Below are 126233 nucleotides of genomic sequence, written 5' to 3'. Positions count from 1 at the left end.
TCTGGCAATGCAGCAATCACTCAGTACTGACTGTCTGACACATAGTGTGGAGCTCCCTCAGTATTGACCCCCTCACAGTGCGGTGATCCCTCAGTACTGACCCCCTCAGAGTGCGGTGATCCCTCAGTACTGACCCCCTCACAGTGCGGTGATCCCTCAGTACTGACCCCCTCACAGTGCGGTGATCCCTCAGTACTGACCCCCTCACATCGCGGTGATCCCTCAGTACTGACCCCCTCACAGCGCGGTGATCGCTCAGTACTAATCCTCTCAGAGTGTGGTGCTCCCTCAGTACTGACCCCCTCACATCACGGTGATCCCTCAGTACTAATCCCCTCAGAGTGTGGAGCTCACTCAGTACTGACCCACTCACAGCGCGGTGATCGCTCAGTACTAATCCCCTCAGAGTGTGGAGCTCCCTCAGTACTGACCCCCTCACAGCGCGGTGATCCCTCAGTACTAATCCCCTCAGAGTGTGGTGCTCCCTCAGTACTGACCCCCTCACATCGCGGTGATCTCTCAGAACTAATCCCCTCAGAGTGTGGTGCTCCCTCAGTACTGACCCCCTCAGAGCGCAGTGATCCCTCAGTACTAATCCCCTCAGAGAGTGGTGCTCCCTCAGTATTGACCCCCTCACAGTGCGGTGATCCCTCAGTACTGACCCCCTCAGAGTGCGGTGATCCCTCAGTACTGACCCCCTCACAGTGCGGTGATCCCTCAGTACTGACCCCCTCACAGTGCAGTGATCCCTCAGTACTGACCCCCTCACAGTGCGGTGATCCCTCAGTACTGACCCCCTCACATCGCGGTGATCCCTCAGTACTGACCCCCTCACATCGCGGTGATCGCTCAGTACTAATCCCCTCAGAGTGTGGTGCTCCCTCAGTACTGACCCCCTCACATCGCGGTGATCGCTCAGAACTAATCCCCTCAGAGTGTGGTGCTCCCTCAGTACTGACCCCCTCACATCGCGGTGATCCCTCAGTACTGACCCCCTCACATCGCGGTGATCCCTCAGTACTAATCCCCTCAGAGTGTGGTGCTCCCTCAGTACTGACCCCCTCACATCGCGATGATCCCTCAGTACAAATCCCCTCAGAGTGTGGTGCTCCCTCAGTACTGACCCACTCACATCGCGGTGGTCCCTCAGTACTAATCCCCTCAGAGTGTGGTGCTCCCTCAGTACTGACCCCCTCACAGCGCGGTGATCCCTCAGTACTGACCCCCTCAGAGTGTGGTGCTCCCTCAGTACTGACCCCCTCACAGCGCGGTGATCCCTCAGTACTGACCCCCTCACATCGCGGTGATCCCTCAGTACTGACCCCCTCACAGCGCGGTGGTCCCTCAGTACTAATCCCCTCAGAGTGTGGTGTTCCCTCAGTACTGACCCCCTCACATCGCGGTGATCCCTCAGTACTAATCCCCCTCAGAGTGCAGTGCTCCCTCAGTTCTAACCCTTTCACAGTGCAGCGCTCCCTCAGTAGTAACCCTCTCACAGTGCGACACTCTGACAGCATGGCCATCCATTAGTACTGACCGTCAGAGAGTGCGCACTTCATCATTACTGACCCTCTCACTGCACAGCAATCCCTCCATCCTGACTCACTGACAATGCAGCACGACCTCCACACTGATCGTCTGACAATGCTGCACTCCCTCCACACTGACCCTCTCACAATGCTGCACTCCCTCCACACTGATCCTGTGACAATGCTGCACTCCCTCCACACTGACCCTCTGACAATGCTGCACTCCCTCCACACTGACCCTCTGATAATGCTGCACTCCCTCCACACTGACCCTCTGAGAATGCGGCACTCCCTCCACACTGACCCTCTGAGAATGCTGCACTCCCTCCACACTGACCCTCTGACAATGCTGCACTCCCTCCACACTGACCCTCTGAGAATGCTGCACTCCCTCCACACTGACCCTCTGACAATGCTGCACTCCCTCCACAGTGATCCTCTGACAATGCTGCACCCCCTCCATACTGAACCTCTGACACTGCTGCACTCCCCCCACACTGACCCTCTGACAATGCTGCACTCTCTCCACACTGATCCTCTGACAATGCTGCACTCCCTCCACACTGATCCTCTGACAATGCTGCACTCCCTCCACACTGACCCTCTGACAATGCTGCACTCCCTCCACACTGATCCTCTGACAATGCTGCACTCCCTCCACACTGACCCTCTGATAATGCTGCACTCCCTCCACACTGACCCTCTGACAATGCTGCACTCCCTCCACACTGATCCTCTGACAATGCTGCACTCCCTCCACACTGATCCTCTGACAATGCTGCACTCCCTCCACACTGACCCTCTGATAATGCTGCACTCCCTCCACACTGATCCTCTGATAATTCTGCACTCCCTCCACACTGATCCTCTGACAATGCTGCACTCCCTCCATACTGATCCTCTGACAATGCTGCACTCCCTCCACACTGACCCTCTGACAATGCTGCACTCCCTCCACACTGACCCTCTGACAGTGTAGCACTTCCTCAGTACTGACCCTCTGACAGTGTAGCACTCCCTCAGTACTGACCCTCTGACAGTGTGGAAGTGGCGCTATACAGACCCTCTGACAGTGTGGCCCAATCTCAGGCCAAAACCTCTGACAGTACTGCACTCCCTCAGCACTGACCCATTGACAGTGTAGGACTCCCTCAGTACTGACTAATTGACAGTGTAGTACTCCCTCAGCACTGACCCATTGACAGTGTAGTACTCTCTCAGTACTGACTCATTGACAGTGTAGCACTCCCACAGCTCTGACCCATTGACAGTGAAGTACTCCCTCAGCACTGACCCATTGACAGTGTAGTACTCCCTCAGCACTGACCCATTGACAGTGTAGCACTCCCTCAGTACTGACCCATTGACAGTGTAGTACTCCCTCAGTACTGACTCATTGACAGTGTAGTACTCTCTCAGTACTGACCCTCTGCCTCGGTCCTGCACCTCTGACAGTCCAGCAGTGCCTCAGGGTACTGTCTATCTGACAGTGCAGCACTCCCTCTGTACTAACCCTCCGACAGTGCAGCACTCCCTCAGTACTGACCCTCTGACAGTGCAGCACTCCCTCAGTACTGACCCTCAGACAATGAGGCACTCCCTCAGTACTGACCCTCTGATGGTGCAGTGCTCTCTCAGTGCAGATCCTCTGATAGGGAGGCTTGCCGTCTGGACTGACCCTCTGACAGTGTGGTGCTCCCTCAGTACTGACTCTCTGACAGTGCAGCACTCCCTCAGTACTGACCCTCTGACAGTGCAGCACTCCCTCAGTACTGACTCTCTGACAGTGTGGAAGTGGCCCTATACTGACCCTCTGACAGTGTGGCCCAATCTCAGGCCAAAACCTCTGACAGTACTGCACTCCCTCAGCACTGACCCATTGACAGTGTAGTAATCTCTCAGTATTGACCCATTGACAATGTAGCACTCCCTCAGTACTGACCCATTGACAGTGAAGTACTCCCTCAGTACTGACCCATTGACAGTGTAGCACTCCCTCAGCACTGACCCATTGACAGTGTAGTCCTCCCTCAGCACTGACCCATTGACAGTGTAGTACTCTCTCAGTACTGACCCATTGACAATGTAGCACTCCCTCAGTACTGACCCATTGACAGTGTAGTACTCCCTCAGCACTGACCCATTGACAGTGTAGCACTCCCTCAGTACTGACCCATTGACAGTGTAGTACTCCCTCAGTACTGACCCATTGAGAGTGTAGTACTCCCTCAGTACTGACTCATTGACAGTGTAGTACTCTCTCAGTACTGACCCTCTGCCTCGGTCCTGCACCTCTGACAGTCCAGCAGTGCCTCAGGGTACTGTCTATCTGACAGTGTAGCACTCTCTCTGTACTAACCCTCTGACAGTGCAGCACTCCCTCAGTACTGACCCTCAGACAATGAGGCACTCCCTCAGTACTGACCCTCTGATGGTGCAGTGCTCTCTCAGTGCAGATCCTCTGATAGTGAGGCTTGCCGTCTGGACTGACCATCTGACAGTGTGGTGCTCCCTCAGTACTGACTCTCTGACAATGCAGCACTCCCTCAGTACTGACCCTCTGACAGTGCAGCACTCCCTCAGTACTGACCCTCTGACAGTGCAGCGCTCCATCAGTACTGGCCCTCTGACAGTGCAGTGCTCCCTCAGTACTGACCCTCAGACAATGAGGCACTCCCTCAGTACTGACCCTCTGATGGTGCAGTGCTCTCTCAGTGCAGATCCTCTGATAGGGAGGCTTGCCGTCTGGACTGACCCTCTGACAGTGTGGTGCTCCCTCAGTACTGACTCTCTGACAGTGCAGCACTCCCTCAGTACTGACCCCTCTGACAGTGCAGCACTCCCTCAGTACTGACTCTCTGACAGTGTGGAAGTGGCCCGATACTGACCCTCTGACAGTGTGGCCCAATCTCAGGGTTTTGAGGAAGGGTCACTTGACAAAGGCACTTCACAAAGATCCTGATCAATGTAACTTTGTGATATTAGTTCAGAAGGAACAGCTCAGACCTAACATTTCCGTGTGCCTTTGTTCTGTATCTGTTCTCCCATGTAGCCCGCCCTCCGAATACAATACCTTACACAGCCTTAAACCTGTTTGTCAACTTTCAGCAGAAGCAGCCTCAGGGCATTGAACACAGACTGAATTACTCAGTGACGCTTGGATCAGGTCAAGTTCTCAAGTAAACAGATGGTGGGGAAATTCAGCACAATTCAGCAGGTAGCAACGGTGAAGAGAGAGAGGAACAATTCGCATTCCAAGTGACTCTTCCTCAAAACGGTCTGTTCTGAAGGAACTTTCCCGCAGAAATCACTGGATTGAAAGGTGAACTCTCTCTCTGTCTCTTTCTCCCTCTCCCTTCAGAGATGCTGCTGGACATGCTGAGCTTCTTCAGCAATCTCTGTATTGATGTTTCAGGTCTCTAGTGCGTCCGTACAGATTGATTTTAGTGTTGAATTCTCCAGCTTGCTCTATTAAAGGGATTGAATCCCTCTGCTACAAAGGGGGGTCTGTTACCACAGCTAACAGGTTCGTGATGCCAACATTGTTGGTTCAATCTCTATCATGTCTGAAATTACCATGAAGGCCCCAGCTTCTCAACCTCGCCTCTCACCTGAGGTGTGTGACCCACCAGCCTCTCTCCCTGACAAGACAGCAGCTCTCGGGTCCTCCTGGTCTATAATAACTTCCCAACTTTAAAAAGGGCACTCCAGTAAGAGAGCTCTTTACATGGTTCAGGTCAAACTCCTGGAGCTCCCTCCCTAACATCACTGTGGGACACCCAAGGACTGCAGCAGGAGAGTACACCCCACCCCCACCTTCCAGGCAACTATTAGAGGCTGTGGGAATCACATACAAGCCACATTTGAAAATAAGTTTTATTACAGGGTGACGGTGGATGGTCACTAACTCTGTTTCTTTACCTCTGTTCAAATCAGCGTAATGAAGAAGCTAAGGGTGGGTCAAAAATTACAGAGGGTCAGTACTGAGGGAGCACCATACTGTCAGAAGGTCAGTACAGAGAGAGTGCTACGCTGTCAGAGGGTCAGTACAGAGAGAGTGCTACACTGTCAGAGGGTCAGTACTGAGGCACTGCTGGACTGTCAGAGGAGCAGGACCGAGCCTGAGGGTCAGTACTGGGGGAGTGCTTCACTATCAATGAGTCAGTACTGAGGGAGTGCGACACTGTCAATGAGTCAGTACTGAGGCAGTGCTGTACTGTCAGAGTATCAGTTATGATGGAGTGCTGTACTGTCAGAGGTTTTGTCCTGAGATTGGGCCACACTGTCGGAGGGTCAGTATAGGGCCACTTCCACACTGTCAGAGAGTCAGTACTGAGTGAGTGCATCACTATCAGAGGATCAGTGTGGAGGGAGTGCAGCATTGTCAGAGGATCAGTGTGGAGGGAGTGCAGCATTGTCAGAGGGTCAGTGTGGAGGGAGTGCTGTATTGACAGAGGATCAGTATGGAGGGAGTGCAGCATTGTCAGAGGGTCAGTGTGAAAGGAGGGCTGTATTGACAGAGGATCAGTGTGGAGGGAGTGCAGTATTGTCAGAGGATCAGTGTGGAGGGAGTGCTGCATTGTCAGAGGGTCAGTATGGAGGGAGTGCAGCATTATCAGAGGATCAGTGTGGAGGGAGTGCAGCATTATCAGAGGATCAGTGTGGAGGGAGTGCAGCATTGTCAGAGGATCAGTATGGAGGGAGTGCAGCATTGTCAGAGGGTCAGTGTGAAAGGAGGGCTGTATTGACAGAGGATCAGTGTGGAGGGAGTGCAGTATTGTCAGAGGATCAGTGTGGAGGGAGTGCAGCATTGTCAGAGGATCAGTGTGGAGGGAGTGCTACATTGTCAGAGGGTCAGTATGGAGGGAGTGCAGCATTATCAGAGGATCAGTGTGGAGGGAGTGCAGCATTATCAGAGGATCAGTGTGGAGGGAGTGCAGCATTGTCAGAGGGTCAGTGTGGAGGGAGTGCTGTATTGACAGAGGATCAGTGTGGAGGTAGTGCTGCATTGTCAGAGGGTCAGTATGGACGGAGTGCTGCATTGTCAGTGAGTCAGGACGGAGGGATTGCTGTGCAGTGAGAGGGTCAGTAATGATGAAGTGCGCACTCTCTGATGGTCAGTACTAATGGATGGCCATGCTGTCAGAGTGTCGCACTGTGAGAGGGTTACTACTGAGGGAGCACCGCACTGTGAAAGGGTTCGAACTGAGGGAGCACTGCACTCTGAGGGGGATTAGTACTGAGGGATCACCGCGATGTGAGGGGGTCAGTACTGAGGGACCACCACACTCTGAGGGGATTAGTACTGAGGGATCACCGCGCTGTGAGGGGGTCAGTACTGAGGGATCACCGCGCTGTGAGGGGGTCAGTCTGAGGGATCACCGCACTGCGAGGGGGTCAGTACTGAGGGATCACCGCGATGTGAGGGGGTCAGTACTGAGGGAGCACCTCACTCTGATGGGATTAGTACTGAGGGACCACCGCGCTGTGAGGGGGTCAGTACTGAGGGAGCACCACACTCTGAGGGGATTAGTACTGAGGGATCACCGCGATGTGAGGGGGTCAGTACTGAGGGAGCACCACACTCTGCGGGGATTAGTACTGAGGGATCACCGTGATGTGAGGGGGTCAGTACTGAGGGAGTACCACACTGTGAGGGGGTCAGTACTGAGGGAGCACCACACTCTGAGGGGGTCAGTACTGAGGGATCAACGCGCTGTGAGGGGGTCAGGACTGAGGGAGCACCACACTCTGAGGGGATTAGTACTGAGGGATCACTGCGCTGTGAGAGGGTCAGTACTGAGGGATCACCGCACTGTGAGGGGGTCAGTACTGAGGGAGCACCACACTATGTGTCGGACAGTCAGTACTGAGTGATTTCTGCATTGCCAGAGGGTCAGTACTGAGAGAGTGATGCACACTCAAAGGGTCATTACTGAGGGAGCGCTACACGGTCAGTGTGTCAGTTCTGAGGGAGTGTTGTTTCAGAGGGTCAGTACTGAGGGAGAGCTGCACTGCCAAAGGGTCAGTACTGAGGGAGTTCTGCTCTGTCGGAGAGTCAGTACTGAGAAAATGCCACGTTATCGGAGGGTCGGTATCGAGGGAGTGCTGCACTGTAAGCGCATCGGTATTGAGGGAGGGCTACATTGTCGGAGGGTCAGTACTGAGGGAATGCCACATTGTAGAAATGTCAGTGCAAAGAGAGTGCTGCAGTGTCAGAGTGTCAGTACTGAGGGAATGCTGTTGTGTCAGGGCGTCATTTCTGAGGGTGTGCTACAGTGTAAAAGGAGCAGTGCTGAAGGTGTGCTGCACTGTCAGAGGGTCAGTACTGAGGGATTGCAGCACCGTCAGGGGCGCAGGGCCAAGGGGCTGTTGCAGTGTCAGAGGGTCAGTTCTGAGGGAGTACTGAATGATCAGAGAATGTGCCGCATCATCTGAAAGTCAGTATGAAGGTGCCCCACACTGTGGGAGGGTCAGTATACGTGCAATGCCTCACTGTCAGAGGGTCAGTACTGAGGGAGTGCTGCACTGTCAGAGGGTCAGTACTGAGGGAGTGCTGCACTGATAGAGGTTCAGTACAGAGGGAGTGCTGCACTGATAGAGGGTCAGTACTGAGGGAGTGCTGCACTGTCAGAGGGTCAGTACTGAGGGAGTGCTGCACTGATAGAGGGTCACTAAAAAGGGAGTGCTGCACTGATAGAGGGTCAGTACTGAGGGAGTGCTGCACTGTCAGAGGGTCAGTTCTGAGGGAGTGCTTCACTGTCAGAGGGTCAGTACTGAGGGAGTGCTGCACTGTCATCGGAACAGTATTGAGGGAGAGTTGCACTGCCAGAGGGTCAGTACGGAGGGGGTGCCACACTGTCAGAGGGTCAGTACTGAGGGAGTGCCACACTGTCAGAGGGTCAGTACTGAGGGAGTGCTGCACTGTCAGAGGATCAGTACTGAGGGAGCGCTGCACTGTCAGAGGGTCATTTCTGAGGGAGTGCTTCACTGTCAGAGTGTCAGTACTGAGGGAGTGCTGCACTGTCAGAGGGCCAGTACTGAGGGAGTGCTGCACTGTCAGAGGGTCAGTACTGAGGGAGTGCTGCACTGTCAGAGGGCCAGTACTGAGGGAGTGCTGCACTGTCAGAGGGTCAGTACTGAGGGAGTGCTGCACTGTCAGAGGGTCAGTACTGAGGGAGTGCTGCACTGATAGAGTGTCAGTACTGAGAGAGTGCTGCACTGTCAGAGAGTCAGTACTGAGGGAGCGCTGCACTGTCAGAGGGTCAGTACTGAGGGAGTGCCGCACTGTCGGAGGGTCAGTACTGAGGGAGGGCGGCGCTGTCGGAGGGTCAGGACTGAGGGAGTACTGCAATGTCAGAGGGTCAGTACGGAGGGAGTGCTGCACTGTCAGAGGATCAGTATTGAGGGAGTGCTGCACTGTCAGAGGGTCATTACTGAGGGAGTGCTGCAATGTCGGAGGGTCTGTACTGTTGAGTGCAGCAATGTCGGAGGGATTGTACTGTAGGAGAGCTGCACTGTCAGAGGGTCAGTACTGAGGCAGTGCTGCACTGTCAGAAGGTCAGTTCTGAGGGAGGGCTGCACTGTCAGAGAGTCAGCACTGCAGGTGTGCCATACTGTCGGAAGGTCAGTACTGTGGAAATGCTGCACTGTCAGAGGATACGATTGAGGGAGTGCTGCGCTATCGGGGGGGTCAGTAATGGGGGATTGCTGCAATGTCAGAGGGTCAATCTGGGGGCAGTGCTGCACTGTGAGAAGGTCAGTACTGAGGGAGTGCTGCAGTGTCAGAGAGTCAGTACTGAGGGAGTGCTGCACTGTCAGAGGGTCAGTGCTGAGGGAGTGCTGCAGTGTCAGAGAGAGCACTGTGGGAGCGCTGCAGTGTCAGAGAGTCAGTACTGAGGGAGTGCTGCACTATCAGAGTGTCAGTACTGAGGGAGTGCTGCACTGTCAGAGGGCCAGTAATGAGGGAGTGCTGCACTGTCAGAGGGTCAGTACTGAGGGAGCGCTGCACTGTCAGAGGGTCAGTACTGAGGGAGTTCTGCACTGTCAGAGGGTCAGTACTGAGGGAGTGCTGCACTGTCAGAGGGTCAGCACTGAGGGAGTGCTGCAGTGTCAGAGAGTCAGTACTGAGGGAGTGCTGCACTGTCAGAGGGTCAGTACTGAGGGAGTGCTGCACTGTCAGAGGATCAGTACTGAGGGAGTGCTGCACTGTCAGAGGGTCAGTACTGAGGGAGTGCTGCAGTGTCAGAGAGTCAGTACTGAGGGAGTGCTGCAGTGTCAGAGGGCCAGTACTGAGGGAGTGCGGCAGTGTCAGAGAGTCAGTACTGAGGGAGTGCTGCACTGTCAGAGGGTCAGTACTGAGGGAGTGCTGCACTGTCAGAGGATCAGTACTGAGGGAGTGCTGCACTGTCAGAGGGCCAGTACTGAGGGAGTGCTGCACTGTCAGAGCGTCAGTACTGAGGGAGTGCTGCACTGTCAGATGGCCAGTACTGAGGGAGTGCTGCACTGTCAGAGTATCAGTACTGAGGGAGTGCTGCAGTGTCAGAGAGTCAGTACTGAGGGAGTGCTGCACTGTCAGAGGGTCAGTACTGAGGGAGTGCTGCACTGTCAGAGGATCAGTACTGAGGGAGTGCTGCACTGTCAGAGGGTCAGTACTGAGGGAGTGCTGCACTGTCAGAGGGTCAGTACTGAGGGAGTGCTGCAGTGTCAGAGGGTCAGTACTGAGGGAGTGCTGCACTGTCAGAGGGTCAGTACTGAGGGAGTGCTGCACTGTCAGAGGATCAGTACTGAGGGAGTGCTGCACTGTCAGAGGGTCAGTACTGAGGGAGTGCTGCACTGTCAGAGGGTCAGTACTGAGGGAGTGCTGCACTGTCAGAGGGCCAGTACTGAGGGAGTGCTGCACTGTCAGAGGGTCAGTACTGAGGGAGTGCTGCACTGTCAGAGTATCAGTACTGAGGGAGCGCTGCACTGTCAGAGGCTCAGTATTGCGGGAGTGCCACACTGTCAGAGGGTCAGTACTGAGGGAGTGCTGCACTGTCAGAGGGTCAGTACTGAGGGAGTGCTGCACTGATAGAGTGTCAGTACTGAGGGAGTGCTGCACTGTCAGAGAGTCAGTACTGAGGGAGCGCTGCACTGTCAGAGGGTCAGTACTGAGTGAGTGCCGCACTGTCGGAGGGTCAGTACTGAGGGAGTGCTGCACTGTCATCGGAACAGTATTGAGGGAGAGTTGCACTGCCAGAGGGTCAGTACGGAGGGGGTGCCACACTGTCAGAGGGTCAGTACTGAGGGAGTGCCACACTGTCAGAGGGTCAGTACTGAGGGAGTGCTGCACTGTCAGAGGATCAGTACTGAGGGAGCGCTGCACTGTCAGAGGGTCATTTCTGAGGGAGTGCTTCACTGTCAGAGTGTCAGTACTGAGGGAGTGCTGCACTGTCAGAGGGCCAGTACTGAGGGAGTGCTGCACAGTCAGAGGGTCAGTACTGAGGGAGTGCTGCACTGTCAGAGGGCCAGTACTGAGGGAGTGCTGCACTGTCAGAGGGTCAGTACTGAGGGAGTGCTGCACTGTCAGAGGGTCAGTACTGAGGGAGTGCTGCACTGATAGAGTGTCAGTACTGAGGGAGTGCTGCACTGTCAGAGAGTCAGTACTGAGGGAGCGCTGCACTGTCAGAGGGTCAGTACTGAGGGAGTGCCGCACTGTCGGAGGGTCAGTACTGAGGGAGGGCGGCGCTGTCGGAGGGTCAGGACTGAGGGAGTACTGCAATGTCAGAGGGTCAGTACGGAGGGAGTGCTGCACTGTCAGAGGATCAGTACTGAGGGAGTGCTGCACTGTCAGAGGGTCATTACTGAGGGAGTGCTGCAATGTCGGAGGGTCTGTACTGTTGAGTGCAGCAATGTCGGAGGGATTGTACTGTAGGAGAGCTGCACTGTCAGAGGGTCAGTACTGAGGGAGTGCTGCACTGTCAGAGGGTCAGTACTGAGGGAGTGCTGCAGTGTCAGAGAGTCAGTACTGAGGGAGTGCTGCACTGTCAGAGGGCCAGTACTGAGGGAGTGCTGCAGTGTCAGATAGTCAGTACTGAGGGAGTGCTGCACTGTCAGAGGGTCAGTACTGAGGGAGTGCTGCACTGTCAGAGGGCCAGTACTGAGGGAGTGCTGCACTGTCAGAGCGTCAGTACTGAGGGAGTGCTGCACTGTCAGAGGGCCAGTACTGAGGGAGTGCTGCACTGTCAGAGTATCAGTACTGAGGGAGTGCTGCAGTGTCAGAGAGTCAGTACTGAGGGAGTGCTGCACTGTCAGAGGGTCAGTACTGAGGGAGTGCTGCACTGTCAGAGGATCAGTACTGAGGGAGTGCTGCACTGTCAGAGGGTCAGTACTGAGGGAGTGCTGCACTGTCAGAGGGTCAGTACTGAGGGAGTGCTGCAGTGTCAGAGGGTCAGTACTGAGGGAGTGCTGCACTGTCAGAGGGTCAGTACTGAGGGAGTGCTGCACTGTCAGAGGATCAGTACTGAGGGAGTGCTGCACTGTCAGAGGGTCAGTACTGAGGGAGTGCTGCACTGTCAGAGGGTCAGTACTGAGGGAGTGCTGCACTGTCAGAGGGCCAGTACTGAGGGAGTGCTGCACTGTCAGAGGGTCAGTACTGAGGGAGTGCTGCACTGTCAGAGTATCAGTACTGAGGGAGCGCTGCACTGTCAGAGGCTCAGTATTGCGGGAGTGCCACACTGTCGGAGGGTCAGTTCTGAGGGAGGGCCGCACTGTCAGAGGGTCAGGACTGAGGTAGTGCTGCAATGTCAGAGGGTCAGTACGGAGGGAGTGCTTCATTGTCAGAGGGTCAGTACTGAGGGAGTGCTGCACTGTCAGAGGATCAGTACTGAGGGAGTGCTGCACTGTCAGAGGGTCATTACTGAGGGAGTGCTGCAATGTCGGAGGGTCTGTACTGTTGAGAGCTGCATTGTCGGAGGGACTGTACTGTAGGAGATATGCACTGTCAGGGGGTCAGTACTGAGGCAGTGCTGCACTGTCAGAAGGTCAGTTCTGAGGGAGGGCTGCACTGTCAGAGAGTCAGCACTGCAGGTGTGCCATACTGTCGGAAGGTCAGTACTGTGGAAATGCTGCACTGTCAGAGGATACTACTGAGGGAGTGCTGCGCTATCAGGGGGGTCAGTAATGGGGGATTGCTGCAATGTCAGAGGGTCAATCTGGGGGCAGTGCTGCACTGTGAGAAGGTCAGTACTGAGGAAGTGCTGCACTGTGAGAAGGTCAGTACTGAGGGAGTGCTGCAGTGTCAGAGAGACAGCACTGAGGGAGTGCTGCAGTGTCAGAGAGTCAGTACTGAGGGAGTGCTGCACTGTCAGAGGGTCAGTACTGAGGGAGTGCTGCAGTGTCAGAGAGTCAGTATTGAGGGAGTGCTGCACTGTCAGAGGATCATGACTGAGGGAGTGCTGCACTGTCAGCGCATCAGTCTGGGGGATACCTGCATCGTAAGAGAGGCAGGACTGAGTGAGTGCCACACTATCAGATGGGCTGAATGGGCTAATTTCTGCTCCCATGTCTTGTGGTCTAAGAGGAATATCTGAAATTGTTCAGTATATTTCTGCCTCTGCTTCCTACAAACCCTGCTCAGCAATGATCCCCACGTTCAGATTCCAGAGGCTGTGTTCAAACAGACCGCCTTCATTTGGTTACCACCCTCTTTTCCCAGGGATCAAGTTTTCGTTTCGTGTGACTGACCTGCCAGCTCAATTGTATATTTTCATGCTGCAGGACTGAGGTTTATTCCTCAGCTTCCATGTGCTCATCCCAAATGAATCCCACTGCCCCACACTCAGCACAGTCGGGTGTTCCTCATTTCTTAGCTTCCCAATGCTAATCCACACTCCTCCAAATCGTATCGCAGGCGAATTACCTGGGACAGAGGAGTGCTAAGAGAGGAAATAAAAATCTGAAAGTACCTTACAGTGACATTAATCGTGAATTGATAATGACAGAAAGAGTAAGTTGTGGAACACAGTGAGAATTTGTGCATGGACCCAGAGGCTACAGTGAATGGATTCATTTTGTCAGTGCTCATTGGGACAGGGTTGATATGAAATTGTGAAGATGCTCCTTGATACAATTAAATGAATTAGCATATATAGAGAGAGAGATGATTCTGAGTGGTCTGGCCTTCTTCCAACCCAATAAATCTCCAAAGACGGTGGAAATTTATCTCAGTTTACCAAATGAGGTGATGGAGGAAGGAGCAGGTACACTTGCAAACATTTTCAAATCCCCTCTGGCCACAGGAGAGGTGTCGTCGGACTGACCATGTGGTACTGTTATTCAAGAAGGAGCATGAGATATATCAGGCAGCTCCAGGCCAGTCAGGCTAATATCGTGGGTGGGACGTCTGTTGGAAGCAATTTTGGGAGATAGAATTAATCAGCATTTAAAGAGACTGGAGTTCATGAAGACCAGTCAGAATGGTTGTGTTAAGGAGGGGTCGGGTCTGACCAATGGGATTGCACTTTTTAAGGAGGTGACCAGGTGTTTAAATAAGGGCAATACTTTCCTGTCGCCTGCTTGGAGGTCAGTAAGGCTTTTATCAGGATCCATACTGGAAACTGATAGTGAACATAAAAACTCAAGATCCAAGGAATTTGGCGCAGAATGCTGAGTGGCAGGAAACAGACAGTGATGGCCCAATTAGAAATCTCTGTCTGTTCATGTCTCACTGTTGGGGTCTTACTGATGTGGTTGATAGAAAAGATTTAGATTTGAATGGTGGAGGGTTAATCATTGGGTTCATGAATGATATGAAGATTGGTTGGGTGATAAATACTGAGGATGATAGCCTTAGATTACAGAAGGATGGAGATGGGCTTGTCAGATGGACCGATCAGTGACAACGGGTGAGGTGCCTGAAGACTGGAGGGTGATTAATGATGGGCCATTATTGAAGTAAGGCTGCAAGGAACAGCCATTGAACTATGGAGCTGTGAGCCTGAGGTCAGTGGTGGGTAAGCTGTTGGAGAGCATTCTGAGAGACAATTTACATGGATTTGGAAAAGCAAGGATTGATTAGGGATGGTCAGCGTGGCTTGTGGAAATGGTTTGGGATGGAGGCCACGTCCATTTTAAAAGATTCAGATCTTTTTAAACAATCAGTGAAAAATAACATCACCATGTGTCTTAAACATGGATTGGAGAAAAACTGTTGTCAATGTATGGTCACTTGATGCTTGGAGACTCTCTAGAAAAGCAGGCACCCAAACAGACCAATGCTATCGATGCAAGATGCGGTGCACAGGAAGATCCAACAATTCATTTGCAGTTGCTGTTTGTCTCCCTGGAGCAGTCATCATGCGAGATCAGGGTTCAGTCCTTGGAAAGTGACCTCTCCATTGAACCTTCCTCCACGTTTGTACAGTAACCGTGGTTTTGTGTGCTTATCTCTGTGAGAGAGAGACACAGAAAGCGAGTGTCTGTCCGTGTGTGTGAGAGAGAGTGCATGTGTGCGTATCTCTGTGTGTCTGTGTGTGTGAGAGAGGGATTATGTGTTTTTGTACGTGTCTGTCTGAGTGTGTGTTTGTGAGAGAGTGTGTGTGTATGTGTTTGAGGGAGTGAGAGTGTGTGTATGTTTGAGAGAGTGAGTGTTTGTGAGAGAGAGAGAGAGAGAGAGAGAGAGAGAGAGAGAGAGTGTGTGTGTGTGTGTGTGTGTGTGTGTGTAAACTAGCCAATCTTATCAGGTGCCCATGAATATAAAATCCAGCTGCTATTTCAGGTGAGGTGGTCCTCGTGTCTCCAAAGACACAAAGGCTGCAAGAGTGAATTAACTGGGGGAAAGAGAGTGCTGTTCATTCCAGTGGGGATTCATCCAGTAAACCTTCCCCACACACTAACATCCCTCTGGCAATGCAGTGACTAGTCCTGCACACAGTGCTCCAGGTACAAACCAATGTAATGTCACCGTAGTCTTACCAGAGCATGGGACAGCTCCTCATTACAGAGTGGGGTCTGGTGGGGATTTAATCAGAGGGTCACTATGGCCCAACTGAGGGGAGAGGTTGGGAAGGAGAGTCCTTCAGAGTAACTTTAGCTAGTGTGGTAAGCTAACTGACCAGCCAACTGAGCTAACCAACCTCACTCCAGGGGCATGCCGTGTATAACCCAATCATTGCCAGCCTGCACCTCAAGAAGAGCCAGGAGCAAGGCCATTCGGCCCCCACCTTAACCCAGAAGGGAGAGCACGGGAAGCTGATGAAGGAAACAAGCCCCTCCCATGTGGCCTTCTGAAATGGAGCTGGAGGACAGGGTAGACCGGGCCTGCTGTTTGCTTCCCCGAGACTGGCCTGCTCCACCTTACAGTGAGAGACTGAGGGGAACCTCGAGGAGATTTCACTTCTCACTGAGAGGCTGCAACTCCAATCGAAATCAGGCTGGTTCCCTCCGAGACTCACGGAAGAGTGCAGCACTCTACAGATCAGGGCCTTGTGGAGTCGTAACCTCCAGTGTGGGGACCAAGAGCTGGGAGGTGGTGTTAAGAACATAAGACCATCTGAAATAGGAACAGGAGGAGACCATTCTGCCCCTCGAGCCTGCTCTACTATTCAATAGAATCGTGAATGATTTAGTATTGATTTGGGAGCTGAAACCTGGACAGTACAGAGACAGAGAATCAAATTATTCTGCGATAAGGAATTATCAGACGAGAGCACACACACACACACACACACACACACACATACACATACACATACACACAAATTGTGGGATTCAGGCCGTCTGTGGAAACGGGGAGAGACAAAGGAGCATAATGCTAGAGAGGGATCTGATCCCACAGATTTCACTCCTTCCCTCTCTCTCTGCAGCTCTCATGTCTGTTTTTGTTTTTCCCAGTTCTCTCTCCCACATCTTTCCTTCAATCTCTATTCCTCACCATCCTTCACATCTCTGTCCTGTTTACATTTCCCAGTAGATTCCCTTCCCCCTTTGTCACCTCACCAGGTTTTTCAGGAATGCTTAATCATTCAGTCTTTCACAAAACTCATCTCTCTCTGCATCTGTCTCTCAGCTCTGTGGGATCTTGCTATTCCTGTCTGTACATCACTCTAGCAACATCATAGCCCCCACTACCACCCCACTCTCTCAGCTCTATCTCTCTGCTGTTGTAACTCCTCTCTCTCTCTGTCCTATATCTCTCCCTGGGATTTCTGTCTTGCTGTCTGCCTGAACTCTCCCTGTCTTTCTCCTCCCATTTTCTCCTTGTATCTGTCTGACATTGTATTTCTCTTCCTGGAGTTTAACTCTCTCTCTCTCTCTCTCTCTCTCTCTCTCTCTGTCTCTGTCTGCTCTCTCCCAGTTCTTCTCACTTCCTCTACCCCCCTCTGCCTGTCTGTCTTTCTCTTGTTCTCTCCCTCCCTCTCACTGTCTGTACATCCATCTCTCTTTCTCTCGTGTAGTTGCTCTCCCTCTTTCTCCCTGGATCCCTCTGCTCTGTCCTAGCGACTGGGGGAAGGGGCATTGGGAAGAGCTTGCCTCAGTGCCTGGTCTCTCCTAGGTTTTACACCCACTGTGGGGAGGGGGTGAGTGGAAGGAACATGAAGTACTTTTCTGAGTGTGTCTGAAATAAAGAAAAAGAGAAAGAGAAAGGGAGAGTGATAAAAAGAGAGAAAGACATGGAGAGAGTGGAGATGGAGAAAGTGGAGAGAGAGAAATGGGCAGTAAGAGTCAGGGAGGTGGAGTGAGAAAAGGACAGAGTGAGAGAGACAGGGAGAGACAGAAAGTGAGAAGGGCATATATGGAGGGAGAAGGACAGTGTGTGTACTTGGCGACGGTTTCAGAGTGGGATCTTGTTGTGCATTACTGCAGTCAGTCAAAAGGTGAGTTAGTCTCTGCACTATGTCCTCCAGCCCAGGGACTGTGAGTCTGCATTGGAAGGGGGAGAGTGGGAGACAAGGAGAGAGTGGGACAGCCAGAGACAGGGGGAGGGTTTGATGGAGTTTTGGGGTTGCTGGAGAAAGGAGGGGCTGTTGTCAGAGAGAGATGGAGGGAGGGATAACATGTGATGCAAAATCTGAGACAGGGTTGTGAAGAGGTCTCCACAGGAAGGATAGTCAATGAGGCCATTCAGGGGCCAATCCTGAGGATCCTGAACCGGTCCAGGATCATTTAATGGGGGAGGGGGGATGATGGGCAGAAAGGACTCCATCTGTGATGTAAACCTTCTGTAATTCTCGGACTGGGATCTTCCTGTACATTAAAATCGTTACAGGCGAGTCAGTCAACCCAGACTCATTTACCTGTGTGAGAAAGTGAGGACTGCAGATGCTGGAGAGTCAGAGTTACAAAGTGTGGAGCTGGGGAATCACAGCAGGTCAGCCAGGAGAGTCGATGGGTCAGGCCTGACCTGCTGGGCTTTTCCAGCTCCACACTTTTCCACTCATTTCCCTCTGCCCCAGGGAGTGGGGATCACAGCAATGTTGGGGGCAGCAAAATATTTGAGGGGGTCACAGTTGGTAAGGTAGGTATTTGGGAGGGAAGGTTTTTGGGGAAGGGAATAAATTTCTGAGGAGAGTTAAAATGAGGGGCAAATGTTTTTAACGGGGTCAAAATTGGGTGAGCACTTTCAGGTCTGAAATAAAGAAAAAGAGAAAGGGAGGGTGAGAAGAAGAGAGAGAGGTAGAGCGAGTGGGGATGGAGAAGGGGGATGAGAGAAAGATGGGGCAGAGACAGACAGTGAGAGGGAGGGTGTGAGAGAAAGGCAGATTGAGAGAAAGAGACAGACAGGGAGAGAGAAGGACAAAGAGAGAAGGGGAAGTCAGACTGAGACAAACAGGCGTTAAAGCATGGACAGACTGGAGGGGTGACACTCAGTATTCCAGTTGGTTCCAGCTCTCTCTCTCTCAATGGTTTTTCACACTCCCTCTGTCCCATGCTCCTGAGGTTTCCTTCAGCTTGTCTCTCTCTCCCTCTCTCTCTCCCTCTCTCTGGATGGTGAGCTGGTCTCTGTCCCTTGCCATGTTGGTCACCTCAGAAAACCTCCAGAAAATTCAAGAGATCAGTCTGCATGTGATCCCTGGTTTTGTTCATTTCTGGATGGTTTCCCAGAACTTTCTATACTTCTGGCCAATTCAAAGAATCAGTTAATAGTTTGAAGCGTTGCTAATCATTTGGATGGCTTGTTCCTGTCAGTTTCTTTGTGTAGCAGGACCCGGTACCTTCCTGTTTGGGCCCTCCTTTGTTTGGTGGAGACGTTATTAGGGATATGTCTGCCCAGGGGAACTGTTGCCTTTGACATTATGCTGATGGGATAACCATCTGGCTGCTGTCTGGCTTTTGTGATTTGGGAGTATAACTTGTCCAATATACCCAGCATCTCCTGGCTGTCTATCTGTGTTTTAGCAAGGAGGCCGCAACATTTCACCCATTCCCCCTCCCCCACCCAGTCTTTTGAATAGAAAGAAGCTTATACAATGAATTACAAACCTAATTTTAAAAGCTGGTTATGTTTGTTGTCAGAGTAGCCTGCTATTTGAGCGAAAACCATTTTGTACATTGGTCAAACTGATTGTCATATGGCTGATAAGTGATACCATAGAATCCCTACAGAGCAGAAACAGGCCCTTCAGCCCATTGAGTCCACAATGACCCTCTGAAGAGAATCCAACTCAGATCCATCCCCTGATGATATCTGTGAAACCCTACATTTCCCATGGCTATTCCAGCTAACCTGAATATCACTCGACACTACGGGCAATCTGTCAAAAATGCCCACCATTGAACAGTGGGAGAAAACCCATGCAGATGCAGAGAGAATGTACAAACTCCACACAGACAGTCGCTCAGGAGTGGAATCAAACCCAGGTCTCTGGCGCTGTGAGGTAACAGTGCTAACTATTGAGTGACTGTGGTCCTCCTAACTGTTTTGACAAAACATATTCCGTTCTGAGAATCCATACAGAATTGTGATGCATAGTCAACATCCACTGAGCAGAATAAATGCAAGTGAATGAGACCTGCTGGCTCAAACTCCAGGAATTCCTTCCCGAAGGACATTGTGGGTCCACCACCTGCAACAGTTCCAGGAGGCAGCTCACCATCAAAACCAGCTCCCGAGCAGCTACGGACAGGCAATCAATACTGGGCCCAGCCAGGAACACTCAAACACTGCAAATGAATGAAACTAAGGTGATCACCCGGGGAGTTCCATCTACCTTCCAGTCCCTGGGGGTGTATCCAGGCATTATTCACCATGATCGTACCCATCTGTTACAGCCTGCAATCCTAACCACCGGGATCCCGAGATATATCAAGGTGAGTGCAGTTAGGACCACAGCTTGATGTGAGAGGAGCCGAATTCGTTAATGACAGGCGATGGGAATGCCATGGTATGGCCTGTTCCTTCACATTTACGTAAGTGTGGTCCCTGTCAATGTCCCCTCTATCTCCACAGCATGTGGGAGGGAATCATGATAACCCATCCAAATACCTTCTTTAATGTAATTCTGATACTTTCGACATCAAAGATCCCCATCCTAACATTGTCACTTGGGATAATTGGAATCTCTCGCACCAAGGCCAGTGCTCCACCGAAAGTATCCTTACAGCTGTCATTAACCCAGCCCTTGGTGAGCTGCTGTAACTGACAGTGAGACATGTTAGTGTGGGTGTTCTCCTGGAACAAATATTTACGTTGTTTGTCACTAACCCGGAATGGGACTTTTCTCGAGCAGTGAGGACCTCTGCCTTCATTTCATCATGGATGCCCCTCCCTCACTGTTGTCCCTCAGGGAGGGCTGAATGGCCTGGTGGACAAAGTCACAGGGTGATTAATTTAATTTGTTTGTCAGCATCCAGTCCGTGTATGACAGACTGTCAGTCTGTCTCATCCAAAAATGTATCTGTGTTTGAGACAGGATCAAACAGAGTGGCCTTTTTGGTGCTGCCCACCAGCTGGGTGGCTGGAATGGCTGTTGTGTATGGAGTGAGACCATCAGCTGTTTGACTCTGGGTAACCACAGGATTAATGGACTCTGAGTTCGGCTGTGGGTCAGGGCTGGGGGCAAAAGGTGCAGTTACCTGGGAGAAAGGCGGTGGGAGTCCCCATCTGTGAGCGGGTGTGGATGTGTCAGTGTGGGGACTGTCGTTATATCCCTGGGGAGGTAGAACCCCAAAGGCACACATCATCCCATTCTGGGAGGAGTCCTGGTTCCCTAGGGATTGTATTTGCTCTTGACACCCCCTACTGGGGCCTGATGTGTGTTGCTCCGTGTTGCAGGTGTACAGGACACATGCAGCTGCTTGGAGATCATACACTGTCCTTCCAGATTGTCAATGTAACCTGAGGCTGCTTCCCCATCCCCAGAGACCCTCCTTTCACTGGATTGGGCTCTTCCCAATTGGAACTGGAGTAGTCCCATGTTCCTGCAACCTTCTGTCCTGCTCATTGTGTCGGAGACCAAGCTCGGTCACAGCCTGTAGGTTTCCCTGGGGTGAGTGTTCCCAGCTGCCTTATCCCAGCCGGGGGTCCTCCAGGCTATCGGCAGTGGAGTGAGCTTTCCAGCTTCCTTCCCCGGTTCTCTATGGACATCTCACCACAGCTCCTGTACCAGGAACCCTTCACTGCAAGGCTAGGCTGGCTTCCTGTGAAATTCTGCAGGACTGTTTCACATTTGCACCGGTTCTTGTTCCTATTGCTTTGGTCGCTTCTGTATTATGGGACACCTGGGTATGTTCATAGAGTCATAGAGTTCGACAGCATGGAGACAGGCTCTTTGGTCCAAACTGGCCCATCCACACTAACCCCGTTTCCCTGCACTTGGCCCATATCATTCCAATGCGTTGCTCTCCATGTATTTGTCCAAGTGCATTTTAAATGTTATTAAATGTATCCTCCTCGACCACTTGCACTGGTAGTTCATTCCGTATGTGTACCACCCTCTGGGTAAAAGCATTGTCCCTCAGGTTCCCTTTTAATCTTCCCCTTTCATCTTAAACTGATGCCCTTTTGTCCTCGTTTCCCCAAGCCTTGGATAAAGACTGAGTGCATTCACCCTATCCATGCCTCCCATAATCTTGTACAACTCTTTCAGGACACCCCTCAGTCTCCTACACACTAAAGAAAATGTCCTTGCTTGTTCAACCTCTCTCTATATCTGTCTAGTTGAGTTCTGGCAACATCCTAATAAGTTTCTTCTGCACGCTTTCCAGTTTAATAACATCCTTCCGATAGCAAGGTGGGCAAAACTGATCACAATATTCCAAGTGCGGCCTCACTAACATCCTGCACAACTACAACAGAACTTCCCAACTTCGATATTCCATGCCCTGACTGGTGAAGGGCCCAATGTGCCAAAAGACTTCTTCACTGCCCTGTTTCCCTGAGTTCAGAGAGCCGTGCTCCTGGAATCCAAGGTCCCTCTGTTCCTCTACACTCCTTCAGGCCCTACCATTCCCCATGAAACCCCTGTCTTGATGTTACTTTCCAAAGTGCAAGATCTCGTCCTTGTCTATATTAAGCTCCATTTGCCATTTCTCAGCCCAATTCCCCAGCTGATGAAGGCCCTGTTGCAATTGCTGAGAACCTTCCTCACTTATTTTAGTGTAATCTGCAAACTTACTATTCATGCCTTAAACACCCGCATCCAAATCATTGATATTGATGGCAAACAGCAATGGGCCTAGCACTGACCAGCTCAGTGGCACAGTGGCACAGTGGTGAGCACTGCTGCCTCACAGCACCGTGGATCTGGATTCAATTCCAACCTCACAGGGTGCTCTGTGTGGATTAGATCCTGTTAGGGTTAGATTTCCGACAGTATGGAAACAGGCCATTTGGCCCAACAAGTCCACACCGACCTGCTGAAGAGTAACCCACCCAGAGCCATTCTCCCTGCCCCATATTTACCCTTGACGAATGCACCTAGCACTATGGGCAATTTCGCCTGGCCAATTCATCTGACCTGTACATTTTTGGATTGTGGGAGGAAACCGGAGCACCCAGAGGAAACCCACGCAGACACAGGGAGAATGTGTAAACTCCACACAGACAGTCACCCGAGGCTGGGGTCAAACCCGGGTCCCTGGCGCTGTGACGCAGCAGTGCCAACCACTGAGCCTCCATGCTACATCAACTGAGTTTGTGCATTCTCCCCATGTCTGCGTGGGTTTCCTCCGGGTGCTCCGATTTCCTCCCACAATCCAAAGATGTGCAGGTCAGGTAAATTGGCCATGCTAAATTGCCTATAGTGTTCATGGATGTGTAAGTAAGTTGCGTTAGTCAAGGGTTAATGTAGCGTAATAAAGTAGGGGAATGGGTTTGGGTGGAATAATCTTCAGAGGACCAGTAGACTTGTTGGGCCGAAGGGCCTGTTTCCACAGAGGAGAGATTCTATGATCCTATGACCGCTGAGGCACACCACGAGTCACAGGCCTCCAGTCTGACTATTATCCACTGCTTCCTTCCATCAGGCCAACTGTGTAGCAGTTTACCAACGCCCCCTGGATTCCATTCGATGTAACCTTCCAGGGGGGAGTTGTGAGGGCAGAGGTGTGTCGGTATCACAACAGAAGAGGGAGATTTCAATGTGGGTAGGGATCAGTCAGGAAGGGGGTGATTACTTTATTGTGTCCACATCAGTCACGGAGTGTTTGATTCAGTGATGTATAAGGATGAGAAAGTGAGGGGGTGGATTTAGTGAGGGGTAGGGATCAGTCAGGGAGGGGGAGATTGCAGTGTTGGGTAGGGATCAGTCAGGGAGGGGGAGATTGCAGTGTTGGGTAGGGATCAGTCAGGGAAGGGTTGATTGCAGTGTTGGGAAGGGATCAGTCAGGGAGGGGAGATTGCAGTGTGGCGTAGGGATCAGTCAGGGAGGGGGGTTTCAGGTGTTGGGAGGGATCAGTCAGGGAGGGGGAGATTGCAGTGTTGTGTAGGGATCAGTCAGGGAGGGGGTGAGTGCACTGTTGGGTAGGGATCAGTCAGGAAGGTGATGAGTGCAGTGATGGGTAGGGATCAGTCAGGGAGGGGAAGATTGCAATGATGTGAAGGGAGCAGTCAGGGAGAGCAGATTTCAGTGTTGGGTAGGGATCAGTCAGTGAGGGGGTGAGTGCAGTGTTGGGTAGGGATCAGTCAGGGAGGGGGGATATTGCAGTGTTGGGTAGGGATCAGTCAGGGAGGGGGTGATTGCAGTGTTGGGTAGGGATCAGTCAGGGAGGGGAGATTGCAGTGTTGGGTAGGGATCAGTCAGGGAGGGGGTGATTGCAGTGTTGGGTAGGGATCAGTCAGGGAGGGGGGATATTGCAGTGTTGGGTAGGGATCAGTCAGGGAGGGGGAGATTGCAGTGTTGGGTAGGGATCATTCAGGGAGGGGGTGACTGCAGTGTTGGTGATGGGTCAGTCTTGGAGCGGGAGTTTGTCGTGTTCGGTAGGGATAAGTTAGGGAGGGGAGATTGCAGTGTGGGGCAGGGATCAGTCAGAGAGGGGGAGTTTCAGGTGTTGGGAGGGATCAGTCAGGGAGGGGATGAGTACAGTGAAATGTAGGGATCAGTCAGGGATGGGGTGATTGCAGTGATGGGTAGGGATCAGTCAGCGAGGGGGCAGATTGCAGTGTTGGGTAGGGATACGTCCTGGAGGTGGAGATTGCAGTGTTGGGTAAGGATCAGTCAGGGTGGGGGAGATGGCAGTGTTGGGCAGGGATCAGTCAGGGAGGGGGAAATTACTGTGTTTGTTTGGGATCAGTCAGGGAGGGGGATATTGCAGTGTTGGGTCGGGATCAGTCAGGGAGGAGGTGATTGCAGTGTTGGGTCGGGATCAGTCAGGGAGGAGGGAGATTGCAGTGTTGCTAAGGGACCAGCCAGGGAATGGGGTGAGTGCAATGTTGGGTAGGAATCAGTCATGGAGGGGGTAATTGCAGTGTTGAATAGGGATCAGTCAGGGAGGGTGAGATTGCAGTGTTGGGTAGGGATCAGTCAGGGAGGGGAAGATTGCAGTGTTGGGTAGGAATCAGTCAGGGAGGGGGAGATTGCAGTGTTGTGTAGGGATCAGTCAGGGACGGGGCAATTGTAGTGTTGGGTAGGGATCAGCCAGGGAGGGGGTGATTGCAGTGTTGGGTAGGGATCAGTCAGGAGGGGGCAATTGTAGTGTTGGGTAGGGATCAGCCAGGGAGTGGGTAGATTGCAGAGTTGGGTAGGGATCAGTCAGGGAGGGGGTGATTGCAGAGTTGGGTAGGGATCAGTCAGAGAGGGTGAGATTGAAGTGTTGGGTAGGGGTCAGTCAGGGAGGGGGTGATTGCAGAGTTGGGTAGGGATCAGTCAGGGAGGGGGTGATTGCAGAGTTGGGTAGGGATCAGTCAGAGAGGGTGAGATTGCAGTGTTGGGTAGGGATCAGTCAGGGAGGGGACAATTGTAGTGTTGGGTAGGGATCAGTCAGGGAGGTGAGATTGCAGTGTTGGGTAGGGATCAGCCAGGGAGGGGGGAGATTGCAGAGTTGGGTAGGGATCAGTCAGAGAGGGTGAGATTGAAGTGTTGTATAGGGATCAGTCAGGGAGGCGGTGATTGCAGTGTTGCGTAAGGATCAGTCTGGGATCGTGTAATTACAGTGTTAGCGAGCGTTCAGTCAGGGAGGGGGATATTGCAGTCTTGGGTAGGGATTAGTCAGTGAGTTGGTGAATTTAGTCTTGTGTAGCAATAACTCAGGGAGGGGGAGATTACAGTGCTGTGTCGGGATCAGTCAGGGAGGGGGATATTACAGTGTTGGGTAGGGATCATTCAGGGCGGTTGAAATAGTAGTGTTGGGGAGGGATCAGTCAGTGAGGGGGATATTGCAGTGTTGAGTAGGGATCAGTCAGGGAGGGGGTGATTGCAGTGTTGGGTAAGGATCAGTCAGGGTGGGGGAGATGGCAGTGTTGGGCAGGGATCAGTCAGGGAGGGGAAAGTTACTGTGTTTGTTCGGGATCAGTCAGGGAGGGGCATATTGCAGTGTTGAGTAGGGATCAGTCAGGGAGGGGGTGATTGCAGTGTTGGGTAAGGATCAGTCAGGGTGGGGGAGATGGCAGTGTTGGGCAGGGATCAGTCAGGGAGGGGAAAATTACTGTGTTTGTTCGGGATCAGTCAGGGAGGGGCATATTGCAGTGTTGAGTAGGGATCAGTCAGGGAGGGGGTGATTGCAGTGTTGGGTAAGGATCAGTCAGGGTGGGGGAGATGGCAGTGTTGGGCAGGGATCAGTCAGGGAGGGGGAAATTACTGTGTTTGTTTGGGATCAGTCAGGGAGGGGGATATTGCAGTGTTGGGTTGGGATCAGTCAGGGAGGAGGTGATTGCAGTGTTGGGTCGGGATCAGTCAGGGTGCGGGAGATTGCAATATTGGGTAAGGATCCATCAGGGAGGGGGAGATTGCAGTGTTGGGTAGGAATCAGTCAGGGAGGGGGAGTTTGCAATGATGGGAAGGGATCAGTCAGGGAGGGCGAGATTGCAGAGATGGCTCGGGAGCAGTCAGTGTGGGTGAGACGGCAGTTATGTTTCGGGATCAGTCGGGATGGGGGAGAGGGTAGTGCTGGGTAGGAATTAGTTCAGGGAGGGGGTGAGTACCGTGTTGTGTAGGGATCAGTCAGGGAGGAGGAGATTACAGTGTCGGTTTGGGATCAGTCAGGGAGGGGGAGATTGCAGTGTTCAGCAGGGATAAGTCAGGGAGGGGGGTGATTGCAATGTTGGGTAGGGATCAGTCAGGGAGGGGGTTAGTGCAGTGTTGGTTTGCGATCAGTCAGGGAGGGATGATTGCATTTTTGGGTATGGATCGGTCAGGGTGGGCGTATATTGCAATGTTGGGTAGAGATCAGTCAGGGTCGGGGAGATGGCAGTGTTGGGCAGGGATCAGTCAGGGAGGGTGAGATTGAAGTGAAGGGTAGGAAGCATTCAGGGAGGGTTGAGTGCAGTGTTGGTTTGCGATCAGTCAGGGAGGGGGTGATTGCAATGTTGGGTAGGGTTCAGTCAGGGTGGGCGTATATTGCAGTGTTGGGTCGGGATCAGTCAGAGAGGGTGAGATTGCAGTGTTGGGTAGGGATCAGTCAGGGAGGGGGTGATTGCAGAGTTGGGTAGGGATCAGTCAGGGAGGGGGCAATTGCAGTGTTGGGTAGGGATCAGCCAGGGAGGGGGTGATTGCAGTGTTGGGTAGGGATCAGTCAGGGAGGGGGCAATTGTAGTGTTGGGTAGGGATCAGCCAGGGAGGGGGGAGATTGCAGAGTTGGTAGGGATCAGTCAGGGTGGGGGAGATGGCAGTGTTGGGCAGGGATCAGTCAGGGAGGGGATGATTGCAGTGTTGGGTTGGGATCAGTCAGGGAGGGGGAGTTTGCAGTGATGGTTAGGGAGCAGTCAGGGTGGGTGAGACGGCAGTTATGTTTCGGGATCAGTCAGGATGGGGGAGAGGGCAGTGCTGGGTAGGAATTAGTTCAGGGAGGGGGTGAGTACCGTGTTGTGTAGGTATCAGTCAGGGAGGAGGAGATTACAGTATCGGTTTGGGATCAGTCAGGGTGGGGGAGAGTGCAGTGTTCAGCAGGGATAAGTCAGGGAGGGGGTGATTGCAATGTTGGGTAGGGATCAGTCAGGGAGGGGGTTAGTGCAGTGTTGGTTTGCGATCAGTCAGGGAGGGATGATTGCATTTTTGGGTTTGGATCGGTCAGGGTGGGCGTATATTGCAATGTTGGGTAGAGATCAGTCAGGGTGGGGGAGATGGCAGTGTTGGGCAGGGATCAGTCAGGGAGGGTGAGATTGCAGTGTAGGGTAGGAACCAGTCAGGGAGGGTTGAGTGCAGTGTTGGTTTGTGATCAGTCAGGGAGGGGGTGATTGCAATGTTGGGTAGGGTTCAGTCAGGGTGGGCGTATATTGCAGTGTTGGGTAGGGATCAGTCAGGGTGGGGGAGATTGCAGTGTTGGGTAGGTATCAGTCAGGGAGGGGGTGATTGCAGTGTTGGGTAGGGATCAGTCAGTGTGGGGGAGATGACAGAGTTCGGCAGGGATCAGTCAGGGAGGCGGCAATTTTAGTCTTGGGTAGGGATCAGCCAGGGAGGGGGGAGATTGCAGAGTTGGGTAGGGATCAGTCAGGGAGGGGGTGATTGCAGTGTTGGGTAGGGATCAGTCAGAGAGGGTGAGATTGCAGTGTTGGGTAGGGATCGGTCAGGGAGGGGGTGATTGCAGTGTTGGGTAGGGATCAATCAGGGAGGGGGCATTTGCAGTGTTGGGTAGGGATCAGCCAGGGAGAGGGTGATTGCAGTGTTGGGTAGGGATCTGTCAGGGAGTAGGTGAGCGCAGTGTTGGATAGGGATAAGTCAGGGAGGGGGTGATTGCAGTATTCCGTAGGGATCAGTCTGGGAGCAGGTGAGTGTAGTGTTGGTTAGGGATCAGTCAGGAAGAGGGTGATTGCAGTGTTGGTTTGCGTTCAGTTAGTGAGGGGGAGATTGCAGTGTTGGGTAGGGATTAGTCAGTGAGTGGGTGAATTTAGTGTTGTGTAGGGATCACTTAGGGAGGGGGAGATTAGAGTGGTGTGTAGTTATCAGTCGGGGAGGGGGAGATTACAGTGCTGGGTAGGGATCATTCAGGGAGGTTGAGATAGTAGTGTTGGTTAGGGATCAGTCAGTGAGGGGAAGATTATTGTGGTCGGGATCAGTCAGGGAGGGGATATTGCAGTGTTGGGTAGGGGTCTGTCAGGGAGTGGGTGATTGCAGAGTTGTGTCGGGATCAGTCAGGGAGGGGGTGATTACAGTGTTGGGGAGGGATCAGTTAGGGAGGTGCTGGTTGCAGTGTTGGATAGGGATCAGTCAGGGAGGGGGAGATTGCATTGTTGCTTGAGGGATCAGTCAGGGAAGGGGTATACTGCAGTTCCAGTTTGGGATAAGTCAGGGAAGGGGTGATTGCAGTGTTGGGTAGTGATCAGTCAGGGAGGGGGAAATTGCAGTGTTGGGGAGGGATCAGTCAGGGAGGGGAGATTGCAGTGTTGGGTCGGGATCACGCAGGGAGGGGAGATTGCAGTGTTGGGCAGGGATCAGTCAGCAAGGGCGTGATTGCAGTGTTGGTTCGGGACTAGTCAGGGAGGGGGTGAGTGTAGTGTTGTGTAGGGATCAGTCAGGAAGGGGGTGATGGCAGATTTGGGCAGGGATCATTCAGGGAGGGGGAAATTGCAGTGTTGTGTCGGGATCAGTCAGGGAGGAGGTGATTGAAGTGTTGTGTCTGGATCAGTCAGGGAGGGGGTGATTGCAGTGTTGGGTCGGGATCAGTCATGGTGGGAAGATTGCTGTGTTGGGTGGGAATTAGTCAGGGAGGGGGTGAATACAGTGTTGTGTACGTGTCAGGCAGGGATGGGGAGATTACAGTGTTGGTTCAGGATCAGTCAGGGAGGGGGAGATTGCAGTGTTGCGTAGGGTTCAGTCAGGGAGGGGGAGATTGCAGTGTTTGGTAGGGATCAGTCAGGGAGGGGGAGTTAGCAGTGTTGGGTAAGGAGCAGTCAGGGAGGGGATCAGTGCAGTGTTGGGTAGGAGTTAGTCATGGCGGGGGTGACTACAGTGCTGTGTAGGGATCAGTCAGAGAGGGGGAGATTACAGTGTTGGTTCGGGATCAGTCAGGGACGGGAAGATTGCAGTGTTCACTAGGGATCAGGAAGGGAGGGGGAGAATGCAGTGATGGGTCGGGATCAGTCAGGGAGGGGGTGATTGCAGTGTTGGGTAGGCATCAGTCAGGGTGCGGGAGATTGCAGTGTTGGGTAGGGATCGGTCATGGAGGGGGTGATTGCAGTGTTGGGTAGGGATCAGTCAGGGTGGGGGTGATTGCAGTGTTGGGTAGGCATCAGTCAGGGTGCGGGAGATTGCAGTGTTGGGTAGGGATCGGACATGGAGGGGGTGATTGCAGTGTTGGGTAGGGATCAGTCAGGGTGGGGGTATTGGCAGTGTTGGGTAGGGATCAGTCTGGGTGGGGGTGATGGCAGTGTTGGGTAGGGAGCAGTCAGGGAGGGGATGAATGCAGTGTTGGTTGGGGATCAGTCAGGGAGGGGGTGATTGCAGTGTTGTGTCTGGATCAGTCAGGGAGGGGGTGATTGCAGTGTTGGGTAGGGATCAGTCAGGGTGGGGGTATTGGCAGTGTTGGGTAGGGATCAGTCTGGGTGGGGGTGATGGCAGTGTTGGGTAGGGAGCAGTCAGGGAGGGGATGAATGCAGTGTTGGTTGGGGATCAGTCAGGGAGGGGGTGATTGCAGTGTTGTGTCTGGATCAGTCAGGGAGGGGGTGATTGCAGTGTTGGGTAGGGATCAGTCAGGGTGCGGGAGATTGCCGTGTTGGGTCGGAATTAATCAGGGCGGGGGTGAGTGCAGTGCTGTGTAGGGATCAGTCAGGTAGGGGGAGGATACAGTGTTGGTTCTGGATCAGTCAGGCGGGGGGAGATTGCAGTGTTCACTAGGGATTGGTCAGGGAGCGGGTGATTGCAGTGTTGGGCAGGGATCAGTCAGGGAGGGGGTGAGTGCAGTGTTAGGTAGGGATCAGTCAGGGAGGGGGCGATTGCAGTGTTGGGTAGGGATCAATCAGGGTGCGGGAGATTGCCGTGTTGGGTCGGAATTAATCAGGGCGGGGGTGAGTGCAGTGCTGTGTAGGGATCAGTCAGGTAGGGGGAGGATACAGTGTTGGTTCTGGATCAGTCAGGGGGGGGAGATTGCAGTGTTCACTAGGGATTGGTCAGGGAGCGGGTGATTGCAGTGTTGGGCAGGGATCAGTCAGGGAGGGGGTGAGTGCAGTGTTAGGTAGGGATCAGTTACCGTGGGCGTATATTGCAGTGTTGGGTGGGGATCAGTGAGGGAGGGGTTGATTGCAGTGTTGGGTAGGGATCAGTCAGGGAGGGGATGAGTGCAGTGTTGGTTAGGTATCAGTCTGGGAGGAGGAGATTAAAGTGTTGTGTAGGGATCAGTTAGGGTCAGGGAGATTGCAGTGTTGGGTAGGATTTAGTCAGGGAGGGGGAGATTACAGTGTTCAGTAGGGATCAGTCAGGGAGGGGGTGATTGCAGTGTTGGGTAGGGATCAGTCAGGGTGCGGGAGATTGCAATGTTGGGTAAGGATCCATCAGGGAGGGGGAGATTGCAGTGTTCGGTAGGGATCAGTTATGGAGGGGGTGATTGCAGTGTTTTGTATAGGGATCAGTCAGGGAGGAGGAGATTACAGTGTAGGTTTGGGATCAGTCAGGGAGGGGGAGATTGCAGTGTTCAGCAGGGATCAGTCCGGGAGGGAGTGATTGCAATGTTGGGTAGGGATCAGTCAGGGAGGGGATTAGTGCAGTGTTGGTTTGCGATCAGTCAGGGAGGGATGATTGCAATGTTGGGTCAGGATCCATCAGGGAGGGGGAGATTGCAGTGTTCGGTAGGGATCAGTTATGGAGGAGGTGATTGCAGTGTTGGGTAGGGAGCAATTATGGAGGAGGTGATTGCAATGTTGGATAGGGATCAGTCAGGGAGGGGGAGTTTGCAGTTTTGGGTAGGGAGCAGTCAGGGTGGGGGAGAGGGCAGTGTTGGTTCGGGATCAGTCAGGGTGGGGGAGAGGGCTGTGTTGGGTAGGAATTAGTTCAGGGAGGGGGTGCATACAGTGTTGTGTAGGGATTGGTCAGGGAGGAGGAGATTACAGTGTCGGTTTGGGATCAGTCAGGGAGGGGGAGATTGCAGTGTTCAGCAGGGATCAGTCGGGGGGGGTGATTGCAATGTTGAGTAGGAATCAGTCACGGAGGGGTGAGTGCAGTGCTGGTTTGCGATCAGTCAGGGAGGGGGTGATTGCAATGTTGGGTAGGGTTCAGTCAGGGTGGGCGTGTATTGCAGTGTTGGGTGGAGATCAGTCAGGGTGGGCGTGATTGCATGTTGTTTAGGGATCAGTCAGGGTGGGTGAGATTTCATTGTTGGGTAGGGATCAGTCAGGGTGGGTGAGATTTCATTGTTGGGTAGGGATCAGTCAGGGTGGGTGAGATTGCAGTGTTGGGTAGGGATCAGTCAGGGAGGTGAAATAGTAGTGTTGGGGAGGGATCAGTCAGTGAGGGGGAGATTACTGTGTTTGGTCGGGATCAGTCAGGGAGCGGGATATTGCAGTGTTGGGTAGGGATCAGTCAGGGAGGGGGTGATTGCAGTGTTGGGTAGGGATCAGTCAGGGTGGGGGAGATGGCAGTGTTGGGCAGGGATCAGTCTGGGAGGGGGTGATTGCAGTGTTGGGTAGGGATCAGTCAGGGACGGGGTGAGTGCAGTGTTGTGTAGGGATCAGTTACCGTGGGCGTATATTGTAGTGTTGGGTGGGGATCAGTCAGGGAGGGGGTGATTGCAGTGTTGGTTAGGGATCAGTCAGGGAGGGGATGAGTGCAGTGTTGGTTAGGTATCAGTCTGGGAGGAGGAGATTGAAGTGTTGGGGAGGGATCAGTCAGGGGGGAGGTGATTGAAGTGTTGTGTAGCGATCAGTCAGGGTGGGGGAGATTGCAGTGTTGGGTAGGATTTAGTCAGTGAGGGGGAGATTACAGTGTTCAGTAGGGATCAGTCAGGGAGGGGGTGATTGCAGTGTTGGGTAGGTATCAGTCAGTGTGGGGGAGATTGCAGTGTTGGGTCGGGATCAGTCAGGGAGTGGGAGTTTGCAGTGTTGAGTAGGGATCAGTCAGGGAGTGGGAGTTTGCAGTGTTGGGTAGGGATCAGTCAGGGAGGGGGAGATTGCAGTGTTGGTTTGCGATCAGTCAGGGAGGGGGTGATTGCAATGTTTGGTAGGGTTCAGTCAGGGTGGGCGTAAATTGCAGTGTTGGGTGGAGATCAGTCAGGGAGGGCGTGATTGCAGTGTTGGGTAGGGATCAGTCAGGGTGGGGGATATTGCAGTGTTGGGTAGGGATTAGTCAGGGAGGGGGTGATTGCAGTGTTGGGTAGGGATCAGTCAGGGAGGGGGAGATTGCAGTGTTGGGTAGGGATCAGTCAGGGTGGGGGAGATTGCAGTGTTGTGTAGGGATCGGTCAGGGAGGGGGTGATTGCAGTGTTGGGTAGGGATCGGTCAGGGAGGGGGTGATTGCAGTGTTGGGTGGGGATCAGTCAGGGATGGGGTTAGTGCAGTGTTGGTTTGCGATCAGTCAGGGAGGGATGATTGCATTTTTGGGTATGGATCGGTCAGGGTGGGTGTATATTGCAGTGTTGGGTAGAGATCAGTCAAGGTGGGAAGATGGCAGTGTTGGGCAGGGATCAGTCTGGGAGGGTGAGATTGCAGTGTTGGGTAGGAAGCAGTCAGGGAGGGGATGAGTGCAGTGTTGGTTAGGGATGTGTCAGGGTGGGTGAGATTGCAGTGTTGGGTAGGGATCAGTCAGGGTGGGTGAGATTGCAGTGTTGGGTACGGATCAGTCAGGGAGGGGGTGATTGCAGTGTTGGGTAGGGATTAGTCAGGGTGGGGGAGATGGCAGTGTTGGGCAGGGATCCGGCAGGGAGGGTGAGATTGCAGTGTTGAGTAGGGATCAGTCAGGGAGGGGGTGATTGCAATGTTGGGTAGGGATCAGTCAGGGATGGGGTTAGTGCAGTGTTGGTTTGCGATCAGTCAGGGAGGGATGATTGCATTTTTGGGTATGGATCGGTCAGGGTGGGTGTATATTGCAGTGTTGGGTAGAGATCAGTCAAGGTGGGAAGATGGCAGTGTTGGGCAGGGATCAGTCTGGGAGGGTGAGATTGCAGTGTTGGGTAGGAAGCAGTCAGGGAGGGGGTGATTGCAGTGTTGGGTAGGGATTAGTCAGGGTGGGGGAGATGGCAGTGTTGGGCAGGGATCCGTCAGGGAGGGTGAGATTGCAGTGTTGAGTAGGGATCAGTCGGGGGGGGTGATTGCAATGTTGGGTAGGGATCAGTCAGGGATGGGGTTAGTGCAGTGTTGGTTTGCGATCAGTCAGGGAGGGATGATTGCATTTTTGGGTATGGATCGGTCAGGGTGGGTGTATATTGCAGTGTTGGGTAGAGATCAGTCAAGGTGGGAAGATGGCAGTGTTGGGCAGGGATCAGTCTGGGAGGGTGAGATTGCAGTGTTGGGTAGGAAGCAGTCAGGGAGGGGATGAGTGCAGTGTTGGTTAGGGATGTGTCAGGGAGGGGGTGATTGCAATGTTTGGTAGGGTTCAGTCAGGGTGGGCGTAAATTGCAGTGTTGGGTGGAGATCAGTCAGGGAGGGCGTGATTGCAGTGTTAGGTAGGGATCAGTCAGGGTGGGGGATATTGCAGTGTTGGGTAGGGATTAGTCAGGGAGGGGGTGATTGCAGTGTTGGGTAGGGATCAGTCAGGGTGGGGGAGATGGCAGTGTTGGGCAGGGATCAGTCAGGGAGGGTGAGATGGCAGTGTTGGGTAGGGATCAGTCAGGGTGGGGGAGATTGCAGTGTTGGGTCGGGATCGGTCAGGGAGGGGGTGATTGCAGTGTTGGGTGGGGATCAGTCAGGGAGGGCGTGATTGCATGTTGGGTAGGGATCAGTCAGGGTGGGTGAGATTGCAGTGTTGGGTACGGATCAGTCAGGGAGGGGGTGATTGCACTGTTGGGTAGGGATTAGACAGGGTGGGGGAGATGGCAGTGTTGGGCAGGGATCCGTCAGGGAGGGTGAGATTGCAGTGTTGGGTAGGGATCAGTCAGGGAGGGTGAGATTGCAGTGTTGGGTCAGGAACAGTCAGGATAGGGGAGATGGCAGTGTTGGGCAGGGATCAGTCAGGGAGGGGGCAATTGCAGTGTTGGGTCGGGATCAGCCAGGGAGGGGGGAGATTGCAGAGTTCAGTAGGGATCAGTCAGGGAGGGCGTGTATTGCAGTGTTGGGTGGAGATCAGTCAGGGTGGGCGTGATTGCATGTTGTTTCGGGATCAGTCAGGGTGGGTGAGATTTCATTGTTGGGTAGGGATCAGTCAGGGAGGGGGTGAGTGCAGTGTTGGGAAGGGATCAGTTACCGTGGGCGCATATTGTAGTGTTGGGTGGGGATCAGTCAGGGAGGGGGTGATTGCAGTGTTGGTTAGGGATCAGTCAGGGAGGGGGAGATTGCAGTGTTGGTTAGGTATCAGTCTGGGAGGAGGAGATTGAAGTGTTGGGGAGGGATCAGTCAGGGGGGAGGTGATTGAAATGTTGTGTAGGGATCAGTCAGGGAGGGGGAGATTACAGTGTTGGGTCGGGATCAGTCAGGGAGGGGGAGTTTGCAGTGTTGGGTAGGGATCAGTCAGGGAGGGGGAGATTGCAGTGATGGGTAGGGATCAGACAGGGAGGGCGAGATTGCAGTGATGGGTAGGAAGCGGTCAGGGTGGGTGAGACGGCAGTTATGTTTCGGGATCAGTCAGGGTGGGGGAGAGGGCAGTGCTGGGTAGGAATTAGTTCACGGAGGGGGTGAGTACCGTGTTGTGTAGGGATCAGTCAGGGAGGAGGAGATTACAGTGTCGGTTTGGGATCAGTCAGGGTGGGGGAGAGTGCAGTGTTGGGTAGGGATCAGTCAGGGAGGGGGAGATTGCAGTGTTGGGTAGGGATCAGTCAGGGAGGGGGAGATTGCAGTGTTGGGTAGGGATCAGTCAGGGAGGGGGTGAGTGCAGTGTTGGTTTGCGATCAGTCAGGGAGGGGGTGATTGCAGTGTTTGGTAGGGATCAGTTACCGTGGGCGTATTTTGCAGTGTTGTGTGGGGATCAGTCAGGGAGGGGCAGATTGCATTGTTTGGTCGGGATCAGTCAGGGAGGGGGAGATTGCAGTGTTGGGTAGGGATCAGTCAGGGAGGAGGCGATTGCAGTGTTGGGTAGGGATCAGTCAGGGAGTGGGACATTGCAGTGTTGGGTAGGGATCAGTCAGGGAGGGGTAGATAAATGTGTTGGGTAGGGATAAGTCAGGGAAGCTGTGATTACAGTGTTGGCTAAGGATTAGTCAGGGAGTGCGAAGATTGCAATGTTCAGTAGGGATCAGTCAGGGAAGGGGTGAGTACAGTGTTGTGTAGGGATCAGTCCGGGAAGGCGAGATTACAGTGTTCAGTCGGGATCAGTCAGGGAGGGGGAGATTGCAGTGTTGGGAAGGGATCAGTCAGCGAGGGGGAGATTGCAGTGTTGAGTCGGGATGAGAAAGGGATGGGGAGATAGCAGTGTTGCGCAGGGATCAGTCAGGGACGGGTTATTTCAGTGTTGGGTAGGGATCAGTCAGGGAGGGGGTGATTGCAGTGTTGGGTAGCGATCAGTCAGGGAGGGGGTGATTGCAGTGTTGGGTAGCGATCAATCAGGGAGGGTGTGATTACAGTGTTGCGGTGGGATCAGGCAGGGAGGGGGAGATTGCAGTGTTGGGCAGTGATCAATCAGGGAGGGAGGAGATTGCAGTGTTGTGTATGGATCAGTCAGAGTGGGGGAATTGTAGTGTTGGGTAGTGATAAGAGAGGGAGGGGCTGATTGCAGTGTTGGGTAGGGATCAGTCATGGAGGGGGGAATTGCTGTGTTGTGTAGGGATTAGTTAGGGATGGGGAGATTGCAGTGTTGGGGAGGGATCAGTCAGGGATGGGGTGAGTGCAGTGTTGCGGAGGGATCAGTCAGGGAAGGGGTGAGTACAGTGTTGTGTAGGGATCAGTCCGGGAGGGCGAGATTACAGTGTTGGTTCGGGATAAATCAGAGAGTGCGCAGATTGCAATGTTCAGTAGGGACCAGTCCGGGAGGGGGTGAGTGCAGTGTTGGGTAGGGATCAGTCAGGGCGGGGGAGATTGCAGTGTTGGGTCGGGATCAGTCAGGGCGGGGGAGATTGCAGTGTTGGGTAGGGATCAGTCAGGGAGGGGGAGATGGCAGTGTTGGGCAGGGATCAGTCAGGGAGGGGGCAATTGCAGTGTTGGGTCGGGATCAGCCAGGGAGGGGGGAGATTGCAGAGTTCGGTAGGGATCAGTCAGGGAGGGCGTGTATTGCAGTGTTGGGTGGAGATCAGTCAGGGTGGGCGTGATTGCATGTTGTTTCGGGATCAGTCAGGGTGGGTGAGATTTCATTGTTGGGTAGGGATCAGTCAGGGTGGGTGAGATTGCAGTGTTGGGTAGGGATCAGTCAGGGAGGTGAAATAGTAGTGTTGGGGAGGGATCAGTCAGTGAGGGGGAGATTACTGTGTTTGGTCGGGATCAGTCAGGGAGCGGGATATTGCAGTGTTGGGTAGGGATCAATCAGGGACGGGGTGATTGCAGTGTTGGGTAGGGATCAGTCAGGGTTGGGGAGATGGCAGTGTTGGGCAGGGATCAGTCTGGGAGGGGGTGATTGCAGTGTTGGGTAGGGATCAGACAGGGAGGGGGTGAGTGCAGTGTTGGGTAGGGATCAGTTACCGTGGGCGTATATTGTAGTGTTGGGTGGGGATCAGTCAGGGAGGGGGTGATTGCAGTGTTGGTTAGGGATCAGTCAGGGAGGGGATGAGTGCAGTGTTGGTTAGGTATCAGTCTGGGAGGAGGAGATTGAAGTGTTGGGGAGGGATCAGTCAGGGGGGAGGTGATTGAAGTGTTGTGTAGGGATCAGTCAGGGTGGGGGAGATTACAGTGTTGGGTAGGGATCAGTCAGGGAGGGGATGAGTGCAGTGTTGGGTAGGGATCAGTCAGTGTGGGGGAGATTGCAGTGTTGGGTCGGGATCAGTCAGGGAGGGGGAGATTGCAGTGATGGGTAGGGATCAGTCAGGGAGGGCGAGATTGCAGTGATGGTTAGGGAGCAGTCAGGGTGGGTGAGACGGCAGTTATGTTTCGGGATCAGTCAGGATGGGGGAGAGGGCAGTGCTGGGTAGGAATTAGTTCAGGGAGGGGGTGAGTACCGTGTTGTGTAGGGATCAGTCAGGGAGGAGGAGATTACAGTGTCGGTTTGGGATCAGTCAGGGAGGGGGAGATTGCAGTGTTCAGCAGGGATCAGTCAGGGAGGGGGTGATTGCAATGTTGGGTAGGGATCAGTCAGGGATGGGGTTAGTGCAGTGTTGGTTTGCTATCAGTCAGGGAGGGATGATTGCATTTTTGGGTATGGATCGGTCAGGGTGGGTGTATATTGCAGTGTTGGGTAGAGATCAGTCAAGGTGGGGGAGATTGCAGTGCTGGGCAGGGATCAGTCAGGGAGGGTGAGATTGCAGTGTTGGGTAGGAAGCAGTCAGGGAGGGGATGAGTGCAGTGTTGGTTAGGGATGTGTCAGAGAGAGGGTGATTGCAGTGTTGGTTTGCGTTCAGTCAGGGAGGGGGTGATTGCAATGTTTGGTAGGGTTCAGTCAGGGTGGGCGTAAATTGCAGTGTTGGGTGGAGATCAGTCAGGGAGGGCGTGATTGCAGTGTTGGGTAGGGATCAGTCAGGGTGGGGGAGATGGCAGTGTTGGGCAGGGATCAGTCAGGGAGGGTGAGATTGCAGTGTTGGGTAGGGATCAGTCAGGGTGGGGGAGATTGCAGTGTTGGGTAGGGATCGGTCAGGGAGGGGGTGATTGCATGTTGGGTAGGGATCAGTCAGGGTGGGTGAGATTGCAGTGTTGGGTAGGGATCAGTCAGGGTGGGTGAGATTGCAGTGTTGGGTCAGGAACAGTCAGGGTGGGGGAGATGGCAGTGTTGGGCAGGGATCAGTCAGGGAGGGGGCAATTGCAGTGTTGGGTCGGGATCAGCCAGGGAGGGGGGAGATTGCAGAGTTCGGTAGGGATCAGTCAGGGAGGGGGTGATTGCAGTGTTGGGTAGGGATTAGTCAGGGTGGGGGAGATGGCAGTGTTGGGCAGGGATCCGTCAGGGAGGGTGAGATTGCAGTGTTGGGTAGGGATCAGTCAGGGAGGGGGAGATTGCAGTGTTGGGTAGGGATCAGTCAGGGAGGGTGAGATTGCAGTGTTGGGTCAGGAACAGTCAGGTTGGGGGAGATGGCAGTGTTGGGCAGGGATCAGTCAGGGAGGGGGCAATTGCAGTGTTGGGTCGGGATCAGCCAGGGAGGGGGGAGATTGCAGAGTTCGGTAGGGATTAGTCAGGGAGGGGGTGATTGCAGTGTTGGGTAGGGATCAGTCAGAGAGGGTGAGATTACAGTGTTGGGTAGGGATCAGTCAGGGAGGGAGTGATTGCAGTGTTGGGTAGGGATCAGTCAGGGAGGGGGCAATTGCAGTGTTGGGTCGGGATCAGCCAGGGAGGGGGGAGATTGCAGAGTTCGGTAGGGATCAGTCAGGGAGGGGGGGGTTGCAGTGTTGGGTAGGGATCAGTCAGTGAGGGGGAGATTACTGTGTTTGGTCGGGATCAGTCAGGGAGGGCGAGATTGCAGTGTTGGGTAGGGATCAGTCAGGGAGGGGGAGATTGCAGTGTTGGGTAGGGATCAATCAGGGAGGGGGTGAGTGCAGTGTTGGGAAGGGATCAGTTACCGTGGGCGTATATTGTAGTGTTGGGTGGGGATCAGTCAGGGAGGGGGTGATTGCAGTGTTGGTTAGGGATCAGTCAGGGAGGGGATGAGTGCAGTGTTGGTTAGGTATCAGTCTGGGAGGAGGAGATTGAAGTGTTGGGGAGGGATCAGTCAGGGTGGGGGAGATTGCAGTGTTGGGTAGGATTTAGTCAGGGAGGGGGAGATTACAGTGTTGGGTCGGGATCAGTCAGGGAGGGGGAGTTTGCAGTGTTGGGTAGGGATCAGTCAGGGAGGGGGAGATTGCAGTGTTGAGTAGGGATCAGTCAGGGAGGGGGAGATTGCAGTGATGGGTAGGGATCAGACAGGGAGGGCGAGATGGCAGTGATGGGTTGAAGCAGTCAGGGTGGGTGAGACGGCAGTTATGTTTCGGGATCAGTCAGGATGGGGGAGAGGGCAGTGCTGGGTAGGAATTAGTTCACGGAGGGGGTGAGTACCGTGTTGTGTAGGGATCAGTCAGGGAGGAGGAGATTACAGTGTCGGTTTGGGATCAGTCAGGGTGGGGGAGAGTGCAGTGTTGGGTAGGGATCAGTCAGGGAGGGGGAGATTGCAGTGTTGGGTAGGGATCAGTCAGGAGGGGGAGATTGCAGTGTTGGGTAGGGATCAATCAGGGAGGGGGTGAGTGCAGTGTTGGGAAGGGATCAGTTACCGTGGGCTTATATTGTAGTGTTGGGTGGGGATCAGTCAGGGAGGGGGTGATTGCAGTGTTGGTTAGGGATCAGTCAGGGAGGGGATGAGTGCAGTGTTGGTTAGGTATCAGTCTGGGAGGAGGAGATTGAAGTGTTGGGGAGGGATCAGTCAGGGGGGAGGTGATTGAAGTGTTGTGTAGGGATCAGTCAGGGTGGGGGAGATTGCAGTGTTGGGTCGGGATCAGTCAGGGAGGGGGAGTTTGCAGTGTTGGGTAGGGATCAGTCAGGGAGGGGGAGATTGCAGTGTTGAGTAGGGATCAGTCAGGGAGGGGGAGTTTGCAGTGTTGGGTAGGGATCAGTCAGGGAGGGGGAGATTGCAGTGTTGAGTAGGGATCAGTCAGGGAGGGGGAGATTGCAGTGATGGGTAGGGATCAGACAGGGAGGGTGAGATTGCAGTGATGGGTAGGAAGCAGTCAGGGTGGGTGAGACGGCAGTTATGTTTCGGGATCAGTCAGGATGGGGGAGAGGGCAGTGCTGGGTAGGAATTAGTTCAGGGAGGGGGTGAGTACCGTGTTGTGTAGGGATCAGTCAGGGAGGAGGAGATTACAGTGTCGGTTTGGGATCAGTCAGGGTGGGGGAGAGTGCAATGTTGGGTAGGGATCAGTCAGGGAGGGGTAGATTGCAGTGTTGGGTAGGGATCAGTCAGGAGGGGGAGATTGCAGTGTTGGGTAGGGATCAGTCAGGGAGGGGGAGATTGCAGTGTTGGGTAGGGATCAGTCAGGGAGGGGGTGAGTGCAGTGTTGGTTTGCGATCAGTCAGGGAGGGGGTGATTGCAGTGTTTGGTAGGGATCAGTTACCGTGGGCGTATATTGCAGTGTTGTGTGGGGATCAGTCAGGGAGGGGCAGATTGCATTGTTTGGTCGGGATCAGTCAGGGAGGGGGAGATTGCAGTGTTGGGTAGGGATCAGTCAGGGAGGGGGCGATTGCAGTGTTGGGTAGGGATCAGTCAGGGAGTGGGACATTGCAGTGTTGGGTAGGGATCAGTCAGGGAGGGGTAGATAAATGTGTTGGGTAGGGATCAGTCAGGGAAGCTGTGATTACAGTGTTGGCTAAGGATTAGTCAGGGAGTGCGAAGATTGCAATGTTCAGTAGGGATCAGTCAGGGAAGGGGTGAGTACAGTGTTGTGTAGGGATCAGTCCGGGAAGGCGAGATTACAGTGTTCAGTCGGGATCAGTCAGGGAGGGGGAGATTGCAGTGTTGGGAAGGGATCAGTCAGCGAGGGGGAGATTGCAGTGTTGAGTCGGGATGAGAGAGGGTTGGGGAGATAGCGGTGTTGCGCAGGGATCAGTCAGGGACGGGTTATTTCAGTGTTGGGTAGGGATCAGTCAGGGAGGGGGTGATTTCAGTGTTGGGTAGGGATCAGTCAGGGAGGGGGTGAGTGCAGTGTTGGGTAGGGATCAATCAGGGCGGTGGAGATTGCAGTGTTGGGTAGGGATCAGTCAGGGAGGGGGAGATTGCAGTGTTGGGTAGGGATCAGTCAGGGAGGGGGAGATTGCAGTGTTGGGTGGGGATCAGTCAGGGAGGGGGAGATTGCAATGTTGGTAGGGATCAGTCAGGGCGGGGGAGATTGCAGTGTTTATTAGGGATCAGTCAGGGAGGGGGAGATTTCAATGTTGGGTCGGGATCAGTCAGGGAGGTGGAGATTGCAGTGTTGTGCAGGGATCAGTCAGGGCGGGTTATTTCAGTGTTGGGTAGGGATCAGTCAGGGAGGGGGAGATTGCAGTGTTGGGTAGGGATCACTCAGGGAGGGGGAGATTGCAGTGTTGGGTAGGGATAAGTCAGGGTGGGGGTATATTGCAGTGTTGGGTGTGGATCAGTCAGGGAAGAGGAGATTGCAGTGTTGTGTCGGGATCATTCAGGGAGGGTGAGATTGCAGTGTTGTGTAGGGATCAGCCAAGGAATGGGTGAGTGCACACTTGGGTAGGAATCAGTCTGGGAGGGGGTGATTGCTGCGTTGAATAGGGATCAGTCAGGGAGGGGGGGATTGCAGTGTTGGGTAGGGATCAGTCAGGGAGGGGGGGATTGCAGTGTTGAATAGGGATCAGTCAGGGATGGGGGGATTGCAGTGTTGGGTAGGGATCAGTCAGGGAGGGGGAGATTGCAGTGTTGGGTAGGGAATACTCAGCGAGGGCGTGATTACAGTGTGAGGTCGGGATCTCTCAGGGAGGGGTTGAGTGCGGTGTTGTGTCGGTATCAGTCAGGGAGGGTGAGATTGCAGTGTTGGGTAGGGATCAGACAGGGAGGGTGAGATTGCAGTGTTGGTTAGGGATCAGTAAGGGAGGGGCTGAGTGCAGTGTTGGGCAGCGATCAGTCCGGGAGGGGGTGAGTGCAGTGTTGGGTAGGGATCAGTCAGGGAGGGGGGATTGCAGTTTTGGTTAAGGATCAGTCAGGGAGTGGGAGATTGCAGTGTTGGGTAGGGATCAGTCAGGGAGGGGGGATTGCAGTGTTGGGTATGGATCAGTCAGAGAGTGGGAGTTTGCAGTGTTGGGTAGAGATCAGTCAGGGAGGGGGTGAGTGCAGTGTTGGGCAGGGATCAGTCAGGGAGGGGGTGATTGCAGTATTGGGTAGCGATCAGTCAGGGATGGTGTGATTACAGTGTTGCGGAGGGATCAGGCAGGGAGGGGGAGATTGCAGTGTTGGGTAGGGCACAGTCATGGAGGGTGTGATTACAGTGTTAGGCAGGGATCAGTCAGGGAGGGGGAATTGCTGTGTTGTGTAGGGATTAGTTAGGGATGGGGAGTTTGCAGTGTTGGGGACGGATCAGTCAGGGATGGGGTGAGTGCAGTGTTGTGTAGGGATCAGTCCGGGAGGGCGAGATTACAGTGTTGGTTCGGGATAAATCAGGGAGTGCGCAGATTGCAATGTTCAGTAGGGATCAGTCAGGGAAGGGGTGAGTAGTGTTGTGTAGGGATCAGTCCGGGAAGGCGAGATTACAGTGTTCAGTAGGGATCAGTCAGGGAGGGGGAGATTGCAGTGTTGGGAAGGGATCAGTCAGCGAGGGGGAGATTGCAGTGTTGAGTCGGGATGAGAGAGGGATGGGGAGATAGCAGTGTTGTGCAGGGATCAGTCAGGGACGGGTTATTTCAGTGTTGGGTAGGGATCAGTCAGGGAGGGGGTGATTGCAGTGTTGGGTAGCGATCAATCAGGGAGGGTGTGATTACAGTGTTGCGGTGGGATCAGGCAGGGAGGGGGAGATTGCAGTGTTGGGCAGTGATCAATCAGGGAGGGAGGAGATTGCAGTGTTGTGTATGGATCAGTCAGAGAGGGGGAATTGTAGTGTTGGGTAGTGATAAGAGAGGGAGGAGCTGATTGCAGTTTTGGGTAGGGATCAGTCAGGGAGGGGGTGATTGCAGTGTTGTGTTGTGATCAGTCAGGGAGGGAGTGAGTGCAGAGTTGGGTAGGTTTCAGTCAAAGAGGGGGTGAGTACAGTGTTGGCTAGGGATCAGTCAGGGAGGAGGAGATTGCAGAGTTCAGTAGGGATCAGTCAGAGATGGGAGATTGCAGTGTTGGGTAGGGATCAGACAGGGAGGGGGAGATTGCAGTGCTGGATAGCGATCAGTCGGAGAGGGATCAGTCAGTGAGGGGGAGATTGCAGTGTTGGGTAGGGTTCAGTCAGGGTGGGGGTATATTGCAGTGTTGGGTGTGGATCAGTCAGGGAAGAGGAGATTGCAGTGATGTGTCGGGATCATTCAGGGAGGGTGAGATTGCAGTGTTGTGTAGGGATCAGCCAAGGAATGGGTGAGTGCACACTTGGGTAGAAATCAGTCAGGGAGGGGGTGATTGCTGCGTTGAATAGGGATTAGTCAGGGAGGGGGGATTGCAGTGTTCAATAGGGATCAGTCAGGGAGGGGGGGATTGCAGTGTTGGGTAGGGATCAGTCAGGGAGGTGGAGATTGCAGTGTTGGGTAGGGAATACTCAGCGAGGGGGTGATTACAATGTGAGGTCGGGATCTCTCAGGGAGGGGTTGAGTGCAGTGTTTGGTCGGTATCAGTCAGGGAGGGTGAGATTGCTGTGTTGGGTAGGGATCAGACAGGGAGGGTGAGATTGCAGTGTTGGTTAGGGATCAGTAAGGGAGGGGGTGAGTGCAGTGTTGGGTAGGAATCAGTCAGGGAGGGGGGATTGCAGTGTTGGGTAATGATCAGTCAGGGAGTGGGAGATTGCAGTGTTTTGTAGGCATCAGTCAGGGATTGGGTGAGTGCAGTGTTGGGTTGGGATCGGTCAGGGAGGGGGTGTTTGCAGTGTTGCGTAGGGATCAGTCTGGGAGGGTGAGATTGCAATGTTGTTAAGGGATCAGTCAGGGAGGGGGTGATTGCTGTGCAGGGTGGGGGTCAGTCAGGGAGGTGATGAGTGCATTGCTGGGTAGGGATCACTCAGGGAGGGGGTGATTGCATTATTGGGTAGAGATCAGTCTGGGATGGGTGATTGCAGTTTTGGGTAGGGATCAGTCAGGGAGGGTCGAGTGCAGTGTTCGGTCGGGATCAGTCTGGGAGGGGGTGAGTGCAGAGTCGGGGAGGGATCAGTAATGGAGGGGGAGATTGCACTGTTGGATAGGGATCAATCAGTGAGGGGGAGATTGCAGTGTTGTGCAGGGCTCAGTCAGGGAGGGGGAGATTACAGAGTTGGGTAGGAATCAGCCAGGGAGGGAGAGATTGCAGTGCTGGATAGGGATCAGTCAATGAGGGGAGATTGCAGTGTTGGGTAGGGATTAGTCATGGAGGGGATGATTGCAGTGTTGTGTGGGGATCAGTCAGGGAGGGGGAGATTGCAGTGTTGAGTAGGGATCAGTCAGGGAGGGGGAGATTGCAGTGATGGGTAGGGATCAGACAGGGAGGGCGAGATGGCAGTGATGGGTTGAAGCAGTCAGGGTGGGTGAGACGGCAGTTATGTTTCGGGATCAGTCAGGATGGGGGAGAGGGCAGTGCTGGGTAGGAATTAGTTCACGGAGGGGGTGAGTACCGTGTTGTGTAGGGATCAGTCAGGGAGGAGGAGATTACAGTGTCGGTTTGGGATCAGTCAGGGTGGGGGAGAGTGCAGTGTTGGGTAGGGATCAGTCAGGGAGGGGGAGATTGCAGTGTTGGGTAGGGATCAGTCAGGAGGGGGAGATTGCAGTGTTGGGTAGGGATCAATCAGGGAGGGGGTGAGTGCAGTGTTGGGAAGGGATCAGTTACCGTGGGCTTATATTGTAGTGTTGGGTGGGGATCAGTCAGGGAGGGGGTGATTGCAGTGTTGGTTAGGGATCAGTCAGGGAGGGGATGAGTGCAGTGTTGGTTAGGTATCAGTCTGGGAGGAGGAGATTGAAGTGTTGGGGAGGGATCAGTCAGGGGGGAGGTGATTGAAGTGTTGTGTAGGGATCAGTCAGGGTGGGGGAGATTGCAGTGTTTTGTAGGCATCAGTCAGGGATTGGGTGAGTGCAGTGTTGGGTTGGGATCGGTCAGGGAGGGGGTGTTTGCAGTGTTGCGTAGGGATCAGTCAGGGAGGGGGGATTGCAGTGTTGGGTAATGATCAGTCAGGGAGTGGGAGATTGCAGTGTTTTGTAGGCATCAGTCAGGGATTGGGTGAGTGCAGTGTTGGGTTGGGATCGGTAAGGGAGGGGGTGAGTGCAGTGTTGGGTAGGAATCAGTCAGGGAGGGGGGATTGCAGTGTTGGGTAATGATCAGTCAGGGAGTGGGAGATTGCAGTGTTTTGTAGGCATCAGTCAGGGATTGGGTGAGTGCAGTGTTGGGTTGGGATCGGTCAGGGAGGGGGTGTTTGCAGTGTTGCGTAGGGATCAGTCTGGGAGGGTGAGATTGCAATGTTGTTAAGGGATCAGTCAGGGAGGGGGTGATTGCTGTGCAGGGTGGGGGTCAGTCAGGGAGGTGATGAGTGCATTGCTGGGTAGGGATCACTCAGGGAGGGGGTGATTGCATTATTGGGTAGAGATCAGTCTGGGATGGGTGATTGCAGTTTTGGGTAGGGATCAGTCAGGGAGGGTCGAGTGCAGTGTTCGGTCGGGATCAGTCTGGGAGGGGGTGAGTGCAGAGTCGGGGAGGGATCAGTAATGGAGGGGGAGATTGCACTGTTGGATAGGGATCAATCAGTGAGGGGGAGATTGCAGTGTTGTGCAGGGCTCAGTCAGGGAGGGGGAGATTACAGAGTTGGGTAGGAATCAGCCAGGGAGGGAGAGATTGCAGTGCTGGATAGGGATCAGTCAATGAGGGGAGATTGCAGTGTTGGGTAGGGATTAGTGAGGGAGGGAGAGATTGCCGTGTTGGGTAGCGATCAGTCATGGAGGGGATGATTGCAGTGTTGTGTGGGGATCAGTCAGGGAGGGGGAGATTGCAGTGTTGGGTATGGATCAGTCTGGGTGGGGGTGATGGCAGTGTTGGGTAGGGAGCAGTCAGGGAGGGGATGAGTGCAATGTTGGTTGGGGATCAGTCAGGGAGGAGGTGATTCCAGTGTTGTGTCTGGATAAGTCAGGGAGGGGGTGATTGCATTGTTGGGTAGGGATCAATCAGGGTGCGGGAGATTGGCGTGTTGGGTAGAAATTAATCAGGGCGGGGGTGAGTGCAGTGCTGTGTAGGGATCAATCAGGGAGGGGGAGATTACAGTGTTGGTTCTGGTTCAGTCAGGGAGGGGGCGATTGCAGTGTTCACTAGGGATCAGTCAGGGAGGGGGTGATTGGCGTGTTGGGTAGAAATTAATCAGGGCGGGGGTGAGTGCAGTGCTGTGTAGGGATCAATCAGGGAGGGGGAGATTACAGTGTTGGTTCTGGATCAGTCAGGGAGGGGGGTGATTGCAGTGTTGGCTAGGGATCAGTCAGGGAGGGGGTGAGTGCAGTGCTGGTTTGCGATCAGTCAGGGAGGGGGTGATTGGCGTGTTGGGTAGAAATTAATCAGGGCGGGGGTGAGTGCAGTGCTGTGTAGGGATCAATCAGGGAGGGGGTGATTACAGTGTTGGTTCTGGATCAGTCAGGGAGGGGGGTGATTGCAGTGTTGGCTAGGGATCAGTCAGGGAGGGGGTGAGTGCAGTGCTGGTTTGCGATCAGTCAGGGAGGGGGTGATTGCAGTGTTGGGTAGGGAACAGTTACCGTGGGCGTATATTGCAGTGTTGGGTAGGGATCAGTCAGGGAGGGGATGATTGCAGTGTTGGGTAGGGATCAGTCAGGGAGGGGGGAGATTGCAGTGTTGGGTAGGGATCAGACAGGGAATGGGGTGAGTGTAATGTTGGGAAGGAATCAGTAAGGGAGGGGGTAATTGCAGTGTTGAATATGGATCAGTCAGGGAGGGGGGAGATTGTAGTGTTGGTAAGGGATCAGTCAGGGAGGGGGTAATTGCAGTGTTGGGTAGGGATCAGTCAGGGAGGGGGAGATTGCAGTGTTGGGTAGGGATCAGTCAGGGAGCGGGAGATTGCAGTGTTGGGTAGGGATCAGTCAGGGAGCGGGAGATTGCAGTGGTGGGTAGGAATCAGTCACCGTGGGACTATATTGCAGTGTTGAGTGGGGATCAGTCAGGGAGGGAGTGATTGCAGTGTTGGGTAGGGATCAGTCAGGCTGGGGGAGATTGCAGTGTTGGGTAGGGATCAGTCAGGGAGGGGGAGATTGCAGTGTTGCGTTGGGATCAGACAGGGAGGCTGTGATTACAGTGTTGGCTAGGGATTAGTCAGTGAGTGGGTGAATTTAGTGTTGAATAGGGATCCGTCCTGGAGGGGGAGATTGCAGTGTTGGGTCGTGATTAGTCAGGGAGGGGGAGATTCCAGTGTTTTGTAGGGATCAGTCAGGGAGCGGGGAGATTGCAGTGTTGGTAAGGGATCAGCCAGGGAATGGGGTGAGTGCACCCTTGGGTAGGAATCAGTCAGGGCGGGGGAGATTGCAGTGTTGGGGATGGATCAATCAGGGAGGGGTGATTGCAGTGTTGGATAGAGATCAGTCAGGGATGGGGTGATTTCAGTGTTGGTTAGGGATCAGTCAGGGAGGGGGAGATTGCACTGTTGGGTAGGGAATACTCAGCGAGGGGGTGATTACTGTGTTAGGTCGGGATCTCCCAGGGAGGGGTTGAGTGCAGTGTTGTGTCGGTATCAGTCAGGGAGGGTGAGATTGCAGTGTTGGGTAGGGATCAGACAGGGAGGGTGAGATTGCAGTGTTGGTTATTGATCAGTCAGGGAGTGGGAGATTGCAGTGTTGGGTAGAGATCAGTCAGGGTGGGGGTGAGTGCAGTGTTGGGTAAGGATCAGTCAGGGAGTGGGTGAGTGCAGTGTTGGGTAGGGATCAGTCAGGGAGGGGGGATTGCAGTGTTGGGTAAGGATCAGTCAGGGAGGGGGAGATTGCAGTGTTGGGGAGGGATCAGTCAGGGAGGGGGAGTTTGCAGTGTTGGTTAGGGATCAGTCAGGGAGGGGGAGTTTGCAGTGTTGGGGAGGGATCAGTCAGGGAGGGGGAGATTGCAGTGTTGGGTAGGGATCAGTCAGGGAGGGGGAGATTGCAGTGCTGGATAGGGATCAGTCAGTGAGGGGGAGATTGCAGTGTTGGGGAGGGAATGGTCAGGGAGGGGGAGATTGCAGAGTTGGGTAGGAATCAGCCAGGGAGGGGGAGATTGCAGTGCTGGATAGGGATCAGTCAGTGAGGGGGAGATTGCAGTGTTTTGTTGGCATCAGTCAGGGAATGGGGTGAGTGCAGTGTTGGGCATCGATCAGTCAGGGAGGGGGTGAGTGCAGTATTGGGGAGGGATCAGTCAGGGATGGAGAGATTGCAGTGCCGAATAGGGATCAGTCAGTGAGGGGGAGATTGCAGTGTTTTGTAGGCATCAGTCAGGGATTGGGTGAGTGCAGTGTTGGTTGGGGATCAGTCAGCGAGGGGGAGATTGCAATTGTGAAGTGATCAGTCAGGGAGGGGGAGATTTCAGTGTTGGTGCGGTATCAGTCAGGGAGGGGGTGATTGCAGTGTTGGGTAGGGATCAGTCAGGGAGGGGGAGATTGAAGTGTTGGGTAGGGAATCAGTCTGGGAGGGTGAGATTGCAATGTTGTTTAGGGATCAGTCAGGGAGGGGGAGATTACAGTGTTGGTTCTGGATCAGTCAGGGAGGGGGAGATTGCAGTGTTGGGTAGGGATCAGTCAGGGAGGGGGTGATTGCAGTGTTGGGTAGGGATCAGTTACCGTGGGCGTATATTGCAGTGTTGGGTGGGGATCAGTCAGGGAGGGGATGATTGCAGTGTTGTGTAGGGATCAGTCAGGGAGGGGGTGAGTGCAGTGTTGGGTAGGGATCAGTCAGGGAGGGGGGAGATTGCAGTGTTGGGTAGGGATCAGTCAGGGAGGGGGTGAGTGCAGTGTTGCGTCGGGATCAGTCAGGGAGGCTGTGATTCCAGGGTTGGCTAGGGATTAGTCAGTGAGTGGGTGAATTTAGTGTTGAATTGGGATCCGTCCTGGAGGGGGAGATTGCAGTGTTGGGACGTGATCAGTCAGGGAGGGGGAGATTCCAGTGTTTTGTAGGAATCAGTCAGGGAGGGGGGAGATTGCAGTGTTGGTTCGGGATCAGCCAGGGAATGGGGTGAGTGCAATGTTGGGAAGGAATCAGTAAGGGAGGGGGTAATTGCAGTGTTGAATATGGATCAGTCAGGGAGGAGGGAGATTGCAGTGTTGGTAAGGGATCAGTCAGGGAGGGGGTAATTGCAGTGTTGGCTAGTGATTAGTCAGTGAGTGGGTGACTTTAGTGTTGAATTGGGATCCGTCCTGGAGGGGGAGATTGCAGTGTTGGGACGTGATCAGTCAGGGAGGGGGAGATTCCAGTGTTTTGTAGGAATCAGTCAGGGAGGGGGGAGATTGCAGTGTTGGTTCGGGATCAGCCAGTGAATGCGGTGAGTGCAATGTTGGGAAGGAATCAATAAGGGAGGGGGTAATTGCAGTGTTGAATAGGGATCAGTCAGGGAGGGGGGAGATTGCAGTGTTGGTAAGGGATCAGTCAGGGAGGGGGTAATTGCAGTGTTGGCTAGTGATTAGTCAGTGAGTGGGTGAATTTAGTGTTGAATAGGGATCCGTCCTGGAGGGGGAGATTGCAGTGTTGGTTCGTGATCAGTCAGGGAGGGGGAGATTGCAGTGTTTTGTAGGGATCATTCAGGGAGGGGGAGATTGCAGTGTTGTGTAGGGATCAGTCAGGGATCGGGAGATTGCAGTGTTGGGTCGGGATCAGTCACCGTGGGAGTATATTGCAGTGTTGAGTGGGGATCAGTCAGGGAGGGAGTGATTGCAGTTTTGGGTAGGGATCAGTCAGGCTGGGGGAGATGGCAGTGTTGGGTAGGGATCAGTCAGGGAGGGGGAGATTGCAGTGTTGGGTAGGGATCAGTCAGGGAGGGGAAGATTGCAGTGTTGGGTAGGAATCAGTCAGGGAGGGGGAGATTGCTGTGTTGGGTCGTGATCAGTCAGGGAGGGGGAGATTCCAGTGTTTTGTAGGGATCTGACAGGGAGGGGGGAGATTGCAGTGTTGGTTAGGGATCAGCCAGGGAATGCGGTGAGTGCAATGTTGGTTAGGAATCTCTCAGGGAGGGGGTAATTGCAGTGTTGAATACGGATCAGTCAGGGAGGGTTGTTTGCAGTGTTGTGTCGTGATCAGTCAGGGAGGGGTTAATTGCAGTGTTGGGTAGGGATCAGTCAGGGAGTGGGTGATTGCAGAGTTGTGAAGTGATCAGTCAGGGAGTGAGTGAGTGCAGAGTTTGGTAGGTTTCAGTCAGAGAGGGGGTGAGTACAGTGTCGGCTAAGGATGAGTCAGGGAGGAGGAGATTGCAGTGTTCAGTAGGGATTAGTCATAGAGGGGGAGATTGCAGTGTTGGGTAGGGATCAGTCAGGGAGGGGGAGATTGCAGTGCTGGATAGCGATCAGCCGGGGAGGGATCAGTCAGGGAGGGGCAGATTGCAGTGTTGGGTAGGGTTCAGTCAGGGTGGGGGTATATTGCAGTGTTGGGTGTGGATCAATCAGGGAGGAGGAGATTGCAGTGTTGTGTCGGTATCAGTCAGGGAGGGTGAGATTGCAGTGTTGTATAGGGATCAGCCAAGAAACGGGTGAGTGCACTCTTGGGTCGGAATCAGTCAGGGAGGGGGTGATTGCTGCGTTGAATAGGGACCAGTCAGGGAGGGGTGGATTGCAGTGTTCAATAGGGATCGGTCAGGGAGGGGGGGATTGCAGTGTTGGGTCGGGATCAGTCAGGGAGGGGGAGATTGCAGTGTTGGGTAGGGATCAGCCAAGCAATGGGTGAGTGCACTCTTGGGTAGGAATCAGTCAGGGCGGGGGAGATTGCAGTGTTGGGGAGGGATCAATCAGGGAGGGGTGATTGCAGTGTTGGATAAAGATCAGTCAGGGAGGGGGTGATTGCAGTGTTGATTAGGGATCAGTCAGGGAGGGGGAGATTGCAGTGTTGGGTCGGGAATACTCAGCGAGGGGGTGATTACAGTGTTAGGTCTGGATCTCTCAGGGAGGGGTTGAGTGCAGTGTTGTGTCGGTATTAGTCAGGGAGGGTGAGATTGCAGTGTTGGGTAGGGATCAGACAGGGAGGTTGAGATTGCAGTGTTGGTTAGGGATCAGCCAGGGAGTGGGAGATTGCAGTGTTGGGTAGAGATCAGTCAGGGTGGGGTGAGTGCAGTGTTGGGCAGGGATCAGTCAGGGAGGGGGTGAGTGCAGTGTTGGGCAGCGATCAGTCAGGGACGGGGTGAGTGCAGTGTTGGGTAGGGATCAGTCAGGGTGGGGGTGAGTGCAGTATTGGGCAGGGATCAGTCAGGGAGGGGGTGAGTGCAGTGTTGGGCAGCGATCAGTCAGGGAGGGGGTGAGTGCAGTGTTGGGTAGGGATCAGTCAGGGAGGGGGGATTGCAGTGTTGGTTAAGGATCAGTCAGGGAGGGGGAGATTGCAGTGTTGGGGAGGGATCAGTCAGGGAGGGGGAGTTTGCAGTGTTGGTTAGGGATCAGTTAGGGAGGTGGGATTACAGTTTTGGGCGTGAATCTGTCAGGGAGGAGGTGATTGCAGTGTTGGGTAGGGATCAGGCAGGGATGTGGTGAGTGCAGTGTTGAATAGGGATCAGTCAGGGAGGGGGAGATTGCAGTGTTGGGGAGGGATCAGTCAGGGAGGGGGAGTTTGCAGTGTTGGGGAGGGATCAGTCAGGGAGGGTGAGATTGAAGTGTTCGGTAGTTATCAGTCAGGGAGGGGGAGATTGCAAAGTTGGGTAGGAATCAGCCAGGGAGGGGGAGATTGCAGTGCTGGATAGGGATCAGTCAGTGAGGGGGAGATTGCAGTATTTTGTAGGCATCAGTGAGGGATTGGGGTGAGTGCAGTGTTGGGCAGGGATCAGTCAGGGAGGGGGTTAGTGCAGTATTGGGTAGGGATCAGTCAGGGATGGACAGATTGCAGTGCTGGATAGGGATCAGTCAGTGAGGGGGAGATTGCAGTGTTTTGTAGGCATCAGTCAGGGATTGGGTGAGTGCAGTGTTGGGTAGGGATCAATCAGGGAGAGGGAGATTTCAGTGTTGGTTCGGTATCAGTCAGGGTGGTGGAGATTGCAGTGTTGGCATGGGATCAGTCAGGGATTGGGTGAGTGCAATGTTGGGTTGGGATCAGTCAGGGAGGGGGTGATTGCAGTGTTGCGTAGGGATCAGTCAGGGAGTGGGTGAGTGCTGTGTTGGGGAGCGATCTGTAAGGGAGGGGGAGATTGCAGTGTTGAGTGGAGATCAGCCAGGGAGGGGGTGATTGCAGTGTTGGGTAGGGATCAGTAAGGAAGTCGGAGATTGCAGTATTAGGGAGGGATCAGCCAGTGAGGGGAAGATTGCAGTCTTGGGGAGGGATCAGTCAGGGAGGGGGATATTGCAATGTTGTGAAGTGATCAGTCAGGGAGAGGGAGATTTCAGTTTTGGTTAGGGACCAATTTGGGAGGGGGTGAGTGCAATGTTGTGAATGGATTATTCAGGGAGGGGGAGATTGCAGTGTAGGGGAGGAATCAGTCAGGGAGGGGTATATTGTTGTGTTGGGATTGGATCAGTCAGGGAGGGGGAGATTGCAGTGTTGGGTAGGGATCAGTAAGGAAGTCGGAGATTGCAGTATTAGGGAGGGATCAGTCAGGGAGGGGGAGATTGCAGTGTTCGGGAGGGATCAGTCAGGGAGGGGGAGTTTGCAGTGTTGGGGAGGGATCAGTCAGGGAGGGTGAGATTGAAGTGTTCGGTAGGTATCAGTCAGGGAGGGGGAGATTGCAAAGTTGGGTAGGAATCAGCCAGGGAGGGGGTTAGTGCAGTATTGGGGAGGGATCAGTCAGGGAGGGGGAGACTGCAGTGTTGGATAGGGATTAGTCAGGGAGGGTAAGTGCAGTGTTATGCAGGGATCAGACAGGGAGGGGGATATTGCAGTGTTGGGTCAGGAGCATTCAGGAAGGGGGATTGCAGTTTTCGATAAGGATCAGTCAGGGAGGGGGAGATTGCAATTGTGAAGTGATCAGTCAGGGAGAGGGAGATTTCAGTGTTGGTTCGGTATCAGTCAGGGTGGTGGAGATTGCAGTGTTGGCATGGGATCAGTCAGGGATTGGGTGAGTGCAATGTTGGGTTGGGATCAGTCAGGGAGGGGGTGATTGCAGTGTTGCGTAGGGATCAGTCAGGGAGTGGGTGAGTGCTGTGTTGGGGAGCGATCTGTAAGGGAGGGGGAGATTGCAGTGTTGAGTGGAGATCAGCCAGGGAGGGGGTGATTGCAGTGTTGGGTAGGGATCAGTAAGGAAGTCGGAGATTGCAGTGTTAGGGAGGGATCAGTCAGGGAGGGGTATATTGTTGTGTTGGGATTGGATCAGTCAGGGAGGGGGAGATTGCCGTGTTGGATAGGGATCAGTCAGGGAGGGGGAGATTGCAGTGTTGGGTAGGGATCAGTCAGTGAGGGGAGATTGCAGTGATGGGTAGTGATCAGTCAGTGAGGGGCTTTATTTAATGCGGGGTAGGTATCAGTCAGGGAGGGGGAGATGACAGTGTTGGATAGCGATCAGTCAGGGAGGGGGAGATTGGAGTGTTGTGTAGGGACCAATTTGGGAGGGGGTGAGTGCAATGTTGGGAATGGATTATTCAGGGAGGGGGAGATTGCAGTGTAGGGGAGGGATCAGTCAGGGAGGGGTATATTGTTGTGTTGGGATTGGATCATTCAGGGAGGGGGAGATTGCCGTGTTGGATAGGGATCAGTCAGGGAGGGGGAGATTGCAGTGTTGGGTAGGGATCAGTCAGTGAGGGGAGATTGCAGTGATGGGTAGTGATCAGTCAGTGAGGGGCTTTATTTAATGCGGGGTAGGTATCAGTCAGCGAGGGGGAGATGACAGTGTTGGGTAGCGATCAGTCAGGGAGGGGGAGATTACAGTGTTGGGTAGGGATCAGTCAGGGAATGGGTTATATTGCAGTGTTGTGTAGGGATCAGTCAGGGAGGAGGACACTGCAGTGTTGGGTTGGGATCAGTCAGGGAGGGGGAGTTTGCAGTGTTGGGTAGGGATCAGTCAGAGAGGGGGAGATTATAGTGTTGGGTAGGGATCAGTCAGGGAGGGGGAGATTGCAGTGTTGGGTAGGGATCAGTCAGGGAGTGGGTGAGTGCAGTGTTGGGTAGGGAACAGTCAGAGAGGGGGAGATTGCAGTGTTGGGTAGGGATCAGTCAGGGAGGGGGAGATTGCAGTGTTGTGAAGGGATCAATCAGGGAGGGGGTCAGTGTAGTGTTGTGTCGGGATAGAGGAAAATCAGGAGGGCAAAAAGGGGACATGAGATTGCTTTGGCAAATAGATTTAAGGAGAATCCAAAACATTTGTATAAATCCATGTAGGACAAAAGGGTCACTGGGGAGAGTATAGAGCCCTCAAAGATCATGGCAGCCTGCACGTGGAGCTGCAGGAGATGGGGGAGAAACTGAACAAGTGTTTACTGTAGAGAAGGACATGGATGATGTAGAATAGAATGATGGTTTGGGAAATAGCATTGGGAAATAGATGATGTCATCTTGCAAAATGTCCATATTACAGAGGAGGAGGTGCTGGATGTCTTGAAATGGTTAAAGGTGGATAAATCCCCAGGACCTTTTCAGGTATACTCTCGATCTCTCGGAAGCTAGAGAAGTGATTGCTGTGCCCTTTGCTGAAATATTTGTATCATCGATAGACACAGGTGAGGTACCAGAAGACTGCAGGTTGGGCTAACGTGGTGCCACTGTTTAGGAAGGCTGGTAAGGACAAGCCAGGGAACTGCAGACTGGTTCACCTGACGTCAGTCGTGGGCACGTGGAAAGATGGATACATGAGGGACAGGAATTACATGTATTTAGAAAGGCAATGTCTAATTAGGGATAGTCAGCATTGCTTCGTACGTGGGAAATCATGGCTCAAGATATTGAGTTTTTTGAAGAAGTACCAAAAGGATTGATGAGGGCAGCACGGTGGATGGGAGCGACATGGACTTCAGTAAGGTGCTCGAAATGTTTCCACATGGGAGATTGGAGAGCAAGGATAGATCTCATGGAACACAGGGTAAACCAGCCATTTGGATATGGATCTGGCAGGAAGGTATAAGACAGAGGGTGGTTGTGGAGGGTGTTTTTTTCAGTCTGGAGACCTGTGCCCAGTGGAGTGCCACAAGGATCGGTGCTGCGTCCACTACTTTCCATTAATGATATAAATGATTTGGATGTGAACACAGCAGGTATAGTTAGTAAGTTTGCAGATGACACCAAAATTGTAGTTGTAGTGGACAGTGAAGAATGTTACATCACATTACAACGGGATGGTGAACTGATGGGCCAATGGGCTGAGGAGTGGGAGATGGAGCTTTATTTAGATAAATGGGAGGTGCTACATTTTGGAAAAGCAACTCTTCGCAGGACTGATCCACTTAATGTTAAGGTCCCAGGGAGTGTTTCTGAACAAAGAGACCTTGGAGTGCAGGTTCATTGTTCCTTGAAAAGAGAATTGTGTGTCGATAGGATAGTGAAGAAGGAGTTTGGTATGGTTGTGTTTACTGATCAGTGCATTGAGTAGAGGAGTTGGGAGGTCATGTTGTGGCTGTATAGGACATTGGATAAGCCACTTTTGGAATATTGTGTGCAATTCTTGTCTCCTCCCTATCGGAAGGATGTTGTATAAATTGAAAGGGTTCAGAAAAGATTTACAAAGATGAAGATAGGATTGGAGGAATTGAGCCACAGGGAGAGGTGAAATGCACTGGGCCTGTTTTCCCTGGAATGTCTGAGGCTGAGGGGCACCCATATGTAGGTTTATAAAACCATGAGACAAATCGATAGGTATAACAGACATGTTCTTTTCCCTAGGGTGGGGTAGTCCAGAACTGGAGGGCCCAGGTTGAGGGTGAGAGGGGAAAGATATAAAAGGAACGTAAGGGACAACGTTTTGATGTGGAGGGTGTTGCGTGTATGGAATTAACTGCCAGATGAAGTTGTGGAGACTGGTACAATTACTGCATTTAAAAGGCATTTGGATGGGTATACGAACAGGAAGGGTTGAGAGGGATTTGGGCCAACTGATGGCAAATAAAACGAGATTGTGATAGGATATGTTGGTGGCGTGGATGATTTGTTTCTGTGCTGTACATCTCTATGACTGTAAATGTTTTGCACTGTCCATTTCCAGCCACACACTTCACTGTTTCCCCTGTTTACCTTGGTCAGTTCTCCTCTCAAACACATGTCAATGGCTTTGGTTGTGATTGTCGGGTGTGCTTTATGGTCACTTTAACAATCCATCATCTCACTGAATTTCACTACACGACAATTTCCCAGAGGATATCTCAGTGGGACATTACTCCTTCCCTCAGCGTCATCACCCAACGGTCGATCTGAGATAGTCACCTCCCTGGCCGTTTGCACAACGTGTTATTCAAAGAAACACTGACACAAACATTCAAAGAGGAGTTCGGAGAACATCACTTTTGCCGATGTGACTGCCCTAGATTATACAAAGACTGAAGTCTCCCAGAATTATCACAGTGGCTTTGTATTACACAGGAATGTGTAACAGGGTTGAGCATTGAAATACTGTTAGGTCACCTAAAAACTGTTCTCCTGCTTGTGTTTTTGACACGTGTTACCCAGAATCTGCATTCAGACTGATTCAGCTGCATCATCTGAGGCCAAATGCTTTCTCTGTAATGCCTTTGTTACCCATTACTGTCAGGGATACCCATCCTGCACTCCCTGACACCCCTCAAGGAGGTGGACAATAGAATATTCATGATCCACCTTTTGTTCACCCTGTCACCACTAAATCTCATTTATCTCTGTGCCACAATCCATCCACCTTATTGCAGAGACATTATCCAGTACAAAACAAGAACATTAAGATTGACTCTTTCCACAATTTCTTGTCACAGTCCAATTCACTGATGTACAGTTTCAGTTAAACTCTGTCTCTCCCTGTTCCTTTCTGCTTGTCTTCAGCTACATCACCATTTTCTCTTTGGATTTGGATAGGTCCTTTCACCTGAACCCTGGCCCTGCATCCTCTCTGTCAGTTTAAAGTCCTGCCCATAAGCTTACCGACACGGTTGACCAGGACACTGTTCCCAGCAGTGTTGTGTTTAATTCACTCATGGGATGTTGCTGTCTCTGGTTAGCCAGCATCGCATGCCCACTCCGAGCTGCTCTTGAGCTGAGTGCCTTGCTGGATCATTTCAGGGGGCAGTTGAGAGTCAACCCCATTGCTCTGGGTCTGGATTCATATGTAGGCCAGACCCGCTGCCCATAACAGATTTCCTTCCTGAAAGGATATGAGGCAGTTAGATGGGTATACTGCACTCCAGTATTAAGGTTTGGATGAACAGTCGGGTGAGAATAGCACGAGGCCATCACCTGTCCCAATCGTAGTTCAACCGTCAGTGAGTACTGATCCCAATGCAGCATGAATCAAACCCCTTTCACCATGACCATTGTTTGCTCCTGATATCTTCCTGCACTCTGGTGATATCACTCAGTCTCCCTCCATGTGATACCGCTCACTGTATGGGTCTAATTGCTGCCTCTGTTATGTCTCTCACTCTTGCAGTTAATCCAGATTCTGAGCTAACAGAATTCTCCACTCCAGAGAGAAAAACAGCACAGGCCAGAGACGGAGACTGAAATTTTCCAGATCTATGTGGGACTCAGTGCCATTCTCCTTGTGTAACCCTCACTTCTGAAGGGCTTTTGCCCGAAACATCGATTTCGAAGCTACTTGAATGCTGCCTGAACTGCTGTGCTCTTCCAGCACCACTAATCCAGAATCTGGTTTCCAGCATCTGCAGTCATTGTTTTTACCTCACTGTAGCAGTTTAACTTCCCATTCTGTCTATTTCTCTGTCTCCTGCAGGTAATCAGGATGTTCCTGTCTTAGCCGAATTCCTAACTCCTGTCTCGTCCATAACCACATCAAAGTCGCTTGGTCAACCAGAGATAGACGGAGAGGGAGATCTGGAGCCTTCAGTAAATCCTGCAGACGGAAAGATCACTCACAGGAAACAGCACAGCAAGGAGGTCGTGGCCTTCTATATTCAGACACGGAAGACAGGACATAGATACAGAGCTGGGCAAGGTGCAGCAACATTCTAGACTTCATTCCCACCATCTTGTGAGGGTCCTGCTTTCACCTCCGCTGTACTAGTCCTCCCTGGGACATCTCTTTCTCTCTCTCTCTCTCTCTGACTTTCTGTCTCTTTTTCTTTATCCCCTCTCTCACCCACCCACTCTCATTCTCTCTCTCACCCCCCTCTCACCCTCTCTCTCTATCTCTCTTCCCCTCACTCACTCTCTCTCTCTCACCCTCTCACTCACTCTTGCTCCCACCCCCTCACTTATTCTCCATCTCATCCCTGTCTCTCAACGCACTCTCTCTCTCTCCCTCGCGTGCCTCTCCCTCACATCCCTCTCTCTCTCTGGCTCACCCTGTATCTCTCCCTAGCTCGCTCTCCCCCTCTTTCTATCTTACTCTCTTTCTCATTCTCTCTCTTCCCCTTATCGCGCTCTCTCTCGATCTCTCAGACTCTCTCTCTCATTTCTGTCCCCTCGCTCACTCACACTTGCACCTCTCTCTCTCCCTCGCATGCCTCTCCCTCAAGTCCCCCTCTCTCTCTGGCTCGCCCTGTATCTCTCCCTATTTCGCTCTCCCCTCTTTCTATCTTACTCTCTTTCTATTTCTCTCTCATCCCCTTATCATGCTCTCTCTCTCTCGATCTCCCAGACTCTCTCACATTTCTGTCCCCTCACTCACTCTCTCTCTCGCTCGCCCCATCTCTCGCCCGTCTCCCTTGCTCACACTTCGATCACCCCTTCTCTCCCTTCACTCTCGCTCCCTTCTCTATCACTTTCTTCCCCTCTCTCTGCCCCCTCTCTATGCCCCCTCTCTCCCTCCGCCCTCTCTCCCCCACTTTCTCCCCCGTCTCTGCCCCAGTCTCTCCCGCCCCTCTCGCGCCCCTCTCTCGCCCCCTCTCTCGCCCCCTCTCTCACCCACTCTATCGACCCTCTCACTGGACCCCGTCTCTTGACCCCCTCTCTCGATCCCTCTCTCTCCTCTGTCTCCCCACCTCACCCCTCTCTCTCACCCCCTCTCTCGATCCACTCTGTCGACCCCCTCACTTGACCCCTTCACTCGACCCCCTCTCTCGAATCTCTCTCGACCCCGCTGTCTCGACCCTTCTCTCTCTACCCACCTCACTCCACCCCCTCTCTCCCCACTCTCTCTCCCCCTTTCTCCCCATCTCTCCCCCTCTCGTACCCCTCACTCGACCCTCTCTCTCGACTCCCTCTCTCAACACCCTCTCTCGACTCCCTCTTGTTCTCCCCATCCCCATCCCCCCTCCACCCCCTTTCCGCCTCCCTCTCTGCCCCTCTCTCAACCCCCTCACTCTACCCCCTCTCTCGACTCCCTCTCTCATACCTCGTTTCCCCATCTCTCCCCCTCCCCCTCACTCAACCCCCTCACTCAAGACCCCTCACTCGATCCCTCACTCATCACCCTCTCTCGACTCCCCCTCTCTCGACTCCCACTCGCTCGACTCCCTCTCTCACCCCTCTCTCCCCTTCACTCTTCCCCCTCTTTCGACTGACTCTCTCTCCCCATTCACTCCTTTTCTGTCCCCCTTTCTCCACATTCCCTCTCCCCTTCCTCACCCTCCCCCTCTCACTAATCCTGTCACTCCCCGTCTCAGCCCGTTGCTCTCCCCGTCTCTCCACCCCTCTCTCCCCCTTTCTCTCCCAGTCCCTCTCCCCCTGTCTCTCCCTCTCACTCGACACCCCTCACTCGATCCCTCTCTCTAGCGCCCCCCTTCTCTCGACCCCCCTCTCTCGACACCCCCTCTTTCAAACCCCCTCACTTTACACCATCTCTCGACTCCCTCTCAGGACCCGCCACTCTCGACCCCACCTCTTGACCCATTCACTCGAACCGCCTCACTTGAACCCCCTCTCTCTCCACCTCTCTCTCACCTTCTCCTCCTCTCCCCCATCCCTCTCTTGCCCCCTCTCGATCCCTTTTCTCCCCCTTTCTTTCCCCCCCTCGATCCCCTCACTCGACCACCCTCGAACCCCCTCTCTTGACCCCCTCTCTCGACCCCCTCACTCAACCCCCCCCCACTCGACCCCTTCACTCCAACCCCTCACTCAACCCCACCTCACTCGGCCCCCTCACTCGACCCACTCTATTGACCACCCTTTGTCTATATCCTCTCTCTCTCCCCTCTCTACCCCTCTCTCAACCCCCCTCATTCAACCCCCCACTCACTCAAACCCCCTCACTGGAGCGCCCTCACTCGGCCCCCCCGCTCACTTCCCGCTCTCTCTCCCTCAGCCCCTTTCAGTCCCCTTTCTCCCCACTCCCTCTCCCCTTTACTCACCCTCCCCTTTCACTCCCCCTGTCTCCCCGTCACTCTCCCTGTCTCTCCACCCTTCACCCCCCCCTCTCTCGCCATCTCTATCCCTCTCCCTCTCCCCACTCTCTCTCCCCCTCTCTCTCTCCCCCTCACTCTCCCACCATTCTCTCCCCGCCTTTCTCCACACACTTTCTCACCGCCGCTCTTCTCCCTCTTTCTCAGCCCGTTATCTGCCCCCTCTCCCACTCTATCTCTCCCTTCTCTCTACCTCTTTCTCCCAGTCTGTCTCCCCCTGTCTCTCCTCACTCTCTCCCCCTCTCTCTCTCAACCTCTCACTCTCCCCTGCCCTCTCCCCCACTCTCTCCCCTCTCTCTTCCCACTCTTTCTCCCCGCTCTCTGACCCTCTCTCCTGCACTCTCTCCCACTCTCTCCCCCCTCTCCCACTCTCTCCCTCACTCTCCCCCCTCACTCTCCCCCCACATTTTCCACCTCTCTCTCCCCACTCTCTTTCCCCCGTCTTCCCTCTCCCTCTCTCCCCCACTCTCCCCATCACTCCCCTTTCCCTTGCCCCTTATCCCTTGCCTCCTCTCTCTCCTCTCTTTTGCCCCTGTCTCTCTGCCCCTCTCTCTGCCCCTCTCTCTCCCCTCACTCTGTCACCTCACTTTCCCACCCTCTCTCACTCCCTCCCTCTCTCCCTTCCTCCCTCTCTCACCCTGTCATTCACTATCCTCCCTCTCCACCACTCACTGCCCCCTCTCTCCCTTTTCTCGAACCCACACTCCCCCGTCTCTTTACTTAGAACATAGAACATAGAAAAATACAGCGCAATACAGGCCCTTAAGCCCTCGATGTTGCGCCGACCGAAGCCCACCTAACCTACACTAGCCCAATAACCTCCATATGCCTCTCCAATGCCCGCTTAAATGACCATAAAGAGGGAGAGTCCACCACTGCTACTGGCAGGGCATTCCATGAACTCACAACCCGCTGAGTAAAAAATCTACCCCTAACATCTGTCCTATACCAACCTCCCCTTAAATTAAAGCTGTGTCCCCTAGTAACAGCTGACTCCATACGCGGAAAAAGGTTGTCACTGCCAACCCTATCTAAACCCCTAATCATCTTGTACACGTCTATCAAATCTCCCCTAAACCTTCTTTTCTCAAATGAGAACAGCCCCAAGTGCCTCAGCCTTTCCTCATACGATCTTCCTACCATACCAGGCAACATCCTGGTAAACCTCCTCTGCACTCGTTCCAATGCCTCCACATCCTTCCTATAGTATGGCGACCAAAACTGCACACAATACTCCAGATAAGGCCGCACCAGAGTCCTATACAACTGCAACATGACCTCAGGACTCCGGAACTCAATTCCTCTACCAATAAAGCCCAGTACACCATATGCCTTCTTCACCGCACTATTTACCTGGGTGGCAACTTTTAAAGAACTGTGTACATGGACACCAAGATCCCTCTGCTCATCCACACTACCAAGTAGTCTACCATTAGCCCAGTAATCCATCTTCTTGTTACTCCTACCAAAGTGCATGACTTCACACTTAGCTACATTGAATTCCATTTGCCACCTTACTGCCCAGTTCTGCAACTTATCTATATCCCGCTGTAACCTGCCACATCCTTCTTCGCTGTCCACAACTCCACCGACTTTCGTGTCATCCGCAAACTTGCTCACCCAACCTTCAAGCCCCTCCTCCAGGTCATTTATAAAAATGACAAACAGCAATGGTCCCAAAGCAGATCCTTGTGGAACACCGCTAGTAACTGCGCTCCAAAATGAACCTATACCATCAACTACTACCCTCTGTCTCCTTCCAGCCAGCCAATTCCTAATCCAAACCTCTAATGCACCCTCAATGCCATACCTCCGTAGTTTTTGCATTAGCCTGCCATGGGGTACATTATCGACCGCCTTGCTAAAATCCATATACACCACATATACTGCTTTACCCTCGTCCACTTCCTTGATCACCTTCTCAAAGAATTCAATAAGGTTTGTGAGGCACGACCTGCCCTTCACAAAACCATGCTGACTATCCTTGATCACATTATTCCGATCCAGATGTTCATAAATCCTATCCCTTAAGATTCTCTCTAAGACTTTGCCCACAACAGAAGTGAGACTGACTGGCCTCTCGTTACTCGGGCTATCCCTACTCCCCTTCTTGAACAAGGGGACCACATTTGCTATCCTCCAGTCTTCTGGCACTGTCCCCGAAGACAACGACGACCTAAAAATCAAGGCCAATGGCTCCGCTATCTCCTCCCTAGCTTCCCAGAGGATCTGAGGATAAATGCCATCAGGCCCAGGGGACTTATCTATTTTCATCCTTTCCAGTATTCCCTAGACCTCTTCCCTACGTACCTTAAGGCCATCCATTCTAATCACTTGTGACTCAATATTCACATCAGCAACAATGTCCTGTTCCTGAGTGAATACTGACGAAAAGTATTGATTTAGTGTCTCACCGATCTCCTCCGCCTCCACACACAACTTCCCATTACTGTCCTTGACTGGACCGATACCTACCTTAGTCATCCTTTTATTCCTGACATACCTATAGAAAGCCTTTGGGTTTTCCCTAATCCTACCAACTAAGGACTTTTCATGTCCCCTCATTGCTGCTCTTAGCTCTCTCTTTAGATCCTTCCTGGCTACCTTATAACTCTCAATCGCCCCAACTGAACCTTCACGCCTCATCTTTACATAGGCCGCCCTCTTCCCTTTCACAAGGGATTCCAATTCGTTATTAAACCACGGCTCCCTCACAAGACCCTTTCGTCCCTGCCTGACTGGTACATACTTATCAAGGACACCCATTAGCTGTTCCTTGAACAATCTCCACATATCATTTGTGTTCTTCCCTTGAAGCCTATTTTTACAAACCACACATCCTAATTCATGCCTCACCGCATCATAATTTCCCTGCCCCCAGCTATAACTGTTGCTCTGCAGTACACACTTATCCCTCTCCATCACTAGAGTATAAGTCACCGAGTTGTGGTCACTGCCCCCGAAGTTCTCACCTACCTCCAAGTCTAACAACTGGCCTGGTTCATTACCTAGAACCAAATCCAGTATGGCCTCACCTCTTGTTGGCCTATCTACATATTGTGTCAGGAAACCCTCCTGCACACATTGGACAAACTACTTCTCTCGCTCTACCCTCTCTGTCTCTCCTCTCTCTCCACTTCACTCTCCCCATCGCTCTCCCCTCTCTTTCTCCCCGTCTCTCCCCCTCTCTACCCCCCTCTCTCCCTCTCTCTCCTCCTCTCACCACCTCTTTTCCCATCTCTCTATACCGTCTCTCTCACTCCGTCTCTCTACCCCTCACTCTCTCCCCCCTCACTTTCTCTTCACTGTCTCCCACATCCTGTCACCTAACTGTCTCCCCTCTCTCTTTCACTCACTCTCTCCCTACTCTCTCCCCCCACTCCCACCGGCCACACTCTCCCCCACTCTCTCTCCACAATCTCTCTCCCCCCTCTCTCTCCCCCTCTCTCTCTCCCCGCCTCTCTCCCCCCCTCTCTCTCCCCCTCGCTCTCCCTCTCGCTCTCCCCCTCGCTCTGCCCCTCTCTCTCCCCCTCTCTCTCCACCTCTCTCTCACCCTCCCTCTCCCCATCTCTCTCCCCCTCTCTCTCCGCCCTCTCTCTCTCCCCCTCGCTCTCCCTCTCGCTCTCCCCCTCGCTCTCCCCCTCTCTCTCCCCCTCTCTCTCCACCTCTCTCTCACCCTCCCTCTCCCCATCTCTCTCCCCCTCTCTCTCCCCCTCTCTCTCACCCTCCCTCTCCCCATCTCTCTCACCCTCCCTCTCCCCATCTCTCTCCCCCTCTCTCTCCCTCTCTCTCTCCCCGTCTCTCTCTCTCCCCCCTCTCTCTCCCTCTCTCTCTCCCCCCTCACTCTCCCCTGTCTCTCTCCCCTCTCTCTCTCCCCATCTCTCTACCCGTTTCTCTCTCTCCCCTTTCTCTCCCCCATCTCTCCCTCCACTCTCTGTCCCCACTCTGTCCCCCTCCCTCTGTTCCGTCTCCCACTTCTCTCTCCCCACTCTCCCCTCTCTCTCCCCTTCCTTCTCTCTGTCTCCCGGATCTTTCTTCAATAACTCTCTCCACCTCGCTGTCACCTAAATCTCTCCCCTCTCTCACCCTCTGTCTCCATCTCTCACTCACTTCCTCTCTCACCCTCTCTCTCTTCCCCCACTCTCTTCCCCCACTCTCTCCCCCTCTCACTCCCATTTTCTGCCTCTCTCTCTCCCCCAACCCCTCTCCCCACTTCTGCTTCCCCCTCTCTCTTCGTCTCTCTCCCCGACTATATCCCCCTCTCTCTCGCCCTCTCGCTCCACCCTCACTCTCCCCCCCTCACTCCCTGTCTCTCCCACTCTCTCTCCCCCACTCTCTTCCCTGCTCTCTCACGCCTGCTCTCTCACCTCCGCTTTCTCGCCCCCTCTCTCCTCTCTCTGTCACACCCCTCAATCTCCCCTAACTTTCCCCATTTCTCTTCCCCTCTTTCTCGCCCGCTCTCTACCCCCTCTCTCTGCCCTCTCTCTACTGCCTCTCTATCTCTGCCCCTCCTCTACCTCCTCCCTTCCCCCTCTCGCCCCTCCCTCTCTCTCCCCCGCCCTTGCCCCCTCTGTCGGCCTCTCTCTTCCTTCTCCCTTGCCCCTTCTCCCTTGTCTCCTCTCCCTCCCATCTTTCACCCTCCCTCTCTCGCCCTTCTCTCTCTGCCCCTGTCTCTGCCCCTCTCTCTCCCCTCACTCTGTCACCTCACTCTCCCTCCCTCTCTCACCCCTCCCTCTCTCACCCTGTCATTCACTATCCTCTCTCTCTCCCACTCACGTCCCCCTGTCTCTCCACCTCTCTCAAACCCACACTCCCCCGTCTCTCCACTTCTCTCCCACCAACCCTCTCTCTCTCTCCCCTCTCTCTCCCGTCTCTCTCCCCCTCTTTCTCCCCGTCACTCTACCCATCTCCCTTCCCCTCTCTTTCTCTTCCTCTCTCTGCCCCTCTCACTCTCCTCCCTCTCTCTCTGCTGCCTTGCCCCCTCTCATCCACTGTCTAAGCGCTCAATCCCCCTTTCTTGCCTCCTATCTACCCCCTCTCTCCCCTCTCTCTACCGTTTCTCTCTACCGTCTCTCTCACCCCCTTTCTCTACCCTGCACTCACTGTCTCCCCTCTTTCATTCACTTAACTAACTCTCCTGGACCCTGCCACCTAACTCTCTCCCCTCTCTCTCACTCCCTCCCTAACCCTCTCCCTCGCCACTCTCTCCCCCACTCTCTCCCCCCACACTTACTGCCCACTCACTCCCCACACTCTCTCTGCTCTCTCCCCTACTCTCTCTACTCCCCATTTCTCTCCATCTCTCTCCCCCTCTCTCTCCACCCCCTCTCTCCCCCTCTCTATCCCCCTCTCTCTCCCCTCTCTCTCCCCTCTCTCTCCCTTCTCTCCCCCACCTCTCTCCTCCCTCTCTACCCCTCCCTTTGTCCCCCTCTCTCTCCCTCCACTCTTTGTTCCCCCTCTGTCTCCCTCCCTCCGTCCCCCTCACTCTCATCTCTCCACCACTCTCCCCTATCTCTCCCCTTTCCATCTCACCGCCTCGCTCTTCCTCGCTCTCTCTCTCTCCGCCCTCTCTCACCCCCTCTCTCCACCCTCTCTCTCTACCCCGTTCACCCCCTCTCTTTAACCCTCACTCTCTCTCTCCACTCTCTCTCTCTTCACTAACTCTCTCCCCCACTCTGTCACCTAAATCTCTCCCCTCTCTCTCCCTCTCTCACTCCCTCCCTCTCTCACCCTCTCAATCTCTCCTCCCTCTCCCCCACTCTTTTCCCCCACTCTTTTCCCTCACTCTCTCGCCCACTCTCTTCTCCCACCATCTTACCCCACTCTCTCCGATTTCTCTCCCCTCTCTCTGCCCCTTTCTGTCTCTTCCCCCTCCCCTTCTCTCTCCCCTCTTGCACTTCTGTCTCTCCCCCTCTCTCTTCCCATCTCTCTCCCCATCTCTCTCCCCCCTCTCTTCTCATGGTCCCCCTCTCAACACATTTTCTGTCCCCGTCTCTCTCCCCCTCCCTCTCCCCCACCTCTCCTTCCTCCGTCTCTCTCCCCGTATCTCTCTCGGTCTCTCTCCTCCCTCTCTCTACCCTCCCTCTCTACCCTCACTCTCTACCCTCACTCTCTCCCCCCCCACGCTCTACCCCCCTCTCCACACTCTCACCCCTGTCTCCCCACTCTCTCACCCCTGTCTCCCCACTCTCTCACCACTCTCTCCTTCTCTCTCTTCCCGCACACTCTACCCCCGCTCTCTCACCTCCGCTCTCTCCCCTCTCTCTCTCCCTCTCTTTCTCACCCCCTGTCTCTTCCTCCTCTTTCACCCCACGCTCTCTGCCCCTTCTCCCCCTCTCACTCTCTACTGCCTCTCTATCTCTCCAATCTCTCTCTCCCCTCCCCTCTCCCCCTCCCCCCTCTCTCTCCCCCTCCCTTGCCCCTCTCTCTCGCCTGTCTCTCTCCCCTCTCTCTGAGTCTCTCTCCCCTCTCCCTTGCCCCTTCTCCCTTGCCTCATCTCCCTCCCTTCTTTCATCCTCCCTCTCTCGCCCCTCTCGCTCTGCACCTCTCTCTGACCCTCTCTCTCTCTCCCCTCACTCTGTCACATCACTCTGCCTACCTCTCTCACTCACTCCCTGTCTTCCTCCCACTCTCTCACACACTGTTACTCACGATCCTCTATTTCCCCCACTCACTCCCCCCTCTCTCTCTCTCCCCCTCACACCCACACTCCCCCTCTCCACTTCCCTTCCACCACCCCCTCTCTTTCTCCCCTCTCTCTCTCCCTCTCTCTGCCTCTCTCTTCAGCCTCTATCCCCCTCTCTCTCTCCCCTCTCCCCGTCCCTCTTCCCCAGTATCTATCTTGCTCTACCGCCTCTCACTTCACCCCTCTCCAAGACTCTCTATCTCGCTCCCCCCTCTCCACTTCCCTCTCTCGCCCCCTCTCTCACCAACTCTCCACTCCTCTCTCCCACTCTCTCTCCCCATCCTTTTCCCCTCTTCTCTCCCCTTCTCTCCCTCTCTTTCTACCGTCTCTCTCTCTCAACCCTTCTCTCTTCACCTCTCTCTCTCTGACCCCCACTCTCTCCTCTCTCTCTTCACTAACTCCCTCCCCCACTCTGTCAACCAACTCGCTCCCTCTCTCTCCCTCCCTCCCTAACACTCTCCCTCCCCCAATCTCCTCCCACTCTCTCCCTACTGTCTCCCCACACTCTCCCCACTCTCTCTCTCCCCACTCTCCCCCTCACTCTCACCCCCATTGTCTCCCCTAATCTTCCCCTCACTCTCTCTGCCCCCACTCTTTCTGCACTCACTCTCTCTCTCACCCTCTCTCTCCCCTCTCCCCTCCTCTCCCCTCCTCTCTGTCCCCAAACTCTCTCTCTACTCCTTACTCTCCTCCTTTCTCTCCTCCTTTCTCTCCTCCTTTCTCTCCCTCTTTCTCTGCCCCCTCTCTCGTCTCTCTCTCTCCCCGTCGCTCTCCCCCTCTCTCTCTCCCCCGCCTCTCTCCCCCTCTCTCTTCCCCCTCTCTCCCCTCTCTCCCCCCTCTGTCCCCCCTCTCTCTCCACTCTCTCTCTCTTCCCTCTCTCTCTCTCCCCTTTCTCTCTCCCCTCACTCTTCCCTCTCCCTCCCCTCTCTCTGTCCCCTCTCTCTCTTCCCCCCTCTCTCTCCTCTCTCTCCCCTCTCTCTCTCCCCTTCTCTCTCCCCTCTCTCCCCCTCCCCCTCTCTATCCCCACACTCTCCCCCTCTCTCCCCTCTCTCTCCGTCTCTCTCCCCCCCTCTCTCCCCCTCTCTCTCCCCTCTCTTTCCCGCCTCTCCTCCCTCTCTCTACCCACTCTCTCTGGCCTCCTCTCTCTCGTCCACCCTCTCACCCCACTCTTTCTTGCCCCCCTCTCTCGCACCCTCTGACCTCCATCTCCCCTCTGTCTTGCCCCACTCTAACTCCCCTCTCCCTCCCCCTCCCTTGCTCACCTCTCTCTCTTCCCCTCTCTCTACCCCTCTCTCTCCCATCTCTCTCTCTTCACTAGCTCTGTCCCCTTACTCTGTCACCTCTTCTCCCTCCCCCTCTCACACGCTCCCTCGCTCACTCCCTCCCTCTCACTCTCCCCTACTCTCTTCCCCCCTCTCCACCTCTCTTGACCCCACTCTTGCCCTGTCTTTCCCCCTCTCTCTTGCCCCTCACTCTCACCCCCTCACTCTCATCCCCTCTCTCTCACCCCCGCTCCCTCACCGCCTCTCCCTCACCCCATCTGCCTCACCCCCTCTCTCTCCACATATCTCTCTCCACCCATCTCTCTCCATCCATCTCTCTCTCACTCTCTCTCCCCCTCTCCCCGCTCTCTCTCCTCTCTCTCTCCCCTCTCTTTCTCCGTCCCAACCCCTCTACCAGCCCCTCTGTCTCTAACCATTCTCTCCCCTCCTCTCGCGCCCTCTCTCCCCCTCTCTGGCCCCTCTCTCCCCCTCTCTCCCCAACCTCTCTCTCCCCCTCTCTCCCAAACACACTCTCTCCCTCTCTACCCCCTCTCTCCCCCCTCTATTGCCTCTCCCTCTCTCACCCCCTTTCTCTGCAACCTCTCTCAACCCCCTCTCTCTCGCCGCACTCTATTGCCCCCCTCTTTCGCCCCCTCCCTCTTGCCCCGTCTATCCCCATCTCACCCTGTCTCTCGTCGTTTTCTCTCTCTCCCCTTTCCCTCCCCCTCTCTATCTCACCCGCTCTCTCTAAGCCTCTCTCTCCATCTCTCTCTTCACGAGCTCCCTCCCCTTACTCTGTCACCTCACTCTCCCTCCCTCTCTCACGTCCTCCCTCTCTCACTCCCTCCCTCCCTCTCACTCTCCCCTGTCTCACCCCGACTCACTGCCCTGTCTCAACCCCACTCACTCCCTTCTCTCTCTCCCACTCACTCCTCTCTCTCAGTCCCTCTCTCGCGCCCCTCTCTTCCCCTCTCTCTCCCCCTCTCTCCCCCTCTACCCGCCTCCATCACCCCTCTCTCTCGACCCTCTCTCCACCCCGCTCACCCCTCTCTCTACCCCTCAATCGCTCTCTCCCCTCTCTCTCTTCACTAACTCTCTCCCCCACTCTGTCACCTAAATCTCTCCCCTCTCTTTCCCTCCCTCTCTCACTCCCTCCCTCTCTCCCTCTCTCACTCTCCCCTCTCTCCCCACTGTCTTTCCCCAATCTCTCCCGAATATCTTCCCCCACTCTCACCGCCATCTCTCTCCCCTATCTCTCCCCCTCCCTCTCTCACCCTCTCACTCTCCCCCTCTCTCCCCGTCAATCTCTCCCCACTCTCTCCCCATTCTCACTCCCCTTCTTTCTCTCCCCATCTCTCCCCTCTCTCTCCCCTCCACCGTCTTTCTCCCCTCCCTGTCCCCCTCCACCCTCTTTCTCCCCCTCCCTCTCTCACCCTCTCACTCTCCCCCCTCTCTACCTCAATCTCTCCCCACTCTCTCACCCAATCTCACTCCCCTTCTTTCTCTCCCCTTTTTCTGCCCCTTTCTCTCTCCCTTTCTCTGCCCGCTCTCTCCCCCACAACCCACTCTTCCCCCTCTCTCTGTTCCCCACTATTTCTTCCCCCGCCCCCTGTCGCTCTGTCTCCCCTCGCTCTGTCCCCCTACTCTCTGAAGTCCACTCTGTCCATCCTTCCTCTCTGTTCCCCTCCACTCTCTGTCCCCCCCTCTGTCCCCCCAGTCTCCCTCTCTCTGTTCATCTCTCTCTGTCCCCCACTCTCTCTGTCCCCCTCTCGCTGTCGCCCCTCTCTTTACCAGACCCCTCTTTTTCCCCAACCCCTCTGTTCCCCCTGTCTTTGTCCCCCCTGTCTTTGTCCCCCCTCTGTTCCCCACTTTCTGACCACCTCCGTCTTTCTGTCCCCGTCTCTCTTTCCCCCAATCTCTGACTCCCACTCTCTCTGTCACACTCTCCCTGTCCCCTCGTTCCCCTCAGTGTGTCCACCCCTTGTTCCATTCCCCTCTGTCTGCGTCCCCCGACCCCCCCTCTTTGTCCCCCCTCACTGTCCCCCCTCTCACTGTTCCCCCCTCTCACTGTCCCGCTCTCACTGTCCCCCTCGCTCTGTCCTCCACCTCTGCCCCTCTCTCTGTCCCACCCTCGCTCCGTCCACCCTCCCCATCCCCCTGTCTCTCAGTCTCCCCCTCACTCTGTTGCCCCCTCGCTCTGTCCCACCTCTCTCTGTCCCCCCCTCTGTTCCCCACTATGTCTTTCTCCCTCTCCGCCCTATCTCTCTGTCCCCCTTTTTCTGTCCTCCTGTCTCTGTCCAACTCTCTCTCTTTCCTTCCTCTCTGTCCCCGTCTCTCTGTCCCCCTCTCTCTGTCCCACCTGTCTGTACGCCCCCCGTCTGTCCCCCCTCTCTTTGTCCCCCTCTGTCTCTGTCACCCTCTCTCTCTCTGTCTTCCTCTCTCTGTCCCTCTCGCTCTCTGTCCCCCTCTCTCTATCCCCCCTCTCTCTGTCCCACCTGTCTGTCCCACCCGTCTGTCCCCCCCTCTTTCTGTACCCCCTCTCTCTGTCCCCCTCTTTCTGTCCCCCCAGTCTCCCTCTCTCTGTCCCCCTCTTTCTGTCTCCCCTCTGTCCCCCAGGCTCCTAATCTCTGTTGATCTCTCCTTGTCCCCCTCTCGCTCTGTCGCCCTATCTCCCTGTCCCCCCCTCTGTCCCCCCTCTCTGCCCCTCCCTCTATGCCCCCCCGCCCCATTCTCTCTGCCCCCTCTCTCTGCCCCCTCTCTCTGTCCCCCTCTTTCTGTCCCCCCACTCTCCCCTCTCTGTCCCCCGCTTCCTGTGCTCCCTCTGTCCCCCAGTCTCCCACTCTCTGTTCATCTCTCTCTGTCACCCACACTCTCTGTCCCACTCTCTCTGTCACCCCTCTCTTTGCACCCCCCCTCTTTCCCCCCCCCCTCTCCACCCCCCTCTCTGTTCCCCTCTCTCTGACCACCCCCCTCTCTCTGTCCCCCAATCTCTGACTCCCCCCTCTATGTCCACCCCTCACTCCATCCCCCTCTCCCTGCCCCCCTGAACACCATCTCTGTGTCCCCCCTCACTGTCCCCCTCTCACTGTCCCCCCTCTCACTGTCACCCCCCGCTCTGTCCTCCCTCTCTTTGCCCCTCTCTCTGTCCCACCCTCGCTCTGTCCACCCTCCCTATCCCCCGTCTCTCAGTCTCCCCCTCACTCTGTCTCCCCCTCGTTCTGTCACACCTCTCTCTGTGCCCCCTCACACTGCCCCCTGCTCTCTGCCCCCCCACTATCTCTTCCCCCCTCTCTGCCCTCTCTCTCTCTCCCCCCTCTCTTTGTCCCCCCTCTCTGTCCCCACCCCCTCTGCCCCCGGCTCTCTGTCCCCCCATCCCTCCTCTTTCTGTTACCCTCTTTCTGGCCCCCTCTCTGTCCACCTTCTCTCTGTCCGCGCTCTCTCTGTCCCCCCATCCCCCACACTCTGTCGCCCCCTCTCTGTGCCTCGCTCTCTGTCCCCCCTCTTTCTGTTCTCCTCTCTGTTCGCACTCCCTCTCTCCACCCTCTCTCTCTGTCCCTCTTTCTCTGTCCACCTCTGTCTGTCCAACTCTCTCTGTTCCCCTCTCACTGTCCCCTCCCTCTGCACCCCCCTTTCTTTCCTCTCTCTCTCTCTCCCCCTCTCTCTGTCCCCCTCTTTCTGACCCCCAGTCCCCCTCTCTCTGTCCCCCTCTTTCTGTCCATCCTCTGTCCCCCAGTCTCCCACTCTCTGTTCATCTCTCTTTGTCCCCCTCTCTCGCTGTCCCCCTATCTCTCTGTACCCCTCTCTCTGTCGCCCCCCCGTCCCCCCTCTCTCTCCCCTCTCTCTGCCCATCCCTCTCTGCCCTCCCGCTCACCTCTCTCTGCCCCCCTCTCTGCCCCCCTCTCTCTGTCCCCCTCTTTCAATCCCCCAGTCTCCCTCTCTCTGTCCTCCTCTTCCTGTCCCCCCTCTGTCCCCCAGTCTCCCACTCTCTGTTCATCTCTCTCAGTCCCCCACTCTCTCTGTCCCTTGCTCTCTGCCCCCCCCTCTTTGCCACCACCCTCTTTTTCCCCACCCCCTCTGCCCCCCCTCTTTGTCCCCCCCTCTCACTGTTCCCCACTCTCTGACTCCCCTCTCTCTGTCCACCCCTCGCACCGTCCCCCTCTCCCTGCCCCCCGACCACCCTCTCTGTGTCCCCCTCACAGTGCCCCTCTCACTGTCCCCCTCTCTCTGTCCCACCCTCGCTCTGTCCACCCTCCCTATCCCCTGTCTCTCAGTCTCCCCCTCACTCTGTCGCCCCCTCGCTTTATCACACCTCTCTCTGTACCCCCTCACACTGCCCCCCTCTCTCTGAACCCCACAACCTCTTCCCCCCTCTCTGCCCTCTCTCTCTCTGCCCCACTCTCTCTGTCCCCCTCTTTCTGCTCCCCCCAGTCTCCCTCTCTCTGGCCCCCTCGTCCTGTTCCCCATCTGACCCCCAGTCTCCCACTCTCTGTTCATCTCTCTCTGTACACCACTCTCTCTGTCTCCCTCTCTCTGTCCCCCCTCTCTTTGCCAGCCCCCTCTTTTTCCCCTCCCCCTCTGTCCCCCCTCTCTTTGTCCCCCCCCTTTGTCCCCCCTCTCACTGTTCTCCACTCTCTGACACCCCCCCTCTGTCCCCCTCTCTCTGTCCCCCACTCTCTGACTCCCCCTCTCTCTGTCCACCCCTCGCTCCGTCCCCCGCTCCCTGCCCCCCTGACCATCCTCTCTGTGTCCCCCTCATTGTTCCCCTCTCACTGTCCCTCTCTCACTGTCCCCCCCCCGCTCTGTCCTCCACTCTCTGCCCTCTCTCTGTCCCACCCTCGCTCTGTCCACCCTCCCTATCCCCCTGTCTCTCAGTCTCCCCCTCACTCTGTAGCCCCCTCGCTCTGTCACACCTCTCTCTGTGCCCCTTCACACTGCCCCCCTCTCTCTGGACCCCAGTATCTCTTTCCCCCCTCTCTGCCCTCTCTCTCTCCCCCTCTCTCTCTGTCCCCCATTTCTGTCCACCCGTCCCTCCTCTTTCTGTTGCCCTCTTTCTGGCCCCTTCACTGTCCGCCCTCTCTCTTTCCATGCTCTCTCTGTTCCCCCCTGTCCCCACACTCTGTCGCCCCCACTCTGTGCCCCGCTCTCTGTCCCCCCTCTGTCCCCCACTCTTTCTGTCCCCCCCCCTCTGTTCCGCACTCACTCTCTCCTCCCTCTCTCTCTGTCCCTCTTTCTCTGTCCCCCACACTCTGTCCAACTCTCTCTGTTCTTCTCACTCTGTCCCCCTCTCTCCGCACCCCTCTCTCTGTCCCCCTCTCTCTGCCCCCTCTCTCTGTCCCACCTGTCTGTACCCCCGTCTGTCCCCCTCTCTCTGTCCCCCTCTCTCTCTGTCACCCTCTCTCTCTGTCCCCCTCTCTCTGTCCCCTCTCTCTCTGTCCCCCTATCTCTCTATCCCTCTCACTCTGTCCTCCTCTCTCTGTCCCCCCGTCTGTCTGCCTCTCTCTGTCCCCCCTCTCTCTGTACCCCCTCTCTCTGTCCCCCCAGTCTCCCTCTCTCTGTTCCCCTCTCTCTGTCTCCATCTCTCTGTCTCCCCTCGCTGTCCCTCACTCTCCCCCCATGACCCCTCCCTCTGTCCCCGTCTCTCTGTCCCCATCTCTGTCCCCCTCTCTCTGTCCCCCCTCTCTCTGTCCATCTCTCACTGTCCCAGTCTCTCTCTGCCCCCCTCTCTCTATCTTGTCTCTCTGTCTCCCCCCTCTCTCTCTGTTCCCCCTCTCTCTGTCCCCCTCTCTATTTCCCCTTCTCTCTGTCCACCAAATCTCTCGGTTGCCCTGCTCTCTGTCCCCCCCACCTCTGTCCTCCTCTCATCTCTGTCACTGTGACTCTGCCCCCTCTCTCTGTTCCCGTCACTGTGTACCCTCTCTCCCTGAACCCCTTTTCCCTGCCTCACTATGACGACCTCTCTCTGTCCCCTCTCTCTGTTCCCCTCTCTCTGTCCCCACCTCTCTCTCTGCCCCCTCTCTCTCTGTCCCCCTCTCTCTGCCCCCTCTCTCTCTGTCACTCCTCTCTCTGTCCCCCCTCTCTCTGTCCCTCTCTCTCTGCCCCCTCTCTCTGTCACTGCTCTCTCTGTCCCCCCTCTCTCTGTCCCCCGTCTCTTTGTCCCCTTCTCTCTGTCCTCCATCTCTCTGTACCCGTGTCTCTTTCCCCTCTCTCTGTCCCCCATTCTTTGTCCCTGATTCTCTCTGCCCCTCCCTCACTGTCCACCTCTCTCTCTGCCCCACTCTCTCTGTCCTCCTCCTCTCTGTCACCCCTTTCTCTCTGCCACTCTCTCTGTCCCACTCTCTCTGCCCCCCTCTCACTGTCCCCCCTCTCTCTGTCCCCACTCTCTCTGACCACCCTCTCTTTGTCCGCCCTCTCTCTGTCCGCCCTCTCACAGTCCCCCTCTCATAGTCCCCCTCTCTATGTCCCCCTCTCTCTGTCCCCCCTCTCACTGTCCCCTCTCTCTCTATCCCCCCTCTCTCTATCCCCCCTCTCTCTGTCCCCCTTCTCTCTGTCCCGCTCTCTCTGCCCCCTCCCTCTGTTCCCCACTCTCTGTCCCCGTCTCTCTGTCCCCATCTCACTGTCACCCATCTCTCTGCCCCCACCTGTCCCCCTCTCTGTGTCACCCATATCTCTGTGACACTATTTCTGTCCCCCCTCTCTCTGTCACCTCTCTCTCTGTCCACCTCTCTCTGTCACTCCTATCACTGTCCCCCCTCGCTGTCCCCCTTTCACTGTCCCCTATCTCTGTCCCCACTCTCTCTCCCCCTCTCTCTGTCCCCACTCTCTCTGTCCACCTCTCTCTCAGTCCACCTCTCTCTGTCCCCCCTCTCTGTCCCCCTCTCTCTGTCCCCACTCTCTCTGTCCCCCTGTCTCTGTCAACCCTCTCTCTGCCCCCATTCTATCTGTCCCCCTTTCTCTGGCTCCCTTTCTCTGTCCCCCCTTTCACTGCCCCCCTCTCTGTCCCCCATCTCTCTGACCCCATCTCTCTGTCCCGATGCTCTCAGTCCCCACTTTCTCTGTCCCCTCCTCTCTGTCCCCCACACTCTGTCCCCCGCTCTCTGTCCCCCGCTCTCTGTCCACCTCTCACTGTCCCATTCTCTCTGCCCCCTCTCTCAGCCCCTATCTCTGTTCGCTCTCTCTGTTCCCCCCTCTCTATTTTCATCTCTCACACTCACTCTCTCTCTGCCACCCCCTCTGTCCCCCTCTCTCTGTCCCCCCTCACTGTCCACCTCTCTCTCTGCACCTTCTCTCTTCCCCCTCTCTGTGTACCCCGTTTCTCTGTCCCCATCTCTCTGTTCCCACGGTCTCTGTACCCCCTCTCTCTGTCCCCTCTCTCTGTACTACCTCTCTGCCCCCTCTTTCTGTCCCCCTCTCACTGTCCCCACTCTCTCTGTCCCCACTCTCTCTGTCCACCTCTCTCGCTGTCACCTCTCTCTCTGTCCACCTCTCTCTGTCACCCGTCTCACTGTCCCCCTCCCACTGTCCCCCTCTCACTGTCCCCCTCTCTCTGTCACCCCTCTCACTGTCCCCCTCTCACTCTCCCCTTCTCACTGTCCCCGTCTCACTGTCCCCCCTTTCTCTGTGCCCCCTCTCCCGGCCCCCACACTCTCTGTCCCCCCTCTCTCTGTACACCCTCTCTCTGTCCCCCATTCTTTGTCCCTGTCTCTCTGACGACCTCTCCCTGTCCACCTCTCTCTCTGTCACCTCTCTCTCTGTCCACCTCTCTCTGTCACGCCTATCACTGTCCCCCCTCGCTGTCCCCCTTTCACTGTCCCTCTCTCTCTGTCCCCACTCTCTCTCCGCCTCTCTCTGTCCCCACTCTCTCTGAACACCTCTCTCTCTGTCCACCTCTCTCTGTCCCCCCTCTCACTGTCCCCCTCTCACCGTCCCCCTCTCACTGTCCCCCCTCTCTCTCTGTCCCCTCCTCTCTGTCCCCCACTCTCTGTCCCCCGCTCTCTGTCCCCCGCTCTCTGTCCACATCTCACTGTCCCCTTCTCTCTGCCGCCTCTCTCTGCCCCTATCTCTGTTCGCACTCTCTGTCCCCCCTCTCTATTTCCATCTCTCACTCTCACTCTCTCTGACACCCCGGCTATCCCCCTCTCTCTGTCCCCCCTCACTGTCCGCCTCTCTCTCTGCACCATCTCTCCTGTCCCTCTCTCTGTACCTCGCGTCTCTGTCCCCATCTGTCTGTTCCCACGGTCTCTGTACCCCCTCTCTCTGTCCCCTCTCTCTGTCCTGCCTCTCTGCCCCCTCTTTCTGTCCCCCTCTCTCTGTCCCCACTCTCTCTGTCCCCACTCTCTCTGTCCACCTCTCTCTGTCACCTCTCTCTCAGTCCACCTCTCTCTGTCACCCCTCTCACTGTCCCCCTCTCTCTGTCCCCCCTCTCTGTCCCCCTCTCTCTGTCCCCCTCCTCTGTCCCCCATTCTTTGTCCCTGTCTCTCTGACCACCTCTATCTGTCCCCTCTCTCTGTCCCATTTTCTCTGTCCCCCTTTCTCTGTCTCCCTTTCTCTGTCCCCCTCTGTCTGTCCCCGTCTCTCTGTCCCCATCTCTCGGTCCCCCTCTCTCGGTCCCCCGTCCTCTCTGTCCACTGATCTATCTGTCCCCCTCTCTCACTGTCCCCAACTCTCTCTGTCCCCCACGCTCTCGGCCCCCCGCTCTCTCTGTCCCCTGCTCTCTCTGTCGCCGCTCTCTCGGTCAGCTCTCTCTGTCCCACTCTCACTGTCACGCATCTCTTTGCCCCCCATCTGTCCCCCTTCCTCACTGTCTCCCCTCTCTCTGTCCCCCTCCCTCTGTCCCTCTCTCTCTGTCCCCTTTCTCTGTCACCGTTTCACTGTCACCCATTTCTCTGCCCCCATCGGTCCCCCTCTCTCTGTGTCCCTCTCTCTGTCCCCCCTCTCCCTTCCCCCCCTCTCTCTGTCCCCCCTCTCTCTGTCCCCCTCTCTGTCAACCCTCTCTCTGCCCCCATTCTATCTGTCCCCCTTTCTCTGGCTCCCTTTCTCTGTCCCCCCTTTCTCTGCCCCCCTCTCTGTCCCCCATCTCTCTGACCCCATCTCTCTGTCCCGATGCTCTCAGTCCCCACTTTCTCTGTCCCCTCCTCTCTGTCCCCCACACTCTGTCCCCCGCTCTCTGTCCCCCGCTCTCTGTCCACCTCTCACTGTCCCATTCTCTCTGCCCCCTCTCTCTGCCCCTATCTCTGTTCGGTCTCTCTGTCCCCCCTCTCTATTTCCATCTCTCACTCTCACTCTCTCTCTGCCACCCCGTCTGTCCCCCTCTCTCTGTCCACCCTCACTGTCCGCCTCTCTCTCTGCACCCTCTCTCTTCCCCCTCTCTCTGTACCCCGTTCCTCTGTCCCCATCTCTCTGTTCCACGGTCTCTGTACCCCCTCTCTCTGTCCCCTCTCTCTGTACTACCTCTCTGCCCCCTCTTTCTGTCCCCCTTCTCTATTTCCCCGCTCTCTCTGTCCCCCATTTCTCTGTCCCCTTCTCTCTGCCCCCTCTCTCAGCCCCTATCTCTGTTCGCTCTCTCTGTTCCCCCCTCTCTATTTTCATCTCTCACACTCACTCTCTCTCTGCCACCCCCTCTGTCCCCCTCTCTCTGTCCCCCTCTCTGTCCCCCCTCTCTCTGTCCCCCCTCTCTCTGTCACCCCTCTCTCTGTCTCCCCTCTCTCTATACATCTCTCACTGTCCCAGTCTCTCTTTGCCCCCCTCTCTCTGTGTCCCCCTCTTTCTTTGCCCCTCTCTCTGTCCCCCTTTCACTGTCTCCCCTCTCACTGTCGCCCCTCTCTCTGTCCCACTATGTCTGTCCCACTCTCACTGTCCCTCTCTCTCTGTCACACCTCTATCAATCTCCCCTCTCTCTGTCCATCTCTCACTGTCCCAGTCTCTCTCTGCCCCCATCTCTCTATCTTGTCTTTCTGTCTCCCCCCTCTCTCTCTGTACTTCTCTCTCTGTCCCACTATGTCTGTCCCCCTCTCACTGTCCCCCTCTCACTGTCCCCTTCTCACTGTTTCCCTCACTTTCCCCCCTCTCTCTTTCCCCTCTTCTCTGACCACCCTCTCTCTGTCGCCCTCTCTCTGTCCCGCTCCCTGTGTCCCCCCTCTCTGTCCCCATCACACTGTCACCCATTTCTCTGCCCCCATCTGTCCCCCTCTCTCTGTGTCCCTCTCTCTGTACCCCCTCTCCCTGTCCCCCTCTCTCTGTCCCCCCTCTCCCTGTCCCCCCTCTGTCCCCCCTCACTGTCCCCCTCTCACTGACCCTCTCTCTAACGCCCTTCTCTCTGACCCCCCTCTCTGTCCCCTTTCTCTCTGATCCCACCTCTCTCTGTCCCCCCTCTCTCTGTCCCCTTTCTCTCTGTTCGCCCTCTCTCTGTCCCCCCTCTCTCTGTCACCCCTCTCTCTGTCTCCCCTCTCTCTGTCCATCTCTCACTGTCCCTGTCTCTCTCTGCCTTCCTCTCTCTGTCCTGTCTCTCTGTCCCCCTCTCACTGTCTCCCCTCTCACTGTCGCCCCTCTCTCTGTCCGACTATGTCTGTCCCACTCTCACTGTCCCCCTTCCACTGTCCCCCTCTTACTTTCCCCCTCTCACTGTCCCCTTCTCACTGTTCCCCTCTCACCTTCCCCCCTCTCCCTGTCCCCCTTCTGTTCCCCCTCTCTCTGCTCACCTCTCTCTGTCACCCCTCTCATTGTCCCCCTCTCACTGTCCCCCTCTCACTGACCCTCTCTCTAACGCCCTTCTCTCTGTCCCCCCTCTCTCTGTCCCCATCTCTCTGTCCCCCTTTCTCTGTCTCTCTTTCTCTGTTTCCCTTTCTCTGTCCCCCTTTCTCTTTTCCCCTCTCTCTGTCCCCCTCTCTCTGTCGCCCTCTCTCTTTCCCGCTCCCTCTGTCCCCCTCTCTCTGTCCCCTCTCTCTGTCCCCGTCACACTTTCACCCATTTCTCTGCCCCCACCTGTCCCACTCTCTCTGTGTCTCTCTCTCTGTACCCCCTCTCCCTGTCCCCTCTCTCTCTGTCCCCCTCTCTCTGTGTCCCTCTCTCTGTACCCCCTCTCCCTGTCCCCCCTCTCTCTATTCCCCCTCTCAATGTCCCCCCTCTCTCCATTCCCCCTCTCACTGTCCCCCTCTCACTGTCCCCCTCTCACTGACCCTCTCTCTATCGCCCTTCTCTCTGACCCCCCTCTCTGTCCCCTCTCTCTCTGTCCCCCCCCTCTCTGTCCCCCCTCTCTCTTTTCCCCTTCTCTCTGTCACCCCTCCCTCTGCCTCCTCTCTCTCTGTCCATCTCTCACTGTTCCAGTCTCTCTCTGCCTTCCTCTCTCTGTCCTGTCTCTCTCTCCCCCTCTCTCTGTGCCCCCCTCTCTCTTTCCACCTCTCTCTGTCCCCCTCTCACTGTCTCCCCTCTCACTGTCACCCCTCTCTCTGTCCCACTATGTCTGTCCCACTCTCACTGTCCCCCTTCCACTGTCCCCCTATCACTGTCCCCCTCTCACTGTCCCCTTCTCACTGTTCCCCTCTCACCTTCCCCCATCTCTCTGTCCCCTTCCCTCTGTCCCAGTCTCACTGTCACCCATTTCTCTGCCCCCATCTGTCCCCCCCTCTCTGTGTCCCTCTCTCTGTCCCCTTCTCCCTGTCCCCCCTCTCTCTGTCGCCCCTCTCTCTGTCTCCCCTCTCTCTGTGCCGCTCTCTCTGTACCCCCTCTCTCTGTACCCCATCTGTCTGAACCCCTCTCTCTGTCCCCCTCTCTCTTTCGCTCTCTCTCTGTCCCCATCCCTCTGCCCCCCTCCCTCTGTCCCCTCTCTCTGTCCCCGTCTCACTGTCACCCATTTCTCTGCCCCATCTGTCCCCCTCTCTAGGTGTCCCTCTCTCTGTCCCCCCACTCCCTGTCCCCCATCACTCTGTCCCCCCTCTCTCTGTCCACCTCTCTCTGTCTCCCCTCTCACTGTCCCCCTCTCACTGTCCCACTCTCACTGTCCCCTCTCTCTGTCCCCCTTCTCTATGACCCCCCTCTCTGTTCCCCCTCTCTCTATCCCCCCTCTCTGTCCCCCCTCTCCCTGCACCCTTCTCTCTATTACGCCTCTCTCTGTCTCCCCTCTCTCTGTCCATCTCTCACTGTCCCAGTCTCTCTCTGTCCCCCTCTCTCTATCCTACTCTCACTGTCTCCCCTCTCAATGTTGCCCCTCTGTCTGTCCCACTATGTCTGTCCCCCTCTCATTTTCCCCTTCTCACTGTTCCCCTCTCACGTTCCCCCCTCTCTCTGTCCCCCCTCTCTGTTCCCCCTCTCTCTGTCCCCCCCCCCCCTATGTCATCCCTCTCTCTGTCCATCTCTCTCTGTCCCAGTCTCTCTCTGCCCCCCTCTCTCTGTCCTGTCCCTCTGTCCCCCATCTCTGTGTCCCCCTCTTTCTGTCCCCCTCTCTCGGTCCCCCTCTCACTGTGTCCCCTCTCACTGTCCCCTTCTCACTGTTCCCCTCTCACTTTTCCACCTCTCTTTATCCCCTCCTCTTTATCCCCCCTTTCTCTGCCCCCTCTCTCTGTTCCGCTATCTCTGTACCCCCTCTCTCTGTATCCCTTCTCTCTGGCCCTCTCTCTCTGTCCCCCTCTCTCTGTCGCCCTCTCTCTGTCCCCCTCCCTCTTTCCCCCTCTCTCTGTCCCCTCTCTCTGTCCCTGTCTCACTGTCACCCATTTCTCTGCCCCCATCTGTCCCCCTCTCTCTGTGTCCCTCTCCCTGTCCCCCCTCTCCCTGACCCCGCTCTCTCTGTCCACCCTCTCTCTGTCCCCCCTCTCACTGTCCCCCTCTCACTGTCCCCCTCTCACTGTCCCCTCTCACTGTCCCCCTCTCACTGTCCCCTCTCACTGTCCCCCTCTCACTGTCCCCTCTCTCTGTCCCTCCTCTCTCTGTCCCCCCTCTCTGTCCCCCCTCTCTGTCCACCCTCACGCTGTCCCCCCCTCTCTTTCCCCCTCTCTCTGTCCCATTTTCTCTGTGTCCCTTTCTCTGTCTCCCTTTCTCTGTCCCTCCTCTCTCTGTCCCCCCTCTCTCTGTCATCCGCCTCTTTCAGTCTCCCCTCTCTCTGTCCACTCTCACTGTCCGCCTCTCACTGTCTCCTCTCTCTGTCCCCACCTCTCTGTGTCCCCCTCTCTCTGTCCACCTCCCTCTGTCCCCCTTCACTGTTCCCACTCTCTGTCCCCCTGTCACTGTCTCCCCTCTCACTGTCGTCCCTCTCTATGTCCAACTATGTCTGTCCGACTCTCACTGTCCCCCTCTCATTGTCCCCCTCTCACTGTCCCCTCTCTCTGTCCCCCTTCTCTCTGACTCCCCCTCTGTATCCCCCCTCTCCCTGCCCCCTCACTCTATTACCCCCCTCTCTGTCCCCCCTCTCTCTGTCCCCCCTTTCTGTCCTCCCCTCTCTGTCCCCCCTCTCTCTGTCACCCCTTTCTCTGTCTCTCCTCTCTCTGTCCATCTCTCACTGTCCCAGTCTCTCTCTGCCCATCTCTCTCTGTCCTGTCTCTCTGTCCCCCCTCTCTCTGTGTCCCCCTCTCTCTGTCCTCAAAACTCTGTCCCCCTCTCACTGTCTCCCCTCTCGCTGCCCCCTCACTGTTCCCTCTCACTGTCCCCTTCTCACTGTTCCCCTCTCACTTTCCCCCCTCCCTCTGTCCCCTCTCTCTGTCCCCCTCTCTCTGTCCCCCTCTCTCTGTCACCGTCTCCCTGTCACCCATTTCTCTGCCCCCTCTGTCCTCCTCTCTCTGTGACCCTTCTCTCTCTGTCCCTCCTCTCTCTGTCCCCCCCCTCTTTGCCCTCCTCTCTCTCTGTCCACCTCTCTCTCTGTCCCCCCTCCCACTGTCACTCTCCCACTGTCCTCCTTTCACTGTCCCCCTCTAACTGTCCCCTCTCTCTCTCCCCCTTCTCTATGACCCCCTCTCTGTCCCCTCTCTCTGCCCCCTCTCTCTGTCCCCCTCTCACTGTCCCCCTCTCACTGTCCCCTCTCTCTGTCCCCCTTCTCTATGACACCCCTCTCTGTCCCCCCCCTGTATCCCCCCTCTCTGTCCCCCCTCTCCCTGCCCCCTCTCTCTATTAGCCCTCTCTCTGTCTCCCCTCTCTCTGTCCATCTCTCACTGTCCCAGTCTCTCTCTGCCCCCCTCTCTCTGTCCTGTCTCTCTGTCCCCCCTCTCTCTGTGTCCCCTCTCTCTGTCCCCCTCTCTCTATCCTCCTCTCACTGTCTCCCCTTTCAGTGTCGCCCCTCTCTCTGTCCTACTATGTCTGTCCCCCTCTCACTGTCCCCTTCTCACTGTTCCCCTTTCACCCTCCCCCTCTTTCTGTCCCCTCCGCTCTGTCCCTCCTCTCTGTTCCCCCTCTCTCTGTCCCATTTCTCTGTCCCCCTTTCTCTGTCTCCCTTTCTCTGTCCCTCTTTCTCTGTCCCCCTCTCTCTGTCGCCCTCACTCTTTCCCGCACTCTCTGCACCCCCTCTCTCTGTACCCCCTCACTCTGTCCCCCTCTCTCGGTCCCCCGTCCTCTCTTTCCCCCGATCTATCTGTACCCTGCACTCTCTGTCCTCCAATCGCTATGACCCCCGCGCTCTCTGTCCCTGCTCTCTCTGTCCCCACTCACTGTCCCACTCACACTGTCACCCATCTCTCTGCACCCATTTGTCCCCCTTCTCTCTCTGTCCCTCTTCCTCTCTGTTCCCCTCTCTCTCTGTTCCCCTCTCTCTGTCCTACTGTCTCTGTCCCCCCTCTCTCTGTCCCCCTCTCTCTGTCCCCCTCTCTCTGTCCACCTCTCTCTGTCTCCCCTCTCACTGTCCCCCTCTCACTGGCCCCCTCTCACTGTCCCCTCTCTCTCTCCCCCTTCTCTATGACCCCCCTCTCTGCCCCACTCTCCCTGCCCCCCTCTCTCTATTACCCCTCTCTCTGTCCATCTCTCACTGTCCCAGTCTCTCTCTGCCCCCCTCTCTCTGTCCTTTCTCTCTGTCCCCCCTCTCTCTGTGTCCACCTCTCTCTGTCCCCCTCTCTCTAACCCCCTCTCACTGTCTCCACTCTCACTGTCCCACTATGTCTGTCCCAATCTCACTGCCCCCCTCTCATTGTCCCCCTCTCACTGTCCCCCTCTCACTGACCCTCTCTCTAACGCCCTTCTCTCTGTCACCCCTCTCTCTGTCCCCATCTCTCTGTCCCCCTTTCTCTGTCTCTCTTTCTCTGTTTCCCTTTCTCTGTCCCCCTTTCTCTTTCCCCCTCTCTCTGTCCCCCTCTCTCTGTCGCCCTCTCTCTTTCCCGCTCCCTCTGTCCCCCTCTCTCTGTCCCCTCTCTCTGTCCCCGTCACACTTTCACCCATTTCTCTGCCCCCACCTGTCCCACTCTCTCTGTGTCTCTCTCTCTGTATCCCCTCTCCCTATCCCCCCTCTCTCTCTCCCCTCTCTCTGTCCCCGTCACACTTTCACCCATTTCTCTGCCCCCCCGTCCCACTCTCTCTGTGTGTCTCTCTCTGTGTACCCCCTCTCCCTGTATCCCCTCTCTCTGTCCCCACTCTCACTGTCACCCCTCTCTCTGTCACCCCTCTCTCTGCCTCCCGTCTCTCTGTCCATCTCTCACTGTTCCAGTCTCTCTCTGCCTTCCTCTCTCTGTCCTGTCTCTCTCTCCCCCCTCTCTCTGTGCCCCCCCCTCTCTCTGTCCACCTCTCTCTGTCCCCCTCTCGCTGTCTCCCCTCTCACTGTCGCCCCTCTCTCTGTCCCCCTATGTCTGTCCCACTCTCACTGTCCCCCTTCCACCGTCCCCCTCTCACTGTCCCCCTCTCACTGTCCCATTCTCACTTACCCTCTCTCTAACGCCCTTCTCTCTGACCCCCCTCTCTGTCCCCCTCTCTCTGTGTCCCTCTCTCTGTCCCCCTCTCCCTCTCCCCCCTCTGTCCCCCCTGTCTCTGTCCACCTCTCTCTGTCACCCCTCTCACTGTCCCCCTCTCACTGTCCCCCTCTCACTGACCCTCTCTCTAACGCCCTTCTCTCTGACCCCCCTCTCTGTCCCCTCTCTCTCTGTTCCCCCCTCTCTCATCCCCCCTCTCTCTGTCACCTCTCTCTCTGTCACCCCTCTCTCTGTCTCCCCTCTCTCTGTCCATCTCTCACTGTCCCAGTCTCTCTTTGCCCCCCTCTCTCTGTGTCCCTCTCTTTCTTTGCCCCTCTATCTGTCCCCCTTTCACTGTCTCGCCTCTCTCTGTCCGACTATATCTGTCCCACTCTCACTTTCCCCCTTCCACTGTCCCCCTCTGACTTTCCCCCTCTCATTGTCCCCTTCTCACTGTTCCCCTCTCACCTTCCCCCCTCTCTCTGTCCCCTCCTCTCTTTCCCCCCTCTCTCTGTCCCCATCTCTCTGTCCCCCTTTCTCTGTCCCCCTTTCTCTGTCTCCCTTTCTCTGTCTCCCTTTCTCTGTCACCCTTTCTCTTTCCCCCTCTCTCTGTCCCCCTCTCTCTGTCGCCCTCTCTCTTTCCCGCTCCCTCTGTCCCCCTCTCTCTCTGTCCCCTCTCTCTGTCCCCATCATACTTTCACCCATTTCTCTGCCCCCACCTGTCCCCCTCTCTCTGTGTCCCTCTCTCTGTACCCCCTCTCCCTGTCCCCCATCTCTCTATTCCCCCTCTCACTGTCCCCCCTCTCTCTATTCCCCCTCTCACTGTCCCCCTCTCACTGTCCCCCTCTCACTGACCCTCTCTCTATCGCCCTTCTCTCTGACCCCCCTCTCTGTCCCCTCTCTCTCTGTCCCCCCCTCTCTGTCCCCCCTCTCTCTTTCCCCCTTCTCTCTGTCACCCCTCCCTCTGCCTCCCCTCTCTCTGTCCATCTCTCACTGTTCCAGTCTCTCTCTGCCTTCCTCTCTCTGTCCTGTCTCTCTCTCCCCCTCTCTCTGTGCCCCCCTCTCTCTTTCCACCTCTCTCTGTCCCCCTCTCACTGTCTCCCCTCTCACTGTCACCCCTCTCTCTGTCCCACTATGTCTGTCCCACTCTCACTGACCCCCTTCCACTGTCCCCCTATCACTGTCCCCCTCTCACTGTCCCCTTCTCACTGTTCCCCTCTCACCTTCCCCCATCTCTCTGTCCCCTTCCCTCTGTCCCAGTCTCACTGTCACCCATTTCTCTGCCCCCATCTGTCCCCCCCTCTCTGTGTCCCTCTCTCTGTCCCCTTCTCCCTGTCCCCCCTCTCTCTGTCGCCCCTCTCTCTGTCTCCCCTCTCTCTGTGCCGCTCTCTCTGTACCCCCTCTCTCTGTACCCCATCTGTCTGAACCCCTCTCTCTGTCCCCCTCTCTCTTTCGCTCTCTCTCTGTCCCCATCCCTCTGCCCCCCTCCCTCTGTCCCCTCTCTCTGTCCCCGTCTCACTGTCACCCATTTCTCTGCCCCATCTGTCCCCCTCTCTAGGTGTCCCTCTCTCTGTCCCCCCACTCCCTGTCCCCCATCACTCTGCCCCCCCTCTCTCTGTCCACCTCTCTCTGTCTCCCCTCTCACTGTCCCCCTCTCACTGTCCCACTCTCACTGTCCCCTCTCTCTGTCCCCCTTCTCTATGACCCCCCTCTCTGTTCCCCCTCTCTCTATCCCCCCTCTCTGTCCCCCCTCTCCCTGCCCCCTTCTCTCTATTACGCCTCTCTCTGTCTCCCCTCTCTCTGTCCATCTCTCACTGTACCAGTCTCTCTCTGTCCCCCTCTCTCTATCCTACTCTCACTGTCTCCCCTCTCAATGTTGCCCCTCTGTCTGTCCCACTATGTCTGTCCCCCTCTCATTTTCCCCTTCTCACTGTTCCCCTCTCACGTTCCCCCCTCTCTCTGTCCCCCCTCTCTGTTCCCCCTCTCTCTGTCCCCCCCCCCCTCTGTCATCCCTCGCTCTGTCCATCTCTCACTGTCCCAGTCTCTCTCTGCCCCCCTCTCTCTGTCCTGTCCCTCTGTCCCCCATCTCTGTGTCCCCCTCTTTCTGTCCCCCTCTCTCGGTCCCCCTCTCACTGTGTCCCCTCTCACTGTCCCCTTCTCACTGTTCCCCTCTCACTTTTCCACCTCTCTTTATCCCCTCCTCTTTATCCCCCCTTTCTCTGCCCCCTCTCTCTGTTCCGCTATCTCTGTACCCCCTCTCTCTGTATCCCTTCTCTCTGGCCCTCTCTCTCTGTCCCCCTCTCTCTGTCGCCCTCTCTCTGTCCCCCTCCCTCTTTCCCCCTCTCTCTGTCCCCTCTCTCTGTCCCTGTCTCACTGTCACCCATTTCTCTGCCCCCATCTGTCCCCCTCTCTCTGTGTCCCTCTCCCTGTCCCCCCTCTCCCTGACCCCGCTCTCTCTGTCCACCCTCTCTCTGTCCCCCCTCTCACTGTCCCCCTCTCACTGTCCCCCTCTCACTGTCCCCTCTCACTGTCCCCCTCTCACTGTCCCCTCTCACTGTCCCCCTCTCACTGTCCCCTCTCTCTGTCCCTCCTCTCTCTGTCCCCCCTCTCTGTCCCCCCTCTCTGTCCACCCTCACGCTGTCCCCCCCTCTCTTTCCCCCTCTCTCTGTCCCATTTTCTCTGTCTCCCTTTCTCTGTCTCCCTTTCTCTGTCCCTCCTCTCTCTGTCCCCCCCTCTCTCTGTCATCCGCCTCTTTCTGTCTCCCCTCTCTCTGTCCACTCTCACTGTCCGCCTCCCACTGTCTCCTCTCTCTGTCCCCACCTCTCTGTGTCCCCCTCTCTCTGTCCACCTCCCTCTGTCCCCCTTCACTGTTCCCACTCTCTGTCCCCCTGTCACTGTCTCCCCTCTCACTGTCGTCCCTCTCTATGTCCAACTATGTCTGTCCTACTCTCACTGTCCCCCTCTCATTGTCCCCCTCTCACTGTCTCCCCTCTCACTGTCGCCCCTCTCTCTGTCCCACTATGTCAGTCCCACTCTCACTGTCCACATCTCTTTGTCCCCCCTCTCACTGTCACCCCTCTCTCTCTCACTCCACCTCTCTCTGTCCCCCCTCTCACTGTCCCCCTCTCACTGCCCCCTCTCACTGTCCCCTCTCTCTGTCCCCCTTCTCTCTGACTCCCCCTCTGTATCCCCCCTCTCCCTGCCCCCTCACTCTATTACCCCCCTCTCTGTCCCCCCTCTCTCTGTCCCCCCTTTCTGTCCTCCCCTCTCTGTCCCCCCTCTCTCTGTCACCCCTTTCTCTGTCTCTCCTCTCTCTGTCCATCTCTCACTGTCCCAGTCTCTCTCTGCCCATCTCTCTCTGTCCTGTCTCTCTGACCTCCTCTCTCTGTGTCCCCCTCTCTCTGTCCCCAAAACTCTGTCCCCCTCTCACTGTCTCCCCTCTCACTGCCCCCTCACTGTTCCCTCTCACTGTCCCCTTCTCACTGTTCCCCTCTCACTTTCCCCCCTCCCTCTGTCCCCTCTCTCTGTCCCCCTCTGTCTGTCCCCCTCTCTCTGTCACCGTCTCCCTGTCACCCATTTCTCTGCCCCCTCTGTCCTCCTCTCTCTGTGACCCTTCTCTCTCTGTCCCTCCTCTCTCTGTCCCCCCCCTCTTTGCCCTCCTCTCTCTCTGTCCACCTCTCTCTCTGTCCCCCCTCCCACTGTCACTCTCCCACTGTCCTCCTCTCACTGTCCCCCTCTAACTGTCCCCTCTCTCTCTCCCCCTTCTCTATGACCCCCTCTCTGTCCCCTCTCTCTGCCCCCTCTCTCTGTCTCCCTCTCACTGTCCCCCTCTCACTGTCCCCTCTCTCTGTCCCCCTTCTCTATGACACCCCTCTCTGTCCCCCCCCGTATCCCCCCTCTCTGTCCCCCCTCTCCCTGCCCCCTCTCTCTATTACCCCTCTCTCTGTCTCCCCTCTCTCTGTCCATCTCTCACTGTCCCAGTCTCTCTCTGCCCCCCTCTCTCTGTCCTGTCTCTCTGTCCCCCCTCTCTCTGTGTCCCCTCTCTCTGTCCCCCCTCTCTATCCTCCTCTCACTGTCTCCCCTTTCAGTGTCGCCCCTCTCTCTGTCCTACTATGTCTGTCCCCCTCTCACTGTCCCCTTCTCACTGTTCCCCTTTCACCCTCCCCCTCTTTCTGTCCCCTCCGCTCTGTCCCTCCTCTCTCTTTCCCCCTCTCTCTGTCCCATTTCTCTGTCCCCCTTTCTCTGTCTCCCTTTCTCTGTCCCTCTTTCTCTGTCCCCCTCTCTCTGTCGCCCTCACTCTTTCCCGCACTCTCTGCACCCCCTCTCTCTGTACCCCCTCACTCTGTCCCCCTCTCTCGGTCCCCCGTCCTCTCTTTCCCCCGATCTATCTGTACCCTGCACTCTCTGTCCTCCAATCGCTATGACCCCCGCGCTCTCTGTCCCTGCTCTCTCTGTCCCCACTCACTGTCCCACTCACACTGTCACCCATCTCTCTGCACCCATTTGTCCCCCTTCTCTCTCTGTCCCTCTTCCTCTCTGTTCCCCTCTCTCTCTGTTCCCCTCTCTCTGTCCTACTGTCTCTGTCCCCCCTCTCTCTGTCCCCCTCTCTCTGTCCACCTCTCTCTGTCTCCCCTCTCACTGTCCCCCTCTCACTGGCCCCCTATCACTGTCCCCTCTCTCTCTCCCCCTTCTCTATGACCCCCCTCTCTGCCCCACTCTCCCTGCCCCCCTCTCTCTATTACCCCTCTCTCTGTCCATCTCTCACTGTCCCAGTCTCTCTCTGCCCCCCTCTCTCTGTCCTTTCTCTCTGTCCCCCCTCTCTCTGTGTCCACCTCTCTCTGTCCCCCTCTCTCTATCCCCCTCTCACTGTCTCCACTCTCACTGTCCCACTATGTCTGTCCCAATCTCACTGCCCCCCTCTCACTGTCCCCCTCTCACTGTCCCCCTCTCACTGTCCCCTTCTCACTGTTCCCCTCTCACCTTCCCCCATCTCTCTGTCCCCTTCCCTCTGTCCCAGTCTCACTGTCACCCATTTCTCTGCCCCCATCTGTCCCCCCCTCTCTGTGTCCCTCTCTCTGTCCCCTTCTCCCTGTCCCCCCTCTCTCTGTCGCCCCTCTCTCTGTCTCCCCTCTCTCTGTGCCGCTCTCTCTGTACCCCCTCTCTCTGTACCCCATCTGTCTGAACCCCTCTCTCTGTCCCCCTCTCTCTTTCGCTCTCTCTCTGTCCCCATCCCTCTGCCCCCCTCCCTCTGTCCCCTCTCTCTGTCCCCGTCTCACTGTCACCCATTTCTCTGCCCCATCTGTCCCCCTCTCTAGGTGTCCCTCTCTCTGTCCCCCCACTCCCTGTCCCCCATCACTCTGTCCCCCCTCTCTCTGTCCACCTCTCTCTGTCTCCCCTCTCACTGTCCCCCTCTCACTGTCCCACTCTCACTGTCCCCTCTCTCTGTCCCCCTTCTCTATGACCCCCCTCTCTGTTCCCCCTCTCTCTATCCCCCCTCTCTGTCCCCCCTCTCCCTGCCCCCTTCTCTCTATTACGCCTCTCTCTGTCTCCCCTCTCTCTGTCCATCTCTCACTGTACCAGTCTCTCTCTGTCCCCCTCTCTCTATCCTACTCTCACTGTCTCCCCTCTCAATGTTGCCCCTCTGTCTGTCCCACTATGTCTGTCCCCCTCTCATTTTCCCCTTCTCACTGTTCCCCTCTCACGTTCCCCCCTCTCTCTGTCCCCCCTCTCTGTTCCCCCTCTCTCTGTCCCCCCCCCCTCTGTCATCCCTCTCTCTGTCCATCTCTCACTGTCCCAGTCTCTCTCTGCCCCCCTCCCTCTGTCCTGTCCCTCTGTCCCCCATCTCTGTGTCCCCCTCTTTCTGTCGCCCTCTCTCGGTCCCCCTCTCACTGTGTCCCCTCTCACTGTCCCCTTCTCACTGTTCCCCTCTCACTTTTCCACCTCTCTTTATCCCCTCCTCTTTATCCCCCCTTTCTCTGCCCCCTCTCTCTGTTCCGCTATCTCTGTACCCCCTCTCTCTGTATCCCTTCTCTCTGGCCCTCTCTCTCTGTCCCCCTCTCTCTGTCGCCCTCTCTCTGTCCCCCTCCCTCTTTCCCCCTCTCTCTGTCCCCTCTCTCTGTCCCTGTCTCACTGTCACCCATTTCTCTGCCCCCATCTGTCCCCCTCTCTCTGTGTCCCTCTCCCTGTCCCCCCTCTCACTGTCCCCCTCTCACTGTCCCCCTCTCACTGTCCCCTCTCACTGTCCCCCTCTCACTGTCCCCTCTCACTGTCCCCCTCTCACTGTCCCCTCTCTCTGTCCCTCCTCTCTCTGTCCCCCCTCTCTGTCCCCCCTCTCTGTCCACCCTCACGCTGTCCCCCCCTCTCTTTCCCCCTCTCTCTGTCCCATTTTCTCTGTCTCCCTTTCTCTGTCTCCCTTTCTCTGTCCCTCCTCTCTCTGTCCCCCCTCTCTCTGTCATCCGCCTCTTTCTGTCTCCCCTCTCTCTGTCCACTCTCACTGTCCGCCTCTCACTGTCTCCTCTCTCTGTCCCCACCTCTCTGTGTCCCCCTCTCTCTGTCCACCTCCCTCTGTCCCCCTTCACTGTTCCCACTCTCTGTCCCCCTGTCACTGTCTCCCATCTCACTGTCGTCCCTCTCTATGTCCAACTATGTCTGTCCTACTCTCACTGTCCCCCTCTCATTGTCCCCCTCTCACTGTCTCCCCTCTCACTGTCGCCCCTCTCTCTGTCCCACGATGTCAGTCCCACTCTCACTGTCCACATCTCTTTGTCCCCCCTCTCACTGTCACCCCTCTCTCTCTCTCTCCACCTCTCTCTGTCCCCCCTCTCACTGTCCCCCTCTCACTGCCCCCTCTCACTGTCCCCTCTCTCTGTCCCCCTTCTCTCTGACTCCCCCTCTGTATCCCCCCTCTCCCTGCCCCCTCACTCTATTACCCCCCTCTCTGTCCCCCCTCTCTCTGTCCCCCCTTTCTGTCCTCCCCTCTCTGTCCCCCCTCTCTCTGTCACCCCTTTCTCTGTCTCTCCTCTCTCTGTCCATCTCTCACTGTCCCAGTCTCTCTCTGCCCATCTCTCTCTGTCCTGTCTCTCTGTCCCCCCTCTCTCTGTGTCCCCCTCTCTCTGTCCCCAAAACTCTGTCCCCCTCTCACTGTCTCCCCTCTCACTGCCCCCTCACTGTTCCCTCTCACTGTCCCCTTCTCACTGTTCCCCTCTCACTTTCCCCCCTCCCTCTGTCCCCTCTCTCTGTCCCCCTCTGTCTGTCCCCCTCTCTCTGTCACCGTCTCCCTGTCACCCATTTCTCTGCCCCCTCTGTCCTCCTCTCTCTGTGACCCTTCTCTCTCTGTCCCTCCTCTCTCTGTCCCCCCCCTCTTTGCCCTCCTCTCTCTCTGTCCACCTCTCTCTCTGTCCCCCCTCCCACTGTCACTCTCCCACTGTCCTCCTCTCACTGTCCCCCTCTAACTGTCCCCTCTCTCTCTCCCCCTTCTCTATGACCCCCTCTCTGTCCCCTCTCTCTGCCCCCTCTCTCTGTCCCCCTCTCACTGTCCCCCTCTCACTGTCCCCTCTCTCTGTCCCCCTTCTCTATGACACCCCTCTCTGTCCCCCCCCTGTATCCCCCCTCTCTGTCCCCCCTCTCCCTGCCCCCTCTCTCTATTACCCCTCTCTCTGTCTCCCCTCTCTCTGTCCATCTCTCACTGTCCCAGTCTCTCTCTGCCCCCCTCTCTCTGTCCTGTCTCTCTGTCCCCCCTCTCTCTGTGTCCCCTCTTTCTGTCCCCCTCTCTCTATCCTCCTCTCACTGTCTCCCCTTTCAGTGTCGCCCCTCTCTCTGTCCTACTATGTCTGTCCCCTCTCACTGTCCCCTTCTCACTGTTCCCCCCTCTCTCGGTCCCCCGTCCTCTCTTTCCCCCGATCTATCTGTACCCTGCACTCTCTGTCCTCCAATCGCTATGACCCCCGCGCTCTCTGTCCCTGCTCTCTCTGTCCCCACTCACTGTCCCACTCACACTGTCACCCATCTCTCTGCACCCATTTGTCCCCCTTCTCTCTCTGTCCCCCTTCCTCTCTGTTCCCCTCTCTCTCTGTTCCCCTCTCTCTGTCCTACTGTCTCTGTCCCCCCTCTCTCTGTCCCCCTCTCTCTGTCCACCTCTCTCTGTCTCCCCTCTCACTGTCCCCCTCTCACTGGCCCCCTCTCACTGTCCCCTCTCTCTCTCCCCCTTCTCTATGACCCCCCTCTCTGCCCCACTCTCCCTGCCCCCTCTCTCTATTACCCCTCTCTCTGTCCATCTCTCACTGTCCCAGTCTCTCTCTGCCCCCCTCTCTCTGTCCTGTCTCTCTGTCCCCCCTCTCTCTGTGTCCACCTCTCTCTGTCCCCCTCTCTCTATCCCCCTCTCACTGTCCCCCTCTCACTGTCCCCCTCTCACTGTCCCCTTCTCACTGTTCCCCTCTCACTGTCTCCCTTTCTCTGTCCCCTCCTCTCTGTCCCCCCTCTCTCTGTCCCCTCTCTCTGTCCCCTTTTCTCTGTCCCGCTTTCTCTGTCTCCCTTTCTCTGTCCACATTTCTCTGTCCACCTCTCTCTGACTCCCTCTCTCTTTCACCCTCTGTTTGTCCCGCGCTCTCTGTAGCCCCTCTCTCTGTACCCCCTTTCTCTGACCCCTTCTATCGGTCCCCCGTTCTCTCTGTGCCCCGATCTATCTGTCCCCCGCGCTCTCTGTCCTCCGCTCGGTATGTCCCCCCTCTCTCTGTCCCCGCTCTCTCTGTCCCTTCTCTCTGTCCCCCTCTGTCTGTCCCCCCCTCTCTCTCTCACCGTCTCACTGTCACCCATTTCTCTGCCCCCATCTGTTCCCCCCTCTCTGTGACCGTCTCTCTGTCCCTCCTCACTCTGTCTCCCCTCTCACTGTCCCCTCTCACTGTCCCCCTCTCACTGTCCCCTCTCTCTGTCCCCCTACTCTATGACCCCCCTTTCTGTCCCCCCTCTCTCTGTCCACCCTCTCTGTCCCCCCTCTCTCTGTCCATCTCTCATTGTCCCAGTCTCTCTCTGCCCCCCTCTCCCTGTCCTGTCTCTCTGTCCCCCCTCTCTCTGTGTCCCCCTCTCTCTGTTCCCCTCTCTCTGTTGTCCCACTATGTCTGTCCCACTCTCACTGTCCCCCTCTCTCTGTCCCCCCTCTCTCTGTGTCCCCCTCTCTCTGTTCCCCTCTCTCTGTTGTCCCTCTCTCTGTCCCACTATGTCTGTCCCACTCTCACTGTCCCTCTCTCTCTGTCCCCATCCCTTTTTTCCCCTTCCCTCTGTCCCCTCTCTCTGTTCCCGTCTCACTGTCACCCATTTCTCTGCCCCATCTGTCCCCCTCTCTATGTGTCCCTCTCTCTGTCCCCCCTCGCGCTGTCCCCCCTCGCGCTGTCCCCCCTTTCTCTGTCCCTCCTCTCTCTGTCCACCTCTCTCTGTCTCCCCTCTCACTGTCCCCCTCTCACTGTCCCCTCTCTCTGTCCCCCTTCTCTATGACCCCCCTCTCTGTCCCCCCTCTCTCTTTCCCCCCTCTCTGTCCCCCTCTCCTTGCCCCATTCTCTCTATTACCCCTCTCTCTGGCTCCCCTATCTCTGTCCATCTCTCACTGTCCCAGTCTCTCTCTGCACCCCCCCTCTCTCTCTCCTGTCTCTCTGTCCCCCCTCTCTCTGTGTCCCCCTCTCTCTGTCCCCCTCTCTCTGTCCCATTTCTCTGTCCCCCTTTCTCTGTCTCCCTTTCTCTGTCCCCCTTTCTCTGTACCCCTCTCTCTGTCGCCCATCTCTGTCCCGGTCTCTCTGTACCCCCTCTCTCTGTACCCCCTCACTCTGACCCCCTCTCTCGGTCCCCCGTCCTCTCTTTCCCCCGATATATCTGTAATCCGCTCTCTCTGTCCTCCACTCGCTATGTCCCCCGCTCTCTCTTTCCCTGCTCTCTCTGTCTCCTCTCTCTGTCCCACTTACACTGTCACCCATCTCTCTGCCCCCCATTTGTCCCTCTCTCTCTGTCCCCCTTCCTCTCTGTTCCCCTCCCTCTCTGTCCTCCTGTCTCTGTCCCCCCTCTCTCTGTCCCCCCTCTCTCTGTACATCTCTCACTGTCTTCCCTCTCACTGTCCCCCTCTCACTGTCCCCCTCTCACTGTCCCCTCTCTCTATCCCCCTTCTCTATGACCCCCCTCTCTGTCCCCCTCTCTCTATCCCTCCTCTCTGCCCCCCTCTCTCTGTCCACCTCTCTCTGTCTCCCCTCTCACTGTCCCCCTCTCACATTCCCCCTCTCACTGTCCCCTCTCTCTGTCCCCCTTCTCTATGACCTCCCTCTCCGTAAACCCCTTTCTATACCCCCTCTCTGTCCCCCCTCTCTCTATCCTCCCTCTCTGTCCCCCCTCTCTCTGCCCCCTCTCTCTATTACCCCTCTCTCTGTCCATCTCTCACTGTCCCAGTCTCTCTCTGCCCCCTCTCTCTGTCCTGTCTCTCTGTCCCCCCTCTCTCTGTCCCCCCTCTCTCTGTCCCCCCTCTCTCTGTCCCCCTCTCTTTATCCTCCTCTCACTGTCTCCCCTCTCACTGTTGCCCCTCTCTCTGTCCCACTATGTCTGTCCCCCTCTCACTGTCCCCTTCTCACTGTTCCCCTCTCACGTTCCCCCCTCTCTCTGGCCCCTCCGCTCTGTCCCCCCTCTCTCTGTCCCTCTCTCTCTGTCCCCTTTCTCTGTCTCCCTTTGTCTGTCCCTCTTTCTCTGTCCCCCTCTCTCTGTCGCCCTCTCTCTGACCCGCTCTCTCTGTACCCCCTCGCTCTGTATCCCCTCACTCTGACCCCCTCTCTTGGTCCCCCGTCCTCTCTTTCCCCCGATCTATCTGTACCGCGATCTCTCTGTCCTCCACTCGCTATTTCCCCCGCTCTCTCTGTCCCCTCTCTCTGTCCCACTCACACTGTCACCCATCTCTCTGCCCCCCATTTGTCCCCTCTCTCTGTCCCCCTTCCTCTCTGTTCCCCCCTCTCTCTCTGTTCCTCTCTCTCAGTCCCCCTGTCTCTGTCCCCCCTCTCACTGTCCCCCTCTCGCTGTCCCCCTCTCACTGTTCCCTCTCTCTGTCCCCCTTCTCTATGACCCCCCTCTCTGTACACCCCTCTCTATCCCACCTCTCTGTCCCCCCTCTCTCTATCCCCCCTCTCTGCCTCCCCTCTCTCTGCCCCCCTCTCTCTATTACCCCTCTCTCTGTCCATCTCTCACTCTCCCCTCTCTCTGTCCCCCTTCTCTATGATCCCCCTCTGTCCCCCCTCTCTCTGTCCCCCCTCTCTCTGTCCATCTCTCATTGTCCCAGTCTCTCTCTGCCCCCTCTCTCTGTCCTGTCTTCCTGTCCCCCCTCTCTCTGTCCCCCTCTCACTGTCTTCCCTCTCACTGTCGTCCTGCTCTCTGTCCCACTATGTCTGTCCCACTCTCACTGTCCCCTTCTCACTCTCCCCCTCCCACTGTCCCGTTTTCTCTGTCACCCTTTCTCTGTCTCCCTTTCTCTGTCCCCCTTTCTCTGTCCCCCTCTCTCTGTGCCACTCTCTCTGTACCCCCTCTCTCTGTACCCCATCTGTCTGACCACCTTTCTCTGTCCCCCTCTCTCTTTCGCCCTGTCTCTGTCACCCTCCCTCTGTCCCTCTCCCTCTGTCCCCTCTCCCTGTCCCCGTCTCACTGTCACACATTTCTCTGCCCCATCTGTCCCCCTCTCTATGTGTCCCTCTCTCTGTCCCCCCTCTCCCTGTCCCCCTCTCACTGTCCCCTCTCTCTGTCCCCCTTCTCTATGACCCCCCTCTCTGTCCCCCCTCTCTGTATCCCCCTCTCTGTCCCCCCTCTCCCTGCCCCACTCTCTTTGTCTCTCCTCTCTCTGTCCATCTCTCACTGTCCCAGTCTTTCTCTGCCCCCTCTCTCTGTCCCTTCCGCTCTGTCCCCCCACTCTCTGTCCCCTTTTCTCGGTATCCCTTTCTCTGTCTCCCTTTCTCTGTCCCCCTCTCTCTGTCGCCCTCTCTGTCCCGCTCTCTCTGTAGCCCCTCTCTCTGTACCCCCTCTTTCTGACCCCCTCTCTCGATCCCCCGTCCTCTCTTTCCCCCGATCTATCTGTACCCTGCACTCTCTGGTCTCCACTCGCTATGTCCCCCGCTGTCTCTGTCCCTGCTCTCTCTGTCACCTCTCTCTGTCCCACTGACACTGTCACCAATCTCTCTGCACCCCCATTTGTCCCTCTCTCTCTGTCCCCCTTCTTCTCTGTTCCCTTCTCTCTCTGTCCCCCTGTCTATCTCCCCCCTCTCTCTGTCCACCTCTCTCTGTCTCCCCTCTCACTGTCCCCCTCTCACTGTCCCCTTTCTCTGTCCCCCTTCTCTATGAATCCCCTCTCTGTATCCCCCTCACTGTCCCCTCTCACTGTCCCCCCTCACTGTCCCCTCTCTCTGTCCCCCTTCTTTATGACACCCCTCTCTGTCCCCCCTCTCTCTATCCCCCCTCTCTCTCACCCCTCTCTCTGCCCCCCTCTCTCTATTACCCATCTCTCTGTCCATCTCTCACTGTCGCAGTCTCTCTCTGCCCCCTCTGTCTGTCCTGTCTCTCTGTCCCCCTCTCTCTGTGTCCCCCTCTCTCTTTCCCCCTCTCTCTGTCCCCCCCTCTCTCTTTCCCCCTCTCTCTGTCCCCCACTCACTGTCTCCCCTCTCACTGTCGCACCTCTCTCTGTCCCACTATGTCTGTCCCACTCTCACTGTCCCCCTCTCTCTGTCACACCTCTCTCTGTCTCCCCTCTCTCTGTCCATCTCTCACTGTCCCATTCTCTCTCTGCCCCCCACTCTCTGTCCTGTCTCTCTGATCCCCTCTCTCTGTGTCCCCCTCTCTCTGTCCCCATCTCTCTGTCCCCGTCTCACTGTCAACCATTTCTCTGTCTCCCCTCACTCTGTCCCCTCTCTCTGTCCCCGTCTCACTGTCAACCATTTCTCTGCCCCATCTGTCCCCCTCTCTATGTGTCCCTCTCCCTGTCCCCCTTCTCCCAGTCCCCCCTCTCTCTGTCCCTCCTCTCTCTGTCCACCTCTCTCTGTCTCCCCTCTCACTGTCCCCCTCTCACTGTCCCTGTCTCAGTGTCCCCTCTCTCTGTCCCCCTTCTCTATGACCCCCCCTCTCTGTCCCCCCTCTCTATCCCCCCTCTCTGTCCCCCTCTCACTGCCCCCCTCTCTCTGTCCTGTCTCTCTGTCCCCCCTCTCTCTCTGTGTCCCCCTCTCTCTGTCCTCATCTCTCTGGCCCGCTCTCACTGTCGCCCCTCTCTCTGTCCCACTATGTCTGTCCCACTCTCACTGCCCCCACTCTCTGACCCTCTCTCTCTGTCTATCTCTCACTGTCCCAGACTCTCTCTGTCCCCATCTCTCTGTCCCCCTCACTCTGTCCCCCTCTCACTGTCGCCCCTCTCACTGTCGCCCCTCTCACTGTCCCACTCTCTCTGTCCCACTCTCTCTGTCCCCGACTCTCTGTCCCCTCTTTCTGTCCCCTTCTCTCTGACACTCTCTCTCTGTCCCCCGCTCTCTCTGTCCCCCTCTCTCTGTCCCCCGCGCTCTCTGTCCCCCCTCCCTCTGTCCCCCCTCTCTCTGTCCCCAATGTCTCTCCCCGTCTCTCTGTCCCAGATTCTCTGTTCCCTCTTTCTTTCCCCTTCTCACTGACACCCTCTCTCTGTCCCCCGCGCTCTCTGTCCCGCCTCTCACTGCCCCCCTCTCACTGTCCACCTCTCACTGTCCGCCTCTCTCTGTCCCCTTCTCACTGTCGCCCTCTCACTTTCCCCTTCTCTCTGTCCCCCTCTCACTGTCCCCCTCTCTCTGTCCCCCCTCTCTCTGTCCCCCTCTCACTGTCCCCCTCTCTCTGTCCCCCCTCTCTCTGTCCACCCCTCTCTGTCCCCCCCTCTCGGTCCCACCTTTCTCTGTCCCCATCTCTCTGCGACCCTCTCTCTCTGTCTATCTCTCACTGTCCCAGACTCTCTCTGTCCCACTCTCTCTGTCCCCCTCTTTCTGTTCTTCTCTCTCTGCCCCCTCTCTCTGTCCCCTTTTCTCTGTCCCCTTTTCTCTGTCCCCCTTTCTCTGTCTCCCTTTCTCTGTCCCCCTCTCTCTGCCCCCTCTCTCTGTCCCCCTTTTCTCTGTCCCCCTTTCTCTGTCCCCCTTTCTCTGTCTGCCTTTCTCTGTCTCCCTTTCTCTGTCCCCCTCTCTCTGTCCCCCTCTCTCTCTGTCCCCCTCCCTGTGTCCCCCTCTCTCTGTCCCCGTCTCTCTGTTCCCTTCTCACTGTCACCCGTCTCTCTGCCCCCATCTGTCCCCTTCTCTCTGTAACCCTCTCTCTATCCCCCTCTCTCTGTAACCCTCTCTCTCTCTGCCCCTCTCTCTCTGTCCACCCTCTCTCTGTCCATATCTCCCTCTGCCCCTGTCTCCCTCTGCTCCCTCTCTCTCTGCCTTCCTCTCTGTTCCCACTCTCTCTGCCCCCCTCACTCTGTCCCCTCACTCTGCCCCCCATTTGTCCCCTCTCTCTGTCCCACTTCCTCTCTGTTCCCCTCTCTCTCTGTTCCTCTCTCTCTGTCCCTCTGTCTCTGTCCCCCCTCTCACTGTCCCCCCTCTCTCTGTCCACCTCTCACTGTCTCCCCTCTCTCTGTCCCCCTTCTCTATGACCCCACTTCTCTGTCCCCCCGCTCTCTATCCCCACTCTCTGCCCCCCTCTCTCTCTCTGTCCACCTCTCTCTGTCTCCCCTCTCACTGTGCCCCTCTCACTGTCCCGCTCTCACTGTCCCCCTCTCACTGTTCCCTCTCTCTGTCCACTTCTCTATGACCCCCCTCTCTGTACACCCCTCTCTATCCCCCCTCTCTGTCCCCCCTCTCTCTATCCCCCCTCTCTGTCCCCCTCTCTCTGCCCCCCTCTGTCTATTACCCCTCTCTCTGTCCATCTCTCTCTCTCCCCTCTCTCTGACCCCCTTCTCTATGACCCCCCTCTCTGTCACCCCTCTCTCTGTCCCCCCTCTCTCTGTCCATCACTCATTGTCCCAGTCTCTCTCTGCCCCCCTCTGTCTGTCCTGTCTTCCTGTCCCCCCTCTCTCTGTGTCCCCCTCTCTCTGTCCCCCCTCACTCTGTCCCCCTCTCACTGTCTTCCCTCTCACTGTCGTCCCGCTCTCTGTCCCACTATGTCTGTCCCACTCTCACTGTCCCCTTCACACTGCCCCCCTCCCACTGTCCCCTTTTCTCTGTCACCCTTTCTCTGTCCCCCTTTCTCTGTCCCCCTTTCTCTGTCCCCCTCTCTCTGTCACCCTCTCTCTTTGCCGCTCTCTCTGTACCCCCTCTCTCTGTACCCCATCTGTCTGACCACCTCTCTCTGTCCCCCTCTCTCTTTCGCCCACTCTCTGTCCCCCTCCCTCTGTCCCTCTCCCTCTGTCCCCTCTCTCTGTCCCCGTCTCACTGTCACACATTTCTCTGCCCCATCTGTCCCCCTCTCTCTGTGTCCCTCTCTTTGTCCCCCCTCTCACTGTCCCCGTCTCACTGTCCCCCTCTAACTGTCCCCTCTCTCTGTCCCCCTTCACTATGAATCCCCTCTCTGTCTCCCCCCTCTCTGGCCCCTCTCACTGTCTCCTCTCTGTGTCCCCCTTCTCTATGACCCCCCTCTCTGTCCCCCTCTCTCTATCCCCATCTCTCTCACCCCTCTCTCTGCCCCCTCCCTCTTCCTGTCTCTCTGCCCCTCTCTCTCTGTGTCCCCCTCTCTCTTTTCCCCTCTCTCTGTCCCCCTCTCACTGTCTCCCCTCTGACTGTCGCACCTCTCTCTGTCCCACTATGTCTGTCCCACTCTCACTGTCCCCCTCTCTCTGACACACCTCTCTCTGTCCATCTATCACTGTCCCAGTCTCTCTCTGTCCCCGGTCTCTTTGTCCCCCTCTCTCTGTCCCCATCTCTCTGTCCCTATCACTCTGTCCCCTTCTCAATGTCGCCCCTCTCTCTGTCTCCCCTCCCTCTGTCCCCACTCTCTGTCCCCGTCTCACTGTCACCCATTTCTCTGCCCCATCTGTCCCCCTCTCTGTGTCCCTCTCTCTGTCCCCCACTCCCAGTCCCCCCTCTCTCTGTCCCCCATCTCTCTGTCCACCTCTCTCTGTCTCCCCTCTCACTGTCCCCCTCTCACTGTCCTCCTCTCACTGTCCCCTCTCTCTGTCCCCACTCTCTATGACCTCCCTCTCTGTCCCCCCTCTCTCTATCCCCCCTCTCTGTCCCCCCTCTCCCTGCCCCCTTCTCTCTATTACCCCTCTCTCTGTCTCCCCTCTCTCTGTCCATCTCTCACTGTCCCAGTCTCTCTCTGCCCATCTCTCTCTGTCCTGTCTCTCTGTTCCCCTCTCTCTGTGTCCCCCTCTCTCTGTCCCCCTCTCTCTATCCTCCTCTCACTGTCTCCCCTCTCACTGTTGCCCCTCTCTCTGTCTCCCCTCTCTCTGTCCCTCTCTCTCTGTCCCCTTTCTCTGTCTCCCTTTGTCTGTCCCTCTTTCTCTGTCCCCTTCTCTCTGTCGCCCTCTCTCTTTCCCGCTTTCTCTGTACTCCCTCGCTCTGTCTCCCCTCACTCTGACCCCCTCTCTCTGTCCCCTCTCTCTGTCCCCCTTCTCTATGACACCCCTCTCTGTCCCCCCTCTCTCTATCCCCCCTCTCTCTCACCCCTCTCTCTGCCCCCTCTCTCTATTACCCATCTCTCTGTCCATCTCTCACTGTCGCAGTCTCTCTCTGCCCCCTCTCTCTGTCCTGTCTCTCTGTCCCCCTCTCCCTGTGTCCCCCTCTCTCTATCCCCCTTTCTCTGTCCCCCTCTCTCTGTCTCCCCTCTCTCTGTCACACCTCTCTCTGTCACACCTCTCTCTGTCACACCTCTCTCTGTCACACCTTTCTCTGTCCATCTCTCACTGTCCCATTCTCTCTCTGCCCCCCAACTCTCTGTCCTGTCTCTCTGACCCCCTCTCTCTCTGTCCCCATCTCTCTGTCCCTCTCACTCTGTCCCCCTCTCACTGTCGCCCATCTCTCTGTCTCCCTTCTCTCTGTCCCCTCTCTCTGTCCCCGTCTCACTGTCACCCATTTCTCTGCCCCGTCTGTCCCCCTCTCTATGTGTCCCTCTCTCTGTCCACCACTCTCTGTCTCCCCTCTCACGGTCCCCCTCTCACTGTCCCCCTCTCACTGTCCCCTCTCTCTGTCCCCCTTCTCTATGACACCCCTCTCTATCCCCGCTCTCTCTATCCCCCCTCTCTGTCCCCCTTCCCTGCCCCCTTCTCTCTATTACCCCTCTCTCTGTCTCCCCTCTCTCTGTCCATCTCTCACTGTCCCAGTCTCTCTCTGCCCATCTCTCTCTGTCCTGTCTCTCTGTCCCCCTCTCTCTGTGCCCCCCTCTCTCTGTCCCCCTCTCTCTATCCTCCTCTCACTGTCTCCCCTCTCACTGTTGCCCCTCTCTCTGTCCCACTATGTCTGTCCCCCTCTCACTGTCCCCTTCTCACTGTTCCCCTCTCACGTTCCCCCCTCTCTCTGTCCCCTCCGCTCTGTCCCCCCTCTCTCTGTCCCCCTCTCTCTGTCCCCTTTCTCTGTCTCCCTTTGTCTGTCCCTCTTTCTCTGTCCCCTTCTCTCTGTCGCCCTCTCTCTGTCCCGCTCTCTCTGTAGCCCCTTGCTCTGTGCCCCCTCACTCTGACCCCCTCTCATTTTCCCCTCTCACTGTCCCCTCTCTCTGTCCCCCTTCTCTATGAATCCCCTCCCTGTCTCCCCTCTCACTGTCCCCTCTCACTGTCCCCCTCTCACTGTCCCCTCTCTGTGTCCCCCTTCTCTATGACCTCCCTCTCTGTCCCCCCTCTCTCTATCCCCCCTCTCTCTCACCACTCTCTCTGCCCCCCTCTCTCTATTACCCATCTCTCTGTCCATCTCTCACTGTCGCAGTCTCTCTCTGCCCCCTCTCTCTGTCCTGTCTCTCTGTCCCCCTCTCCCTGTGTCCCCCTCTCTCTTTCCCCCTCTCTCTGTCCCCCTCTCGCTGTCTCCCCTCTCACTGTCGCACCTCTCTCTGTCCCACTATGTCTGTCCCACTCTCACTGTCCCCCTCTCTCTGTCACAACTCTCTCTGTCACACCTCTCTCTGTCCATCTCTCACTGTCCCATTCTCTCTCTGCCCCCCACTCTCTGTCCTGTCTCTCTGACCCCCTCTCTCTGTGCCCCCTCTCTCTGTCCCCATCTCTCTGTCCCCCTCACTCTGTCCCCCTCTCACTGTCGCCCCTCTCTCTGTCTCCCCTCTCTCTGTCCCCTCTCTCTGTCCCCGTCTCACTGTCACCCATTTCTCTGCCCCATCTGTCCCCCTCTCTATGTGTCCCTCTCTCTGTCCCCCCTCTCCCTGTCCTCCCTCTCTCTGTCCCCCCTCTCTCTGTCCACCTCTCTCTGTCTCCCCTCTCACTGTCCCCCTCTCACTCTCCCCCTCTCACTGTCCCCTGTCTCTTTCCCCCTTCTCTATGACCGCCCTCTCTGTCCCCCCTCTCTTATCCCCCCTCTCTGCCCCCCTCTCCCTGCCCCCCTCTCTCTATTACCCCTCTCTCTGTCCATCTCTCACTGTCCCAGTCTCTTCTGCCCCCCTCTCTCTGTCCTGTCTCTCTGTCCCCCCTCTCTCTGTGTCCCCCTCTCTCTGTCCCCATCTCTCTCCCCCCCTCTCACTGTCGCCCCTCTCTCTGTCCCACTATGTCTGTCCCACTCTCACTGCCCCCACTCTCTCTGACCCTCTCTCTCTGTCTATCTCTCACTGTCCCAGACTCTCTCTGTCTTCCCTCTCTCTGTCCTGTTTCTCTGTCCCCCTCTCTCTGTCCCCATCTCTCTGTCCCGCTCACTCTGTCCCCCTCTCACTGTCGCCCCTCTCACTGTCGCCCCTCTCACTGTCCCCCTCTCTCTGCCCCTCTATCTCTGTCCCCACTCTCCCTGACCCCTCTCACTGTCCATCTCTCACTGTCCCAGTCTATCTCTGCCCGCGCTCTCTGTTTCCCACTCTCTGTCCCCTTCTCTCTGTCCCCCTCTCTCTGCCCCCCACTCACTGCCCTTCTCTGTCCGCCTCCTCTCTGTCCCCCTTCTCTCTGTCCCTCTCTCTGTCCTCCCCTTGCTCCGTCTCCCTCTCTCTGTCCCCTCTCTCCCTGAACCTCTCTCTGTGCCCCCTATGACCCACTCTCACTCTGTCCCCCCCTCTGTCCCCCCCTCTGTCCCCCCCTCTGTCCACCCCCTCTGTCCCCCTCCTCTCTGTCCCCCTCTCTCTGTCCCCCCTCTCTCTGTTCACCTCACTCTGTCCGAGTCTCTCTCTGTCCCCCCTCCTCTCTGTCCATCTCTCACTGTCCGAGTCTCTCTCTGTCCCCCCTCCTCTCTGTCCCCCCTCTTTGTGTCCCCCTCACTCTCTCCATCTCTAACTGTCCCAGTCTCTCTCTGCCCCCTCTCTCTGTCCCCACTCACTGTCCCCCCTTTCTCTGACCCACTCTCTCTGTCCATCTCTCACTGTCCCACTCTCTCTCTGCCCCCTCTCTCTGTCCCCACTCACTGTCCCCCCTTTCTCTGTCCCCCTTTCTCTGTCCCCCTTTCTCTGTCCCCCTCTCTCTGTCCCCTGTCTCTGTCCTCGTGTCTCTGTCCCCCTCTCTCTGTCCCTCTTTCTCAGTCCCCCTCTCTCTGTACCCCCTGTTCCCCCACTCTCTTTCCCGTCTCTCTGTCCCCCTTTCTCTGTCCCCTCTCTCACTGTCCCCCCTATCTCTGACCCCCCTCTGTACCCTCTCTCACGGTTCCCCCTTTTTCTGTCCCCCCTCTCTGTCCCCTGTCCCCCGTCTCTCTGACCCCCCTCTCTCTGTTCCCACTCTCTCTACCCCCCTCTCTATCCTGCTCTCTCTGTCCCCTCCTCTGCCCCTCTCTCTTTGTCCCCCATCTCTGTGCCCCAACTCTCTGGACCATCTCTCTCTGTCCGCTCACTCTAACTTCCTGCGCTCTCTATCCTCCTCTCTCTTCCCCCTCTCTCTGTCCCTTTCTGTGTCCCCACTCTCTGTCTATCATCTCACTGTCCCCCTCTCTCTGTCCCCCCTCTCTCTGTCCCCACTCTGTGACCCACTCTCAGTATCCCCCTCTCTCTGCCCCCCTCTTTGTGCCTTTCTCTGTCCCCCTCCCTCTGTCCATCATATCTCTGTCCCCCTCTCTCTGAACACCCTCTCTCTGTCCCCCCTCTCTATTCCCCCTCTCTCTGTCCCCCCTCTCTCTGTCTTCCTCTCTCTGTCCCCCTCTCTCTGTCCCCCCTCTCTCTGTCCCCCCCTCTCTGTCCCCCCTCTCTCTGTCCCCCCTCTCTCTGTCCCCACTCTGTGACCCACTCTCACTATCCCCACTCTCTCTGTCCCCCACTCTCTGTCCCCCCTCTCTCTGTCCCCACTCTGTGACCCACTCTCAGTATCCCCCTCTCTCTGCCCCCCTCTCTGTGCCTTTCTCTGTCCCGCTCTCTCTGTCCATCATATCTCTGTTCCCCTCTCTCTGAACACCCTCTCTCTGTCCCCCCCTCTCTATTACCCCTCTCTCTGTCCCCCCTCTCTCTGTCCCCCCTCTCTCTGTCCCCACCTCTCTGTCCCCCCTCTCTCTGTCCCCCCTCTCTCTGTCCCCACTCTGTGACCCACTCTCACTATCCCCACTCTCTCTGCCCCCCACTCTCTGTCCCCCCTCTCTCTGTCCCCACTCTGTGACCCACTCTCACTATCCCCACTCTCTCTGCCCCCCACTCTCTGTCCCCCCTCTCTCTGTCCCCACTCTGTGACCCACTCTCAGTATCCCCTCTCTCTGCCCCCCTCTCTGTGCCTTTCTCTGTCCCGCTCTCTCTGTCCATCATATCTCTGTTCCCCTCTCTCTGAACACCCTCTCTCTGTCCCCCCCTCTCTATTACCCCTCTTTCTGTCCCCCCTCTCTCTGTCCCCCTCTCTCTGTCCCCCTCTCTCTGTCCCCCCTCTCTCTGTCTCCCCTCTCTCTGTCCCCCCTCTCTGTCCCCCCCTCTCTGTCCCCCCTCTCTCTGTCCCCACTCTGTGACCCACTCTCACTATCCCCACTCTCTCTGTCCCCCACTCTCTGTCCCTGTCTCTATCTGCTCCCTCACTCTGTCCCTCCCTCTCTGCCCCTCTCTCTGTCCCCCTCCTCTCTGTCCCCCTCCTCTCTGTCCCTCTCTCTTTCCACCCCTTGCCTCACCCCATCTCTCTGTCCCCCCTCGCTCTGACCCCGCTTTCCTTGAACCTCCCTCTCTGCCCCCCTAAGACCCCCTTTCTCTCTTTGTGCCCCCTCTCTGTGCTCCCTCTCTCTGTCCCCCTCTCTTTGTCCCCACTCTCTCTGTCCCCCTCTCACTGGCCCCGTCTCACTGTCCCCGTCTCCCTCTGCTCCCTCTCTCTCTGCCACCTCTCTGTCCCCACTCTCTCTGTCGCCCAATCGCCACTGTCTTAACCAACTCTCTGTCCCCCCTCTCTGTCCCTCTTCTCTATCCCCCCTCACTGTCCCCACTCTCGCTGTCCCCCTCTCGCTGTCCCCCCCCTGTCCCCCTCCTCTCTGTCCCTCTCTCTGTGACCCTCTCTGTTCCCGCTCTACCTGAACCCCCATTGCTGTCCCCCCTCGCTGTCCCCCCCATGCCCCCTCTCTATGTCCTACTATCTATGTCCCCCTCTCTATGTCCCCCTCTCTATGTCCACCTCTCTATGTTCCCATCTCTGTTCCCCCTCGCTGTCCCCCCTTTCACTGTCTCCCCTCTCTCTGTCCCCGACTCTCTGTCCCCCCATTCTCTGTACTCCTCTCTGTCCCGCCTCTCTGTCCCCCCTACTCTCCCCTCTCTCACGGTCCCCCCTCTCTCCGTCCCCCCCTCTCTGTTCCCCCCTCACTGTCCCCACTCTCGCTGTCAACCTCTCGCTGACCCCCCTCTCTGTCCCCACTCTCTCTGTCCCCACTCTCTCTGTCCACCTCTCTCTGTCCCCCTCTCTCAGTCCCCACTCTCTCTGTCCCCTCTCTCTCTATCCCCCCGTCTCTGTCCCCCGTCGCTCTGTCCCTCCTTCGCTCTGTCCCACCTCGCTCTGTCCCACCTTTCTCCGTCCCACCTTTCTCTGTCCCCCTTCTCTCTGTCCCCGTTTCTCAGTCCCCCTCTCTCAGTCTCCCTTTCTCGGTCCCCCCATCTCTCTCTCCCTTCACTCTGCCCCCCTCTCTCTGTCCCCCTCTCTCCGTCCCCCTCTCTCGCTCTCCCCTCTCTCTTGCCCTCCCCTCTCCCGCCTTACTCTCTCTCACGCTCCTCGTCTCTCACCCTCCCCTCCCTCCCTCCCCGGTCTCGTCGTCCCCTCTCTCAACCTCTCCCCACTCTCCCTCCCCTCCCTCTCCCCCTCTCTCGCCCTTCCCACACTCCCTCACCTCTCTCGCACTCTCCCTCCCTCTCGCCCTCCCCTCCGTCTCCCCCTCTTTCATCCTCCCCTCGCTTGCCCTCCCCCTCACTCGCGCTCCCTATCTTTCCTATCCCCTTTCTCATCCTGTCCTTTCCTCTCGCACTCCCCCTCCCTCCACTCTCTCACCGTCTCCCTCCCTCCCGCCCTTCCTTCCCTACCCTCTCTTGCCCTCCTCTCCCTCCCCTCTCTCTCGTCCTCCCCCTCTCTGACACTACCCTCTCTCGCCCTCTCCCTCCCTCTCGCCCACCCCTCCCTCCCTCCCTCCCCTCTCTCGCCCTCCCCCACTCTCGCCCTCCCCCACTCTCGCCCTCCCCTCTCTCGCACTCCCCTTCTCTCCCATCCCCTCTCTCGCCCCCTCCCTCTCGCCCTCTCCTCTCTCGCCCTCTCCCTCCCACTCGCCTTCCCCCTCTCTCACACTCACCCCGTCTCGCCCTCCCCTCCCTTCCCTCCCCTCTCTTGGTCTCCCCTCTCTCGCCCTTCCCTCTCCCCCTACCGTCTCTCATCCTCCTTTGTATCGCCATCCTCCTCTCTTGCGCTCCCCTTCTCTCGCCCTCCCTTCACTCCCTCCCCTGTCTCGTCCTCCCCTCTCTTAAGCTCTCCCCTCTGTCGCCCTCCCCATTCTCCATCCCCTCTCTCGTCCCCTCCCTCCCTCGCACTCTCCCCTTTCTCGCCCTCCCCCTCTTTCACTCTCCCCCACTCTCGCCCTCCCCGTCTCTCGCCGTCCCCCTCTCTCGCACTCCACCCGTCTCCCATCCCCTCTCTAGCCCTCTCCCTCCCTCTTGATCTTCCCTCCCCCTCCCTCTCTGTCTCTCCCTCCCCTCCCTCCTTCCCCTCTATCGCCCTCCAGTATCTCACCCTATCTCTCCCTTGCCCCCTCTCTCTTTCCTCCCACTCCTTCACTCTCTCTCCACCTTCTCACTCTTGACCCCCCTCAATCAGTGTCTCTCTCTCCCTCTCTTGCTTTCCCCACTTCCATCTGTTTCTATCTGACTGAATCTCTCACCCTCCCTCCCTCTCTCTCAGACACACTCTGTTTCCCTGGTTCTTCCCACTTCCTCTGACCCAGAGACTGGGGGGTGGGGGTGTGGTTGATCTTGAGGCTGCCTGTGGTGGAGGGTGGGAGATGTGGGAGGTAGGAGGAGGGGAAAATGGGGTGTAGATGGAACTGCTCAGGGAGGCAGAGACGGCAGAACAGAGAGAATGAGGGTGAGGGGAAAGGGAAGAGTGTAGGCAGGTGCAGAAACCGGGGTTGGCGGGTGTGAGAGAGGGGGAACGAGGGAGTGTGAAGAGGAGGGTGATGTGAGAAAGGGAGAGAATTGAGTAGAAAGTGGTGGGGAAGATGAAATGGGGAGTGCAGGTTGGGGAGGAGGGGACATAGGGAGTTAAACCCAGCTCCTGAGCTCAGGGCTCGGTGCCCTCCCCTTCCCTGAGGACCAGGACTTGGAGCTGAGTCTGTCTCTCTCCAGCTCAGCTTCTCCAACACAAAGACACACAACAACATCGGTCACTCTGCTGCTCGGCACGCTTTAATCAACATTTTTATTGTTCACAAGTGGAAGTGATCTTCATCGCTGAAACACTGAACTGAAATGAGAAAATCCCGGATGGATTGATTAATGAGGGAATTTGATGGATGGATGGTTTTGGGTGAAGGGATATTTCAGCACATTCTTCAGCTGCTGCCTGAACTTAGTCTGGGTCACGGCATAAATCGCGGTGTTTGTGCAGCAACTGAGGAGCTGCAGCATGAAGCCCAATTCCTGCACAAAGCGATGGAGATACACAGACCGATACCCAATAAACAACATCCGGTACCATATAGAATACAGCATTAACATTGACCATAACAGGATGAAATTGGCCGAGATCACAAACAGTAAAATGATGGATTTTTTTCGGTTCCTCATTTCAGTGTCAGACTGAGCGTCCCCATTGGTGTGAGTGCGGAGTCTCCTGCGGGCTCTGCTGGTCACTAAAATGTGTCTGACGGTGAGAACATTGAGCAGCAGAATCAGGAGAAATGGGACACACGGGGTTAGAATGTGGTGGAGGAACTCGATTGTGACCCAGACACTGGAGAATAGAACACCGTCTGTTACATCACAAAACCAGGGGAAGTTCATCAGCCGATACCGAGCCTCGAGCATAAAATACCAGGAAATGTTCTTTAAACAGCTCAGCACAGTCACTGCTCCCAGAACCACAGCCGCCGTTTTCTCACTGCAATATTTACTTTTCAGCTTCTGGCAACAAATGGCCACAAACCGATCAAAGGTGAAAGTGACGGTGAACCAGACAGAGCAGTCAGTGGCTGCATAAAGCAGGACGGCGTGGATATTACACACGGGGACGGAGTCCTTCAGGAAATAAAACTGTTCCCGATAGACAATGGGAATGTGTCTCAGGATCAGGTCGAGGATAATGACCAGGAGATCCGCCGCTGCCATGGCCCCCAGGTAACGTCTGACACATGGAGACAATCCACAATCTTTATAAAGCAGGACGTAGATGGTCACTACGTTAACTGTGAGGAAGGAAAACAAACCCATTATCCATCAGCCTGGAGGCAAAGGGACCCGTTTGATCGGGGACCCAGTGAGATTTTCAAATGTGTCCCTGTATTCAGGGATTTATTAAAATAATTGGAGCTAGAATAACAAATGGGAAGGTCGGAATTACTGACAAAAATGTGACATAAACCACAAGAAACCCTCCCTCCCCAAACACACAGAGACACATCCAAAAGGACAGATGGTTTCTAGAACATTCCCACACACTCGATCACTCGAGAGCAGACACAGGTCACTCCTTCCCAGTTCCTAATACGAAGGGTGGAAACGTTGCTGTCCTGAAGGATTCTCTCCCAGTTTCCTGAAGACAAACGGAGTTTGGGAATTCCTGTATTTTGGTCTAAATTGTGGTCGATCCTGTGTCGTGGAGAAATGTAAACACAGGGAAAACGTATTCACCCCTTTAACTGCCCGAGGGGCCTTCGGAACAGTGTCTCCTTCTCCCTGGAACGGGATCTCTTCCCTCGGGATATTATCGTTTGTTCAATTCACTGACATCCGGCCGTTCACAAACAATGTCAGGGACAGAACGTTCCGGGGAATGTCAGTTATAGAATGTCAGGGACAGAACGTTCCGGGGAATGTCAGTTATAGAATGTTGGGGACAGAACGTTCCTGGGAATGTCAGTTATAGAATGTCAGGGACAGAACGTTCCGGGGAATGGCAGTTATAGAATGTCAGGGACAGAACGTTCCTGGGAATGTCAGTTATAGAATGTCTGGTACAGAACGTTCCGGGGAATGTCAGTTATAGAATGTTGGGGACAGAACGTTCCGGGGAATGTCAGTTATAGAATGTCAGGGACAGAACGTTCCGGGGAATGTCAGTTATAGAATGTTGGGGACAGAACGTTCCGGGGAATGTCAGTTATAGAATGTCAGGGACAGAACGTTCCGGGGAATGTCAGTTATAGAATGTCTGGTACAGAACGTTCCGGGGAATGTCAGTTATAGAATGTTGGGGACAGAACGTTCTAGCTAACCCCTTGACCTGTCCATGACCTTTCCCCCCTATCCACCCCACAAACATGATGTCCTGTGCCTGGACACACTGTAACATTAATGGGGTGAGAGACGGAAGGTCCAATCACAGGAATGGGAACTCAAGGCATTCCCAGATCAGCTGAAATGGTTAGTTATACCACATTCTCAATCCACCTCACAGAACCAGCCCAGAAACCATACACCCAGAGGGAGATATCTGTTCACCGTGGAACATTGTGTAGACCAGGACAGTGTCCTGCTCAGTACAACCCAGCAATCTGTCCAGATTCATCCATTACACTGGTCAATACAATCCAGCAATCTGTCCAGATTCATCCATTACACTGGGACAGTACAACCCAGCAATCTGTCCAGATTCATCCATTACACTGGTCAATACAACCCAGCAATCTGTCCAGAGTGGAACACTACACACAGATCAGATCAGGGCACTTATCTTCAAACGCAGGCTCGACATCTGTCCAGTTTTGGAAGCTGTGATAGAGAGAGAAAAGCTGCAGATGCTAGAGTCCAAAGAAGACAGGCAGGAAGCTGTGAGAACACAGCAATGCTGCCAGCATCAGGAGGTGTAACCATTCTGTAAGGATCCTGAAGGAGGGCTACACCTGAAACATCAAATTCTATACCTCCTGATGCTGCCTGGATTGCGGTGTTCCTCCAGCAAGTATTCAGCATGGGAAGCAACGCAGACCACAGCAGTGCATTGATCTATAAACCCGGACTAGATATCTGTCCAGGACGGGGAGCTGTGCAGACCACAGCAGTGCATTGATCTATAAACCCAGAAAAGATATCTGTCCAGGATGGGGAGCTTTGCAAAACAGAACAGGGCACTCATGTCTAAACCTGAAACAAATATCCATCCAGCATTGGGAGCTGCACAAACCACATCATTGTGTTATCTATAAACCTCAACTAGATAGTCTGACCAGCACAGCGACCTGTGCAGTGATCACCCATGGATTCATCTGTAAACTAGGAGCAGCTTCCCTCCCAGAATGTAGGATTATGTACACCACCGCATTGCATTAATCTGTAACCCAGGAGCAGTTACCCTCCCAGCATGTAGGACTGTGTACACCACCCCAGTGCATTGATCTGTAACCCAGGAGCAGTTACCCTCCCAGCATGTGGAGCTCTGTACCCCACCCCAGGGCATTGCTCAGTAACACTGTGTTAGATCCCTGCCCAGTGTGGGGAAACTTGCAGCCCGGGCTGGAAGTGACAGGATGTGCAGCTCCCACCCATTTACAGCTCCATCTCTCCATTGTTGCCCTAACAAGGGTGTGCTGTGGGTATGAACCTCACTGCCAGAGAGAGATGGCGGGGGACTCAGTTTAAATATCACCACATGGGAGGGGTTTAGGAAATAGACAGAGAGGGGGAAACTGAGAGACAGTATCATGGAAGGATGTGTTCCCAGGTTTCAGAATGCTGAAATGTAGACACTTCGATAACATCCTGTAACATGAGCCAGTCTTCCCAGGAAAGATGGGAAAAAAGGATCTTGGTGTGAGGTCAGATGAAACAACAGCTGCTGTGTGGTTTTGAAATTACGTTTATGTAATTGCTGTAGAGTTGGAATGGGGAAATAAGCAGTTAAGAGAAAGGGGGTCTCAGAGTTGTGAACAGTTGATGTAAAATGTTCACTTTCAGAGTTAAAAAATAAATTGATATTTTTGTTTAAACAGTGGAATTTGGGAGTTCTCTGTCACTCATATTTTAACAGTTTACAAGGCAAATTGAGCGTTTCTTTATGTTTAGTTTATATTACCAGATGAGCTCAATGTTGTGTCCTAACAATTGCTGTGTGTATCTGTGTGTCTGTGTGTGGGGCAGGTCTGGCAGTCTCTGTGGTGCTTAAAGTGATGCAATGCCACCCTCTGCTGGCCTCCCCACGCCACTGCACAGACATTGGCAGAGGGTAAAAACCAACAGAGATTCATTCAGAGAGGGGGAGGGAGAAGGCAGCTGCTCACAGCACCATCCAAACTGATGTCTTATCCATGGACTGATCTAAATGTCCTTTAAACGTTGTAACTGTCCCTGCTTTCACCACTTCCTCTAGAAGTTCATTCCACACCCAAGCCAGATTCTGTCTTACATAATTACCTCTCCTGACTTTTGTAAATCTTTTTCCTCACATCTTAAAATATCCCTCAGTTTTGAATCCCCAACTCTAGGGAAAAGACATCAGCCCTTGTGTAAAGTTACCGCAGAATCTCATATGCTTCAGTGAAAACAGTCCCAGCCTACCCAGCCTCTCCTTGTAGCTCACTCCCTCCTTTCCCAGCAACATCCAGGTTAAACTCTTCTGAACCCTCTCCAGTTTAATAATATCAAGGTCAATAATATTAAAGTGAAGAGTCAAGGTATTTTCTTAGGGCACAGGGAGTCCAAAACTAGAGGACATAGACTTAAGGTGAGAGGGGAAACATTTAAAAGTGACCTTAGGGGCAGCTTTTTCACCCAGAGGGTGGTGTGCCTATGGAATGAGCGGGCAGGATGACCAGACTGGACACTGTATTCCAGAAGAGGTCTCACTAATGTCCTGTACAACCACAACATGACGTCCCAATTCCGATACTCAAAGGGTCTGACCAATGAAGAAAAGTGTGTTAAACACCTTCTTTACCACAATATTTATATGAGATGCAAATTTTAAAGAATTAAACCTGACGGCCTAGGCCTCTGTTCTACAACACTGACAAAGTCCCTACTTTTAATTGTATAGGTCCTGTTCTTGTTTGATTTACCAAATCCAATGCCTCGCATTAATCCAAACTAAACTCCATCTGCCACCCCTCAGCCCAGTGTGTGATATTACTGTCACCTCCCCCTCACCCTTCAATTTTAAAATGCCCATCTCCCTCTCCAGGAGGCTTGCACACTCCGGCCTTGATTATCACAAAGACCCTGAGCTTGGTTTGCCTTGTGTGGTTAGGGAGAGGAGGGACAGATTGCAGACACAGTCAGTGGGGAGGAGAGGCTGGACAGTAATCAGCGGCCTGGTGTCACTTCATGGTTTTAGGAAGAGGGCAGTCGCACGTTAGAGGTGGGTAAGAGTGATCGGTGTTTTGGAGTCAGAAATTAAGCTCTTCCTTCGTCTCTGGTGTTCAGTAATAAATATCTATTTAAGACTCTTCATTGGGCAGAGTGTGTTTGCAGGATTTCTTTCCTTAATATTGCAGACTACAGATAATAGCAATTAAAGATGTTTATAGTTAACTTTGATAGCATAGCAAGTACACTCAATATCCTACAGTTGAGACAAATATCTTGTATTTGTTTAACAATACAAAGTGTTTTGTGTAGTTCAGTCATGGGAACCTGATTATAATAAATCCACACTGAGCTGAAAGTGGGCACTAAAATATGACCCAAGTCTGGGTATGGTAGTGTAGTGGGTAGTGTCCCTGACTCTGAACCAGAGGGGAAAAGTTTTGATGAGGCCTAAAGGGCACCTTTTCACACAGAGGGTGGTGTGCGTATGGAATGAGCTGCCAGAGGAAGTGATGGAGGCTGGTCCGACTACTGCATGTAAAAGGCATCTGGATGCTGACAGACCTGCTGAGCTTTTCCAGCAAATTTCTGTATTTGTTACAAAATGCATGCATTTTAACACAGGTATTCTGAATACATTAATTATTTTATTTTTTATTGATGCAGGGCCATGTAAACATATTTCAAATCGGCCGAGACCATTTTCTGCTAAGGATATGGCTCGGTGTATGACAGTAGCAATGATGTACCTACATGGAACAGGGAATGTGATGGAGACATAGTTTTGACAATGTACAAGGAGACCTCACATGGTGCAGTTTGGGAGAGGATGATATTATTGTGTGATTCAACTCAGAGAGGGAGAAACTGTAATCTGCCCGAAAAAGAATGGCCTCTTGCACTCTCTCCTTTGGGGTTCCTCATCACAGCAACGTGCGTGAGCTAAAAAAAATCTGCAGTCATCGTTACCATTCTTATTTTTATAGAATCCCTGCAGTGTTGAAACAGGCCCTTCGGCCCAGCAACTCCATACCAACCTTCCCAACCCATAGCCCTATATTTACACCTGACTAATGAAGCTAACCTAAAAATCCCTGAACACTACAGACAATTTAGCGTGACCAATCCACCGAACCTACACAGTTTGTGGTAGGAAACTGGATCACCCATTAGAAGCTCACACAGATAAGGGGGGAATGTGCAAACTCCACAGAGACAGTCACCCAAGGCTGGAATTGAACCCAAGTTCCTAGTGCTCGGAGGCAGCAGTGCTAACCACCGTGCTACCCTTTGGGTGCTCCCTGAGCCGAATTCACTGGAATCTCCTCACTGCCTAAACCAAAGGGAATTCAGCCAAATTCAACTCTCCCAGGATGAAATCCCATTGCTAGCAGCTGTGTGAGTACAATATCTTCAGAAGCAGAATAACGTTTTGGACAATCTCAATTTTTACTTTTATCAGGAGTTACAATAATATCTGGACAAAGTTGTTTCAAGTTAAAATTGCGGAAATTTTGTTAATCTGTGTGTGTGTGTGTGTGTATGCATGTGTTTGTGTGTGTGTGTGTGTGTGTGTGTCTGTGTGTGTGTGTGTGTCTGTGTGTCTGTGTCTGTGTATGTGTGTTTAGAAAGGGAAATATTAGACCATAAGATATAGGAGGGGAAGTAAGGCCATCGGACCCATCGAGTCCACTCTGCCATTTAATCATGGCTGATGGGCATTTCAACTCCACTTACCTGAATTCTCCCCGTAGCCCTTAATACCTTGTGACATCAAGAATTTAGCAGTCTCTTCCTTGAAGACATTTAGCATCCCTGCCTCCACTGCACTCCGCAGCAATGAATGCCACAGGCCCCACCACTCTCTGGCGGAAGAAATGTCTTCGCATTTCTGTTCTGAATTGACCCCCTCTGATTCTAAGGCTGTATCCACGGGTCCTAGTCTCCTCGCCTAACGGAAACAATTTCTTAGCATCCATCCTTTCTAAGCCATTGATTATATATTTGCAATACCCAAACACTTTGCCATTAATCTTTCCACCATAGTTGGAGTAACATTGCTCTCGATCATAAACGTGTTGTTTGAGCAGATTAAAGAAACTAGCCTGACTTGTTCCTAAAACTGACCCTGACCCAGTCTGAGACCAATATCATCGGCCATATCACCAACCTGGTTACATTTAACATTTGTTGTGAGCAGTGGAGGAGTGGGACTAGAAAAGGAAACAGTGACCCCAAAAAGCCGGGGAACTATAGACGGGTGAGCCTGATGTCAGTGGTGGGTAAGTTGTTGGAGGGGATTCTGAGGAATAGCATTTACATACATTTGGGAAGGAAAGGGCTGTTCAGAGTAGACAACGTGGCTTTCTGCATGGGAAATCATGGCTCATTAATTTGGTTGAGTTTTTTGAAGAGGTGACAAAGAAGATTGATGAAGGCAGTTTGGTAGACATTGTCTATATGGGCTTCAGCAAGGTGTTCATTTAAAGAACAAAGAGCAAAGAAAATTTACAGCCCAGGAACAGGCCCTTTGCCCTCCAAGCCTGAGCCGATCCAAATGTACTGTCTAAATCTGTCGCCCAATTCCTAAGTATCTGTATCCCTCTGCTCCCCACCGACTCATGCATCTGTCCAGACGCATCTTAAATGAATCGACCGTGCCTGCCTCGACCACCTCTGCAGGCAATACGTTCCAAATGCCCACCACCCTCTGTATGAAGTACTTACCACGTGTATCCCCCTTAAATATTCCACCTCTCACTTTGAAAGCACGACCTCTCGTTACTGAATCCTTCACTCTGGGAAAAAGCCCCTCTCTATCCACCCTGTCTATACCCTTCATGATTTTGTAAACCTCAATCAGGTACCCCCACCCCATCTCCTTTTTTCCAGTGAAAATAAACCTAACCTACTCAGCCTCTCTTCATAGCTAGTATTTCATTCCGATTGGTAGACAGATTAGTAACTTTCTGTCACATGGGATACAGAGGAAGCTCGTCACAATTGGCTTGAAGGAAGAGGGATATTTTTCAGATTGGAGGCTTGTGAGCAGCAGTGTGCTGTTAGAATCAGTACTGAGTTCACTGCATTTCATCATTTATGTAATGGATTTAGATGTGAATATTGGGGCCATAGTTCGAAAGGTTACAGATGACATCAGAAAGGTGGTGTAGTAGATTATCTCAGATTACAACAAGACCACAATTAGATGGAACAAAGGGGCATGGATGGACAGATGAAGTTTAATTTAGATAAATACGAGGTTTTGCATTTTGTAAATGCAAACCAGGGCAGGAATTATACAATTGTTGGTAAGGTCCTGGGGCATGTTGTGAAACAACGGGGCATAGGGCTGCAGGTGCATTGTTCCTTGAAACTGGAGTCGCAGATAGACAGTGTGGTGCAGAACACATTTGGCACATTTGCCTTAATCAGTCAGAGGATTGAGTATAGGAGTTGTGGTGGTATGGTGCATCTGTACAGGATGTTGGTGAGGCCACTTTAAGAATGCTGCGTACAACTTGGTTGTCTGCAGAAATGACTGACACACAGATGTTCCAGGACTGGAGGTTTGAGCTTTAAGGAGAGGTTGATTAGGTTGAGGTGCTTTCTCCTGGAGTGTCAGAGGCTGAAGGGTGACATTATAGAGGTTTATAAAACCATCAGGGGCATGGATATTCTGAACAGCCACGTTCTGCTCCCAAGGATAGGGGAGTCCAGAACAAGAGGGCAGAGGTTGGAGGGGAGAGGGCGAATGATTTAGAAGGGACCTGAAGATAAATGTTTCACACAGAGAGTGGTGTGTGTACAGATATTGCTGTCAGAGGAAGTGGTGATGGCGGTTAAAATTGCACATTTAAAAAGTATCTGAAAGAAGGGGGATATTGGCCAAATTCTGGCAAATGGGACTGGATCAGATTTGATGTCTGATCGTAGTGAACAGATTGGACTAACGGGTCTGTTTCTGTTCTGCATGACTGTCTGATTCTATAAGAAGGATGACGAAAAATTCTGAAAGGACCTTTCAAGTGGGAATTCTCTTCAGTGGAACTTTATCGTGCCTCTATGTTCACATTGATTGAAAGCTGCATTAGTTAAATATTTGACAGAGAAGTGAGTCACAGATAATGGGACACAGACAGGAAAGTGGGGCTGAGACCCCAACTTGATCAGCCACAATCTTAGTGCCTGGTGGAGAAGGCTCAAAGTATCTAATGACCCACGCCTGCTCCTCAGTCCCATGTTTCTGTGTTCCATTCAGCCCATCAAACCTGCTAGACAGGAGCAGTTGGAGGCCATTTACTCCTATAACCTGTTGCACAGAAACAGGGGAGACCAATCAGCCTCTCAAGACTGTTACACATGCTTTGAGGTGATTTGGGAAATGTAATTGGAAAGCCCAGGCACGGGTATGAAAGAGGCCCCTCATCTCTCTTTACAGAGCTTCCCCTCTCTGCAACTTGAGCTTCATTTGTTGGTCATGGTTAGACCCAGATTCACTGTGAATACAGCCCCCATACCTCAACCAGAGTTGGCTCACAAAATCATCTGGTCTCCCTTACTGCAATATTTAGTAATTGCACATTCATGAAAATAACACCCACTAACACTCCAATAACAGAATGGGAGAACATCAGAAACAGGGGCAGGTCATTCACTCCCCAAACCTGCCTTGCCCTTCACTAAGATCGTGACTGATCTGCTCTTGGTCTCAAATCCTCTTTCATATCCAACTCTTCATAGCCCTCACCTCTCTGTCAGATCAATATCCATCTACATCCTCTTCAAATACTTTCAGACATCTCGCTCCCCGAACACTCTTGAGAAGAGAAATCCTGACATTCAATCCCACCTGTTTGAAGAAAACACTTGCTGCTCCTATATCATGGTTTATTGATGTGCACAAAAGAGGTTGAGACAAGGGTTCAGGTAAAAATGACTGGCCCCGATATCAAGGCTGTGGTTGGCTTCTGTTGACGTCTAGAAGCTTAACAAAACTGAACTTAATGGGAATCAGAGTAAACTCTCCAGTGTTTGGGGTCAAACATGGCACAAAGGAAGATGTTCATCATCTCAGTCCTGGGTCAGCTCTGTGGGAGATCCTCAGGGTAGCTTCCTCTTCACAAACATCTTCAGCTGCTTCATCAATGTCTCCCCAACCTCACCCTCCGCAACATAAGATCAGAAGTGGGGATGGTCACCGAACATTCCACAATGTTCAGAACATTTTGTTCCCCTCTCAGCTCCTGAACTGGTCTGTGTTCATGTGCAACAAGACCCTGACTCCATTGAGACTTGTGCTGTTAAAGTATCAGTAACATTCATGTAACAGCACTGCCTGGCACTGCACATTGCCACAGTAAAACAAGAGTTCATTCAGCACCTCACGCTAGTTTCACAGGAATATGAGGAAGCCATTCAGCCCATTGACACTATTGGAGAAGAACAGGGACAGCCCATTCAGTGCCTCCAGCCTATTACTCAGGAAGAGAAGGAGTCTCGTGTGATGGGCCACACCAGAGCCCCTCGAAAATATTGGAAGGCAGTCTCCTAGACTCTAATGTTTTCTTATTTTAAAGGGAATGTAAATTCTCTGTTCCAGATGCAATGTGACTGGTCAAAATACTCGGTGTGAAGCTCAACACTATTTAAACACGAAAGATAAAATGAAACCAAAGAAAAAGGAAATTAGAATAACTTAATTCTATAGGACAAGTTATCAGAATAATATAGCGTGGAGATATTACTAATGAACTGTTCCGATATACGAAAATCCCATAAAGACAGCCTTTGGCAAAACTGAATATTCAGTCACAGATTGCCACAAACTCAAAGATCCTAATCTGTGAGAGCTGGTCACACCCATTCAGGCTGCATTAAAATAAACCCAAGGCCTCCCTCGCTGTTTACTCAAGTGGTCTTAACTAACCAGCTTGGTAACGATCATTCAATCTCTCTCTTAAAAGAAACCAGGACAAAATAACCTCTTAAAGCTGCAGCATCATCACACTTGTCACTACATCGAGCTTTCAAACAGGAACCAGGGGTAAAAGGTCAGGCCCTTGGCCCTGTCCAATTGGACAAGGAAGAAGTCATTCAGTCCCCTGAGTCAATTACACAGAAACGGAACGAGGCCATTCAGCCCCTTGAGTTACTTACACATGAACAAGAGGAGGCCATTCAGCCAGTTGAGCCACTTATACAGGAACAGTAGAAGGCCATTTCCACCTCAATGCACTTACACGGGGGCAGAATAGGGTAATTGATGCTGATCCTGATGAATGTCTTATGCCCAAAATGTCGACTCTCCTGCTGTGCTTTTCCAGCAAACCACTGTCTACTCTGATCTCCAGCATGGGCAGTCCTCACTGTCTCCTAATAGATGCTCTAACGTGATGAACAATTGGAGCAGAGGCTGCACAAACAGACTGCTCCACGTTGTACCTCGTGGCGCCAACGCTCATGATACACATGTGGGACTTTAACGTGGGTTACTCACGGTGAGCAGGGAAATCATATGTGTTGTGTGAAATCTCAAGAAGGCATGTGCCATCTCCGAGAAGGCTGCCTGGTGTTCTCTATGTAGGGTGGAAGCTGGTGGGAATGGCTACCTGTTTCCGATGGAAGGTATTGTGGCTGCTGTTGGGGATTGTGAATAACCTGATGTTCAGTACAGGGTTCACACGCCGACTGCTCAATAACGTGGGGAGAGTTAATTTAGGCAAATAAACTATTAGGAAAGTCACGATAGACTGATGAATGGACTCTCTAAGTTCAAATAATGGTGATCTTGTTCATGTTGACCTTGTCTAGTGCATGTCCTGTTCAGTGTAACCTGTGTGCCTTACTTTGTCCAAGTCTATTTCCACCCTATGATTTGTCTGGCCTTGCTTAATATGATCTTCCCCCACTGCTCATAAACAACGTGTTTCCCTGTACTGAGGTACACGTGACAATAAATCAAACCAATCAATCCTGGGTAAAGTATGGAATTTCTCTCCCTATCAATGTCTCTTTTGGAAATAAGTGATCGCTGCCACTCCTCGTGTTTCAGCATCACCATTTCTTCGTCTCTCACAGCTCTACAGATTAAACACTCAGCTTATTCACTCTATCCTCATATTACCATCACCCATGTCTGTGGTAAGGAGATCATTCCTTACAAAGGAGATCAAATCTGTACAGAGTGCCCCAAATGCTCTCTCAGCAAGGCTCTACAACAGCAGGAAGATGCCTTTACTTATGTACTCGAATCATCTTACAATGAAGCACAGCATACCATTGACTGCACCCATTACTTACACAGGGTTTGATTCGGAGCAGTCAGCATAGACTTGTGAGTGGGAGATCATGCTTCCCAAATTTCTTAGAGTTCTTTGGTGAAGTGACCAGGAAGGTTGATGAGGACAGAGCAGTCGACGTAGTCTCTATGGATTTCAGTATGGCCTTTGAGAAGGTTCCACATGGCAGGCTGCTCAGGAAGGTTCCATCACGTGGAATGGTGGGGGAACTGTCCAATTGGATACACAGTTGGGTTGATGGTCGGAAGCAGAGGGTTTAGTGGAAGGTTGTTTGTCAGACCGGAGGCTGGGCCCATTGCTGTTTGTTATCTATGATTTGGTTGAGAATGTACAAGGTATGATTAGTAAGTTTGCAGATGACACTAAAATAACTGGTAGCGTGATCAGTGAGGAAGTTTATCAGAAATTGCAGCAGGGACTTAATCAGGTGGGGAAGTGGGCCGAGAAATGGCAAATGGAATTTAATATAGATGGGTGATGTCTTACATTTTGGGAAATCAAATCAAGGTAGGAGTTTCATGGTGCATGGAAAGATCTTCAAGAGTGTAGTGGGCAGAGAGACCTTGGAGTTCAGGTGCACGGTTCTCTAAGAGTGGAGTCACAGGTAGACAGGGCAGTGAAGAAGGCTTTTTGCACAGTGGCCTTCATCAGGGAGGACATTGAGTACAGAGAAGCTGGGAAGTTATGTTGCAGTTATACTGGACTTTGGTCAGGCTGCACTTAGAGTATTGTGTTCAGTTTTGTCACATTGTTATAGGGAGGATGCTATTAAATTAGAAAGAGTGCAGAAGAAATTTTCAAGGACGTTGCCAGGACCCATTGGTCTGAGTTATAGGGAGAGTTTGGACAAGCTAGCACCTTTTCTTTAGCGTGAAGGAGACTGAGGGAGTCCTTATAGAGCTGAATAAGATCACGATGGTAGGGTTAATGCTCTCAGTCTTTTTCCAAGGTGTAGAGAATCGAGGATTAGAGGGGACCAGTTTAAGGTTAAAGGGGAAGGAATAAAAGGGAACCTGTGGGGCCACTTCTTTACACAGAGGGCTGGGACGTGGATGAGCTGCCAGCAGATGTGGTTGAGGGGGGTACATTAACAACATTTCAAAAGCATTTGGATAAATATGTGGATAGGAAAAGTCTAGGATGATATTGGCCAACTGCAGGGAATTGGGGTTAGCGTGGATGGATATTTACAAGGTGGACTCGAACCCCTCTGTTAATTAAAACCAAACACCCAGAAAAGCTCGCCTCACCTCGTAATCTGTTAAAATATGAGCGACAGCGATCTCCTACATTCCACTATTTAAACAAAAATTAACAAGTTAGTTTCTTAACTTTAATAGTGAACACTAGAGGGGCTTCACAAATACAAGCCCCTCTTTTCTTAGCTACTTACTATCTGACTCTGACTCTGTCAAAATCTGCTGTTCCAACAACCCACATATGAAACATTACAATCTCAAGACCACACAGTCTCTATCTTCCCTGCTGTGTTCACTCTTCCAGCTGCTGATCTCCCTGGGTCATGTTTTTATTGCAAGTAGGTTTACATGAACATGTATCTTTGATAGAGAGTGTTTGGGATGGTCAGTTAGCACTCCTGCTCTACAGCAGTTACTCTGCTGTTGGATGGCAGTGGCTCTCCCTCGAGTGTTCAAAATGCTGGATTTATATACTTCCAATGATACAATAATTCTCACATTTGATTGCTTTCCAGGTACCCAAACAGTAATATTCAAATTCCGTTGGCTTCTGGTATCCTGAACGTTATTTAAACTCTTTGGTTGTATTTGAATTGTTGTCAAAACAGCAACCAAAGCCCAGGTATCATTTCCCAGCTAATTGTGACATATGGAACAATCAGACATTTAGCTGGCATCTGTGCTGTACTTTGCATTCAACAAAACCCGTTCTGTCTTAAAGTGACCTGACCTGCTTTCGGCTTCATAACACCACCCCCCTTCAGAAAAAAAAAGAACCATCAGAATGAAAAGATGGCTTCGTTTCCTTTCCTCTAATTCTTAATCCCATTATTATGAAATACAAAAGTATTAATCTCAGTTATATCATTCATATTAATTTTGCACACATATAAAACACTGGGATAAGTCAAATCTTATCAACACCTGTTCCTTTAAATCCGCGATAACACATCTGCTATCACATTTTAGGACCCACAGCATGTACATTGTGTAAGTTTAAAGTCAGCGTGATAAGACTCCAATGAAATATTCTCATATTCTGGTCTTTAAATATTCCAAAAAACGCGAGAGGTTTGTCGTTGTCCACAACCATCTCCAACAATTTATTTGTCACATAAACATTAAAATATTGTCAGGCCAGTGCGAAACTTAGTCATTCTTTTTCAGTAATGGAGATGTTGTATTTTGTTTCTGGTGGATATTGAGTTTTTTTGACAAGTAGCCAATTAGCCATTCAATCCCATCATCATCTTTCTGAATCAATACATCTCCGACCCCTATATCCCGAGGGTTTCAGAATATTTGGTATGGCTAAAACTGGTGCGGTGATTAATCCTGCTTTAAAATTCTCAAATGCCTCCTGGCATTGTTCTGTCCACCACAATTCTGTGTTCTTCTTTACTAAGTCCATCAGTGGTGCCAATACGCTGCTGAAGTTTGGAACAAACTTCCGATAGAATCCACTCAGTTCCAAAAATCGAAGCACCTCTTTCTTCGAGGATGGTTGTGGAAATTCCTCAAAGCCCTTCGTCTTTGTGTTCCATGGGGTCAATCTTCCATGTCTAATGTAATGTCCCAAGAACGGCACCTCTGCCTTCGTGAATGCTGTTTTCTTTAAGTTTATTACCAAGTTTGCTTCTTGTAATCGTTCAACATGCTCTGCCAACTGTAACGTGTGAGCTTTAAATCACTTGCTAAATGTCACTACATCATACAGATAAACTGCACAATTTGTTCATCTGACTGTAACTCTGTTCCTGAGTCACTAAACCTGGCTGTGAAGGGAATTCCTATCACTGGTGACAATACTAATACGTCATCCCCACAGGAAATCGTCAAAATTTCCGAGTTTTTATCTGCCACTTGCTTCATTCTATGCTGTGCCCTTCAGGTGCTGTTTAGCGAACTCACCTACTCCATCTAATCTCTCCCTCACCTCAGATACATAATCCGAGTGTGAGATCTCTGACTTCGGTCCTGTTAATTTATATTCAATTAATTTCAAAGGACCTCTCACTTCATGTACATATATTAACTCAAAGGAAGTAAACTGAGTAGATTTATTTGGGGCAAATAATTTTTGTCCAATGGCAAACAATTCAATGAGACACCTTCATTCCAATCATTCCGGTAATCCTGACAGTACACTGTTAATATGGTCTTCAGCGTCTGATGCTAACTTTCCAAGGCTCCCTGGGATTCAGGATGGGACGCCCTTGATTTAAACTGCTGTATGCCTAAGCTATCCATGACTTCCTTAAACAGCTGAGCGGTAACATGAGACCTTGGTCTGACTGAATCTCTCTGCGGAGCCCACAGTGAGTAAAGAAAGATACCAACTCCTCCACCTCCCTTTTTACCTTAACACTCCATCATAGAATTGCCTCTGGAAATCTGGTAGACACATCCATTATGGCTAGCAAATAATGGTTTCCACCTTTTTTTTAGATAGGGGAGCTACACAACTCATCATAACCTACGTGAAATGTTCTTCGAATGCAGGAATTGGTAACAAAGGTGCTGGTTTTATTACTGCCTGTGACTGACCTATCGTTTAGAATGTTTGACATGTGCAACAAAAAAAACCACGTACTTGTGCATTCCAGGCCACTAGAAATGCCTCTGTACCTTAACCTGATTCTTCTGTCCACCTAGGTGACCCCCTGCAGTTAGTTTATGTGCTACCCGTAACACTGTACGTTACTGCTAACACAATATCGTGCACTTCAGCCCATTTCCCTTCTGCAGTAACCTATCGGGGTCTCCATTTTAATTTTATGATTCTATCTTTAAGTTAATAATGTTCGACAATATATTCTGATTCCTTTTCTGTGTGTGTGCATGTGAATGTGTGTGTGAATGTGTGTGTATATATCTGTTGTAAGTCCATGAGCCTTTCTGGACTAAACCCCTCTGCCTGACCCTCTGCCTGTTCAGGTTTTTCCTGCACCGTGACATCAAACAGGGGGTCAGTTCACTGCACATCAACTCCTTTGGCTTTTTATTTCGGTTTTCCTTCCTGCTCTAACTGATGACAGTGGAATCTTGTTACTATACAGTCTGGAAAAATCCTGGGTATTTTTCTTTTAACTCCCCAATTCCCTAGTTTTCCTTTTGCCTTCTCCAACACATGGGGTGCCACTCCCACCTTGGATCCTGTTAAATCGTTCACAAGAACAAACTGTATTCTTGGAACTGACACTCTGTTACTCACTGTCACTGTTACTTCCCCAACCTTGATTTGGCATTCCATCCTGATATTACACAAGGGAATACTTAATTTCTAACCCCATTCCACAAATTGTCACGATCTTGATTAATATGACAGAAAGAGTGAAAATACGTTCATCTCTCACTATTCGAGGCCGAGAGAAAGTGAGGGCTGCAGATGCTGGAGGTGAGAGTTGAAAAGTGTGGGGCTGGAAAAGCATAGCCAACCAGGCAGCATCTGAGGGGCAGAAGAGTTGACATTTCAGGCATAAATTCTTCATCAGGAAAGTGCGAGGTGGGGCAAGGGAGGGGGAAGGGGGCCGAGAAATAAATAGGAGAGTGGGAGCGGAGCTGGGTGTAAGATAGCTTGGAAGGCGATAGGTAGACGCAGGTGGGGTGTGATGGTGATAGCTCGGAGAGGAGGGTGTTGTGGATAGGTGGTAGGACAACTAGAACCCTCAAACTAGAACCATCATCAACGTTGACTTCACCAAATTCCAAATCTCCCCTCCACCAACCTCTCCCATATCCAACCGTTCAACCTAGCACTGCCCTCTTGAACTGCCCTAACTGGCCAGCTTCCTTCCCACCTACCGACTCCACCCTCCAAACCGATATATCACTATTACTCCAACCTACATCTTCTTATCGCCTTCCCGGTGACCCTCCCACCAGCCCAGCTACTGCCCTCGTATTTATCTTTCAGCCCCCTTGTCTCCGCCCCCCCCCCCCCCCAAATTCCTGACGATGGGTTTCTGCCTGATATTCAATTGTCTTGCTGTCTGGATGCTGCCTGATCTTTTGTGCTTTTCCAGCGTCTCTCTTCTCAACTATTAGAGACTGAGCAGATCCCACATCTCACAAAATTATAACTTCTTGTCCTTCTCCCCCGATCTTTCTAAGTAAACTTTATCTACAGAGGTGAATTCTTTCAGAGATCAGGTACCGACTCCATACCCAGACCCTGCCTCGGCTGTGCACTCTCCTGCAGCTCCTCGGCTCTACTTGGGGTCTCCTTTACCAGTTTCACTAATGCCACTGGCTTAGCCTCTTCTACCGCATCTTTCCCCAAAGTGCCTTCCTTCAACGACCATCACAGTGTGTCCCAGCTTACTTCAATGAAAACACCTTTTCCCAGTGCCCTCCTTAAACCATCAGCACTGTCATTTTCTGTGTTCCACTCCCTTATACTGAGAACACCTGAGGCCTTTCACCTCCTTTCAACCCCTTTGGGCTTCTTTTTTCACCTGTGGTAAACTATTGTGCGCTACTGTTTGCTTTGTAATATGTGAACTTCCCTTCTCCCAATTTCTATCCCTCATTGCATGTAAATTCTCCCGGAAGCTAAA

At 54.5% G+C, this 126233-nt stretch overlaps 1 long non-coding RNA gene across 1 annotated transcript; it reads left to right on the top strand.

Moving 5' to 3' along the window:
• Positions 1-4652: 4652 nt before the first annotated feature.
• Positions 4653-109003, top strand: LOC140471684 (uncharacterized). Its single transcript, XR_011957167.1, has 3 exons — positions 4653-4851; positions 57828-58049; positions 108837-109003. It is a non-coding gene; the product is annotated as an uncharacterized lncRNA (long non-coding RNA).
• Positions 109004-126233: the final 17230 nt, after the last annotated feature.

Source organism: Chiloscyllium punctatum, unplaced genomic scaffold (genome assembly GCF_047496795.1).
Source record: "Chiloscyllium punctatum isolate Juve2018m unplaced genomic scaffold, sChiPun1.3 scaffold_153, whole genome shotgun sequence".
NCBI classification, from domain to species: domain Eukaryota; kingdom Metazoa; phylum Chordata; class Chondrichthyes; order Orectolobiformes; family Hemiscylliidae; genus Chiloscyllium; species Chiloscyllium punctatum.
This window is presented reverse-complemented; position numbering and strand designations above follow the sequence as displayed.